This window comes from Tachyglossus aculeatus, chromosome X4 (assembly GCF_015852505.1).
Source record: "Tachyglossus aculeatus isolate mTacAcu1 chromosome X4, mTacAcu1.pri, whole genome shotgun sequence".
NCBI lineage: Eukaryota > Metazoa > Chordata > Mammalia > Monotremata > Tachyglossidae > Tachyglossus > Tachyglossus aculeatus.
This window is the reverse complement of record NC_052098.1, coordinates 39929642-40073820: the sequence shown is the minus strand read 5'-3', so window position 1 is coordinate 40073820 and position 144179 is coordinate 39929642. Positions and strand designations below refer to the sequence as shown.

The following is a 144179-nucleotide window of genomic DNA, read 5'->3' as shown; positions in this document are numbered from 1 at the left end:
GTTAACAGTTTTAGCAATCCCCATTTTACAGATGAGGGCACTGAGGCACAGAGAAGTGAAGTGACTTGCCCAAGATCCCACAGCAGACATATAGCAGAGCCAGGATTAGAACCCATGTCCTCTGACTCCCAGGCCCGTGATCATTCCACTAGACCACACTGCATGAGCGTGTGTGCCTATGTGCATACATGTACACAGCGTCAATTGCAGGAAGAGTATTAAGAGAGTTTTTCTTAATCCAGAGTTTTGTCAGAATGCAATCTCCATATTAGATGAGAACTGGGGATACTATTTAATGTCCCCCTAATTAACTGTACCTCTATCCAGAGCCTACTCAGAGCAGAGCAGTGTGGCCTGGGAGTCAGAAGGACCCGAGTTCTAATTCTGGCTCTGCCACTTGTCTGCTGTTTGACCTTGGGCAAGTCACTTCACTTCTCTGGGCCTCAGTTACCTCATCTGTAAAAAGGGAATTAAGACTGTGAGCCCCATGTGGAACATGGACTGATTAGCTTGTACCTACCCCTGCGCTTAGTATAGTGCCTGGTTTACAGTAAGCACTTAACAAATACCACACACAAAAAAGAGCCCATTGCAGAGTTTTCCAATTCTGGGTCTAGATGTGGGGAGAGATCTGATTTGCTGATCCTGCAGTTAAATCAACTTTCCTTTTTAATCATTCAACACTACTGGCCCCATTTTGTCTAGACAAGCCCAGTCAATGTGGGCAAACTCTCACACCATGAATATTATCCAGATTCAGCAGGGATTTGCTTTTCTTAGCACATGTGGGTTTCCTAATTTGTCCGGTGATAATGCTGTTGGGCAGATAAAGGTAGAAACCCAAGGGATGTGTAGCATTCACTGTTTGCTTGATTATTGGACAAAGAAAATTGTCCCATTGAAGGTGCTGGCTAACTGCAGCATTTTCCAAAGTAACAAATTCAGCAAAATACTGTATCGGTTTAAGATGTTGTGATAGTAACAGCATCCATGCTCCATCCTTGTCTGGTCTGTCATGTTCATAGGGAATATTTTATTGATTCAGATATAGCATAACAGATTTCTTCTATGTTCCCTATCCTGCTGCAATCAGAACTGAGGTGAATTATGGGAACCACTGGCTATGGGTTTTCTTGTGACAACTTCATTTCTTTCACATAAACTACCTCCTTGAGAGCAGTGATCATGTCTATTAACTCTATTATATTCTCCAAAATACGTAGTTCAGTGCTCTGCACAAAGTAGAGGCTCAGTAAGTACTACTGATGGATTGGCAAATGACAATCATTAACCCTGCAGGTCATGAAGATAAATGACTGAAAACCCAGACATTTCATCCTAAATAATTTGTAAGATTGCCCATGTATAACCTGTCCCTTAATGATTAATCAGATTTCCAAAAAGTCTTGAATTTCTTCGTCCATATAGGCCAAAAGTTGATCAAATTTACAAATGTTCCTTCTGGGAAGCCTATGACCCTCTCCTCCACCACCCCCTCCCACCCACCCCCCACCCTGCAACTGCAATTTTAACTTGTAACTCTTGAATATTATAAGGGACAGAGTCTGTATCTGCTCTGATTGTATTTTATATAACTCAGCACTTAGCACACTGCTTGGCACATAGTAGGCAGTTGACACACTATTATTATTATTATTATTATTGTTACTACTACTCATTACAACAGGTAGAGACAGTTTCTCAGATCCATGTATGTATTTTATGTAACAGATTATAAGCTCCTTGAAAGTAGGGCCTGTATTTTACTTTCACTGTACTCTCTCAAGCACCTAGTACAGTGATCAGCACACAATATGAATGAATGAATGATGCCTCCTAATCTTCTGTCTCCATTCCCACACCCATCCAGAAAATCTAGGGGGAGAGATTGAAATCCCCACTCTCAAACCCCCCTATTGACACAAAACCCCACTATGAGGCTAACAACTTTCATCTTTTACTATTTTAATTCATTTATGGAGTGAACCTTGACCCTCTGATATAATTTTTTATACCTATTTTTTTTCTCTTCCTTTCACCAGATCACTAACAGGACCAGTCACATATCAAGAAAGAGACATTTTTGAACCTCTCTAGTTACAGATTTTTAAAAAGAATAAAAACACTAAAAGCCTTCCAAAAGCTCAGTTATCCAATTTCACCATTAACCACAAGCTGTTGAATATATTTCTAACCCAGCAGTGATATGTTTTATGAACTTATATAAGCAACTCTTTTCTTTCTTCAGTGAATGTGCAGCTGTGGTTTGGAGATGGCTAGAGCACCAGGGGAGAGCACATTTTCTGCCCCTGGCCAGACTTTTAAAAATACATTTCATGTTGGCATCTAAATTAAATAAGGCAACGTGACATGCTCCTTTTTCCTGAATGAACTCTGTTCTGAAAGTGGGTGTTAAATAATCCTTATGCTTTCCTTTCTGCAATGGCTTTGAGTCGGATATTAAATATGACGAGTTCAGATGTCATGCACTGATACAGGGTATATATGTCAGCATTTGGATAGAGATTAATTGGATTCATATCTGCGTTATGTTTTCAAATTGCTGGGTCAGAGCTGGGTCTCCTGCTGTAAATTCTTCAGGGCTGGTCCACGAAAAGGAATGTGACAGATTTAATACCTAGAGTAAATTATTAACTGCAAGGATGCAGAGAACAGTGGCAGACTGAAAAGAGAATATTACACTGCTCTTAACTCCAGAGAAAACTTTCAAGGTTTGGGGGTTTCTTTTCATTGCAACCAACTTTTTGCTTTGATCAACTATCTCAACATGAGGAGGATTTGGAGGTGGAAGTTCATTAAAAATCAGATCTTCATTAGTGCTCCAATGTACTGCCATCATTTTTTTTCTGGGTGTCAATTTTAGCAATAAACTTATGATAAGATTCATTCATTCAATCATATTTATCGAGTGTTTTCTGTGTGCACAGCACTGTACACAGTACATGCTTGGGAAGTACAAGCTGGCAACACATAAAGACAGTCCCTACACAAAAACGGGCTCACAGTCTAAAAGGGGGAGACAGACAACAAAACGAAACATGTAGACAGGTGTCAAAGTCATCAGAACAAATAGAATTAAAGCTATATGCACATCATTAACAAAATAAATAGAATAGTGAATATGTACAAGTAAAATAAATAGAGTAATAAATCTGTACAAATATATATACAAGTGCTGTGGGGAGTGGAAGGAGGTAAGGTGGAGGGGATGGGGAGGAGGAGAGGAAAAAGGGGGCTCAGTCTGGGAAGGCCTCTTGGAGGAGGTGAGCTCTCAGTAGGGCTTTGACGGGAGGAAGAGAGCTAGCTTGGCGGATGTGTGGAGGGAGGGCATTCCAGGCCAGGGGAAGGATGTGGGCCGGGGGTTGATGTCGAGACTGGCAAGAGCAAGGCTCAGTGAGGAGGTTAGTGGCAGAGGAGCAGAGGGTGCGGGCTGGGCTGTAGAAGGCGAGAATGGAGCTGAGGTAGGAGGGGGCGAGGTGATGGAGAGCCTTGAAGCCCAGGGTGAGGAGTTTTTGCTTGATGTGTAGATTGACAGGCAGCCACTGGAGATTTTTGAGGAGGGGAATAACATGCCCAGAGCATTTCTGCACAAAGATTATCCGGGCAGCAGAGTAAAGTATAGACTGAAGTGGGGAGAGACAGGAGGATGGGAGATCAGAGAGGAGGCTGATGCAGTAATCCAGTCGGGATAGGATGAGAGATTGAACCAGCAAGGTAGCGGTTTGGATGGAGAGGAAAGGGTGGATCTTGGTGATGTTATGGAGGTGAGACCGGCAGGTTTTGGTGATGGATTGGATGTGTGGGGTGAACGAGAGAGCGGAGTAGAGGATGACACCAAGGTTGCGGGCTTGTGAGACGGGAAGGATAGTAGTGCCATCTACAGTGACGGGAAAGTCAGGGAGAGGGCAGGGTTTGGGAGGGAAGATAAGGAGTTCAGTCTTGGACATATTGAGTTATCTGAGGATCTGAGGATCTGATTTATAACAGCAGAAGAGAGAGAGGATGGACTGAAAAGAGAGTTTACCCATGTGTTCCCTCTGCACTATACAGATAAGCTTTTCTGCAATCATAATCAGCTGGGAAAACAAGAGCCAAACGGAAGGATTTATAAACTGGAAAAGAAGTGGAATGGTATTTTTATTATTAGTTGATTGACACATAATTACACATCATTTGTGTCAAGAGTATTTATTAAGCATCTGCTCGGCTCAGAACAAGGCACTGCACAGGGATCAAGGGATAGTAACAGTCCTCCAAGGAAGCATGGAACCTTTTGTAAAAAAAATCCAAATAATAATAATCATAATCATGACTGTGGTATTTAAGTGCTTAGTGTGTGTCAAGCACTGTACTAAGCATTGGGATAGATACAGGCAAATTGTTTTGGACACAGTCCCTGCCCTACATGGGGCTCACAGTCTTAATCCCCATTTTACAGATGAGGTAACTGAGGCACAGAGAAGTGAAGTGACTTGCCCAAGGTCTCACCGCAGACAAGTTGTGGAGCCACCTGAAAATTGAAGTTACGGGACACCTGGATACCATTTCTGACTGAAAAGAGGAGAGCGGAGGAAAGGTGGGCCTTCCACAGACCTACTCTGGACCCCTCTCCCACCCAGGGACAGAATAGGATCAAGTCAATCCTGTCTCTCCTGCAGTCTTGGACTCCTAGAGTGGGTAAGCTAAATATTGAGCACTTACCAACCCACTTCTAGCTGATGATATGTAATAATAAGGCATGCTCCCTTTCCTTGAGGACCATATAGCCTAAGTGGAGGACAAAGGAGAAACAAGTGGGGGTAAATAAAATTTACGAGGTTTCCACGATACGCATAGATTGTGAGACCCTTTAAGGACTGGGTTGGTGTCTAATTTCTACCTGTTTACTCTTTCCCAGCCCTTAGAAGGATACTCTGCACAAAGTAAGCATTTAAAAAATACTGGTCCTACTAAAAAAAAAATACTATCACTACTAATTCCCCCCCCATTTACTTTTTTCCCAGCACTTAGCAAATTAATCCACACACAGTAAGCACTTATAAAATACTAGTCCTACTAAAAAATGCTATTACTATTAATTCCCACCCATTTACTTTTGCCCAGCACTTAGTACAATAATCTGCACTAAGTAAGCACTTAAAAGACAGTAGTCCTACTAAAAAAATACTATTACTACTAATTTCCATCCCTTTATGCTTTCCCAGTGCTTATTACTGTACTCTGTACACCATAAATGCTTACTAAATACTATTACTTTTAAAACAATAATATTACCACTAATTCCCTCCTGTTTACTCTTTACTAGCAATTAGTACAATGTTCTGCACAAAGTAAGTGCTTAATAAATACTGTTACTACTACACAGCTCTCTTCCTCCCTTCAAGGCCCTACTGAGAGCTCACCTCCTCCAGGAGGCCTTCCCAGACTGAGCCCCTTCCTTCCTCTCCCCTTCGTCCCCCTCTCTATCCCCCCATCTTACCTCCTTCCCTTCCCCACAGCACCTGTATATATCTATATATGTTTGTACATATTTATTACTCTATTTATTTATTTTACTTGTACATATCTATTCTATTTATTTTATTTTGTTAGTATGTTTGGTTTTGTTCTCTGTCTCCCCCTTTTAGACTGTGAGCCCACTGTTGGGTAGGGACTGTCTCTATATGTTGCCAACTTGTATTTCCCAAGCACTTAGTACAGTGCTCTACACACAGTAAGCGCTCAATAAATACGATTAATTGATTGATTGATTGGAGGGTGATGCTAGGGCCAGAATCACTATGGCTCCAAATCATTGTTGCTGCCTCAGGAGACCACTGTAGCCATTTCACAGTTCCCACGGGGTGGCGGTGCTGCCCTGAGGCTCTGGAAAGTGGGTTGCAAAACAGAACGCTGGCCCGGGCCAGAGTAGCATTCAGCAGCTGGTGGGTGACTAGTTTTGGGGGAGTTCAAAGTGGACGAGGGACGGGGTAAAACCGACAGGAAAGGCAAAAAGAAAACCAAAGACTGAGGAAGAGAGAGAGAAAGAGAAAGAAGGAAAGAGTGAAGGGAGATCAAGAAAGGATGGGACAGAAGAGGATGGGGGAAAGTAAGGGAGCAGGGGGGCAGGAGCAACACATATACACGGGCACACATACACATGTGTACAGGTACCTACAGACACACACCAAACATAAGCACCCACAGCAAAAAACAGACACCCAGAAAAATATGTGCAGACATGGGCATATAGTTACCCAAAGACGCGCACGCGCGCGCACACACACACGCACGCACGCATGCACTTACAAGTCCAGACATATACAGCTCCATATACAAACAGAAACATACAAGAGCACAGGTCTGCGAGGCAGAGGACCCAGGTACTAATCCCGGCTCTGCCAGTTGCCTGCTGTGTGACCTTGAGCAAGTCGCCTACCTTCTCTATGTCTCAGTTTCCTCATCTATGAAGTTGGGATTCAATGCCTGTTCTCCCTCCTACTAAGACTGTGAGCCCCATGTGGGACGGGGACAGTGTCCAACTTGATTGTCTTGTATCTACCCCAGCACTGCTTGGCACAGAGGAAGCATTTAACAAACACCACAATTATTAATACATACTGAAATGAAGAACTCACTGCCTCCTCCACCTTAGCCCTGCCAGTGAGACGCCCCACCACCACCACCCCTCCTCTTTCTCAGTGTCAGAACTAAGGGGTTCTTTCCAACCACCCCAGGCAAAACTAGGACCTCCTACTAAGTCCCACCTGTGGCAGGACAGAACACCCCAAAAGCAGGACCATCTTGCTTAAATCGGGATGTCTGGTCACCTAGGAGATAAGGGCACAGAATCAGGAGGTAGTTGCCCTGCTCGCCTTCCTCTAAAGCAGTAGGACGGTTTTAGGGTGATCTTAGTGAAGGGGGAGAAAGGGGAAGGGAAAGGGAGAGGATCTGAAGAGGAGGCAACTGTGTATCTTGGATACAGTTAGAGGACTCTCCTTCCCATTAGGCTAACAGGAAGATCAAGAAGGTGGGTGAAAAGGGTCCTGCTCCTCTCTACAATCTCAAGGCACGTTTTTCTTGGCACATAGGAAATCACTCATGTGAAATTTCTTGGTGATTTTGTGATCAGAATAAACTGAGACTATCAATAGGCTAGGCTTGACCAGGGGTACGGTTGTGGAATGCTGGGGTCCATGTAGATGACAACTCCTTCAATCAATCAATCATATTTATTGAGCACTTACTGTGCGCAGAGCACTGTACTAAGTGCTTGGGCGAGTACGATGTAATAATATAACAGTTGGTAGACACATTCCCAGCCAACAACAAGCTTACAGTCTAGAGGGGGAAACTACATTAATATAAATAAATCATGGATATGTACATAAAAGGTGTGGGGCTGAGGGAGGGGTGAATAAAGGGAGCAAATCAGGGTGATGCAGAAGGGAATGGGAGAAGAGGAAATGAGGGCTTAGTCAGGGAAGGCCTCTTGGAGGAGATGTGCCTTCACATCTCTTAATGGGGAGAGTAATTGTCTGCCGGATATGAAGAAGAAGGAACTTCCAGGCCAGTGGCAGGATGCGGGTGAGAGGTCGGTGGTAAGGTAGACGAGATCGAGGTACAGTGAGTAGGTTGGCATTAGAGGAGCAAAGTGTGAGGGCTGGGTTATAGTAGGAGAGCAGCAAGGTGAGGTAGAAGGAGTCAAGGTGACTGAGTGAAATTCAAAAATTCCACAGACCATCAAGGTCATGGGCCATGGCCTAACAGAACCTACTACCAGAATTACTGCAGTGGGAAGGTCAGAAGCCATGGCAGAATGAGGTCGCCACAAAATATAGACCACTGAAGGATAGCACAGCTGCCATGAAAGAGGTGGTCATTGAGGCTGCGGTTGTGACTTTTGGAGCTGTGAGGAACCCTGACTTCTGCCCCTCTAGTCACAGTAACCTACTCCTTACTTTTATGTATTTATCTTTGTCTCATATTATTTTAGTGCTTTTATTGTTTCATCTCTCCTTATGTGTGTGTCATTAATTCCCTCTGCCCACTTTTATATTTAGAGTTTGAGCCCCTTGAGAACTCAGGACCATGTCTAATTCCCACTCAAGGACTCTTTCCCAGTGCTTAGTAAAGTCTAATACAGCACACAGTAAGCATTTAATAAGTATTGTCACCACTTCTACTACTACTACTACTACTACTGCTACTACAACCACCACCACTACTACCAATACTCCTGGTGGACAGGTAGAACTTAGAATTTAACCTGAAAACAGCAGTGGCATGTAGTGGAATGATTTTCTTGGTGAGGCAGTCAAGGTGTGTAAGATTGCCTCTGGGCTAACTAGGCCAGGCCATGGATCTCCAAGTTCTAGTTATCTGAGTTGCCGACTTGTACTTCCCAAGAGCTTGGTACAGTGCTCTGCACACAGTAAGTGCTGAATAAATATGACTGAGTGAGTGGATGAAAGAGTTGATCCCTTTTTAGATTAAAAAAATGAGTTATTCTGTGCCCCCAGTTATTCCAGTGTACAACCATTCACCCATGTAGATTCAAGCCAGGAATTGGGCTCTTGGGCTTTATATTTTCATTAAAAGCTCAAAGCAACTTTCAACTAACTTAAATTGTGGGTGGCAGCTCACATCCCGATTGCTTCAGAGGAAATTGGGCTGAGCAGAAGAAGCTGAGCTATGCAGAAATAGCAGTATGTGCTTTGCAAGCATTTGTGTGTGTAAAATGATATTTTGTAAAGAATGACCAGACTCCTAGCATTTGTGTCCAAAGCTGAATCATTGTCCTTTCTCTCACCTTTCAGTTGCAAAAAATGGTGAGAATCAAGGTGCAGAAAAAGAATGCACTTCTCTGCTGTGATGGGATTAAGTGCTTTAGTTTGCAACCAGGTGGTGGATTTCTTTATTCATTTTTGCTGCTTACAGGACCTGATTCTGTTAAATAATAAGGCGGAACTGCTTTTGTTTCACTCCTTCCTAACCACTCCCACCTATGTAAGCATTAAAAAATAGTTAGTGATGAATACCATCAGATTGTAAACTCCTCAAGGGCAGGGCCCATATTTTCTACTTTCATTGTACTCTCCCAATAATAATAGTTTTGTGGTATTTGTTAAGTTTACTATGTGCAAGGCACCGTCCTAAGCACTGGGGTGGATACAGGCAAATCAGATTGGACATACTCCCTTTCCCACATGGGGCTCACAGTCTTAATCTCCATTTTACAGATGAGGTAACTGTGGCACAGAGAAGTGAAGTGATTTGCCCAAGGTCACACAGCAGACAAGTGGCAGAGACAGGACTAGAACCCAGGTTCTTCTGACTTCTAGGCCCGTGCTCTATCCACTAGGCCATGCTGCTTCTTCCAAGTGCTTAGTACAGTGTTCGGCACAGAACAGAGGCTCAATAAATTCTGTTGATGATCATGATGAATGTAATAGTCGAAGTTTATAAGGGTGGGTTCAGACACGCCCGCACCAAATAGGTAAATAGGTCGACTGGGCCCTGATTTTGGTCAAAGTACACTAATAGTTAACAAAAAATGCAAGGTTAAAGTATTTACTAAAGCATGTAAGGATTTCGGAGAGGGAAAAGAAACCTCTCTCTATTTCTCTTTCATACACATGCAAACTCTTGGAAAAAGAAACACATGACAACCCAACGGCAGAAGAGGGCTAAAATATTATCAAACTGATTTGTTCCATGCAGACAAAGTGGGTTTTTTAGTCAGAAATATACAGCTGGACTGTCTATGTGAAGCAAATCAAGTGGAAATCGCTTAACCATCCATTTAGGCTTGCGCTGTGCAGACCCAATTAATATTTCAAGTGATTCCAAAATATTTACAAAACAGAAAATATCGTCAAATATCATATACCCAAGCTCTCCTCTAACTTAAGGTGGCATTCTTGCAAACCATACAAGAAGGAAAACCCATGCTATAATATTCACCCATTCCCTTGTGTCACCTCTGAATGTGAAATCTCTTCCCACACCCTAGTGCCCTGAATTCAAAAAGACTCACTTTGTCATGTGAATGTCCCTAATTCCCTAAGGAAGTTCCAGCCAAACACTGTATTAAAAACACACAGTATGGAAGAACTGATACTATATAAAAAAGACAAATAATAATAATTATAATAACAATAATAATAATAAAATATTTGTTAAGCACTTACTATGTGCCAAGCACTGTTCTAAGTGCTGAGGTAGATTCAGGGTAATCAGGTTGTCCCACCTGAGGCTCACAGTTTTAATCCCATTTTACAGATGAGGTAACTGAGGCACAGAGAAGTTAAGTGGCTTGCCCAAGATCCCATAGCAGACAAGTGGCGGAGCCAGGATCACTTATTAGTTATCTTTGGAATAGTATTAATTGAACACCTTCTTTGGAATAGTATTTATTGAGCACCTACTGAGCACACAGCACTGTACCAAGTACTTGGGAGAGTATGCCTGAAGCAAGATACACAATCGCTGCCACTAAAGGGCTTACAACAAAATGGATTATAGGCATTTAGGTAGGTCTTTGTGCATATATTCTTTTTGTGTGCTCAGGGAACTGATCACAACCATGGCACTTATGAAAGTATCTGTAATTTATTTATTTATTCAATCGTATTTATTGAGCACTTACTGTGTGCAGAGTGTGTGAGTCTGTGTGCAGACTCCGTCCTCTCCTGGTTCTCCTCTTATCTCTCCGGTCGTTCATTCTCAGTCTCTTTTGCAGGCTCCTCCTCCCCCTCCCATCCCCTTACTGTGGGGGTTCCCCAAGGTTCAGTGCTTGGTCCCCTTCTGTTCTCGATCTACACGCACTCCCTTGGTGACCTCATTCGCTCCCACGGCTTCAACTATCATCTCTACACTGATGACATCCAGATCTACATCTCTGCCCCTGCTTTCTCCCCCTCTCTCCAGGCTCGCATCTCCTCCTGCCTTCAGGACATCTCCATCTGGATGTCTGCCCACCACCTAAAACTCAACATGTCCAAGACTGAACTCCTTGTCTTCCCTCCCAAACCCTGCCCTCTCCCTGACTTTCCCATCACTATTGACGGCACTACCATCCTTCCCGTCTCACAAGCCCACAAACTTGGTGTCATCCTCGACCCCGCTCTCTCATTCACCCCTCATATCCAAGCCGTCACCAAAACCTGCCGGTCTCAGCTCCACAACATTGCCAAGATCCGCCCTTTCCTCTCCATCCATACTGCTACCCTGCTCGTTCAAGCTCTCATCCTATCCCGTCTGGACTACTGCATCAGCCTTCTCTCTGATCTCCCATCCTCATGTCTCTCCCCACTTCAATCCATACTTCATGCTGCTGCCCAGATTGTCTTTGTCCAGAAATGCTCTGGGCATGTTACTCCCCTCCTCAAAAATCTCCAGTGGCTACCAATCAATCTGCGCATCAGGCAGAAACTCCTCACCCTCGGCTTCAAGGCTCTCCATCACCTCTCCCCCTCCTACCTCACCTCCCTTCTCTCCTTCTACAGCCCACCCTGCACCCTCCGCTCCTCTGCCGCTAATCTCCTCACCGTGCCTCGTTCTCGCCTGTCCCGCCATCGAACCCTGGCCCACGTCATCCCCCGGGCCTGGAATGCCCTCCCCCTGCCCATCCGCCAAGCTAGCTCTCTTCCTCCCTTCAAGGCCCTACTGAGAGCTCACCTCCTCCAGGAGGCCTTCCCAGACTGAGCCCCTTCCTTCCTCTCCCCTTCGTCCGCCTCTCCATCCCCCCGTCTTACCTCCTTCCCTTCCCCACAGCACCTGTATATATGTATATATGTTTGTACATATTTATTACTCTATTTATTTATTTATTTTACTTGTACATATCTATTCTATTTATTTTATTTTGTTAGTATGTTTGGTTTTGTTCTCTGTCTCCCCCTTTTAGACTGTGAACCCACTGTTGGGTAGGAACTGTCTCTATATGTTGCCAACTTGTACTTCCCAAGCACTTAGTACAGTGCTCTACACACAGTAAGCGCTCAATAAATACAATTGATTGATTGATTACAGAGCACTGTACTTCCTCTCCCCCCTCCATCCCCCCCACCTTACCTCCTTCCCCTCCCCACAGCACCTGTATATGTGTATATATGTTTGTACATATTTATTACTCTATTTTACTTGTACGTATTTATTCTATTTATTTTATTTTGTTAATATGTTTTGTTTTGTTGTCTGTCTCCCCCTTCTAGACTGTGAGCCCACTTTTGGGTTGGGATCGTCGCTATATGTCGTCAACTTGTACTTCCCAAGTGCTTAGTACAGTGCTCTGCACACAGTAAGCGCTCAATAAATACAATTGAATAAATATGATTTATATTAATGTCTGTCTCAAATCAATCAATCAGTCAGATTTATTGAGCTCTTTCTGTGTGCAGAGCACTGTACTAAGCTCTTGGGAGGGTACAATGTAACAATATAACAGACACATTCCCTGCCCACAACGAGCTTACAGTCCAGAGGGGGAGAGACATTAATATAAATGAATAAATTACAGATATGTATATAAGTGCTGGGGGCATTGGGAGGAGGGATGAATAAAAAGAGAAAGTCAGGGCAACACAGAAGAGAATGGAAGGAAAGGAAAAGAGGGTTTAGTCAGGGAAGACCGCTTGACAGAGATGTGCCTTCAATAAGGCTTTTGAATGGGAGGAGAGTAATTGTCAGTCGGACATGAAGAGGGAGGGTGTTCTAGGCCAGAGGCAGGATGTGGGCGAGAAGTCAGTGGCAAGATAGTTGAGATTGAAGTACTGTGAGTAGGTTGGCATTAGAGGAGTGAAGCGTGCGGGCAGGGTTGTAGTAGGTGACTGACGAAGTGAGGTAAGAGGGGGCAAGGTGATGGAATGCCTTAAAGCCGAAGGTAAGAAGTTTCTGTTTGATGCAGAGGTGGATGGGCAACCACTGGAAGTTTTTGAGGAGTCCCCTCTAGACTGTAAACTTCATGTGGACAAGGACTGCATCTCCCGACTTATATTGGTACTCTCCCAAACATTTAGTACAGTGCTCTGCACACTGTAAATGCTCAATAAATATGATGCATTCATTGATTGATTGAACCACCAGAAGCCATATAGCATGGTGTGGGACATTCGGCAAGGGCCATTTCAACTGCAAGGGAAGTAGCATTGCCTAGTGGATAGAGCATGGGCCTAGGAGTCAGAAGGATCTGGGTTCTATTTCCGACTCTGCCACTTGTCCGCTGTGTGACCTTGGGCGAGACACTTCTCTGGGCCAAAGTTACCTCCTCTATAAAATGGGGACTAGGACTGTGAGCCCCATGTGAGACATGGACTGCGTCCAACCTGATTGCCTTGTATCTACCCCAATGCTTAGAACAATGCCTGGCACTTAGTAAGCACTTAACAAATACAAATAAAAATACAAATAACAAATATGGTAATAACAAATACCATAGAAAAGGGGAAAATCCAGGAAGCAGAGTAGAAAAAGGCTCTTCTTCCCACGCCCCCCAGAAAGACAGATGTTCTTGCCTTCCACACCAAGAGAGAAAGGTTGAGTGGCATAATTGTGCCAATTTGAGCCAGTGTTCCCATTTTTCAGGGCCCTCTCTGACCTCTACTCCTAATAGTCAGCTTAATGAGATCTTATATTGTTGGAACTCTTTATCATCTCTGAAGTTCGAAGGAGGAAGGTCACACTCAGGGAGGTTCAATGTCTTAGTTATAGTCGCCCGGCCCACAGATAGAAGAGTTAGAATCTGTGACTTGTGTCCAGAGGTGGCACAGGTGGAACGAACTGCCTCAAATAACCCTGAACCCCTGCCCTGCCACCACTCAATTTTATAAGACGACCAGGAGTGCCAACCTGGGTCAACCCCTTGATCCATCCAGTCCAGGACTCTGTCTCCATCAGGGACACCAGGATGTTTAGGGGAACTACCAATCAATCGTATTTATTGAGCACTTACTGTGTGCAGAGCACTGTGCTAAGCACTTACCTGCACTAAGTAACCATGAGATGGTTGCCCTCCTGAACATCCAACAGCGGGATTAGGGATAGATCATCCTACACTGTGGCCTAGTAGAAAAAGCACAGACCTGGGAGTCAAATGACCTGTGTTCTATTCCCGACTCTGCCACTTGTCTGTTGTGTGACCTTGGGCAAGTCACTTCATTTCTCTGTGCCTCAATTACCTCATCTGAAAAATGGAGATTAGGACTGTGAGCTCTTTGAGAGACAAGAGCTGTGTCCAAACTGATTATCTTCCTATCTACTCCAGTGCTTAGAACAGGGCTTGACACATAGTAAGCACTTAACAAATGCCATCATCATTATCATTATTATTACACCTCTAACATTCCCCTCTATCTCCCTAACTTCCCCTCTAATAGACCTAGTTCAGACAGCCCCTCCACCTGAACTTCCATGTCTGAGCTTGGGGAGGGAAGAGAGACAATGAGGAGCATTTGCCCATGGTTGGAATGGGTTGACCTGCCTCTCCCTTCCAAGCCCACAGTTCCCGGTTTGGCAGCATCTCCTGGGCATGTATTGCAGGGTCCACCCCGGACCGGATGCCAAGGAAAAACCCCTCACGGGGATCAGCAATGCCAAGCGATTCTTCTCAGGTTAAGCCAGGCCCGGCTCTCAAACCATTTATCAATAAGGAAATAATGAGAATTTGAAAATTCAGAAGCTGCCAAGAAAATTGGGAATCTAACCTTTACAAGCATAACCTGAGAAGGCAAGTCTCTAATCATGGCCTAGCCCATGGAATGCAAGCCTCAGACGCCTAAAAAATGATTCACACTTTATCTTTTTGGCGGTTTTGAGTCACAGGGCCTGGATTAGGGGTGTTCTCTGCCGAATGAAAAATGAAGTTTGAAAGAATGTTCATTACCTTCGCAGTATGTGTTGACCGTCCTGATTCTTCATCTGCCAAAGTGTGTACACTGGCTTCTGTCTCATCTAGAGACCTCTGGAACTAAATGTCATTGATCAAATTAGCTCTCCTCTAATCCTGTGCAGTTCAGTTACAATTGCAGCTTGTTAGTCTGCCCCCAAACAGTTTATTTAACTATGTCGGTGACATCATGGAAACCCCTCCACTTCATCAAACCATTATGGGGAGATGGAAAAGTCATTCGGTTCAGGCTTCTCAGAGATGTGGGCTTTTCTGCCCGTGTTGAAGGTAAAATATAGACCCTCAGTGCTGGGCAGATTTCATTTCACTCCAGCTGGCCCTCACCCACTGATTTCTGAACTACACAAAGCAAAGCATGCTGTACTGGATAGAGCAGAGGCCTGGGAGTCAGAAGGTCATGGGTTCTAATGCAGAGTCCACCACTTGTCAGCTGTGTGACCTTGGGCAAGTCACTTCACTTCTCTGTGCCTCAGTGACCTCATCTGTAGAATGGGGATTGAGACTGTGAGCCCCACGTGGGACAGGGACTGTGTCCAACCCAATTTGCTTATATCCCCCCCAGTGCTTAGTGCAGTGCCTCGTACAGAGTAAGTGCTTAGCAAATACTATTATTATATAATATATAATATTATATTATTAATAATAATAATAAATCCTCCATGGGTTTGTACGGATTTCTTGAAGGGGTTGAACAGGTCATAAGGGGGGCTCTTTTGAGGATGTGTGTCCTCTTGGTCCCATTTAATGCCTGAGGTGGAGTGAGGAGAATTGATGCATACCTAGCTGGTTCTGTCATGTAACTTCAACTGGTTGGCCGTAGAATCAGCCACAGATTCTGATGCTGAATTCTGATCTGCAGGAATAGCTTGCTATAGGATGGTTCAGCATTTGCTGATCTGTGGAATACATTACCTTGTATTCAATCAATCATTGTTACTTATTGAGTGCTCACTTTTTTATGGTATTTGTTAAGCACTTACTATGTGTCAGGCACTGTTCTAAGAACAAGTTACAAGTTGGACAAGTCAATTAAGTTGGACACAGTGCCTAGCCCGCACAGGGCTCACAGTCTAAGTAGGAGGGAGAACAGGTTTTGGATCCCCATTTTACAGTAGAGGAACCTGAGGTACAGAGAAGTTAAGTGACTTGCCCAAGGTCACACAGCAAGCAATTGGCAGAGCTGGGATTAGAACCCAGATCCTCCAACTCCCAGGCCCATGCTTTTTCCAATAGGCCACGCAGCTTCTCAGAGCAATGTAATAATAATTATGGAGTTAGTTAAGCACCTACTATGTGCCACACACTGTACAAAGCGCTAAGTACTTGGGAGAGTACAACACAACAGGATTAGCAAACACATTCCCTGCACATAATGAGTTTACAGTCTGGGGAGGGGGAGATGGACATTAGTATAAATAGTTTATCACTTACCCACCTTCCCTCCAGCTTTCCTACTGAATGTGCCCCTCAGAGGGCAACTTTCTCAGCATCAGTATTTTAGTCCAAGAGGGTTCATTTTGAACACTGGTAAAGATCAGGCCCAAGACCTGAGAGAAATCAAGGGAGAATTTTCCTAATAATTAACAACTATAGGTTGCAGTGGTAAGAGAGTAATGTCCTCCCTTAGGGCACTGATTTCTCTGTCACTAGGGACAAGGGCTTTGCTGGAAAAATGCTTTGAGTTGATGGAATTTTTGACCTGGGATAACCCAACAAATTAGCCATCTAATATGACCCCAAGAAATTTCACCTGGGGAAGTTCTGCAAAAAGGCTACAAGCCAGAACCCTAATTTGAGGGAAGAATAACTGAGAAATCATCCAGCCAATTTCAAGCTTAAAAGGGCACGTTGGTCTCGATGGTTCAGATATTTCAGGCATAATCACCCCTGAAGAGCCAGCCATACCTACAACTGAGAACTGGGAAGGATTTGTGGATGTGACAGAAAAGGAAAATGAATATCCAAGAGGCCAATTGATTCTTATTGTTAAAAGAAGATTCAGTAGTGGAGTTGGTAGCCCAGAAACTCTGATTGTTTTGGAATTGATTGTACTCCAGTGTCCCTAGATAGCACTACCTTTCAGCAGAAGCCCTAAATATACAGTTTTGGTGTGTATCAAGAAGTTTAACTAGACACCAAGTTGAAAAAAAGCATGAAACTTTCCTTTTGTGATCTCACTACCAACTTCCCATCTATTTACCCCATTCTAATTTCTGCACCTACTGGAAATAACCTCATCTGTCTTCCCTAATATGTGGACAGTATGGCACCCATTTGTGTCGTTATGAAACAAGAGGATATTAACAGGAGGTGAGATCTAGTAAGATCACTGCTTCACACTGGCATCAATTAATCCAATGCCACAGTGCTTCGTGATCCCTAAATAACTCATTGGCTAGATGACCTTCCAATTCAGTCAGGCATTACTTTGGGAGCTTTCAGGTTTTATGAATGTTTTCAGCTCCAATCTCACTGATATTATTCCTGCTCTCACCATTCCTTAGTCTAAAGCTCTCAGTGATTTCAGGGGTTACAGTGTTGCCTGATACCAGCTGAGCAAATTACCCAGTGGACCCTGAAATTTGAAGTAAATTAGGCACTAGGAAAGGAATGATGATTATAATAATGGTATTTTTTAAGAGCTTACTATGTGCCAAGTACTGTACTAAGTGCTGGGGTACATACTAGATAAGCAGGTCCCACATAGGGCTCACAGTATAAATAGGAGAAAGAACAGATATTGAATCACCATTTTGCAGATGAGGTAACTGAGGCACAGAGAAATTAAGCTAGTTGCCCAAGGTCACATGGCAGATATGTGGCGGAGCCAGGATTCGAACCCAGGTCCTCTAACTGCCAGGCCCATGCTCCCAGGCTAAACAGGTTGAAGCCCCCTAACTTTGAACTCCTGAGTCCTTAGGCTGTTGAACAGAAATTAAGAAGGTAAATGGGTGAGGGCTGGGAAGGAGGGTATTTTCATTTTTCTGTCCAGAGGCTCCATTCTAAAATTACTTAACATTTTTTTTTAATTTCAAGATGAGACCGAAAGGCCAAAACTGGGGTTGCAGATACTGATATGTGGGAAGAGCAAACATGATAGCTCCTATAACTGCATTTCAGAATGGAAGTGGTAGGCTTTTGGAGGAAGGATTAAAAAGATATAGGATAATCCCTTCAAATGGATTGTTGTCCATTATTTCTCCATCTCATTAAAGGCTTAGACTGGACACAGTCCAGAGACAAGAACCCAGAAGGATAAGAGAGCAAGTGGGACTGATTTATGAGGATTCATACAATGTGAGGGATTTGAGATAGATAGAAGGAAAACTTTCCTGACAGCGAGGGCAGTTAAGCACTAGGATTGGATACTGAGGGTGGTGATGGAGTCACCGTCTCTGGAGGCACTGTATACGGGAGATTCTCATCTGTCTGGGAGGGTTTAGGCTGGTCCTACCTGATGCAGCATTGACCATAAAAACTGTTTAGGACATCTAAAGTCCTCCCATGTGGTGATTCTCTGATTAATGTCATTGAGGCATATTGCTTAGCCAAACCCTAACTCACATGAAACATTTATCCAAGTGGGATGGGCAGAATCGCTAAGAACAGAGAGGAGGCATTTAAAGTGGTTGAAAGGATAGGGATTTGAAAATTGGAAAAAAAAGGTTGTGATTGAGAAATCTGTTCAGGGTGGCAACTCTTGCCTGACAAGGTTGAAATTCATCCATTCATTCATTGTCATATTTATTAAGTGCTTACTGTGTGCAGAGCACTGTACTAAGCACTTGGAAAGTACAATTCAGCAATAAAGAGAGAGAATCCCTGTCTACACTGGGCTTACAGTCTAGAAGGGGGGAGTCCAACATCAAAACAAGTAAACAGGAATCAAGCCAGGCACTGTACAGGGGGAAATACTATACAGGGAGACTGTGCCACACTGGCTGCTATTGGTTGTATCCAGCCACTCTTCAGGATTCCTAATTTTCCTGCTTCTGTTAATCATCACCGTCATCATCACCACCGCCCTCACCAGCATCATGAGAGTATTTATAAAACACATTGTTTCACCATAACTTCTATTAGGAAGCAGAGTGGCCTAGTGGAAAGAGCACAGATCTGGAAGTCAGAGGACCTGAGTTCTAATCCTAGCTCTGCCACCTATCTGCTGTGTGACCTTGGGTGAGTCACTTAACTTCTCTGTGCTTCAGTTTCCTCATCTGTAGAGTGGCGATTCAATATCTTTTCTCCCTCCTACTTAGACTGCGAGTCTGATGAGGGAATAGGGACTATGTCCAGTCTGATTATCTTGCATGTACCCCTAGTACAGTGTTTGGCACATAGTAAGTGCTTAATCAATCAATCAATCCATGGTATTTATTGAGCACTGAACTATGTGCTTGGGAGAGTACAATACAATCAATCATATTTACTGAGAGCTTACTGTGTGCAAAGCCCTGTACTAAGCACTTGGGAGAGTACAGTGTAACAGAGTTGGAAGTCATGTTCCCAGCCCACCTTGAGCCTACAGTCTAGAGGAAGAGACAGACATTAATATAAATAATTTATGGATTTTTCAAAAATGGTATTTGATGATGGTAATAATAATAATATTTAACTGTGGTACTTGTTAAGCACTTACAATATGCCAGGCACTGAACTAAGTGCTGGGTTAGATGTAAGCTAATCAGGTTGTATACAATCCATGTCCCACATGGTTCTCACAGTCTTAATCCACATTTTACGAATGAGGGAACTGAAGTACATAGAAGTTAAGTGACTTGCCCAAGGTCACATAGCAGACATGTGGCAGAGCCAGGATTGGAACCCAGGTCCTCTGACTCCAAGGCCCATGCTCTTTCCACTAGGCCACACTGCTTCTATGTACATAAGTGCTGTGGGGCTGAGGTCAGGGTGAATACCAAGTGTCCAAAGGGTACAAGTCCAAATGCATAGACAACACAGAAGGGGTGAGAGAGTCAGAGAAAAGAGGGCTTACTGGGGAAAATCGTCTTGAAGGAGAAATGACCTTAATAAATACCACTACAAATAACAAATACCACAAATAACTAATATGTTCACACACACTACTATCGTTAATTATATTAGGCAATGTAGGATTTAAGGATGCCATTTCAGATCATGAGAAGCAATCTTAATTTTTACTTTTAAATGATAAGAAAATCACATAAGGTGCAGTAATTTTGAGAATGCAACTCTTTTGTAAATAAAGTCCTGTGTCTAGTCTGGTCACTGGGAGAGGGGAAATGACTGAATTGAAAGAGGTTGTGTCACAGAAAAGTATCTGTTTAAAAAGATCCCTAAATGACCAGCAGTAATGAGACATAAATATAGAAACTATCATTCATTTCCCTTTGCTCTTTTAGGCTTTAATCCTAGAATCGACATAGGTTCCAAACTTTCAAAAGTAGAATTGGGCAATTAATGAATTTGCTCCTTTTTTTTTTTAACCAGAAGCCTAGGCCCTCAGCAGAAGCAACAAACTATGCAGAAGTCTTGGAAGGAGTGTCTTCTAACTCAAAATTTCCCTTGGATCAAGTGGAGTTTTTTTATTTCCATTCAAGTTGGAAAATTAAACTAGAAAAACAGGGTCTGGAATGTTTAACTTCCAAGTCCAATATGCCCCATTGTTTGATTGATGTCAGGAGTCTGTGAAATAAGCTTCCAATAATGTTATTTACCATGGAAATGACTGCTCTGTGTTTCCAACAAACCAGATGACTCTGGGAAAGAGATGAATGCCAAAAACTTCCCCAAAGGCACAAACCTGCAAAAGGGCAGATTCCTGGTTGCCAGTTTCTGGGAGGAGAGTGGGTGGAGAAGTTCAGAAAGTTATCACAGATTGGGGGACTGACTGGGTGAAAACACCTCCCACAGGAACCACAACAATGCCTAGGGGCAAATGGGGGTGGTGGGGAAGGAGGGGCTGGAGAGAGAGCTGAGGCGTCTAATCAGTGACAACTCCATTCTAAAAATGTTCCAGATCCCATTTCTAATATTAATTTGCAGGCGAGAGACCTAAAATAAATCTCAGCAACACAAGGCTCACAGTTTCCCAGCAGTTCAGTCGAGACAGTACCACCAAATCTAGAGCTATAGGCGCTTTCTGATAAAAACAAAAGGTATAAACTAGGGAGCAATTTTGATTTAAAAAAAAAAAACTCCTTTCCATCTGATGTTTCCCTGCCAGGTCCTGAAGGTGATGGCTCTCCATTAAGGGAAACATAAACACCTTAAGAAAGTAGTTGCTCCTTTATCCAATCTGCCCTCTCCGCACAAGTGGTGCCTCACATTTAATGGGACCGTAGAATCTAGAGAGAAGGTTGAATGGCTCATTGTCACTGGCCTCCAAGGCCTCTTCTAGACTGTAAGCTCATTGTGGGCAGGGAACATCTCTGTTCATAGTCATATCGTACTCTCCCAAGTGCTTAGTACAGTGCTCTGCATGCAGCAAGTGCTCATTAAATACGATGAAGTGAATGAATGAAAGGAAGGTGAACAGGGGATGTAGGAGCAGAGGGAAGAGGGGAAGGGGAAGGAACCAAGATGAACAGGGGTCCTATGTGATCTGTACAGACTTTGGGACTCCACCTCATTAACCAAAAAATTGTCCCTCTGTATCCCAAAGTTTACCTCTCAGGGTTGCACCTGGAGAGTTTTCAGGACTCTACCAGTGTTGACTAAGGGAGGAAGAGGCAAGCAGAGGCATATCCATTCCATTCCTAGTTTGGGCAGTGGCTAGCGAGTGGAAAGTAATCTGCTAGAAGTCAAAACTCACCTGTGCTGGGCAGCAGCAGCGCGGGAGAGAATCGAGGGCAGAGACTCAAGTTTACAGCGCAGAAGGAGGTAATGGTAAACCACTTCCGTATTTTTACCAAAAAAATTCTATGGATCCACTACCAGAATGATGGAAGGTTGAGGTGGGGCGTTCTGGGGAAGATGTGTCCATGGTGTAGTTATGGGTCAGAGACAAGCATAGGACAAGAAAAGATCCCATAGGTCCTGCTTTGTGCCAGGGTGACAGAAGCAGCTGGGGCAGTGGCAGAGAGCCCAGCACAGGAGAAAGACAGCTGGTGGCTGTGCCGAAAGCGTGAATAGAGCCAACAAGACTGCAACTACCCCATCACTACTCCAGTCCCTTCTAGCTGCTCCCTGTGGGTTTGAACACACTGCCCAGGCCACAATCCTCCATGGCCAGAAGTTCCAGGTACCAAGGGTAGGAATGCCGGCCAAAACGGGAGGCAGCAACATGAGAGAGGCAGCCTTACTAGTAATAATAATTATGGTATTTGTTTAGCGCTTAAGCACTGTACTGAGCACTGGGGTGGATACAAGCAACTCGGATTAGACACAGTCCCTGTCCCATGTGGGGTTCACAGTCTCAATCCCCATTTTAAAGATGAGGGAACTGAGGCATGGAGAAGTGAAGTGGCTTACCCAAGGTCACACAGCAGGTAAGTGGCAGAGTCGGGATTAGAACCCATGACCTTCTTACTCCCAGGCCCATGATCTATCCACTATGCCATGCACTATTTTTCTCCTCTACCTGCTTGGCTGCTGCTATGGGCCACCTCTAGCAGAAGTCATTTGGGTGAGTCAATGGAGCTGACTGGTTGGAGATGGCAGGGAGCAAGGAGAAGGGAGGAAAGGACATGTCTGTACATGTGTAGGTCACCCTATGTCCTGCCCCCATTGAAGCCCCACCTTGTATCCCACTTTGAGCTCTGGCAAGTATGCAGCAGGACTCCTTCTGTCTGCTCCATGCAGTGGGGAACCTCCCTCGCTGTGAGGTGGCCTAGGGCAGGTTGAGATGTCTGCAGCTGCATTCATTCATTCAATCGTATTTATTGAGTGCTTACTGTGTGCAGAGCACTGTACTAAGCGATTGAATGGACGAATTGCCTATTCAGCCAGGTGGTGTCTTGGCTTAGGCCTAGGCCAGTTGGAGGGGAGAGTCTCCAAGGGAAAGGAGGAAATGTTGGGAATTCCATCTCTCTGCTGAGTTCAAGGGGTCCTTATCAAAGCACCCACCTGGGAGAGAGGAGAAAAGGAAAGATACCATTAAATATGAATATCATTTGAAAAAATAAAGATGTAGTCATAAGACCCAAACAAACAAACAAGAATGTGTCTGGGGTCTTGGAGAAAACCCAGCTGGGATTATTTCTCTGAAACACATACAAAAATGATTATTTTCTGGGAACTTCTAATATCAATCAGGACACTGTAGCCAAATACTCTATTTGTGTTCCAATTTGAAGGACTGGAATCATTCATCTGTTGTCATTATTGCAAAACATTGAAATCTGCCATGATGGAGTCATATATGGACAGACACAGGAAACAAAACTAAACAGAATCTTGGCAGGGCCACTGACATGGTGCAGGAAGAACAACTCAGTCTAGTTATCCAAACTAGCCCCCATCAAGAAAAACAAAGGGAAATAAAGCCTAATGATCCCTGGACACATCTCAAATCATGTCAACAGATGGGTGGCTGTCAATTTGTCATTTGGTCAACTGGATTTTCCAGCAGGAATGAAATGAAGGAGCATGAAGAGGCCTCACTGTTTCTTTTCCAAGCAGATTTCTCCCTCACATAGTGCTCCACCAGCTCAGTCAGCAGAAAGTAGAGCACTTTATTATTTCTCCCATGTTCCAGGTTGATACCAATCAATCAATCAATCAATCATTCATATTTATTGAGCACTTACTGTGTGTAGAGCACTGTACTAAGCACTTGGGAGGTACAAGTTGGCAACATATAGAGACATTCCCTACCCAACAGTAGGCTCACAGTCTAAAAGCGGGAGACAGAGAACAAAACCAAACATACTAACAAAATAAAATAAATAGAATAGATATGTACAAGTGAAATAAATAGAGTAATAAATATGTACAAACATATATACATATATACAAGTGCTGTGGGGAAGCGAAGGAGGTAAGATGGGGGAGATGTTGAGGCGGACGAAGGGGAGAGGAAGGAAGGGGCTCAGTCTGGGAAGGCCTCCTGGAGGAGGTGAGCTCTCAGTAGGGCCTTGAAGGGAGGAAGAGAGCTAGCTTGGCGGATGGGCAGAGGGAGGGCATTCCAGGACAGGGGGATGACGTGGGCCAGGGGTCGATGGCGGGACAGGTGAGAACAAGGCACGGTGAGGAGATTAGCGGCAGAGGAGCGGAGGGTGCGGGGTGGGCTGTAGAAGGAAAGAAGGGAGGTGAGGTAGGAGGGGGCGAGGTGATGGACAGCCTTGAAGCCCAGGGTGAGGAGTTTCTGCCTGATGCGCAGATTGATTGGTAGCCACTGGAGATTTTTGAGGAGGGGAGTAACATGCCCAGAGCGTTTCTGGACAAAGACAATCGGGGCAGCAGCATGAAGTATGGATTGAAGTGGGGAGAGACATGAGGATGGGAGATCAGAGAGAAGGCTGATGCAGTAGTCCAGATGGGATAGGATGAGAGCTTGAACGAGCAGGGTAGCAGTTTGGATGGAGAGGAAAGGGCGGATCTTGGCAATGTTGCGGAGCTGAGACCGGCAGGTTTTGGTGACGGCTTGGATGTGAGGGGTGAATGAGAGAGCGGTGTCGAGGATGACACCAAGGTTGCGGGCTTGTGAGACGGGAAGGATGGTAGTGCCGTCAACAGAGATGGGAAAGTCAGGGAGAGGGCAGGGTTTGGGAGGGAAGACAAGGAGTTCAGTCTTGGACATGTTGAGTTTTAGGTGGTGGGCAGACATCCAGATGGAGATGTCCTGAAGGCAGGAGGAGATGCGAGCCTGGGAGAGGGGGAGAGAGCAGGGGCAGAGATGTAGATCTGGGTGTCATCAGCATAGAGATGATAGTTGAAGCCGTGGGAGCGAATGAGGTCACCAAGGGAGTGCGTGTAGATCGAGAACAGAAGGGGACCAAGCACTGAACCTTGGGGAACCCCCACAGTAAGGGGATGGGAGGGGGAGGAGGAGCCTGCAAAAGAGACTGAGAATGAACGACCGGAGAGATAAGAGGAGAACCAGGAGAGGATGGAGTCTGTGAAGCCAAGGTCGGATAGCATGTTGAGGAGAAGGGGGTGGTCCACAGTGTCAAAGGCAGCTGAGAGGTCGAGAAGGATTAGGATAGAGTATGAGCCGTTGGATTTGGCAAGCAGGAGGTCATTGGTGACCTTTGAGAGGACAGTTTCCGTGGAATGTAGGGGATGGAAGTCAGACTGGAGGGGGTCGAGGAGAGAGTTGGTGTTGAGGAATTCGAGGCAGCGCGTGTAGACAACTCGTTCAAGGAGTTTGGAAAGGAATGGTAGGAGGGAGATGGGGCGATAACTAGAAGGTAAGGTGGGGTCAAGAGAGGGTTTTTTTAGGATGGGAGAGACATGGTCATGTTTGAAGGCAGAGGGGAAGGAACCAGTGGCGAGTGAGCGGTTGAAGATCGAAGTTAAGGAGGGGAGAAGGGATGGAGCAAGAGATTTCATGAGTTGAGGGGGAATGGGGTCAGAAGCACAGGTGGCCGGAGTAGCACTTGAGAGGAGGGAAGAGAGCTCCTCTGAGGATACCGCTGGGAAGGATGGGAGAGTAGCAGAGAGTGTTGAGAGCCAGGGGGTTGGAGAAAGGGGGGGAGTGACTTTGGGAAGGTCAGACCTGATGGATTTAATTTTGTTAATGAAGTAGGAGGCCAGATCGTTGTGGGTGAGGGAACGAGGAGGGGGAGGAACCGGGGGCCAGGGAAAGGCCTCCTGACACACTTGGTAGAAAAAGTAACTGAGGGAAAATTGCATTGCCAGTCAAAGGAGTTTGGGACCAGGCTACCAAAGAACCACATGCAACTTGCCTTGCTTTTCAGAAACATTCCAAGGCAGGGTTGAGACTAATTGAGGCTGATAATATCAGGGGAAGAGGCTATGTTCTAGTTTAACTGCCGTGGAGAGCCATCAAAATGGAAGAGGTATAGGGCTTCATTTGGGCTAAAAAAATACAAGAAGAAAAGATAGAACAGGTTGGGACAAAGCTGGAGAAATGCTCTGTTCCTGGTCCGATATTCCTCTGCAGACTTTGCTCTGAGAAAGGCATGGTCGCTATTCTTGGGGACTCTCTCACCCCTAGTCCATCTTCTCAGCACTACCCCCTCCTCCCGCCTCCCGCGCTATTTTTAGACACCTGAGCAAGCTCGTTTTTTGTTTTTGTTTTTTCATGTGAATTTGCCTGCCGAGGTTCATGAGAGCCATTTCATTTTCTTTCTGCAAAGTCTAAGCTTCCTATGCTATTCCTCTGTGTTATTTCACAGCCAGCAGCACATTTGACTTGTAGTGATGCCTAAATCAGAAGGATTGCAGAAACCACAGTGCTTAGAAGACATGGATTGCTGTGGCACTGGTGAATAAACCTTGCTCCTTAGGAACAGCTCAGGTTAAATATTGCTTACATTTTACACCCTGGAATGCTTTGCCAATTCAGCTTTTCTCTAACCACTCCAGAGCTCAGAGTAATTCCACTTTGAGACTCTTGTTTCTTGTCACCTAAAGACTACAAGCACCTATTTAAAAAATTCCTAAAGAATGCATTGTTGGCAGTGAGTTTCCACCTCTAGACATTTTTTCTCTCTCCCCCTCTCCAGTGTCCTCTTTGGTGGGATGCGACTCTTTGGAAAGGGTTTCTGACTACTAGAATCAGAGTTCAAGACACCCAACTTGCCAGGCAAAAAGCCAAGTAACCCTCTGATGTCTGAAGTGACATGGGATTGATTCCTCTCTACAAACCCATCCCAAATAATAATAATAATAATAATGACGGTATTTGTTAAGCACTTTCTATGTGACAAGCACTGTTCTAAATGCTGGGGTAGGTTCAGGGTAATCAGGTTGTCCCACGTGGGGCTCACAGTCTTAGTCCCCATTTTACAGATGTGGTAACTGAGGCACAGAGAAGTGAAGTGACTTTCTGTTGGATATATCAAATTGGTAAAGCTTCTCGCCATTGTGGGTTCAACTGCTGTTGAACATACAAGCGGTGGAATGAAAAGAGAGTGAGAGAAAGAGACATGAGGCTGTTTCTCATGTCCACTTCAGGGCCAAAAAAACCAGAACTGCCTTCTGACCTTTGGTCCCAAGACCATGGGGCCCTGTGAAACACTAAGAGCCAATGGTCTCTAACACTAAACCTCTTGCAGAAAAGGGAAAAACATAGGTTTCTTTGGCTCCATCCTAGCAGTATTTGCTGAATTGTACTTTCCAAGCACTTAGTACAGTGCTCTGCAAACAGCAAGCAATAAATACAATTGAATGAATAAATGAATAAATTTCTACAACTCATACATTTACTGTGGGACAGGGTGGGCTGTATTGCATTAAATCTGTAGATAGGGCACTGGGTGGGGGCTGTATTTTTTTCATCAACAGCATTTATTGAGAACCTACCATGTTCATATCACTGTATTAGGCCCTTATGAGAGTACAATACGTAGAACACATGGTCCCTGCCCTTGGGGCATTTATACCATACTGGTATAAATCTATAGATGTGGTTCTGGGCATGGACTGTGTTATATTCATTAATGATGGCATTTGTTAAGCACTTACTATGTGTCAAGCACTATTCTAAGCCCTAGGGTAGATTCAAGATAATCAGGTTGGACATAGTCCCTGTCCCACATGGGACATGGGGCTCACAGTTCTAATCCCCATTTTACAGATGAGATAACTGAGGCAAGAGAAGTTAAGTGACTTGTCCAAGGTCACACAGCACACAAGTGCAGAGCTGCAATTAGAACCCAAGTCCTCTGACTCCAAGGCCCATGCTCTTATCCACTAAACCACGCTGCATCCTGTAGATGGAATGCCATCAAATCTGGCCCTTGCTCTTCTGTATTTTCCAGGCTTCTGTAAGGTGGTAGAGGGAGACACTTGCAGGAAGAGAAGGACCTTGCATCACCTTCTTGGTGTTCAAGGAAAATGTCCCAGCTTATTGTGCAAACTCCTGATTTACTTACACTGCTACTCCTTTTCCCACAATCAGTCATCCTGCCTCTGGCCTTGGGAAAGCAGCTCCATCCATCCCTCAGGTTGGTTTCCTGCCTCCAAAATGAATATAATTATGATTGAATGCAGATGATGGGATTGTGCCTAAATTAGTGGTCTCACAGGACTTCGAGATACTTGGACCAAAGCTTTGATACAATGGTAAATTATAATATCATCCTAATTATTCTTTATGCAGTTTTAATTTTAGGTTACCGACTTTATCTGATTCATGCAAAGTCTTTGCTTAGGAATTCTCATTCAGCTTCATTTTTCAAAAAGAGCCACCCAGTGTAAATTCTGCATTGCTCTGAAAACCAGATGCTAAGCTAGTGTCTACAGTGTGGCCAAGTCTGTTCAGACCAGTCATATTTTGCAAGAGGATTTATTCAGTGGAAGCATCTATTTGGTCCTGGGGCATATCTGCACCTGCTCCCAAGGCAGCTTTTGCAAGGAGAGCACTTTGAAGATAGGGACACAGGCCTTGGAACCACATATGACTCATTCTGCCATAGTGCCCATTTCAGAGCCCAGCCCCAGAGAACCTGGAAGCAGCATGGCAACCTGAATGACTGCTGCAGGCCAGACCCGGATGTTTCAAGAACCCGGGTTCTGTCCCCCTGACCTCCTGCTGCCCAGAGAAACTCAGTCTCATCACAGGGAACCACAACAGCTGATTTTCTTTTACCTCCTCTGGGCCTCATTTTCCCTAACTGACCACTAGGGAGAATTATCCCTACTCCCCCAGGAGATTGTGAAGTCACTTTGGAAACTAGTCCTACTTGAGTCCAAGGCATGATATTGATTTTTTATTATCATGATGGTATTTGTTAAGTGCTCACTCATTCTTTCATTCGTTTATTAAATCATATTTACTGAGCACTTACTGTGTGCAGAGCACTGTACTAAGTGCTTGGGAAGTACAATTCAGCAACAGAGACAATCCCTGCCCACAATGGGCTCTACGTATCAAGCACTGAGGTGGACGCAAGTTAATCAAGTTGGCCCCTGTTCTGGTCCCACACAGGGCTCACAGAACAGGTATTGAAGGCAATCAATGGTATTTATTGAACACTTATTATATGCAGAACACTGTACTAAGCACTTGGGAGAGTACAACAGAATTAGCAGATATATTCCCTACCCATAACGAGCTTACAGTCCAGAAGATCTGACAGTAAGGGACCCACCGGCCAATGATGCAGTATTTGATTCAAATGTTTCCCATCATGCTCCATGTAAGCAAGCAAGGAAATGACTTCAGTTGGAGTCCACCTTCCAGAGAAAGCTTCTAGAAATGCCCACCTCATGACCCAAATCCACTTCAGGAATTTCTTTAGAGCTCATGTTTCCTGAGATAACATGGATATGTGAATTGGCCTGATGCCACCTTATTTCTCTTGCAATAATTAAAGAATTATCCTAGTAAATGTGTACTTTTAACCAGAGTTTGGGATGATTCCTAACTTCTTCTGTTCCCCAGGCATTAGTTATAAATGGTGCCAGAGGAAGTGAGGGCTGGTGGGAAGAGAACTGGGAGTCAGAAGACCAGAGTTCTAGGACTACTGCTGCCATTCACCTTGGTCAAGTCACTTACCTCCTCTGGGCCTCAATTTCCCTAACTGTCCAGTGGGGAGAATCATCCCTACTTCTTCCTGCTCCCCAAGGAGATTGTGAAGCCACTTTGGAAACTAGACCTACTTGAGTCCAAGGTATGATACTGATTATTATTATCATTATGGTATTTAAGTGCTTACTATGTGTCACGTTCTGGGGTGAATGCAAGCTAATCCAGTCGGACCCTGACCTGGTCCCACTTGGGGCTCACAGTCTTACAGGTACTGAATCTCCACTTTACAGTTGAGGAAACTGAGGCACAGAGAAGCTAAGTATCTTTCCTAAAGTCTCACAGCAAGCATTTGACAGAGCAGGGACTAGAACCCAGGTCCTCTGACTTTCAGATCTGTGCTTTTTCCATTAGGCCATGCTTCTTCCCCTACTGATGCTGTATGTATGGGCATATTATTGCCATTCCTGACACTGCTGAAGCAGGAGTTAGTATGATGCAGGATTGGATTCTACAGGGACACCCTTTGCAACCCCTCCTTTCCAGAAGCTCTGCTTGAGAAGCAGCATGGCCTAGTGGAAAGAGCGTCTTGGGCCTGGGAGTCAAGGGACCTGAGTTCTAATCCCAGCTCTACCACATACAAGCTGTGTGACCTTGGACAAGTTACTTAACTACTCTGTGCTTCCATTTCATCATCTGTAAAATGGGGGTTAAACACCCATTCTTTCTCCTCCTTAGACTGTGAACCCGACGTGGGACAGGTCCTACTGTGTCTGATCTGATTGTAACTACCCCAGTGCTTGGCACATAAGAAGTGCTTAACATATACCACAATAAATGGTATACATAGAATGCTGATAGTACAGTCTTGTACCCTTGTTTGGGTCAAAGGGCAACTTGCAGAAAAATCAGAGGAACCAGAGAAGGAAGTCAATTCAACCAGTTGCTAAGCTAAAAGTAATGAGTTGCTAAACTAAATAATTTAAAAAACCCATCTTCTGCCCCATCAATGTACTTAATTTACCTCTGTAAAGTCAGAAAAAACAGAGATAGAGAGCTCAATTGAATGCGGGTTTGGAAAATCGACTATTTTAAAGCTTTGACTGAATTTGGACTTCCTATTTTGCCAGAATACCAACTAAGTATGATGTGAAAAATGTGGATTAAAGAACAGAAATGCCAAACTCCCTGGTACTGGGCAGTGCTAGGGCTGTCAAATACAATAGACATGTTTAGTAACCAGCCTTAACTGCTGATGGTATTTCTCAGTAAGCAATGAGGTAAGAAAACTCTAGCAGACAGACATATATATCTTCCCGGTAAATGCTTCTGCTACGTCAGTATATGAGTTGTCGAGATCAAAGACAAATATTTCCCTGTACTCAGCTTAGCCAAAAAAGTCTGAAGCCATGTGTTTCTTAATCTGTCAAAAACAGGAATTTGGAAATAGTGGCTTTGGTCATACAGAGCATATGAGGTTGCAGGGGGGTTGAGTTTTCATTTCATCAATCAATCAAACAAGCAAGCAATGATATTTATTGAGCACTTACTGCATGTGGGGCTCTGGGGAGAGTACACTGCAGTACAGTAGGTAGACACGATCCCTTCCTTGAAGTCATTCTCATTCATTCAATCATATTTTTTGAGTGCTTACTGTGTGCAGAACACTGTACTAAGTGCTTAGGAAATACAAGTTGGCAATAGAGATGGTCCCTACCCAACAACGGGCTCACAATCTACTCATCTAACACAGTGTTAATCAATTGATAGTATTTACTGAGTACCTGCAGTGTGCAGAGCACTGTCCTGCACTTGGGAGAGTACAGCAGAATTAGAAGGCATGATCCGTGTCCTCACTGGCACCCTGCTGAAGAGAGGAAACCTTGGAGTAGTCCTCAGAACCAAGTAGGCTGGAAGGAGTGTGTGAGGGGAGGTAGTGGAGAGCTTCTAGCCACCCTGGACAGTAGCTGTCCAATCAAATGGACTCCTGAGCCAATCAGAAGACCCCTAAATGGATGCATGTAATCAATAAATCAATAAATTAGTGGCATTTAGTGAGCACTTAACTGAGTGCTAGACACTGTACTGTAGACTGTAAGCTTGTCCTCTAGACTGGGTAGGGGATGTATCTGCTAATTATATTGTACCATACTCTCCCAAGCATTTAGTACAGTGCTCTGCACATAGTAAGCACTAAACAAATACCATCGATTGATTGTACTAAACAATAGTAGCAAGATGTGTGTTTTAGGAACTATTTCCAATGAATGAAAGCTAAAGGAAGAACAGGATAATTTATTTGTGTCTTTATTCCCCAGTAGACTGTAATTTGAGAACAAGAACTCTTTTGTACTCCCCCAAGACTTAGCACAGTGCTCTGCACACAGTAGATGCTCAATAGGTAGCACTGATGATAGTGATGATGATGATAAAATAGGAAGCAGTGCTAAAGCATCAAACAGCCAAAACCAAACAGCTGAAAAAATAATTTAATTTACAGATGAATATACAACTAACATAAAAATAAATAAATCTATACATCTGTGTTTAAATGCTGAGGATATTATTGAAGTACATAAAGTGGCAAGGATTGGGGCTAGTCAGCTGCAGCTGGGTTGTTGTGAATGTGTTGGGTAACGATTCCTCGAATAGGTGGGATTTTATCAATCAAGGAATCAATTGTATTTATTGAGCACTTACTGTGTGTAGAGCACTGTACTAAGCACTTGGGAGAGAACAATATAACAGAGTTGGTAGACATGTTCCCAGTCCATAATGAGTTTACAGTCAAAGTGGGGCTTTGATGATGGGGAGCGTCGCGATCTGGTAGATTTGGAGAGGAAGGGAATTCCGGGATGGGGAAACCTTAAGCTAGGGATCAGAGGTGGGAGAATCCAGATCAAGATGAGGAGTTTGGGGGAAATGAAGAAAGGATGCCAGCTGGAGAGGAGTGGGTGAAGAGAGCTGATATGTAAGTTTGAAAGAGCTGATAGAGAGCTTGAAGCCAAAGCTAAAGAGTTTCTGTTTGATGCAGAGGGATATGGTAACCATTGGCAGTGTTTGAGAAGTGGAGAGATGTGTGTCAAGCAATGCTGCAAGAAGATGATTCATGTGGGATTCAAGTGGCGAGAGGCTAGAGACAAGGAGACTAGCAAGGAGGCTGATACTATGGTATTACCAGAGCTTGGACTAGGGTATAGCTATTTGAGTGGAGAGGAAAGGATGGATCTAGAAGTTGTGATGAACGAAGACTAGTTAGCATTTAGCAGTTCACTGGATGTGTTCTCATGACAACCATACCTTGTCTACACTAGCTCAAAGCTAATTCTCAGGAGTCCTTTACTGTGGCAGAGTATCAAATCCTCCAAATGTTCACTGGCTAAAATAGGAGATAACATTAGGGTAGATAATAATAGAGAAGTAGTGTGACCTAGTGGAAAGATCATGAGCCTGGGAGTCAGAAGACCTGGGTTTAAATCCTGGCTCTGCCATAGGTCTGCTGTGTGACCTTGGGCAAGTCACTTCACTTCTCTGTGCCTCAGCTTCCTCATCTGTAAAGTGGGGATTAAGATGGTGAGCCCCATGGAGGACATGGACTGTGTTCAACCTGGTTAGCTTGCATCTGCCCCAGCACTTAGTACACTCCTGGCACATAGTAAGCAATTAACAAATACCATTTTTTTAAAAAAGGTAGGATGTCTGGAAGTCCCAATTTGGGCAGGAGACTCCTGAAATTTGAGAGTCTGTCACACCAACCTCTACAGGGCTGTGGTCCTTGAAAAAAAATGGCCTGCTGAGATGAAAGCACCTCTTAGTCTATGGGAAGAGGAATATGGGAGGAAGGTGCATTTTCTCACATCTCTTTCTGTTGTTTTAATCAAAGGGCAATTTGCAAAGAAATCAGAGGAGATCCACTTCAAGCAAATGCTAAGCTAAAAGTAATGAGTAGTTATACTAAATAATTTTTAAAATGCTTACAAAACACCACCTCCTCCTGCATCAATTGCACAATTTATCTCTGAAATGTCAGAAAAAAACAGAAGCAAAGAGCTCATATACAGAGGATTCAGAATGATTGACAACTTGGAAACCTTGACTGGAGTTTACCACTTCCCCATACCATGTAAAGTGACTACATTCTGGTCAATTTATCTTAGGGCTTTTAGGAAATACGTGGATTCTGAGTTGCAGTAAACCTTGCCTCAATGCTGCTGAACTTCCTACCCAAACCCTGTCCTCCTCATGTCTTTCCCATAACTGTAGACAATACCAATATGCTCCTTATCTCACAAACCTGTAAACTTGTCATTATCCTTGGCTCATCTTTCCCATTCAACCCATATATTTAATGTCACCAAATCCTGTTGGTTCAGCCTTCACAACATAGCTAAAAACTGCCCTTTCCTCCCCATCCAAACTACCAGATTAATCCAAGCACTTATCCTAACCCAATTTGACTACTGTATCAGCCTCCTCACTGACCTCCCTGCCTCCTGTCTCTCCCCACTCCAGTCCTTACTTCTCTCTGCCGCCCAGGTCATTTTTCTAAAAAAATGTTCAGTCCACAGCTCCCCACTCTTCAAGAACCTCCAAAGGTTGCCTATCAACCTCTGAATCAAACAGATACTCCTTACTGTTGGATTTAAAGCTCTTAATCTTCTCATTCCCTCCTACCTTACCTCACTGATTTCCTACTACAACTCAGCCCACACATTTCACTCCTCTAGTGCCAACCTACTCACTGTACCTCGATCTCATCTATCTTTCCGTCGACCCCCTTCTCCATATCTTCCCTCTGGCCTGGAACCCCCTCCATCTCCATATACACCAGAGCACCACTCTCCCTGCAATCAAAGCCTTATCAAGAGTGTCACATCTCCAAGAGGCCTTCCTTAAATAAGCCCTTTTTTCCCTACTCCCTCTCCTTTCCACATCACCTATGCACTTAAATCTGTACCCTTTAAACACTTGGTATTTAGTGCAACTCAGCCCCACAGTACTTACATACATATCCCTACTTTATTTATTTCTATTAATGTCTTTCTCCCCCTCTAGACTGTAAACTCCCTGAGGGCAAGGAAAGTTTCTACCAACTCTGTTGTGTTCTATTTGCCTAAGTGCTTAGTAAAATGCTCTTTGTAGTAAGTGCTCAAGAAGTACCATTGATTGAACTGACAGCCTTCCAGGACCTTATTTTTGTTGATCCTGTCATACTAATTGATGTCAAATATGATTCACAGATCATGTGAATGCAACTGTTGGAGTAACTGGCTGTGCCTTCTATGGTAGATCCAAGACTCAGAGACATATAGGAGGTTGGACACCACAACAGTTTTATAAACCTTAATATCGACTCCAAAATCTGACAAGCCAGTCATCATGAGGTATATATATATCTCCCGTAATTATTGGCGAGATACACACACACACACACATATATATATATATATATATATATATATATATATATATATAGCCAATAATTCTGTCTGGTTTAATAATTCATACTTTATCTTTTTTAAGATAAAGTATAAGATAAAGGTCAGTCTCTCCTGACTTTTTTATTTTTTAGATTACGAACACTGAGTTTTTGCAAAAGTAAAGTTTCTTGAACTATTTTCCTGGGCCTCTTCTGGAGATAGGATCTTGATGGATAAGTTATTTTAATTTAAAAATGATAATAAAGTCAGTGGTCTTTTTGCTCATAATGTGTTTCTCATTAAGCATATTCCGCATACTACAGTGAGTAGCATTAGATAAGTCACCATTGTCTGATCAAAACTATTTCACATCTCCAAATAGAAAAACCCATTAGGAGAAGGTCAGTCTGACTGAAGTGTGATATTTGCCACCATGGCCAAACTAGAAAAGGGTTATCCATTTCCAAAGCCAAGTTAAACAAGGCACGATTAGTTCTCAGTTGGCCTCCCCACCTCTTAGGATTCATAAACTCACATTTTTAGAGATCTTGGGGGAACATGTTAGCTCTAATTGTATCATGTTTCTCTTGGCCCATCTACATGAGTCAGTCTCTCTTGACAGGCTTTTCGGTAAATATCTCACTTCCGTGCGTCTGACTGACCTTTTTGGAACCAGACTTTCCTCTCCTTATTAAATGTTTTCGAACAGATATCACATTTTATTTTGTTTAGAAAGATAAATAACTGGTGTGAATTTATTCATCTATATCACCACTGTGAGGAAAACAGACATCAATGATAGAATTTTTAGAAAAACATGTTCCCAACAGAGTATGAATCTACAGCTTTCAGTACCAACATCATACAATTTGTCTACCAAGCTAGAGGTCCTCCAGCTATATGGTGGGATCTTGAAGATGTCTGAAAAGACTCTAGGTGAAAATCCACCAAGTGACTAAGTCTCCTCATAGAAGGTAAGCCCCTATTTTGAAATCAATGGAGGCGCCTATCGATTTCATGTCAAATGAAGCACAGACTGCCTGAATAGCTTAATTAGCTTGAACATTGTTATGATTCAACACTTTAGAAATTTTTCTGTTCAAGAAACCGATTTTGGTGAGCCACAGGTATATCTAGCTAGCACTCATGTACATGGAGTTTTAGGTTAGCACGCTATGCTCCTGGTTCACAGTTTGGACCCAGGCCTCTAGCATCCGGGCTCGCACCTGAAGAAACAGTCACCCTGAAATTACAAACAACATTTCTCTGGCATTTAAGTGTGCAATTTTCTTTATGAGCTATTCTGTTTCATAAGGGTTTTGGAAATTCTCTTTCTTTTCCCAGTGCGTCACAGCTGTTCCCTCACAAGCTTCCATGAGAACTCAAAGCCATATTTCCGACCTTCTCTTTCCAGAGAGCAAACCCAGATGCAGAAAGATTAAAGCATTTTGCCTCAGACCATAGCGAGCCCCTAACAATATGTACTGAGTCTTGACTTTACTATCCATCTGAATAATCTGCATAATTTTGGTCTACCAACTAGCTACCACCCTTTGCCCAGCCAGAGATTAGACCTTGTTCTCGCTTATTAAACAAGCAAAGCCTTTCCTATAGAGACTCATAGGTCTCCTAATCTGTATATGTCTACACCATTACATAATGATAGGATATACTTTTCTCTAACAGCAAGAAAAGAGTTGAAACTATTTTTTCTAGTAGATTGCAAACTCTTTAAGAATAGGGATTGTGTCTATGAATTTTACTGTACCCTTTTAAGTGCTCAGTGTAGGGCTCAGCACACAGTGAAGGCTCAAAAGATACCATTGATTGGTTGGTAGTAATCAACTGGTGGTTGGTGTCTCCCAGTTGGTTGATTGAGAGACACATCTTGGTGTCTTTCCAAAATCAGGATCCATATGAACGTATTTCCCCCTTCATGATCTGCAGATTGTACTCTCCTAAATGCATAGTCAGTGCTCTGCATGAAGTAAGTGCTCAATAAATATCATTGGTTGATTGTAGATGCAAAAAATCAATCAGTGGCATTTATTGAGCACTTATCACGTGCAGAGCATTGTACTAAATGCTTTGGAGAACACAGTACAATGGAGTTGGTAGACACAGACTAGAGGAGGAGCATGCAGACAAGCGGGAAAGATCATTAGTGATAGCTTTCGGTAACCTGAAGAGATCAATCAATCAATGGTATTTATTGAGTGCTTACTGTGTGCCAAGAACTGTACTAAGTGCTCAGGAGAGAACAGTATAATGGAGTCGGTAGACATGTTCTCTGTCCACAATGAGCTTACAGTCTCCAGGGTGCAACAGTATTTCAGTATCCTCCAAACACACCCTTTGGTATTGAAGATGAGGCCCTGCAAACCATAGAAAGCACTTGTCCCAGCTACTAGAACAAAGCAGTCAGGGCCATGAAAAACGGCTAAATGCCTGGACCCGATAGAATAACTGTTGCGAGTTACAAGCATGGAGAGGACACCTTGTTTAAACATAGAGAAGCAGCATGGCCTAGTGGAAAGAGCATGGGCCTGGGAGTCAGAAGATGTGGGTTCTAATTCCGGCTCTGCCACTTGTCAACTGTGTGACTTAGGGCAAGTCACCTAACTTCTCTGGGCCTCAGTTCCCTCATCTGCAAAACGGGGATTCAATACTTATTCTCCCTCATACTCAGACTGTAAGCCCCATGTGGTACCTGATTACCTAATATCTACCCCAGTGTTTTGTACAGTGCTAGGGAGCGAGAGAGAGAGAGAGAGAGAGAGAGAGAGAGAAGCAGCATTGGCCTAGGGGATAGAACCCAGACCTGGAAGTCAGAAGGACCTGGGTTCTAAACCTGACTCTGCCACTTGTCTGCTGTGTGACCTTGGGCAAGTCACGTCACTTCTCTGTTTCTCAATTATCTCATTTGTAAAATGGTGATTAAGTCTGTGAGCCCCATATGGGACAAGGACTGTGTCCAACCTATATCTACTCCAGTGCTTAGAACAGCGCCTGGAACGTAGTAAGCACTTCCATAAAGAAAATCTTGTTCAAATATGTCATGATGAACTAGTCAAATAAACAATTGACTATTGACTCGCTGGAGTCTCCCCTCAGGAACAACAGAAGAGACTTTGTCTTGAGACTTCAGAACCAAACATTTGTGTGGAGGAATTGATTATAGCACTCAGTTTGTGCAGCACCATTTCACTCTCTCTCTTCCACTAGATCACTGAGTACGGTAACCAAGTAGGCAGGCAGAAAGGAATGATGATGATGATGGCATTTATTAAGCGCTTACTATGTGCAAAGCACTGTTCTAAGTGCTGGAAGCACATTGTATAGCCAAAGTGACCACAGCATAAGGCCAAAGCTCTGCCATTGTGTCATGGCTCAGCAGGTAACTGCTGTGGTCTACACTGCCCACATTGGCTCTTTTTCAAGCATTCCTGCCCAGTGTCCTGGACAGTTCTTTGGTCAGTAACCTTCACCACTGATGGTGAAGGTAGACCCAGGCAGAACCAACAGATAGAAATAGGATTAGGACCCAGGTCTCTTGATTCCCAGAGTGGCGGTCTTTCCACTAGACTAACAGCAGGGCAAATGAAAATATCCATTCATTCATTCATTCAATCATATTTATTGAGCACTTACTATGTGCAGAGCACTGTACTAAGCGATTGGGAAGTACAAGTTTGCAACATAACATATATCCATAAACATATCATTGCTAAAAGTGGTGTTGGGTTGATGTGACGGGGTGAATTCATCAAGGATGGCTTCACGGAGTGGGTGAGCATGATGCTACAGGATGGATGTCCACCGGCATCTTCTCTATATGTTGCCAAGTTGTACTTCCCAAGCGCTTAGTACAGTGCTCTGCACACAGTAAGCACTCAATAAATATGATTGATTGATTGATTGATTCAGGTCCCCAGCCCCCCTGGGACCTAGTGTAATCTGTTGAAGGGTTTCTCTCTCTCTCTCTCTCTCTCTCACTCACTCACTCTCCTGCCACTGCTCAATAGCCTCATATCCTAGATGATGTACCAGGTGACATCAGCTGCCACCACATGATGATATTCCATGGTAAAATTGGTTAGCCCCGAGCACAGGCAGAATTTAATCCTGCTCTGGGCAAAGGGACAACGGGTGGGGGAGCCTGCAGCAACTGAACAGAGCATCTGAGGGAGAGGCAGAAAACAGTATTGAATGTATCCCTGGGTTTTACATATTATGGGGGATTAGTTGCTTGGAGTACAACCTATACTAAATTCCTAACCATCTCAGTTTACAACAGTTGGTAAAATTTCATTTTCTACTTGATTCCTTCACCAGCTGTAAAAATTCAGAACCAAGGAACAGTAGATGCTGTGAAGCAGCATGGCCTAGTGGCAAGAGCACGGGCTTTGGAGTCAGAGGACATGGGTTCTAATCCCGGCTACATCACTTGTTTGCTATGTGACCTTGGGCAAGTCACTTCACTTCTCTGAGAAGCAGCATGGCATGGTGGATAGAACATTGGCCTGGGAGTCAGAAGGTCATGGGTTCCAATCCCAGCTCTGGAACTCTTCTGCTGCATGGCCTTGGGCAAGTACTTAACTTCTCTGTGCCTCAGTTACCTCATCTGTAAAATGGCGATTAAGAATGTGAGCCATAGGTAGGATAGGGACTGTGTCCAACCCAATATACTTGTGTCCACCCCAGTGCTTAGTACAGTGCCTGGCACATAGTAAGCTCTTATCAAATGCCATAATAATTATTATTATTATTCTTACTCTCTGTTCCTCAGTTACCTCATCTGTGCAATGGGGATTAAGACTACAAGCCCCATATGGGACAGGGATTGTGTCCATTCTGATTACCTTGTATCTACCCTCGTGCTTAGAACAGTGCTTGGCACATAGGTAACACTTAACAAATACCATTATAATTATTATTTGACCCCAAGATCCTGCTAAAAACAGCCTTGTCAAAGAACCAGTGGCTTAGTTAGTATTCATTCATTCATTCAATTGTATTTATTGAGCACTTACTGTGTGCAGACTACTGAAATGAGTGCTTGGGAGAGTACAATATAACAATAAACAGGCACATTCCCTGCCCACAACAAGCTTAGTACCATCCAACACTCAAATGCTGCAAGGCCTGACATAGCAAAAAATCAGCGGCTTGGTGGAGATTTGTATCAGAAATTCTGGGTTGTCAAGGGGCCTCGCTCTTCCTTTCGTGAAATAGTTTTTGTTGTGGATGAGGAAGCTAGTTTAGGCAAAAGAAGAGCCACTTAATGTTGAAAGCACATCAGTTTTTTTGAGTCATCCAAATTTGACTTCCTTTTTTTCTTTCCCCCTTTTGTCACTGTAGCATACTATCTCCACATTTCCTGGATACAGCTGAACCAGCAAGTGTCAAAATACCACAGGAAAAGATATTTTCACCAGGTTTCCTGATGACATTCCCGGAAAGAATGGTTCTAATATAATTGAGCTTTATCTTATCATTCTCCAGGAAGATTGTTCTAGTCCACATATTTAAAAAAATATATTAGAGAGCAAACTGTACTGCAAAGTCTAAAGGGAGCCCTTTATGAGTCTAAAGAGGTAACTCTAAAAAGAAAGGCAGCTGAGTAAAATGGAAGCAGTGTATTGCAGACCATGGACTCTGGGACTTTGAAAAGACCCTTTTTTTTGGTCAAAGACTAGATGTGTCTCTAATAAAATCAAATTTACTCAGCAAAAGTAAAAGATCTGTACCTGGAGTTGATATTGCTGGCAGTTACGAATGTTGTTGGCCTTTGAATTTATAGAAATATAGACATGTGGCCATTGGCCATAGTAAGCCTTGTTGCACTTCTCTCCTCAATAATCTGATTGTATTATTTCAAAAAAATAGAAAAATTGTTAATGGCTACAGATCCCAGAAAATGGAAATGGGCTTCTGCTCTCCAACTACCCAAGCCATTTTCTGCAGGGAGAAATAGATCAATTATGCTTACAATTTCCCCCTCAGCAAAATGGTGACTCAGTGGAGGCTACAGCCACAGCAGGATTTAGGCCAGGGGAAGAAAAACTGATTTCCATCTACTTGTGGACAGGGAATGAGTTTACCAACTCTGTTATTTTGTACTCTCCCAAGCACTTACTACAGTGCTCTGCACACAGAATGCACTTGATAAGTAGGATTGATTGACTGATAGATTGATTATTGAGGGGATCCCTTTGGTTTGTTTTGGATTGTTATGAATTTGTTAGAGGTAGGCCATGTTGGTGCACTAGAGAGATATGCAGGGTGTCTTGCTCATAAAATACAATTTGGAAAGAGCAGCTATTGGGAGCAATGAGGTATAATCGCTCCAGATCACCTAGGAAAATAAAGCCTGACCTCCTCCAGGAGGACTTCTCAGATTGAGGAGCCCCACTTTTCCTCTGCTCCTCCTCCCCTCCCCATCGCCCCTACTCCCTCCATCTGCTCTATCCACTTCCCCGCCCCACAGCACTTGTGTATATTTGTACTTATTATTCTATTTATTTTATTAATGATGTGCATAAATCTATAATTCTATTTACATATTTTAATGCTATTGATGTCTGTCTACTTGTTTAGTTGTCTGTCTCCCCCTTCTAGACTGTGAGCTCATTGTTGGGTAGGGACTGCCTAGATCTGTTGCCAAATTGTACTTTCCAAGTGCTTAGTACAGTGCTCTGCACACAGTATGTGCTCAATAAATACGATTGAATGAATTGAATGAATGAATGGGCCCAAAAGGGTTGGAGGAGCCTCAGGAAGCTCAACTGGGATTCTAATGAGAGCCCAGCCTGTGGAAGCAGATAGCTGGAACAGTTGGTTGACCAGTAGTTTGGTTTTATGATGGACAGTCTGGCTTTCAGCTGGTCAGTCCCCTGTTTGGTATGGGTATGACACAGTCTGCTTCTCTGTCCAGTATTTTTATTTTTAGCACCAGCCTCCCCAAGCTTTGGCTCCTGCCACCATGGTATTGTGGTATTTGTTAAGCATTTACTATGTGCCAGACACTGTACTAAGAGCTGGGGCACATATCTTATTCATGGACCAGTCTTCACCAGATTCCAAGATGGCTTTCTTAAAATAGATTGGAACCATGTCACCCACTTCCTTTGGGAGAGGAATATACTCATAAACAATTTCATACCACTTATTCATGCTTGTGTTGGTTTCGAACAGCATGGCCAAGTGGATGGAGCACGGGCCTGGGAGTCAGAAGGTCATGGGTTTTAATCCTGGCTCTGCCACTTGTCTGCTGTATGACCTTGGGAAAGTCACTTCACTTCTCTGTGCCTCAGTTATCTTATCTGTAAAATGGGGGTTGAAACTGTGAGTCCTACATGGGACAGGGACTTTGTCCAACTTGATTAGCGTGTACCCACCCCGGCGCTTAGTACAGTTTCTGGCACCTAGTAAGTGCTTAACAAATGCCATAATAATAATAATAATTATTATTATTATTCAATAAAGACACAGTCTAATCCAGGCACTGGATTAGACTATGCTCCAGGCACTGTACTAAGTGCTGGGGTAGATACAAGCTAATCAGGTCAGACACAGTCCATGTCCCACACAGGGTTCATGGTCTTAATCCTCATTTTACAGATGAGGTAACTGAGGCACAGAGAAATGAAGTGATTTGCCTAAGGTCATACAGCAGCCAAGTGGTGGAGCCTGGATGAGAACTCAAGTCCTTCTGATTCCCAAGCCCGTGCTCTATCCACTAGGCCATGTTGCTTCTCTGCAGCTCAAAGGCAGTGCCACTGTCCAGGGGGACTTGAAAAGGAAATGCAAAAAGAGAATAGTGTGTATCCTAGCTCAGAGGAAGGAGAGACATGTTCAGGGGTGATTAGAAAGGTAACTTGAGCCAAATGTAGAGCCCAGGCTGAGGATACAAGTCAGCTAGGTTTGAGGAAGCCAGCTGGGAAAATTCCATGAAGTCAATGATCAAGGGTTTTCTTCTGATGAGTGGGACAGTGGAGGATTTTGAGATGGGGGAAGAGTCCAAGGGGCCTTCACTGATTAATCCCCACTTTCCTGAATGTGTCACTCCACCAGCTATTTTAGCACTGATGGAAATATCTGTTCATTATTTACTTACTTTTGGTTTTGTTATGTGTATCTATCCTCATTCTTATATTCATGTATTTGGCAACTGCACATAACAGGGGCTCAATTCAGAGCTCTGCATCTAGTAGATGCTCAGTACAGTGCTCAGCACAGAGTGAGTATGTTGCTTGGGCAATGCTGTTGATAAAGATGGAAATGATGAGCTTGGATCAGTCCATTTGATTCGATTAGAGGCATCTCTGGGTGCCCGTATCTGTGATGTCCTCCACCCAGGACACACTCATGAGCCATATTCTCGGCTCTTGGGATCTGACTGATTGGAAGGTCTACCAATCTTCTGAAACAGTGAAATTATAGTGGGACACAAAGACCAAAAAAGAGAGAGAAAATGTTTCTGAAAAATCAAAATCGATATCCTTCCCACTGTCCTCACAATGCTGCATCCCGGCTACTTGTGGCGTCGGGGAGGAGAAACCAAGGCAACACTGTCCTGGTTTCTCAGGAGGATTCATGCCCACTTGGGGGTATTCCCCTCCATAATCCCAGATCCCTGTGACTGTCGACCCTCCAGGGGACAAAGAGGAGGTGTAGTGTTGGTAGAGGGAGACAGAGAGATGGCTGTGGGAGGGGGAAGATACCAGTCTCACCAGAATGGCACACCTCCTACTTCCTTGGCTCTGCACCCTTGTCCCTAAGCTGGCGACTGAGGTAGGTTAAGCCGCCTAGACAGTGGATGAGATGGCGAGAAACTATGGCAGCTTATCTGCTCATCTTGGAGGACTTTGCCAGATAAACAGGTCATAGTTCAAAATGACAATAATCCTTCATACTGACAATACGACAATAATCCTGACAATACTCCTCAGTTCCCAAGGGTCCTCAGAAATTTTCCCAGAGAAGGGGAGAAGAGAGGAAGCTCATCATGGGCAGGAAATACATGTTTATTGTTATATTGTACACCCCCAAGCGCTTAGTACAGTGCTTTGCACACCACAAGGGCTTGATAAATACGAATGAATGAATGAATGAATGAGTAAATGAATGGATCCCCAGTAAGAAAGCTCAGATCTCCCTTGGCCTTCCTGCCTTCTCTCTTACCCCCTAAATCCACTGTGGGCCCCTGTGCCTGGAGGCCTTTGCGAAAGCTAGGCAGGTACAATTTTCAAAACTACCCCCTTGGCTGGAGTTAAGCTTTTATTGAATGAAGTTATTTTTTCTTCCAGTTCACCTCATGTCACTTAATTACTATTGTTCCAAATATAACAGTAAAGTGACCACAGAGCTAGGAGTCCATCCATCAGGCATAAGAGTATTGAATTTTGTGATTCTTGGGAGAGGGTAAAGGAAAGAAACCATTTTCTTAAGGGATGTATGATGAGAAGCTTATTTATCTGGGTTTGGAAGAATGCTAAAGAGAGTTAGATCTCTCCCATAAGCAACTGGGAACAAATTATTTCAGAGCTAGCGAAGTGAACCAGGAAATCAAAATAATCTATTTCACACCCTGGAACGCATTCATGAAAATGTAATTGGGGTCATAGTTCATTCATTCATTCATTCATTCAATCGTATTTATTGAGTGCTTACTGTGCACAGAGCACTGTACTAAGCACTTGGGAAGTACAAGTTGGCAACATAGAGAGACGGTTCCTACCCAACACGGGCTCACAGTCTAGAAGGGGGAGACATAGTTGTAGGAACTGAGATCCAGCCCTCTCATTTTTAATGAAGCAAATTGGTTGAACCCCTTTGTCTTTGCTTCTTGTTCCTTTTGGGTAGGAGGGAAGTGCATGGAGTTAAAGGCAGTTGGAGTTATGAAATGGGGGGAGGGAGGGAGAAAAGGGGGCGGAGGAGAGGAACACTGCGGGCTCAACTGGATTTCCTTCTTAACCAAACCTATCAAAAAGAGCATATTTTTCCAGGAGAGAATTCCTGTTTAAATGCTCACTTATCAAGTCTTTTCATGAACTTCTATAGTCCATTTCTTCTACATTTCTCATGGCCAAAGGTGAAAGGAAGGACATAACTAAAAATACACCGCCATAGGAAAAGATAATTAAAAGAAATGTCTTCAGGTGGCCACATCATATGTTTAAAATCCTCCGACAGAAGAGCAAAGTGGGAAACTTCTTCAGGGCTTTGAAGCAGCCATACAAATTGCCCTACACCCACAAGCTCATAAGAAATCAGGCCAAGACTAGGAGGAATTATGCTCTAGGAATTTAGACATTTTCATCAAAATTCTGACCTCCCCCACTTCTCACCCTGAAATCCTCTAGGTGACCTACCACTGCTCACTCTTCTCAACTGTACTGCTGCTGTGACACTGGTAAGAATTAGAAAAGTTGATGATAAGTTCTCAGTTTGGGAAACAGATTTTCAGATTAATAGTGTAAAAACCTACCTACACCATTATTTAAATCTTACTTTCCTTAATAAAAAGGTGTCATTATTTTAAACTAATTATTAATAAAAGGTTTCCAACCTCTCCCCTAAAACAATGAGAATGAACAAAGCAGAATTGATCATTTGTAAAAGATTTGTCAGCACCATTAGTTACCGAATGTTCCCTTCTAGCTCTGGTATTAGCCCTGGAAGAAGCTAAATTTTTCATAATTGGTATGTTTATAAGAGAAAAGGAAAGAGAGAGATTATATGTATATGTAGAGAGAGAGCACTCTGTGTATACAGGACAGTATCAATCAACAGTTTTTTTAATGGTACTTTACTAAAAATTTACTATGTATCAAACGCTGTTCTAAGGGCTGAGGTAGGTATAGGTTAATCATCAGGTCAGACATAGTCTCTGTCCCACACGGAGCTCACTGCCTAAGTAGGAGGGAGAACACGTGTTGAACCCTCATTTTACAGGTGTGGAAAATGAGGCCCACAGAAGATAAGTGACTTGCCCACGCTCATACAGCAGGCAAGTGGCTGAGCCAGAATTAGAACCCCACCTCTTGTGGCTCCCAAGCCCATGGTCAGTCTTTATTGAGAGTCTACGAGGTGCAGAGCACTGCTTTGGAAAGAAGGAAAGAGTTAGAAGACATGATCCCAGGCTAGGCTGATGTCAGACTAAGTCACATGACTGCTAGATGTCAACCACAGGGGACGTGGTGCCCTGTTGAGTGGTAGTGCAGTTCCTTCGACTAGGGATTGGTAGATCTGATAGGATGCCCAGACACATTCGTAGTCCCAATAAATGCCTCTTGTGCAAATGACAACCCTGACACATAGCTTCTGGGGCTAGTGAGGTAGATTTGGGAGTCATCCACCTAGAGGTGATAGTTGAAGCTGGGAGAGCAGATGAGCTCTCCCAGGGAGTGAGTGTAGATTGAGAATTGAAAGAGATCCAGAACTGAGACTTGAGTGTCACCCACGATTAAGGCGGCAGAGGCAGAGGAAAAGCTAGCAAAAGAAACCAAGAAAGAACAGCTTAGAAAGGTATCGGGGAGAACCAGGAGAGGTCTCAATGAAACCAAGGGTGGATAGTGTTACCTTGAAGAATCTCATGCTATGGAAAAATCACATTATAGCAACCATTGATTTGATGGAAATTATGGGTTATGGGTTAGATGACTCCAAGACACTGCATGATTGTCATTTGTCTATATAAATTCCTATATTATTTTATCCATTGGGGTAGGTGGCTCACCTTGGCCTTGTTTAGTGACCCAGGTAGGAGCCTATTACCCAGAGGACCTAGTGACTGAGTGATATGTTAATCAGAGGGAGGTAAGCAAACCAGAGACTCTCTGGAACCAGATAAAAGCTTGTTTCAGCTACTGAATGACAGCAAAAACTCTTATGGAAGCCCCTCAAAATCTTTGAGAAAGAACCCCTGTTACAAATCCATCCAGTTGCTTTTGAAAAATGCTTTACCTATTTCATCCCCTATTCTAGTTTTGCTTTTCAACTTTTTATCCCAAGTGGGACTTATCATGGTGAGCTATGCATTTTTGATATTTTATGTACATAAAGAGGTGAAAAAAATCACTGAAAGTGTCTCCTTTTCCTAGGCATCTGTTCTTAGTTTTTCCTTCCTATTTACCAATGGGTGTGACCTCCGTTTTTGCCTAATAAAATTGAAGAACTTTTTGTGAAGTTTTATGCCTCAGGCTAATTGAGTCTCCATTCCAGTCTTCACTTTCCTAAGCAGGCAGCATAGCCTAGTGGAAAGAGCACAAGTCTGGGAGTCAGAGGACCTAGGTTCTAATCCCGGCTCCACCACTTGCCTGCTGTGTGACCTTGGGAATTCACTTAACTTCTCTGTGTCTCCATTTCCTATCTGCAAAATGGGGATTCAATACCCGTTCTCCCTCCTGCTTAGACTGTGAGGCCTATGTGGGACAGGGATTGTGCCAAATCTGCATACACTTTATCTACCCCAGGGCTTAGTACAGTGCTTGGCAAATAGTAAGCATCTAGCAAATATGAATGTTATTATTATTATTATTTTATCTTTACAAAATTGTGTTATTGATTTATACTCCTCATAAGTGATCAGGCCTAATTTTCACATTTTATAGCTTTCCCATTGATGGACTCCAACCCCTTCCTTGAAAAGTTCTCTGAGTATGGTCCCTAGCACAGACCCACAGTGATAAGTGAAAGGACCTTCTTATGGTATTTGTTAACCACTTACTATGAATGTGTCAAACACTGTTTTAAGCACTGGGGTGGATACAAGATATGCAGGTAGGCCACTGTCTCTGTCCTCGTGGAGTTCACAGTCCAAATAGGAGGGAGAACCGGTATTAAACCCCCATTTTGCAGCTGAGAAAACTGAGGCACGGAGAAGTTAAGTTACTTAAACAAGGTTACACTGGCAAGTGGCAGAGCCTGGATTAGAACCCAGGCCCTCTAACTCCCAGGCCTGCGCTTTATCCATTAGGCCACACTGCTTCTTTGCAATGATCTGCAATCATAATCTGGTCTGTTGAAGTTATTGAGAGAGAGAGGAACCTGAGAGGAATTCATAGTCTTGCTATAAATTCCCAAATATTCAAACAGAATAACACAAAGGAGTTTAATTTCAATGTAAAGAAAAGGGAAAGGTGGTAAAAAAAAAGCAACGCCAAATCCAAAATAGAAATCTGTATCACTTTTTAAATGAGTTTCTTTCATAAATTAAGGGGGTTTTTTTTATCAGTAAGGTTCTTCAAAGGGTGTGCTACCCACATATGGCACGATCTTCCACAAGGCTACATTCCACAGGAAGCAGTCCAAGCATGCAGAGGGCATAAAAGAGGAAGAAGCCTAAGGTTCTGATATTTTAAAAGGACCCCACCCTCCAGAAAATGTAGACCTTTTGCTTTCTGTGTAATATGGTCACCTAAGGGATACTTTCCGACTTCCTTTTCCTTCTTCTTTTCAATCTCTTCACTCTGCCTCTGACTTAGCCTGATTGTCAGCAACATGTCCTGCTATCATTCATTTTCCCTGCAGTTCTATCTGGAGTTCCAGTGGAGTCAATATCATGCCTTAGTACTCTTGTCCTTGCCATGCTGCAGGATCATTTCATCCTGTGCCTAGAGGACTGACATTTTGAAGAACAGTTAGCTTTCTTGGGCCCCTTTGTCCCTTACACTTTCCTCCCATCTTGTCCTTCCTATTAGTGTCCTAAGTAGGTTAAAATCTGCTTTCCTAAAATACATTTTCTTTAGCTTGCTGCCCCTTTCCTCCTTTCCCTTTGGATCTTTGATTCAGTCAGTGATATTTATTGAGCACTTACTTTGTGCAGAGCACCATACTAAGCACTTGGGAGAGTACAATATAACAATAAACAGACATTTCCCCTGCCCACAACTAGCTTACAGCCTAGAAGATGAGCTTACTTGAACTCAATCATCTTGTGCTCATTCCCACAATCCACTGGCTAGACAGTAGACATCCCAAAACACTCAAAATGTATCATTAGCAATCTTCTCAAAAGCAATGTACATTTTCCACCTTCTGTGTGGAGGGATTCAAAAGAAGCCAACTTTCCTCATCACCACTTCTGGTGTCCTTCAACAGTCAACCGTCTTCTTTCTAAGATTTAAAAAAGCCCCATTAAACTGTCAAATGCTTGATCTATCAGATCTTCCAACTAAAACCCCTCCACTATCTTGTCCTGAAACATATGATTGATTGGGATACAGGGAAGGTGGGGTAGGAGTATATTTGGGATAAGAGCATGGCTTCTCCTCAGCCACATTGAGTAGTTGGGCTTTGTGAGGAGCAGTATGGCTTGGTGGAAAGAACCTGGGAGTCAGAGGATCTGGGCTCTAATCCTGGCTCTGCCATTTCTGCTGAGTGACTTGGGCAAGTCACTTCACTTCTCTGTGCCTCAGTTACCTCATCTGTAAAATGGTAATTCAATACCTGTTCTCCCTGCTACTTAGATTGTGAGTCAATCAATCAATCAATCGTATTTATTGAGCGCTTACTGTGTGCAGAGCACTGTACTAAGCACTTGGGAAGTACAAGTTGGCAAGGTATAGAGACAGTCCCTACCCAACAGTGGGCTCACAGTCTAGAAGGGGGAGACAGAGAACAAAACAAAACATATTAACAAAATAAAATAAATACAATAGATATGTACAAGTAAAATAAATAAATAAATAAATAGAATAATAAATATGTACAAGCATATATACAGGTGCTGTGGGGAAGGGAAGGAGGTAAGATGGGGGGGATGGAGAGGGGGACGAGGGGGAGAGGAAGGAAGGGGCTCAGTCTGGGAAGGCCTCCTGGAGGAGGTGAGCTCTCAGTAGGGCCTTGAAGGGAGGAAGAGAGCTAGCTTGGCGGATGGGCAGAGGGAGGGCATTCCAGGCCCGGGGGATGACGTGGGCTGGGGGTCGATGGCGGGACAGGCGAGAACGGGGCACAGTGAGGAGATTAGCAGCAGAGGAGCGGAGGGTGTGGGCTGGGCTGGAGAAGGAGAGAAGGGAGGTGAGGTAGGAGGGGGCGAGGTGATGGAGAGCCTTGAAGCCGAGGGTGAGGAGTTTCTGCCTGATGAGCAGATTGATTGGTAGCCACTGTAGATTTTTAAGGAGGGGAGTAACATGCCCAGAGCGTTTCTGGACAAAGACAATCCGGGCAGTAGCATGAAGTATAGATTGAAGTGGGGAGAGATATGAGGATGGGAGATCAGAGAGAAGGCTGATACAGTAGTCCAGACGGGATAGGATGAGAGCTTGAACGAGCAGGGTAGCGGTTTGGATGGAGAGGAAAGGGCGGAAAAAGCCTAGCAGATATCTTGATCCGCTTCTTGAAGCTAAAGAATAGATTCTGACAAAATCCCTGAACTTCAATCACATTTCTTTTCAATAAATCTGAGGCAACACAAAACCCTATGCAGACTTCTCCATCTAATTCTTCATCTGTTATAATTTATTGGTATTTGACAGGGACTCCCCTTCCACCTTCTCATGATGCTTTACCAACTTCATAGGAGGAAGGTAGATCTAGGGATTAAGGTAAAGGAGTAAAGCTTAAAGTCTCTTCTGAGGACACCAGAGAAAAGCTATTCATAGCTCTGAAGTTTCCCTAAAGAGACCATAAAAGCAAGTTTAGTACTGAAGGGTCAGGTGGATAGCTGTCTATGTTAATGGGATTGTCTGTTCTTTCATTGCCTCATCCTGTTTTTCAGCCTTAGGCATTGTCCTGGCTCTGTCCGGGACAAAGAAGGACCTGCAAGGGGACTTGTAAACATACTCTGGGCCTGTGAATGGGAAGGTGAAATGATTTCTCAAAGAGAGGCAGATGCCTCAGAATTACAAAGCATAACTGCTTTGTAGAGAATTGTAAAGAAACATCGTGGCTAGTGGATAGAACACAGGCTTGAGAGTCAAAAATACCCAATATCCATGCTCTGACACTTGTCTACCATGTGACCTTGGACAAATCACTTCACTTCTCTGTGCCTCAGTAACTTTATCTGTAAAATGGGGATTAAGATAGTGAGCCCCATACAGGGCATGGACTGTGTCCAACCTGACTAGCTTGTATCTACCGACTAGCTTGTATCTACCCCAGTGTTTAGAACAGTGTCTGGCACATAGTAAGCACTTAACAAACACCATAAACAATAATGATAATAAAAAACAACTGCCAAAAAGACGCTCCAGCTAAAACGTCACAGGAAATAGACCCTCCAGCTAGCTGAGAGACCTTCCCATGCCTTGTATTGAGCTGGTAACTGCTTTACCTGGCTGTACTCTTTTTTTTTAACCCAACAGTCTAACAAGCCAGAAAGTAATAAAAATAAATGTTCATGTCATTGATATAATATTTCACCTTTCTCCTGAGCTGCATGCTAAAGTCGATTAAGGAATTGTCATAAACCTTTACAGCTCCAATGGGAGTAGATATGGATCGGCTGCACAACGCTGTCTTTTCTGGGAAAGCTGTCCATTCATTCATTCATTCAATCATATTTATTGAGCGCTTACTGTGTGCAGAGCACTGTACTAAGCGCTTGGGAAGTACAAGTCAGCAACATATAGAGACGGTCCCTACCCAACAACTAGCTCACAATCTAGAAAGGGGAGACAGACAACAAAACAAAACATGTGGATAGGTGTCAAAACCGTCAGAATAAATAGAATTATATATATATATATATATATATATATGCATATCATTAACAAAATAAATAGAGTAGTAAATATGTACAAGTAAAATAAATAGAGTAATAAATCTGTACAAATGTATACAAGTGCTGAGAAGGAGGTAGGGTGGGGGGCGGCAATGGGGAGGGGGAGAGAAAAATGGGGGCTCAGTCTGGGAAGGCCTCCTGGAGGAGGTGAGCTCTCAGTAGGGCTTTGAAGGGAGGAAGAGAGCTAGTTAGGAGGATGTGTGGAGGGAAGGCATTCCAGGCCAGGGGAAGGACGTGGGCCAGGGGGCAAAGGTGGGACAGGCAAGAACGAGGCACAGTGAGGAGGTTAGTGGCAGAAGAGCGGAGGGTGTGGGCTGGGCTGTAGAAGGAGAGAAGGGAGGTGAGGTAGGAGGGGACGAGGTGATGGAGAGCCTTGAAGCCGAGAGTGATGAGTTTTTGCTTGATTTGTAGGTTAACAGGCAACCACTGGAGATTTTTGAGGAGGAAAGTGACATGCCCAGAGTGTTTCTGTAAAAAGATAATCTGGGCAGCAGAGTGAAGTATAGACTGAAGTGGGGAGAGACAGGAGGATGGGAGACCAGAGAAGAGGCTGATGCAGTAATCCAGTTGGGATAGGATGAGAGATTGAACCTGCAAGGTTCAATGGTAAAGGTTCAAGGTTCAGTGGTTCAATGCAGGCCCATGTTAAAAATGCCATCTCTAGGCCAGTTCTGCATAGTCCTAGGGCAGTGCAGGATGGGGCAATTACCTCATGACTGGGCTCAATAGGATAGTTCCAGGCCCAAGGAGGATTGGGGCCCTGAATTATCCTAGGTAGCTGTTTACAGGGAGATGAGACAATCAACTAGATAATTGCTCCACCCCTCATTTCTTTGCAGCTGGGCTCTGGTATAGGAACGGCTTTTTGAAAAATCAAGGCTTGTCTTGGACTTGATTCTTTTTACGTCTTCAACCAAAGTTAGCTCAGTTATTTCGCTCGATTTTATGGCAGCTCTATTTCCTCTGCACTTTGCCCTGTGGCAGGCTTTTTCCCACAAGTGGTGTAGGGCAGGACCTGTCTGGGCCCCAAGGAGAATCCACTCTGAGACCCCCAGAAATTTTTCCTCCCCAGCCAAAGGGAGAAGAGGGCTCAGTATTGCTTATGGATGATAGATTAAAAAACCTCTCGAGACCCTTCCAGATTTTCAGAAATAAACTCTAGACTGTAAGCATGTTGTGAGTACACTCTGTGATAGTGTACTCTTCCAGGTGCTTAGTACAGTGCTCTGCACACAGAAATAGCTCAATAAATGCCACTGATTGATAACCAAAGGAGTTTTTACTCTGTTGTTCTGTAAGAAAATCGCTTTGAGAATGTTGCATGCATCCTAGCCTATTAGGAATAATGAGTAGAGGGGTTGATGGAGGAGGAATGAAAGGAAGAAATTAAGCTGAAAGAAGCCATCAAAGGGGGAAAGAGAGTATCTGAAGAAAGCAGAAGGCAAGTGGGATTAATATTTACGGTATTTCTGTTGACACTGTAAATCCCATAGAGGCACCAGCGAGTGAAAGAAATCTTAATATGAGAGCAGAACAGCTTGTGTTTATTCCCTGTCAGTCACTCAGCTTTAAATCATGATGTTTTAACCAAATGAGCACTATTCCCTGCAGTTCCCAAGCAGTATGCTGAGAGCATTCACTTCACAATGCAAAATCTTCTGCTCTGCATGCTTAGTGAATAAATGCAATTACTTAAAGCTTGAGGATGCCGCCGTATCATTTGAGCAACACATTCTAAAGAATTATCCAGAATTTACACAGACTGTACTCCGAGGGGATAAATGAGCCTTTTAGGTGCCACCCATTTCAGGGCTTTCTATCATTTTTTTTAATGGTATTTGTTAAGTGTTTACTATGTGCCAGGCACTGTACTAAACACTGGCGTAGAGACAAGCTAATCATGTTAGGCACAGTTCATGTTCCACATGGGGCTCACAATCCCCATTTTACAGATGAGCTAACTGAGGGAAAGAGAAGTTGAGTGACTTGCCCAAGGTCACACAGCAGACAAGTGGCAAAGAGGTGATTAGAACCCAGGTTCTTCTGACTCCCATTTCTGTGCTCTATCCACTATGCCATGCTGCTTCCCCAAGTCTGATACTCTTAAGAAGGTTGGCAGGCAGCAATTTTTATATCCTTGGCAGGAGTATGTAGCCAATGTACATGCTGACAAAATGGAGAAAAGAAAAATTGGGAATCTTCAGTACATATCTGGAATCTCAGAAAACCCTTACATCCATACTATAATCCCAGATTGCTGTGGGGCCTAAATTGATCACGGATTGAGCATGCTCTAGCTCAGATGTGCACATCCAAACATTCACAGTGGACAAGACCAGGTGGGGATCAGGCAAGGTACGCTCACCTGTTTAGGCAGAATGGTTCCAATTCTAGAACCTTGGTGTATTTTTCTAAATTTTCTTAATTTGATTTGTTAAATCCTAAAAGGTAAGCCTTGAGTGGTCTTTGGTAAGATCTTTTTGATCTAAATTGCAATGCCCCTTGATCTAGAATGTGTCTTCAGAGAAGTAGTGTTGCTCAGTGGAAAGAGCACAGGCTTTGGAGTCAGAGGTCATGGGTTCAAACCCCGGCTCCGCCAATTGTCAGCTGTGTGATTTTGGGCAAGTCACTTAACTTCTCTGTGCCTCAGTTCCCTCATCTGTAAAATGGGGATTAAGACTGTGAGCCCCCGGTGAAACAACCTGATCACCTTGTAACCTCCCCAGCACTTAGAACAGTGCTTTGCACATAGTAAGTGCTTAATAAATGCCATCATCATTATTATTATTATTATTCAGACTAGTGAACTGTGGCTGAGTGCAGAACTATTCTGTTTAATGCTGTCTAAGGGTGAACTGTCCCACCCAAATTAGATTCAGGGATTGGATATGCTTAGTACGGTGCTGTACACACAGTCAATGCTCAATAAATACTTTTGCGGGATTCCTGTATTTCATCTTCATAACAGAAACCTCAAAAATGGAAAGAATCACTTGGGAGGATTTTTTTTTACATCAGATTTTTAAGTTAAAATCCAAATCCTCCTGTCTGTCTCCCCCCACCCCCCCACCCCGTTAGACTGTGAGCCCATTGTGGGCTTTATCCTTATGCTCCACTATTTCCCCTATCTGTTATTTTAATGTTCTCCTGCCCCTGTAGACTGTAAGCTCCTTACTTTACACACAGTAAATGCTCAGTGAACACCATTGATAGATTGATTGAAAAAGCCAATATGGGATCCCCAGTCCTGGCCACATTTTTTTAATGGTATTTGGTAAGCACTATGTGCCAAGCACTGTTCTAAGCATTGTACACACACAACATTTATCCTTTTGTGTGTTTGCTGTTGTGTTTTTTATTTGAAGCATCAGGCATCATTTTTGCTTTTGCCTCATCTCATGATTCTTACAAAATTTCTGCTTGAAAATAGCCCCTCCTTTTTGATTGCAACATACCACACTACCTTATTTGTAGCAATTGACTCCCAATTTTTGGTTGTGGTTCTGCATTGTCTAAGGCTTTGACTTGCAAATTTAGTGTATTGCACAAGTAATGCCTATGATTTTGTATTTATAGTGTCTCAGTTTCCACTCCCAGCTGGAAATTTCCTGTATTATCCATTAACATAAATAATGAAATGTGATGTAATAATCTAAGCTTCATTAGCCCTGATACTCCATTACTGAGCTCCAAACTTTTAACAATTGTATTTCAACAAAATGTGGTTTTGCTTCCCAGATTTTGCTGCCTATAGAGGCCAAACAGAGCCAATATCTGATTGATCTGGAAAGCCCCTCATTTGAATACCATTCTATCAATAAGGGATATGGGTAAAAATATCCTACGTGCTTAGTACAGTGTTCTGCACACTGTAAGCACTCAATGAATACCATTGATTGATCGGTAACTATCAGATTACTTTGAGATAGTCAAATGAACTTCTAATAAACCTCATGCACCAGGAATATTACTCCAGAAAAAGAGGGAATCATGTTAGTAGAAGTGAGCCCCCCGAGGGAATGAGTCTGCGTCTAATTCCCACCTGCGCATTCTCTTCCAGCACTTAGTGCAATGCTTTGCACACAGTTAGTACTTAATAAATGCTATTACTACTAGTAATAATAATAATAATAATAATAATGGCGGTATTTGTTAAGTGTAGTAGTAGTTATGGTCAAACTATTTATTAAGAGCCTATCGTGTGCAAAGCATACTGTACTAAACCCTGAAAGAGAGGTACAATGGCCCCGAGGGGCTCACAAGCTAAGAATTAAGGCCTAGAGGAGGTTGGCAACAGGCACATAAGGAAAGAAGAATCTAAAACATGAAATATGGGACAAAGATAAATACAACAGGAGCAGGAGGGTGACGATGGTTCCAAACAACAGTCACAGGAGTCACAGCTGCAGCCACGGTGGTGGCCTTCCCAGTGTTCTTAAAGTTGGGAAACCATGCTGGCGTTCAAGTGTATCCTGGGCTGGAGTGGGGACTGATGGGAATCTGAGAGGTATAGAGGGTGGGGCAGCCTCTCTTCTGTGGAGGAGGTTCAGGTGTAAGGGAAGCAGTGGAGAGCTCCCGCTTCTGCCATTTTTTTTTGTTTAGATTAAAAGCAACACTGTAATATGGCCTAGTGGACAGAGCAGGGGTCCGGGAATCAGAAGGAACTGGGTTCTAATCCTAGCTCTGCCACTTGTGTGCTGTATGACCTTGGGCAAGTCACCTAACTCCTTTGTGCCTCAGTTACCTCATCTGTAAAATAAGGATTAAGACTGTGAGCCCCATGTGTCCAACCTGACAATCTTGTATCTATCCCAGCACTTAGAACAGTGCTTGACACATAGTAAACACTTAAAAAATACCATCATTATTATTATGGAAGGAAAGATCACCACAAGTGAACTTAAACTGGATGGAAGAGGCCATCTTAAAAGCAGAAAGCTAAGCAGACTGGCAAAATCTGTAAATTATACTTTGTGAAATACCTGAAAGGAGACCATAGTCAATCCTGCCAGAGAGAAGCACTGACCCAAAGAAACAGCAAGATGACTCTCACCCTCTTTGAACTATTATTTCATCTATTTAGCCTCATTGTTATTGTTATCTGAGTGCGGAATCTGCTCAGAGCCCTGTAGTAGGCACTTGGGAGCGTACAATAGAAGTCAAAGACATAGTCCCTACCCTTGAGGATCCTGAGGATCAACTGATTCCATCAACTCGTCTTCCCTATTAGGCGGTAAACTCCTAAACTCCTCAGGGACAGTGATCGCATTCTACACTTCTTTATATGTTCCCAGGGGCCAAGTAGACTATCCTGGGAACAGTAAGCACTCATCCAGTACTGTTGATCATGAAAACAGCTGTCAATGACTGATCCCAAGAGGACTGGGCAGGAAACGTGTCTGCCAGTTCGGTTGTATTGTACTCTCTCAAGTGCTTGATACAGTGCTTTGCATATAGTAAGCGCTCAATCCATACCATTGATGAGGACGACTGGCTAGCGAACTCGGGATGAACACCAGGCTGCTAATGGAATCCTCAAACTCAAAATGACAAAAACTGATCTCCTCATCTTTCCCCATTAACCTATGCCTTCTGTCTTTCCCATCTCAGTAGACAACACTATCGCCCTCCCATCCCAGAAGACCACAACCTTGGCATCAGCCTCAACTCTTTACTAGCATTCGCTACTCACACATCCAAGTCCGTTGCCAAATCCTGCTTGTTTTTCCTGTGCAACATCTCCAGGTTCCACCCCTTCCTCTCCACCCAAACTGCTCCCACCCTGGTAGAAGCTCTAGGCTTGCCATGTCTAGGATATTGCATCAGCCTCCTCACTGGTTTTGCAGCTTCCAGCCCACATCCCTTCTCCCTTAGAACCTTTCACTGGCTCACTGTGTCTCTTCACGGAAAATAAAAACTCCTCACAATCAGTTTCAAGACTCTACTACCTTATCCCCCTTACTTACACACTCTCTTATTCTCCAACTCACAGTCTTTATTCCCTCCAAGCTAACCTTCTAGCTCAACCTCAATCTCAAATTCTTCCATTTCCATCCCTTTGCTCACGATGTTTCCCTGGCTTGGAACTCCCTCACTTCCCACATCAGACAAGGTACAGATTGAAGTGCATAGAAGTATATATACATATGAATGAAGCACACACACACACACACACACACACACACACGTGTGTGTGTGTGTGTGTGTGTGTGTGCACGTGTTTCATTCATTTATTTTAACCTTTCTAGGTGTAAATATTAGAGTATAAACTCCTTGAGAACACATTATTACTCTGTGCTTCCCAAGTGCCTAGTGCAGTGCACTGCACCAAAAATGAGTTCAATAAATACTGCTACTACTAATACTAGAGAAGCAGCATGGCATAGTGGATAGAGCATGGGCCTGGGAGTCATAAGGTCATGGGTTCTAATTCTGGCTCTCCACCACATGTCTGCTGTGTGACCTTGGGCAAGTCACTTCACTTCTCTGTGCCTCAGTTACCTCATCTATGAAATGGGGATTGAGACTGTGAGCCCCAAATGGGACAGGGACTGTGTCCAACCCCATTTGCTTGTATCCACCCCAGCACTTAGTACATTGTTTGGCACATAGTAAGCACTTAACAAATTCCATAATTATTATTATTATTATTATTATCCCAAACAGGGCCACTTCTAGGAAACTTGCTGCCACTGCAGAAACTCACCATGACTCACTCCCCCATTAAAAGACTGCTACCATTATAAGGTGCATGATGTAATCCCCATTATACAGATGAGAAAACTGAAGTCCAGAGAGATCAAGTGATTTGAGCAAGAGCCTATTCCCTTTCTACTAGACCAGGTTCATCTCTAACCAGCTGGTGGCTTAGAGCAGGAGCTTCATTCCAAGCTCCTTTCTCAAACAGGACTGTTTGGTTATATTTTTGTGTCACTTTAGGTATTTCATCTCTTGAGGGCCATTCACTAAAGTAGTTGAAAGTCCAAAGCTTTGTCTCAGAATGGAAGGAGAGTGAGAAAAAGACCTTGTGTGGTGCTTTAGCAAAAGCAAAGCACAGTGAATTCTGAGCAACAATGTCACATACTGTGTTTTTGTAAATAACCTGTTGTGGTCTGGGGTAAAGCTCTTAATTTCCATTTTTTGTAAATAGTTGTTTTTGTTTCATTAATCTACTTTTTCAAATGTCATTTCTTGAAAATTGAAGTTTTTCTCTCTTTATTCTTTATTTCTTCTTAAAAGATTTTGTATTTACTATCATCAAAGTTGCAAGATTTGCTTTTCTCAGACTTTCTGTCTTGCGAAGATGAGCTATTAACTTGAAGAGATAAACCAAAAGCTTCAAACAATACCATACCCTACACAAAGCACAGCCTTATTAAACAAATTAATAACAAGGAAAACTGATAGAGTGTGTTTGGTTTCTTGGTTGCTAGTATATTTGAATCCAACAGAATGCTATTCAAACAGTGTGAGAATTAGCCTATTAACAAGAGGGGGAAAAGTTTTCCACAGACTGTGTGTGCCTTGTAAAAGAAGCAAAAATTCATAAAAGTAATTACACTTAAGGTAAGGTCAATGTGAGCTGGCTTACTGATGATGAGACACTGCAAACACCACCATGTGCTTCCTTTAGTTAAACTTATTGGTTGTCCGTGAAAGCTCCTGGGAAGAAAAAAAAATAATTAATCTAATCAAGGTGCTTTGAGAAGAATAACAACCATCAGATTTTCATCTTTCTAGGGTTGTTTGAGCATGTCTGAGGTGAGGGGATGGATGAAATGAGCTTTCAGCATCCGTTCTAAATCCCTCACCTAGCTTCAGGAAAGTAGAATCTCCCACATCAAGCTAGAGCTGTTGGGAGTAGAGAGAAGAGACCATATCGGAGAGGCCGATCCTGATTATGTCCACAAAAAATTATCCCAGAGCTGTTTAATTCTGGATCTGAGCCAGGGTATGAGAGCAGGCATAGGAACAGGGATGAACAGGGATATTTTTCCAATCAATCAATCAATCAATCGTATTTATTGAGAGCTTACTGTGTGCAGAGCACTGTACTAAGCACTTGGGAAGTACAAGTTGGCAACATATAGAGACGGTCCCTACCCAACAGTGGGCTCACAGTCTATAAGGGGGAGACAGAGAACAAAACCAAACATATTAACAAAATAAAATAAATAGAATAGATATGTACAAGGAAAATAAATAGAGTAATAAATATGTACAAACATATATACATATATACAGGTGCTGTGGGGAAGGGAAGGAGGTAAAGTGGGGGGATGGAGAGGGGGAGAAGGGGGAGAGGAAGGAGGGGGCTCAGTCTGGGAAGGCCTCCTGGAGGAGGTGAGCTCTCAGTAGGGCCTTGAAGGGAGGAAGAGAGCTAGCTTGGCGGATGTGAGAAGGGAGGGCATTCCAGGCCAGGGGGATGATGTGGGCCGGGGGTCGACAGTGGGACAGGCGAGAACGGGGCACAGTGAGGAGGTTAGCGGCAGAGGAGCGGAGGGTGCGAGCTGGGCTGTAGAAGGAGAGAAGGGAGGTGAGGTAGGAGGGGGCGAGGTGATGGAGAGCCTTGAAGCCGAGGGTGAGGAGTTTCTCCCTGATGCTTAGGTTGATTGGTAGCCACTGGAGATTTCTGAGGAGGGGAGTAACATGTCCAGAGCGTTTTTGGACAAAGACAATCCGGGCAGCGGTGTGAAGTATGGATTGAAGTGGGGAGAGACAAGAGGAGGGGAGATCAGAGAGGAGACTGATACAGTAGAGCTTCCAGAACAGGGCACTGGTAAAAGGGTAATAATAATAATAACTGTGGCATGTTTTAAGTGCTTACTATGTGCCAGGCACTGTACTAAGTACTGGGGTAGATACAATGTAACTGGGTTGGACAGTCCCTGTACCACATGAGGCTCACAATCTTAATTCTCATTTTACAGTTGAGGCAACTGAAGCATGGAGAAGTGAAGTGACATGCCCAAGGTCACACAGCAGACACAAGGTGGATCTGGGATTAGAACCCAGGTCCTCCTAACTCCCAGGTCCATGCTCTACCCACTAGGCTGTGCTGCTTCCCTAAGTACCAGTGCTCCTGCTTGGGATATATCAAAGCAGATGCTTTTGGGTTTTCTTTTGTCTATTTCCCATGCCCAGCCAGACAACTTGGCTAGGGAACTCCATGGCAGATTGGAGGCTGGACTTGGGCGGGGGGGGGTGAGGGTGAGGGGGTGTGTGTGTGTGTGTGTGTGCGCGCGCGCGCTCGCACCAAGGAGTGGACTTGGCTCTGAAGTTACATCATGAGGCCAGAACTGCAGCTGTTCCAGGCCTCCAGTTAGCGACCAGCTTCACCAACAGTTCCTGCAGTGAGTTGTCCTGACTCTGGGAGCAGTGAGGGGCCCCTTCAGGGTGAGGATGGGGAATAGCTGGTCCCACTCTCCTAATGATCCTGCTCTTTTGGTCAGCAGGACATGGCCCCCAGCTCTGACAGTGGCCCCTTTAAATCCCTTGGCCCCAGCCCTTATTCCAGGATGAGTGAATTTTTATTTTCACAGCCAGAATGGAATAATATTCTTTGGTATTGTGGATCCTGGAGACTGGGGAGGGATCAGATCAGGTGCTTGGGGCTGACATGGTCTTTAAGACCCTTGCTCCTTCCATTCTATCTCTCCCTACCCTAAGGTTTGCTTTGAGAAAGTCAAATTGCAGAAAGAAAAACACTAATGCCCATTACTTCTGGCATTTCAAAGCTGGGAATCATAATAATAATGATAATAAAATAACAAAAATAATAATCATGGTATTTGTTAAGCATGAACTTTGTGCTGTATTAAGTGTTGGTAGATACAAAATAATTAGGTTGGAATCCCATCTGACCATCAGAGGCAGGGGAATCCATGAGGGAGGAGAAGTAATGTTGCTGAGTAAGTAGCAAAGAGGGCAGGGCAGAGGATGCAACAAGGACCAGGGAGTTGATATTATTGAAACTTCAGGTCTTCTGGGAAACTCTTCTAGCTCAACATGCTATGGAATATTATCCAAGCCCTTTAGATAATCATCCAGGAACTGCTTAGTACAATGCTCTGCACCCAGTAAGTGCTCAATAAATACGATTGAATGAATGAATGCTGTAGGCTGATGACAGGACTCTGGAGGCGCACATACATACATGAGAAGACATTCATTCATTCAATCGTATTTATTGAGCACTTACTGTGTGCAGAGCACTGTTGTGAACCCACATAGTAAGTGCTTAACAAATGCCATTATTATATTATTATTATTAACCCACTTGGCAGAACTAGAAGATCACCATGGACTTAGCTTGAAGAAAAAAGTTATATGTCAGAATTCCCAGATACAATGAAAAGATTGAATTGCAATAAAATTAATTCTGTGACATAGCTGATGGCTGTCCAGTGGAAAAACAAAGAAATAGAAAACTAAATCAAGGCCACCATATTTTTGGAGAGAAATGGCCTACTGGAAAGAGCACAGGTCTGGGAAGTCAGAGGACCTGAGTTTTAATCCCAGTTCTTCCACTTGCCTGTTATGTGACCTTGGGCAAGTCACTTAACATCTCTGGGCATCTCTAAAATGGGGATTAGACAGCTGTTCTCCCTCTTACTTACACTGTGAGCCCGATGTGGGACAGGGACTGAATCCAACCTGATTAACTTGTATCTACCCCAGTGCTTAGACCAGTGGTTGGCACATAATACACACTTAACAAATACAATAAGTATTTTTATTATTATTATTGGTAAGAGGGTAATAATGAAAGTCTAAAAAGCAATTGTACTGGCCAGCCTTCTTAAAAATTGTAGTATCAGCATCAATTTCCCTTTTTCAACCAAAGAGAATAATATGCAGGAATATTCAAGTATTCTTGGGAAGAGTTGACTCTCTTCCTCTCTGTTGGATGGGGGATAGGGAGGGTATAGAATGATGAAATCCAAATTTCCAGCTGGAGCCACTAGTTTCGGTCTAGTCCCACTAATAAACCTTCAGCCCCTTAGCATTTATGTATATATCCATAATTTATTTTAATGTCTGTCCAACTTGTACTTCCCAAGCGCTTAGTACAGTGCTCTGCACACAGTAAGTGCTCAGTAAATATGATTGATTGATTGATTGTCTCCTTTTCTAAATTGTGGGCAGGGAATATGCATGGATAGTGGCTAGAGCAAAGACCTGAGAGTCATAGAGTCATGGGTTCTAATCCTGACTCTGCTACTTGTCTGCTGTGTGGCCTTGGGCAAGTCACTTCACTTCTCTGGGCCTCAGTTACCTCATCTGTAAAATGGGGATTGAGACTTTGGGACAGGGAATATGTCCAACTCGATTTGCTTGTGTCTACCCCAGCGCTTAGTACAATGCCTCGCACATAGTAAGCACTTAACAAATACCATTATTATTATCGTTATTATGTCCACCAACTCCATTATGCTGTACTCTCTCAAGCACTTAATATGGAGCTATGCACACAGTAAGTGCTCAATAAATACAATTAATTGATCGATTCATGCTGCTAAGGGAGGATCCTAGTCAGCCACTAACTGGATAGGGACATAGCATGGCTTGGTGAAAAGAGCATAGGGCTGAAATCAGGAGACTTGGGTTCTAGCCCTAGCTCTGTCACCAGTCTGCTGTGTGACCTTGGGCAAGTTAATCTCTCTGGGCCTCAGTTTCCTTATCTGTAAAATGGGAGATTAAATTCCCATTCTCCCTCCCCATAGAGTGGGTGCCACATGTGGGACAGGGACTCTCTTCTATCTGAGTATCTTGTAACTATTCTCGGGCTTAGCACACAGTAAACACTTTAAAAATACCACACTCATTTGTTATTACTAGTGAGGTAGATTTGGGAGTCATACACATAGAGGTGAAATCGTGAGAGTGGATGAGGTCTCCAAGGGAGTGAGCTTAGATTGAGAAGAAAATGAGGACCCAGAAGTGAGCTTTGAGGAACATGCATCTTTAAGGAGTAGAAGGCAGAGGAGGAGCCAGGGAGAGAAACCGAGAAGCTGCACTGCCTAATGGAAACAGCACAGGCCAGGGAGTCAGAAGACTTGGGTTCTAATCATGCCTCTGTCAATTGACAACTGTGTGTGACCTTGGGCAAGTCACTTAACTTCTCTTTGCCTCAGTTTCCTCAAACGTAAAATGGGGATTCAATACCTGTTCTCCCTCCTATGAGCCCCATGCAGGACAGGGACTGTGTCCAACCTAATTAGCTTATATCTACCTCAGCACTTAGAACAGTTTTTTGGCACATTGTAAGTGCTTAACAAATATTATTTTTTTTAAAAGGATCAGTTAAAAAGAGAGCCAGGAGAAAACTATGTCAATAATACCAAGGCTAGTTACTTTGTCCAGGAGTAGGAAATGGTGTGTAGTGTGAAAGACAACTGAGAGGTCAAGGAGAACTAGTATGGAATAGAGTCCATTAGATTTGGCAAGAAGAAAGTCACTGATGACTTTGGAGGAAGCGGTCTTTTTTGGACGGAGGGGAAAGAAAACCTGATCTTAAAAAGTCAAGGGGGCAGCTGGAAGACAGGAAATTGAGACAGAGGTGTATATAATCTAATCAGCTAGTTTGGACTGGAATGGGGGAGGGAAGTGGGTAAATGGCTGGATGATCCCATGGGATCCACAAAAGGCTTCTTCAGGATCAGTGAGACATAGGTGTGTTTGAAGGCAGAGGGGATGGAGTCATGAGAGAGTGAGCAGTTAAAAATGGAGTCAGGGAGGGAAGATTGAGCGTGAGTCTCCTTTTAGAAAGTGAGAAGGGATGTGTTAGAAGCATAGGTGGAAGGGCAGATTTTGAAAGCAGATGGGAGATTTCCTTTTGAGAGATCGCTGAGAAGGATGACAGAAGTGGATGAGTGGGTAGGCGGAAGCTGGGGAGGTGACGGGGACGTTTTAGGGAGGTCATACTGGAATGCCCTCCCTTCGCCCATCCGCCAAGCTAGCTCTCTTCCTCCCTTCAAGGCCCTACTGAGAGCTCACCTCCTCCAGGAGGCCTTCCCAGACTGAGCCCCTTCCTTCCTCTCCCCCTCGTCCCCCTCTCCATCCCCCCATCTTACCTCCTTCCCTTCTTCACAGTACCTGTATATATGCATATATGTTTGTACATATTTATTACTCTTTATTTATTTATTTATCTTACTTGTACATATCTATTCTATTTATTTTATTTTGTTAGTATGTTTGGTTTTGTTCTCTGTCTCCCCCTTCTAGACTGTGAGCCCGCTGTTGGGTAGGGACTGTCTCTATGTGTTGCCGACTTGTACTTCCCAAGTGCATAGTACAGTGCTCTGCACACAGTAAGCGCTCAATAAATACGATTGATTGATGATGGCTTCAATTTTGTCAAGAAAGCAATTGGGAAGGTCATTCGGGTTGAGAGATGGGGAGGTAGTGGCAGTGAAGGTTTCAGGAGGTAGTTAAAGGTCTGGAATATTTGGTGGGAGAAATGGGCATGATCAGTATGGGAGAAAGAGTAGTTACACCTCAACTCACATTTTCAAGCTAATCTACTCACCATACTTCATTCCTATCACCCTCAGCCTCACAGCACCTATATACAGGTTTATAAGCTGTAAGCTCATTTCGGGCAGGGAATGTGTCTATCAGCTCCATTGTAGTGTAATAATAATAATAATGATGGCATTTATTAAGTGCTTACTATGTGCAAAGCACTGTTCTAAGCACTGGGGAGGTTACAAGGTGATCAGGTTGTCCCACTGGGGGCTCACAGTTTCAATCCCCATTTTCCAGATGAGGTAACTGAGGCACAGAGAAGTTAAGTGACTTGCCCAAAGTCACACAGCTGACAATAGGCGGAGCTGGGATTTGAACTCATGACCTCTGACTCCAAAGCCCGTGCTCTTTCCACTGAGCCATGCTGCTTCTCGGGAAAGTGTGCTTTCCCGAGCGCTTAGTACAGTGCTCTGCACACAGTAAGCATTCAATAAATATGATGAATTGAATGACTGATAGATTACCTCTCTCACCAACAACCTCTTGCTCACACCTTTCCCCAAACCTGGACATCTTTACCTTTTCAACTTCCACAGGCTACAGCTTCCCTCCTTTGAAGTCCTTTTGAAATCACCTCCAGGAGGTCTTCTCCAATTAATTTCTACTCTCCTCAGGTTATCAATCAATCAGTGGTATTTACTGAGCATGTACTATGTACAGAACACTGCATATATCCTACCTACTGTGTATTCAATAAGTCTGTGCCACCTAGGCACTCAAGCAGTCTCCCAAGGAACTTTTGTATATATCCCACATATCCTTTGAGTTAAGCAATAACTCATGTACATATCTCCTTTTCCTTCTTCCTATATGCAATTTATTTTAGCGTTTGTCTCCTCTGCAAGATTGGGAGGTCTTTGATGGTAACAATCATGTCTACTCTAGTGTACTCTCTCAAGCACTTAGTAGAGTGCTCTTTAAATGGAACGTGCTTCACCGGATGCCTTTATAACTGGTATTTTTATTTTAAGCACCCAGCAGCCCTCCACCTCTGCTCTTTCCTCCAAGTCCTGTCACTTGGAAATGACGTCTGTGGGAGGGGAGGGAAACACATTGGCTCTGGAACAAAGTAGGGGCAGTCTTGAGTCCCACTGGAAACATCACCTTATTTCCACAGACTTCCACAAAAAGTCCCGTATGACATCATTTTGGTACATTTTGTGCCTGAAGCAGTTCAAACAATGAAGTGTCTTCTGGGCTTGCAAAGCCATGTCCAGGCTTTATATAGGCTGTCAGCGACCAGCCCATTTCTAGACTGTGAGCCCACTGTTGGGTAGGGACTGTCTCTAAACGTTGCCAACTTGTACTTCCCAAGCGCTTAGTGCAGTGCTCTGCACACAGTAAGCGCTCAATAAATACGATTGAATGAATGAATGAATGAATGAATGAATGAATGAATGAATCAAATGCCACGGGATCGATGGCCCCTGTAGTCCCCACAGAGCTGGTCTCTGAGATAATTATGTGTTTCAGTGCAATATTCCCTTTGAGAAGCACCTAAAAGTGTACCCCTCTCTATCCTCCTTCTTAAGCCTGTGCTCTCCCAAACACTTAATACGGTGCTCTACACACAGTAAGTGCTCAATAAATACTATTGCTTGATTAAACTGAGATTCTGCTCCTTCCTGGATTGATCTGACGGTTTACATCTCTCAGTCAGTCACTCAATCACATTTATTGAATGTTTACTGTATGCAGAGCACAACACTAAACACTTGGGAGAATACAACAGACACATTCCCAGCCCACAGGGAATCCAGAGGCGTAGTGGATAGAGCATGGGCCTGGGATGCAGGTGGTCATGGGTTCTAATCCCAGCTCTGCCACTTGTCTGCTGTGTGACCTTGGGCAAGTCACTAAACTTCTCTGTGCCTCAGTTGCCACATCTGTAAAATGGGAATTGAGATTGTGAGCCTCAAGTGGGACAAGGGACTGTGTCCAACCCAATTTGCTTGTATCCATTTCAGTGCTTAGTACAGTGCCTGGAGCATATTAAGTGCTTAACAAATACCATAATTATTATTATAATTATTATCATTATTATGTCATGGTAGAGCACAGTATGGTGCATGGTGGATAGAGCACAGGCTTGGGAGTCAGAAGGTCACAGGTTCTACTCTTGGCTCTGTCATATGTCTGCTGTGTGACCTTGGGCAAGCCGCTTCACTTCTCTGTGCCTCAGTTACCTCATCTGTAAAATGGGGAATAAGAATGTGAGCCCTAAGGGGTCAGGGAATGTGTCCAACCCAATTACCTTGTATCCATCCCAGCATTTAGAACAGTGCTAGACACATAGTGAGTGCTGAACAAATACCATAATTATTATTAGAATCATTATTACTATTATGTCATGGTAAAGCATAGTGTGGCGTGGTGGATAGAGCACAGGCTTGGGAGTCAGAAGGTCACGGGTTCTAATCATAGCTCTGCCATGTGTCTGCTGTGTGACCTTGGGCAAGTCACTTCACTTCTCTGTGCCTCAGTTACCTCATCTGCAAAGTGGGGAGTAAGACTGTGAGCCCCATGTGGGTCAGGGCCTGTGTCCAACCTGATTACCTTGTATCCACCCCAGTGCTTAGAACAGTGCTTGGCATATAGTAAGTACTTAACAACTCCTATTATCATTATTATTATTCTAGTGCGTGGAAGACATAATGAAAGTAGAAGAGTATGCCATTCCGTATTTGCTGTATTGCACTTTCCCAAGCGCTTTGTACAGTGCTCTGCACATAGTAAGCACTCAATAAATACGACGGAATGAACGAATTAAAGGGCAAAACGACCGTCCGAAGAGACTTTGGGACTTTCCTGAAAGGGAGGGGGCCTCCCGGGCGATGTGGACTCAAGCTCCCCTCCTCCAGGAGGCCTTCCCAGACTGAGCCCCCCTTTTCCTCTGCTCCTCCTTCCCTCCCCATCGCCTCCACTCCCTCCCTCTGCTCTATCCCCTTCCCCACCCCACAGCACGTGTATACATTTGTATATATTTATTATTCTACTTATTTTATTAATGGTGTATGTGTAGCTATAATTCTATTTATTCTGATGGTATTGACACCTGTCTACTTGTTTGGTTTTGTTGTCTGTCTACCCCCTTCTAGATTGTGAGCCCGTGGTCGGGTACGGACTGTCTCTGTCGCCGAATCGCACTCTCCAAGCGCTTAGCCCAGCGCGCTCAATAGATAGTGCGCGCTCAATAGCTAGGACTGAATAAGCCAGGGCTCGGCCTGCCCTCCATCGGGCACGCGCGCCGCCGTGGCGCTCCCCCGGGCCCGGGTGGTCACGAGGCCGGGGGCGGGGCCGGGCGCACGTGATCGGGCCGTGAGGTCGCGCGGCTCCGCGCATTAGGTTGGTGAAGATGGCGGCGGCGGAGCGTGAGCCTCCGCCGTTGGGGGATGGAAAGCAGGCGGATTTGGAGGAGCTGGAGGATGGGGAGGACCTGTTCACCAGTACCGTCTCCACCCTGGAGGTGAGGCCGGCTTCGCCGCCGCTGCCCGGGCCCCCCGGCTGTCCCGGCGCCCGCGCTCTTCCCCCGTAGAGTGAGCGGGGGCCGCGGCTGCTAGCCCCGGCCTCATCTGTTCCCCTCCTGCCCGTTCCACAGCAGGGAAGCAGGGAAACAGTTCTCGGTGCCTTCTTGAGGGGCCCTGACGGGCCAGATGACCTCCCGGCAGCGGTCCGCCTCTTTTTCCCCCGCGCCTCCGTTTCTTCCCCGCTTCCGGCCTGACGGATGGCATCGTGCCCCTTCGCCCGTGTCCGTCTCTTCCCCCGGGGCCTCCCCGGCGGGGGTGGAAACGAGCGAAGGGCTGGGGGACACCTTGCTTTGGGGCGATGGAGAAGAGGGTCCTGCCAGGACTTCATGCTTCCCCGAGGAGAAGCGGATTTTTCCATGCCTTGTTTGCCTCCCCCAATGGGGAGCCCCCGGCCCACGGAATGTGCATTATTAGGGTCAAAACCTTAAGGGATATGAAATTGGAAGAATGGATTCCTCCCCCCAGCTCCTTTCAAAAGGAACCCCCCTCCAAAAAAAAACCTGCCCTGTTTTTCTCTTAGTTTATTCATTAGAAATAGACAGACCCCGCCCCCTTCTCGGTTCTTTGCATCGTCAGCTGTCTGTCAAGAAGTGTGTTCCTGTTTTTGTTAAAGGAAACACCCTGCCTGAACTTCACATTGGGTGCGGGGGGGGGGGGGGGGGTGTCAGCTCACACAGTTACCGTTTGCTTTGCTTTGCTTTTGTTGTTTATAGAGATCCCTCTCCGATGGGAAAAAAAAAATTAGGAGGAATCTTTTCCAACTTGCCAGAGGAATGTTTATCTTGGGCTGAAATTTCCCATATGAGAACTTTCCGCCCGACGTTTCTTACTGCGTACTTAATTCCGTGCCCCAAATTCTGAAAGTAGTTTAGTAAAAGAATATATAACAATCACTCATTCGTGCCTATTTGTGTGTTTTCTTTTCCTTTTTTTTTTTTTTTTTTTTTTACAGTTCCCAGGAAAAAAATGATCCCTGATGGGTTATTAGTTGGGGGTTACTCCCACAGCTTTTTGGACATGGTGGGCAGCCGTAGTTACCTGGTCTGCCCCATCTCATGGAACTGGAAGTGGAGCCTAGATAGATGGTTCCATTTGTTGCCCCCATCAGTAAACTGTGATTCTCCAGTAGCCCACTGAGGGTGAACCAGGGGTCCATCTTGTCCTGGGCCTGGCCCAGCCATCTGCAGGTAGACCAGGGATGACCTCGGGTCTGGCTTGCAGAGCTAGCCCAACCATCCTCTGCTGCCACTGCTTTGGTTCCTCCTACCTCGCTCATTGCAGAGGTGGCAGAAGACAGTAAAAAATGGCTGGGGCAGCAGAGGAAGGTGAGTATCCTCTCCCCTTAATTCACCTTCCTTATCCACATCCACTGCCCCTACCCCCCATCCCTTCTCATCTACCTCTGGAGTCCAGTGGGGGTGAGCCAGAAGCTTAAATAGCCTGATGGGGACAAGTCAGATGCTTAGGTTCAGAAGCCACTTCAGTGGCTGTGCATACCCCAGAAGGTTGGTCTGCACAGCTGCTGCCCTGTTCCCGTTGCCGGGCTGCCATTGTCTGCCACTGCCGCCCAAGTTCAGAGTCACTGGCTCAGCTGATCTACCATAGGCCAAGCGCCATCCATATCTGCTGCTGCTGCTGCTGTTTGAGGGGTGATGATGGTGGCAGCAGCAGCAGCAGAAAACAGCAAAGATGGCCCAGCAGCAAGGATAAGTACTCTCTCCCTTGACCCTTCCTTTTCATTTGTTCCCTTTCTCTCCATCTTTCCCCCTCCCCACTGCCCATCTAAGGCCTGCTTCCACTTTGCAGAGCAACTTGGCAGGTGGCTGGGGGTCGGGGGTGGGGTGGGGTAGAGTCTCTGTTAGGTGAGTTGTAAGCCCCTCACACAGCAGCCCCAGGGCTAATTCAGGGCTTTTTCTACCCAGAGCTCAACCCTGGAGGGAAGGCTTCTGTCCTTAGAAGCTACAACCTTCAACTACACCTCCTCATAACTCCACCCCCAAGCTCAAAAAAAGTCACCTCTGGTTATTAGAGGGAGAAGGGAGGGGTTTTTGAAATGTAACTCACTAATATTGCAGCTGTGTAGCAAGGGAGACAGCCCTCATACTGTTTCTATGATTCGTGGTACCAGTCCTGGAGATAGAGTACTTGTCTGGATGAACCATTTTGTCCTACCCAGTCAATCAGTGGTATATATTGAACACTACTGTGTGCAGAGCACTGGACTAAGTGCTTGAGCGAGCCCACTGCAACCAAGGTGGTAGTTATGTTCCATCTCCACAAGGAGCTTACAGTCTAGAGCACGTCATATCCAGTGTGGTACGACTTACGCTCAGTAGTATCTGTTCATAAATGTCTGTCTTGATGGCAGTTTGGTCCTCAAGTTGTTTTTGTAAAACCATTTATTCGTCGATTCGTCAATTCAGTTGTCCATAGAAGTGTATCATCAACATCATTTATTGAGCATCTACTGTGCAGAGCACTGTACTCAGCAACATTCAACAGAAGTCAAAGACACGGTCCATTCCTTGGAGGAGTATGCAATCTAATAGGGGATGAGCAATTTAAATTGCTGGAAATACAATGGGTAAATGAATCAGAGCACAGAATGATAAAAAAATAAAAACAAATAATGAACAAAAATGGACATGATTGCTAAGGGGTGGCCTGACCGGAAAGATGAAATTAAGCAGGAAATGCCTCTTGGAGGAGATGGCTTTTTAGAAAGATGTTGAAGGTTGGGGAGAGAGTTCTGTGCAGGGGAAACGTGAGCAATCGCCTGAAGATGGGAGAGTTGAGAGCAAGGTACGATTACGTTAGTTTGGAAGGAGCAAAGTGCAAGCTGGGGTGAAGTGGGAGAAATAATTGTTTAATTTAAAACACGGTTCCAGCACCGCATGGTATCTTCTGCTTCCCGATGAATGACATTGTGAATATATCTTTAAATTGCAACTCACCTGCCTGGCAACCGCATAAACCCTTCCCACCCTCTGGCCCTGGTAGAGGTGGACAAGGTTTAAATAAGCCACACTGGGCAGGCTTGATTATGTAGTACTGAAGGTATTTATTGAGCTCCCATGGGGAAGCACTTACACTCTAAGCTGGCCTGAACAGGTGGTTGTGAGGGAAATGAAGCACCTTAGGAAGGTGCGTGGGGGCGGGATGGAGGGATTTCACTATGGAGTTGTGGGTAGGAAGGCAGGAGGCTAAGGTTTGAAAGAACCAGAGGGAAAAGGGGGAAGACGTGGCTTGTATCAACAGGCTGGGTGAATTGTGCATAGCAGTGGGATGCAATGTAAAGAAAAGTAGTGTGCTTAGACACAAAGTGAGAGATGCTGAGCTATTGCACACCCTAAAATATTACCCGTGGGTCGACAGATGAAAAAACAGTGTATTGGAAATTTGGCCAGAAGAATAGAAGATTTAAGTCCCACTTTTAAGTAATCACTGATTTTAGGGCTAGAGGGATTAGAAAAATTTGATGTTTCTGGACTTCTATTTTTGTCTTTGGAATGTCACAGAAGAACGAAGAACCAAGAGTGAAGAGTTTTTACATTCAGTTCTATTAGAGGTAGTAGAGCCAAAATTTGAATGTCACTTCTGATTTAGTCTCATATTCAGATTGCTAATAAGGCCTGTCACTTGTAAATTCAAGCCACTGTAGTCTTTAAAACACAGGCTCCAAGAATTTGAGGAAGTGGGATTTAGGAAGAGGCTTGACTGTAGAAAATAAATGTCTTGGTGAAAAGAATAGTTTTGTGATGCATAATTCATTTGAAGCTGTAATAAGCACCAAAGTTGTCATTCATAATTATTTCTGTTTCCCCTCCTAATTTGAAAACACACTACTTTTCAAAAAATATTACCAAAAGTATTTCATCTCCGAAGCAGCTGTTTGATAATTTGTAGTAGTGCTAAGAAAGTATAAGTGAACCAGTTACAGTTTTAAGGTAGTCTATACCAACTCTTTCTTCAGCGAGACTGTTTTTTAATTGTTTTTGGAGTTGGTTTTGCCTTTTCTCATTGTCGAGGAGCTTTAATGAGATTATTTCTGTTACAGTGTGTTTTTCAGACTTTAAATATGAAATATTGACATCCATTTGGGTTACATGGTTCTTAAACATTTTTGCCAGCAGTGCCAGTTTCCTTTATCATCTTTGTTTTCTAACATTTCATATTTGATTTACGATAGTCTCCTGTGGCATTGCCTTGAATTTTATTAAATGTCTTACCTGTTTAAAAATACTGATCACATATCTGAGTCCTGTTCATCTGTGCAAATTGAAGCCAGTCATGACTTGAGTGCAGTGCATGGGATCAAATTGAATATAAATTTCCCACCATTCAGTTACTTTTTTTTATCACCCTGTGAGCACAGAACTTTAAACTAGGTATGGTATTGCCAATCTATGAGAAATTAGCTATACATTAGAAAAATTTTGTCATTCATAAGTGAATTATTCAACTTGTTTATTAATATTTTACCTTTTTTCACCTCTGCCCATTCTTAAAGCCATTTCACTGTTCAGGAGTGTCTCTAGCAGAGTGTATGGGGAGGAGACAGACTATAAAATCTAGATTGTTCTCATAAAGAACAAGTTTTGCAAGAAAGTTGAAGCCAAAGACTAAAACGGTGTTTTGAATTCTGTGCCTCTTATGCCAAATCTGATCAGTGTTAATGCTGAATGAGATTTGGCTGTGCTCAATATAATTCTTTAATATTCAAAATTTGAAAGGAGGCTCAGGAGCGTCCTTGGTTTTGTTTTTTGTTTTCTAAAAAAAGTTATTTGATTATCTCCATTAAACTGTAAGCTCCTTGTGGAAAGAATCAGTCTTCTACTTTGACATTTTTTGTACCACCTAGAAGTTGCACACAGTGGGGTCCATGCTAGTGGCAGTAAAAAGTGAGAATAAGTAGGCCCTTGGATGGCTCAAAATCTTGAAAGATAGTGCAAAGAACCCGCCTAATTTATTGGCAAGCTTTATACTCCTGTCTACAGAAGCCGACTGCAGCCACGCAGCCCAGAGCTCCCTGCCATAGGGGCTCCGGGGTTCATGGGGTGGCGCCTGTGACTGCAGCGCCTACCCCTTCCCTCCCCACCCCACCATCACCGGGGAGAAGATCTATCCCACTAGAGCATGGCAAGCAGAAGTTGGCTGCAGCCACGTGGCCCAGAGCGCCCCAGCATCGGGGCCTTGGGGTCCATGGAGCGGTGCCTGAGACCGCAGCGCCTCCCCTCATATTCCCTGCCCGCCATCGCCGGGGAGAAGACCCACCCCGCTGAAGTGGGGCTGGCAGAAGCCCCTGTACAACAGTTAGAACATTGGGACGGTTGGGACTTTCGGCAGAAGACAGCCCTGACTGGAGAGGTGAGAAGCCTGAGGACTATTCCCTTCCAGCAGTATTGTTCTGCTGGCTGTCTTGTTGTTTTGTAGTGTTGTTTTTTTTTTTTAAATGAAAATGTCTGTTGATTTCCTTGCCAGTGTGTCTGTCCTTCCCCTTCCCCCCACCCCAATTTAGACTGTGAACCCCCTCCCGTGGGCTTAGGGACCGGGTTGGATTCACCGTGCTTGTTTCTTGCTCAGAGTTTAGTAAAGTGCTCTGCACAAAATAAGCACTTGACAAGTGTCTGAAATCATAATTCTAGACAGCTTAGCTTCCATTAATTGGTTGAATATGTTAAGCAGAAAGCAATGCGGTAGTACATTGCCTGATGGCTAACAATGGCTGGAGCTCAAAGAAAAAAAGAAAAACCTTTTCTGTGGGAATCCAGGAGGTGGGACAGACCATTCCAGCTAAGGGTGGGAGCAATGCAGGGAGTGAAATGCTATGCAGAGGGGCAATAGGAGTACCAACACAATAAACTCCTGATTCGCTTTCTGGCTCAAGTAAACAGGAAAGGCCAGAATCTCAAAAAACACCTCTCCTGGCAAAGTTTGGTCACGTGTCACTGTTATCCTATGTGTCATTTCTCTCTCTCTCACTTCCCAATCCCCTCCTTGGAGGACAGGCACAAATGATCCATAACCATATAATTGGGAGGTTACTGTATTGCTAGGTCTCCGGGTGGACAGATTTTGATACAAGGATCACCAGAGTCTTGTATGGTCTGGCTGCAAGGTGGGTTAAAGAACTGAACCCAGGAGTGCTTCAGCAAGGCCCAAACCTGCTAACTAAATTCCAGGGGAGGGAATGACCGTGATACACATTTACATTTCTTTTTTGATTTAGTTTCATCTCTAAAGAAGAAATGTAAATGACTTACCTACTCTTCCAGGAGAGGGAACCTGTAAGCTCCTTGTGGGCAGGGATCCGTCTACCTGCTTTGTAGTACTATACTCTCCCAAGTGTTTAGTACAGTGCTCTGCTCACAGCGCTCAATAAATACCATTTAAAGAGACTGGAGTCCTTTACAAGACAGTAACCATTGTCAGTATTTGGTGAGTGCAGAGCGGTACCTTAAGCAAATCCTCTCATATTTTAGGCATTGGGTGTAAACTCCCCCACTAGATTATAAGCCCCTGTGGGCAGGGAATGTTGTACTTTCCCAAGTGCTTAGCACAGTGCTCTGTAAATGCTCAAATGCCATTGATTGATTGGACTGAACCCTCAAATTCATGCAACTTGGGTACATGCTGGGTCAGGGCCTGAAAATCTAGCCCATGTAAGAATCTTAGCTTTCCCTTAAGGGTGCAGATTTTAGCCACACTGACTATATCAGAAATAGGTTTCCCTACAAATAGCTATTACTAAGGTTCCATCACTTCACAAATATAACCTTCTTGCTATGCGCCTTAAATGACCCAAGTATGGAAACATGCTTATTTGGAGTCATTTGTGTGATTGCACGTATGCAATATAATACTTTCCCCAGTTCATCATATGTGAGTATAAAGCCTCGTATTAGATACTGTTTTACTCTTTTCCTCCCTTTCTTTCATTCAATCATATTTATTGAGCACTTACAATGTGCGGAGCACTGTACTAAGCGCTTGCCCCTTCCCTTTCCAAGCCTTATTCCTGAATGCTTTTCTGGGGCATTCCCTAGATGCCCTGTTCATCTCTAGGCATCTTCAACTTTTTTTTTGTGGTGTTTTATTTTTAAGACTGTGCCCATTAAGCCTGCTTAACTAAGTAAAGATTGTTGATAAATAAAATCAAGTGCCAAGTAGCCAGCTCCCTTTTTTATATGGGTTGCCATTAAACTATTATCTTATATTATTATTTTGTACATATTTATTACTCTATTTATTTATTTTGCTTGTACATATCTATTCTATTAATTTTATTTTGTTAGTGTGTTTGGTTTTGTTCTCTGTCTCCCCCTTTTAGACTGTGAGCCCACTGTTGGGTAGGGACTGTCTCTATATGTTGCCAATTTGTACTTCCCAAGCGCTTAGTACAGTGCTCTGCACATAGTAAGCGCTCAATAAATACGTTTGATGATGATGATATTAACAATTCTAGAAGTTGGACTGAGAAGACAAAGTAAAAACAGATTTTAAAAAAAACAGTGGGAAGTGTTTGCTTTCATTTTCCCAGTTTCTTGTTTTTCAATATTCAGTGCTTTAACCCTTCCTGATTTGCTGCTCAATCATAGGTACCACAATCCAAGTAGGTGAGCCCTACTGATAGCATTACTAAGGTAACAAAACTGAGTTGTTCCATCTCTGAAACTGCTCCTCACCTCTTCTGACCCATTTCCTTCACCCTTTACTAGTTATATGGGACCGTTTATCCGGTGGGTATTCAGTCCACTACCTGAAGGAGCTTATTATCAAATGTATAAGATGATCCACGTTTACATAATGCTACCATTTCATGGTTGGGAAAAATAGTTATTTTAAAGAGTGTTTTTCCGTATTTCTGAATTAATCTTGCATTCTACTTTGGAACCTACTTTATTGATTTGGGTTAAGGTGTCCTCTTTTAAATGCAAATATGTGGTAGTCAATAGAGGGTTTAGGCTGATAGCCATTTTCAAAATGAGATCCATTTTTAAATTGAAACTTGACCATAAATTTTCATTTATGCAGAATATTAAATTACTCTCAATTCTAAAGTCCCTGTTTTTCAGGCCAGTTTGTAATTAAGCCTTTGCTCATAAAAATAACACCTAAACTGGACGCAGAACAGAAAGAACATTAGCACATCACAAACATGACACTTATCCTCTTAGGTCTAGTTTCTTTGAAGCATCTAATGTTTCTCTCCCTCTCCCCCCAACTTAAGCCAAGTTGAAAAATAGTGTTTAGTTTCCATCATATTTTTTTTACCATTTAATTTTGAATGATCACCGTTATTTGTGAAACAAGTCTTCATCACATAGATTATTTGGTAGGGATGTTGTCTACCAAGTCTACTGTACTGCATGCTCCCAGGCACTTAGTACAGTGCCCTGCACACAGTAAGTGCTCAGTAAATACAATTGATTGATTTGTAAAAGTATGCAGTGACCAGGGTGGTTCAGGTTTTCACAGTTTTGTACAGACAGCTCATGGGGCTTGATGACATCCTTCCTTCACGACTGAACTGTTCCACCTTAGAATACCGAACTGCCAGCCCTTTAGTAGTGAGTACTCATAATTTTGGGTGGTGTAGGAGTGTCCAGAATCACTTCTGGGTAAAATTTTAATTCAGTTTTTCTTTTGCTAAGTAAACTGAAGTAGAGACTTGTAATAGCAAAAGATCTTTTTTTTTAAAAAAAAGCTGTGCTGTAAATTTGTCTGCCTTTTAAATGGCAAGAGCATCCTTTGGTAAAATCAAGTCTGTAGTAACTTTAAGTGCTTTTTGATTAATGCATCACTTTGTAATTGAGAACAATGTAGTCAGTCACTCCTATAACATGATTTCATTGAGCATTTTGGATAGAAAGCTCTGGGAATTAAGGATCGATCTTCCAACAACACATGTCTTAATAATAATAACCGTGATATTTGTTAACTGCTTTCTATGTGCCAAGCAATACTAATCACTGGGGTAGATACAAGATCATCCAGTCCCACATGGGCCTCACAGTCCTAACTAGGAGGGAGAACAGGTATTGAATTCCCTTTTTGCAGATGAGGGAACTGGAGCACAGAGAAGTTGTGCCCCAGGGTTGATGCATTGCGGTGCGGTTTTGGAAGAACTGGTTTTGCACACGGCATTGATTAAGGCATAAGTAATCTAGCACACATTTTCTGTAAAGTAAGGTTCTTCAGGAACACAACCCCTCTATTACAGAAGAACTGACTGTACGATTTATCATGATAGCTCTATTCACACTGACCAAAAAGTTAGGCATTTTGTACTCTGAGAACCTGTAGACTTGCACACCTGCAATTACCTGACACGCAAGGATCAAAAGTAAGCTTGCAGATTTAAAAAAAAAAGCCGTTTAAGCACTATGTTCCAGGCACTGTAGTAAGTGCTGGGATAGATCAATCGTATTTATTGAGCACTTACTATGTACAGAGCACTGTACTACACTTGAAAGAGTACAATACAACAATTAGCAGACACATTCTCTGCCCATAATGACCAGCTAATCAAGTTGGACACAGTCTGTATCCCATGTGCGGCTCTGTCTTTATCCCCATTTTACAGATTCATTCATTCATTCAGTCATATTTATTGAGCACTTCCTGTGTGCAAAGCACAGAACTAAGTGCTTGGAAAGTACAATTTGGCAACAGAGACAATCCCTACCCAACAACGGGCTCACAGTCTACGAAGGGGGAGAAAGACAACAAAACAAAACATGAGATGACACAGGCTCAGAGAAGTTAAATGACTTGCACAAGGTCACACAGCAGACAAGTGACAGAACTGGAGCTAGAACTCAGGTTCTCCAACTCCAAGGCAGGTGCTCTTTCTGCTAGGCCATGCTGCTTTCCCTGCTGCAGATCTGTTCAGATAATTAGCATTAGGGTGTGGATAAGGGCCAGATACAGGTAAGTTCTGCCACAGAACCTGGTAACCACCAGCGATATGGTGCCTAGGGTAAGTCATGATTGGGAAAGTGCCACTGCCCTCCCTGAGGCCATCTACTCAATCAGTGGTATTTATTGAGCACTTACTGTGTGCAGAGCAGTGTACTAAGCACTTGAGAGTACAAAGCAACAGAGTTGGTAGACACATTCTCTGCCCACTATTGGTCTCCTTCCCCCCCCCCCCCCCTTTTCTCCTTCCCTTTCTTGTGTTGGCCCCAGGCTGTAGGACTTTGGCCCAAGGTTAGCAAGGGGGCCAGCTTTATATCTGGATAAGGAACTGGATGGTGGCTACCTAGACAGCTACCCTGCTGTAAAGACCTGTTGCAACACTCATATCTGACCTTCATGTTCCTGCAGCAGATTTTCCACTTGGGTGGGGTAAGTAGGCATTCTTTGTAGGAATGGGTTGGTTGCAGATAGTCTGCTGTTTGGGTATAAGTATTAAGTAGGGTACCCCACACAAGTCTCTAGCCGTGTGTCAGAATTTTCAAAGTTTTATGGAGATTGGCTTTCTATATACTTCAGATTTTTCAAGTGCAAATCTAAAACTTTCAAAGTCGATTAATGGTATTTATTGAGTGCTTACTTTATGTAGAGCACTGTACCAAGAACATGGGAGAGTACAATATAACAGACTTGGTAGACAGTACCACACTTTCCCCGCCCACAGTAAGTTTAGAGTCGAAGCATGGGGGAGACTGCAATAAAACAGATAGCAGACATGTTCCCTGCCTACAGTGAGCTTACACGGAAATGATCCTTAGGTAATGGAGAAATTAGACATGATAGGTCTAGTACTAAACCCAAAGGACAATGTTTAAACTACCCGAATAGTTCAACTATGGTTTGATCCTTTACACTTCAGAATTAACTGTTGCCTCTAGGGTATGATTGCTTTGCATTTTATAAGAGCAAGAGCTCTACACCCATTTGATAAATTATTTGAAATAAAATTCTAGGGAATCAAGGGAAGTCTTTTTTAAGATTTACCAGGTTCCAACTGTAAATTTTTGCAAAGTAGTAATAGTGGTTATGTATCGATAGTCTGGTTATAATAATTTTCTGGAGGCCCCGTAAAAATCTAAGCTGATAGGGTAGAAGCAACAACTCTGAAATCCCTCTCTCTGATCATAATCTTCTCACCTGCCTCCTCACTCAAACTCCTTTCCCCTGTAAATCCATATTACTCCCTCAAAGAGATCTCCGCTCTCTTGACCCCATCCATCTATCTGAGTGCCTCACACCCCACCTCGCCTCCCTCTCCTCTCTGCCCAAACTTGATGATCAGATTACTGCTCGTCATCATCATCAATCATATTTATTGAGCGCTTACTATGTGCAGAGCACTGTACTAAGCGCTTGGGAAGTACAAATTTGCAACATATAGAGACAGTCCCTACCCAACAGTAGGCTCACAGTCTAAAAGGGGGAGACAGAGAACAAAACCAAACATACTAACAAAATAAAATAAATAGGATAACTCAACTGTACCCTTTCTACTCAGCTAGACTCACTTGCTCCCCTTTCCCTTCGCCACTCTCGTACCACTAACCCACAGCCCTGGATCACTGCCACTGTCCGCCTCCTTCGCTCTTATGCTCGAGCTGCCGAACGCTGCTGGCGAAAGTCTAAACACCATGCCAACCTCGTTCACTTCAAGTTTATCCTTTCCTGCCTTAACTCAGCCCTCTCCTCTGCCAGACAAAGCTATTTCTCCTCCCTTATTGACACCCATGCCCATCATCCCCGTCAGCTCTTCCATACATTCAACTCCCTTCTCAGGCCCCCGGTTCCTCCCCCTCCTCCTTCCCTCACCCCCAGAGACCTGGCCTCCTACTTCATTAATAAAAGTAAATTCATCAGGTCTGACCTCCCCAAAGTCACTCCCCCCACTTCTCCAACCCCCAAGCTCTCAACACTCTCCGCTACTCTCCCATCCTTCCCAGCAGTATCCTCAGAGGAACTCTCCTCCCTCCTCTCAAGTGCTACTACAGCCACCTGTGCTTCTGACCCCATTCCCTCTCATCTCATGAAATCTCTCGCTCCGTCCCTTCTCCCCTCCTTAACTTCCATCTTCAACCTCCCACTCTCCATTGGTTCCTTCCCCTCTGCCTTCAAACATCCCCATGTCTCTCCCATCCTAAAAAAACCCTCTCTTGACCCCACTTCACCTTCTAGTTATCGCCCCATCTCCCTTCTACCATTCCTTTCCAAACTCCTTGAACGAGTCGTCTACACGTGCTTCCTCGAATTCCTCAACACCAACTCTCTCCTCGACCCCCTCCAGTCTGGCTTCTGTCCCCTACATTCCACGGAAACTGCCCTCTCAAAGGTCACCAATGACCTCCTGCTTGCCAAATCCAACGGCTCATACTCTATCCTAATCCTCCTCGACCTCTCAGCTGCCTTCGACACTGTGGACCACGCCCTTCTCCTCAACACGCTATCCGACCTTGGCTTCACTGACTTCATCCTCTCCTGGTTCTCTTCTTATCTCTCCGGTCGTTCATTCTCAGTCTTTTTTGCAGGCTCCTTCTCCCCTCCCATCCCCTTACTGTGGGGGTTCCTCAAGGTTCAGTTCTTGGTCCCCTTCTGTTCTCGATCTACACTCATTCCCTTGGTGACCTCATTTGCTCCCACAGCTTCAACTATCATCTCTACGCTGATGACACCCAAATCTACATCTCTGCCCCTGCTCTCCCCCTTCCTCCAGGCTCGCATCTCCTCCTGCCTTCAGGACATCTCCATCTGGATGTCTGCCTGCCACCTAAAACTCAACATGTCCAAGACTGAACTCCTTGTCTTCCCTCCCAAACCCTGCCTTCTCCCTGACTTTTCCATCACTGTTGACGGCACTACCATCCTTCCCGTCTCACAAGCCCGCAACCTTAGTGTCATCCTTGACTCCGCTCTCTCGTTCACCCCTCACATCCGTCACCAAAACCTGCCGGTCTCAGCTCCGCAACATTGCCAAGATCCGCCCTTTCCTCTCCATCCAAACCACTGCCCTGCTCATTCAAGCTCTCATCCTATCCCATTTGGACTACTGTATCAGCCTCCTCTCCGATCTCCCATCCTCTTGTCTCTCCCCACTTCAATCCATACTTCACGCCGCTGCCCGGATTGTCTTTGTGCAGAAACGCTCTGGGCATGTTACTCCCCTCCTCAAAAATCTCCGGTGGCTACCAATCAACCTACTCATCAGGCAGAAACTCCTCACCCTGGGCTTCAAGGCTCTCCATCACCTCGCCCCCTCCTACCTCACCTCCCTTCTGTCCTTCTACAGCCCAGCCCACACCCTCCGCTCCTCTGCCGCTAATCTCACCGTGCCTTGTTCTCGCCTGTCCCGCCACCGACCCCCAGCCCACGTCATCCCCCTGGCCTGGAATGCCCTCCCTCCCCACATCCGCCAAGCTAGCTCTCTTCCTCCCTTCAAGGCCCTACTGAGAGCTCACCTCCTCCAAGAGGCCTTCCCAGACTGAGCCCCCTCCTTCCTCTCCCCCTCCTCTCCCTCTCCATTCCCCCCGCCTTAACTCCTTCCCTTCCCCACATCACCTGTATATATGTATATATGTTTGTATGTATTTATTACTCTATTTATTTTACTTGTACATAGCTATTCTATTTATTTCATTTTGTTAATAAGTTTTGTTCTCTGTCTCCCCCTTCTAGACTGTGAGCCCACTGTTGGGTAGGGACCGTCTCTATATGTTGCCAACTTGTACTTCCCAAGCGCTTAGTACAGTGCTCTGCACACAGTAAGCGCTCAATAAATACGATTGATTGATCTACTTTCATTTTACTTACAGGTAGGTCGATTTCATTCTTCCCTATTCTGTAATTCTCAATGCCTTAATTATTACTTATTGAAGAAAGCATATTATCTTGAAGAGGGTTATTTTTCTTGCAAATTGCCATCTTTTGGTTCTCTTGTATCTCTTTCTATTAGTATAGTACGGTTGAACTGGGTTTTGATGTCATCCAAGAGGTGAAGAACCAAATGTGATGGATAATTCTTCATGGCCAGAGTGTAAATGACACAAGCAGGTTGACTAGGTGGTTTTAGTTAGATTCTATAAGTATGTTAACCTTTTCTTGGAGTGAGGGGTCCTATGAATGCCATCCTTACAGAAATAGACTTCATATTTTATATTCCACATCAATTTCAAATAATGATATTGAGAATTTATTGTGTGTAAAGCACTGTAGTAAGCACTTAGGAAAGTACCTTACAGTGGAATTGGTAGGCATAACCCTTGCTCACAAGGTGCTTGCAGTCTCCATAGGAAGACATTGCATTACAGATAGGGGAAATAGTAGAGTCTAAGGATACGTACATAAATGCTGTGGGGTTGGGTTGAGTATCAAAATGCTTAAGGGGTACACAACCAAGTGCATAGGTAAGAAATGTGGTGGAGTGTTGGCTCCGAAGAGAGGGAGTTCCAGGCTCAATGGAGGATGTGGGCAAGAAATTGGTGATGAGATTGAGGTAAGTGAGGAGTTTTGGCCTTAGAGGAGTGGAGTGTATGCTTTGGGTTGTAGGAAATCGGTGAGGTAGGTGGGCAAGAGCGGATTGCCTTAAAGCCAATGGTAAGGATTTTCTGTTCGGGGAGGGGAATGGGCAACCGCCAGAGGTTCTTGACAACTGGGAAGATATGGACTGAACTAGAATGATATGGCAAAGTGAAGTGTGGACTGGAGAGGGGAGGAACAAGGGAGTGGGGAGGTTGGTGCAATAGTCAAGGTGGGAAACGAGTGCTTAGATCAGTGTGGTGTAGCAGTTTCTGATGACTAGAGTGTTTGAGGAAAAGTAACAAATTTTTGGAAGGGCTTATTATAATTCTGGGATAAAATAGTTCATACTTTATGGATCTGGGGAGTCTTTAGAATCCTAAAAAAATCCCCCTCCCCTCTCTTCTGTTTTTTGTCAGAAAACCAAGTAATGTCCATTATTCTTGACAGGAAACTTCATCATTATTTCTTCCACTGGAGGTGTTCTTTCTTTCTTTCCAAATTATGAAATTCTCTTGCTTTTTACATTGCTTCCTGGTTAACTTATGTCAGAAAATAAGGCATTTTTTTATTCCTCTCTAGCCAGGTATCAGCTGTTGGTGAAAGTAAATCCTTTTGAAGCCCAAGTCTCCTATTTTCCTGCAACATGTTGAAATAAAACAAACCAAAAAGCCTGTTTTACTGTTGACGAAATTTCCAGTTGACACCCTTACAGATATCTCCTTACCTTGTAAATGAATATTGCTTTGGAAGTCTGTGTAAGCTTCCACACAATATTCCTTTTGAGTGGTACCTCAGTCTTTACTTGGCGGTAAGTTGCTTTCTCCAGAGGTGGAGTGGGTCTTGAAAAATGGAATATTTTCCTGGTCAGCCCTTGGATAGATCTTTTCTAGCCTCTAAAGTGGCTTGGAAGCCTGTGTGAGGAAGAGCCCAACTGTAGTTCTCTGGCCCCCAGCCAGCTCATCTCAGTTAACTTCCTTCTTCCTCTGGAACAGGATCTCAATTTGCCATTTTTCTTCATTTCATTCAATTCTGAACCCAGGTGGCTTTTCTCACCTTACCCTCTATACCCTATGGGAGGAAGTATAATTTTGTCACTACCCTTATCAATCAATCAATCAATCGTATTTATTGAGCGCTTACTGTGTGCAGAGCACTGTACTAAGCGCTTGGGAAGTACAAGCTGGCAACATATAGAGATGGTCCCTACCCAACAGTGGGCTCACAGTCTAGAAGAGGGAGACAGAGAACAAAACCAAACATATTAACAAAATAAAATAAATAGAATAGATATGTACAAGTAAAATAGAGTAACAAATATGTACAAACATATATACAGGTGCCGTGGGGAAGGGAAGGAGGTAAGGCGGAGCGGATGGAGAGGGGGAGGAAGGGGAGAGGAAGGAGGGGGCTCAGTCTGGGAAGGCCTCCTGGAGGAGGTGAGCTCTCAATAGGGCCTTGAAGGGAGGAAGAGAGTTAGCTTGGCAGATGTGGGGAAGGAGGGCATTCCAGACCAGGGGGATGACTGGGCCGGGGGTCGACGGACAGGTGAGAACAAGGCATGGTGAGGAGATTAGCGGCAGAGGAGCGGAGGGTGCGGGCTGGGCTGTAGAAGGAGAGAAGGGAGGTGAGGTAGGAGGGGGCAGGGTGATGGAGAGCCTTGAAGCCGAGGGTGAGGAGTTTCTGCCTGATGCGTAGGTTGATTGGTAGCCACTGGAGAAAGGAATATCCTAGGGCAGTCATACCCTGGGCTCCTAACTAGGTGGTAAGGGCCAGGACCCAGCTAGTCTTTTTTTTAAAAAAAAAAATCCCATGTCTGTTGGACTACTTAAATGTGCTGGGGTTGGGAGGAGTTTTCCAGTTCTACTGTTCTGGAGCCTGTTGGTCCCACTACCACTCCCTTCTTCCCCTCAGATATTGAGGTGACCCCTCCCCTTACCCTAATCCATGACTGAGGAAGCTTGACCTGACCTGAACTTGCAAGAGCCCAATTTCACCTCTGTCAGGTGAATCAGTGGCAACAGGCCAGGAAATAACTTCCCTTCCCTCAATGTAAAAAACAAAAACAAACAAAAAAAACCCACAAAATTTTACTCTCTGCTTGATTGCCACTATTCCTTTGCTTCTTCCACTTGGGAAGAGTCAGGAATAGCCAACTCCCCTCTGCTCCCTCCTTCATCCCCCCAGGATTTGTGCCAGTCCTAATAATAATAATAATAATGATGATGGTATTTAAGTAGTTACTATGTGCCAAGCACTTATTTAAGCACTGCCAGGCCCATGTCAGACTGCCTGTTTCATTCTATGAACCTATCCCTGAGGCTTCTTGGGACCTCTCAGGGATTGGCAGGGTATGGAAATTAAAAGATGGAAGGTAGGAAGGGTAAAAGGGTAGAGTGGGATTGGTCATGAGTTAGAATGGGCAGTGGAGCCAAAGACTTAATTGCCAATTTGGGGAGTAGGTCTCCAGGGAAAACTTCAAGCACAGCTTCTTGACTGATCACCTTAATAATAAGCAACGTAGTGTCTGGTGTGGTTGCCAAAATTCTTGTCACAGAGGTTATTTCATGGTTTGTCTGGATTCTGAGTCAATGACCTGAATGGTGAAAGGGGGCAATCAGGGGGATGGGGAAGGTTGGTGGATTGTGCCAGAACAAATTGATACTGCTCAGGAAATGGTCAGCAAAAAATAGATAAGCTCCCTACTGTCCACCTGCTCATTGACATGCTCAGAGCAGAAGGAAGTGGAACAAAAGCAGGAAGTGGTACTCCTACCCTTAAACAGGAGCCAAGGACTATCCATGGGGTTGTAGTCTGTTGTTATGGGGAATTCAAGTCTAGTTCTCCTTATAATAATAATAATGATGGCATTTGTTAAGTGCTTACTATGTGCAAAGCACTGTTCTAAGCGCTGGGGGGGATACAAGGTGATCAGGTTGTCCCACATGGGGCTCACAGGCTTCATCCCCATTTTACAGATGAGGGAACTGAGGCTCCGAGAAGTTAAGTGACTTGCCCAAGGTCACACAGCAGACATGTGGTGGAGCCAGGGTTCAAAACCATGACCTGTGACTCCAAAGCCCGTGCTCTTTCCACTGAGCCACGTGCTTATACTGTTACCATTGGCAAGATCTCTAGTCATGCAAGCTGCACTTTTTGATACTTTATTATTTTTGCTGTCTTCCTCAGTGGAGTATGTGATGGCAACTATCATTTTGTCCCCTCTAATTGCAACAGATGAATTGAGAACCAATTACTTTAATTACATTGCCTCACATAATTTTTGTAAAATGAAAATAGGGTGAGGGCCATTTCACAGGTGTTACAAGAATTCTGTCCAGCAATAAGGGAAAGAGAAAAAGAGGGAAAGGAGGGGAGAAGGAAGAGGAGCTAAGAAAGCACTTGAGACTGCATCTCTTACTTTTGTATTGCACTTTTCCAAGTGCTCCCCTTAGTGAATCGACTCCCCCCTCTCTTTCTTCCCTGGAACACACGCATTTCAATGAAGAAGCACTCCATCCCATGGCATGAGCCCATCCATCTCTGATGCATTGTCACCTTCTTACTCTTTTCCTCCCCTTCTCCACAATTCACTGATACCACTGCCTACAATTATGTGGTATTTAAAAAAAACTTATTTCCTCAAAAAACAAGGTGGGGCAATTGTGGCAAGATCACTTATTTGAGTAAAGATGATATTAGCAAAACTGGCATTTGAGAACTACTGTTTCTCAGGAGAATGAGGGGATACATTCAAAGTCCTCCCCCACCCCAACTCCCTATTGCCCCTTTTTTATTTTCATGGAGTTGATGCACAAGTTTTGAAGCCATTTTTTTATTTGTTTTTACTGTATTATGGCAGTCTCCTAGAAAACACACAATTCAAACACCATGTGTTTACTGATGAGCTCATATATCACCCACAAACATCAAGTTGTTTTTCCTAAGTCAGATGCAGAATCAGAATGCAGCATGTAATAATCCTCTAATGGAACTGAAGAATGCAAAGTACTCAGTAACATTGCCGCAATTCTTTCTAATTATTTTGTTGTTTTGTTTTTCATATCCTTTTACAGAACTGTTCACAAGATGATCCTCTTTATAAATTTTGGGTTTTAAGCCCATTGTTCATTTGAGACTGGTGACTGTTTTTATACAAAGGGACTACTGTAATACCAGACTTGAATATATTAACCAGTAGTGTGTATTGAACACCTACCTGTGTGTAGAGCACTGTACTAATTGCTTATGAGAATACAGTCGTGGTAAGAGACTTGATCCCTGCCATCAAGGAGTTTACAATCAAATAGGAGTAAGACACACCCAAGTATTAAGTTAGGAAAAAGAAATATGTTCATTTTAACAAGAGACAATGAAAATAGATAAATGAATTAAGTGCTTTAATAGAGTATATAAATTGATATGTGCATAAGTGCTGAGGTAGTAGTTGGAAGGATACCGCCTGGGAAGAAGAAAATTAGTTGGAATGCCACCTGCTAGAGGTGAATTGGCAGGAGGACTTTAAAGCTGGCTTATTTGAAAGGGAAGAAGTTTCAGACAGGAAGGAGGGCAAGAGAAGTAGCATTCAGGCTTGGGAGTCAGAAGGACTTAGATTCTAATACCGAGTCTGTTGTTTGTCTACTGTGTGACCTTCTGTATGCCTCAATTACCTCATCTGTAAATGGGGATTAATCCTGTGAGCCACAAGTCAGACATGGACTGGGTTCACCCTGATTAGCTTGTATCCCAGCACTTAGTACAGTGTCTGGTATGTAGTATGTGCTTAAAAAATACCCTAAAAAAATGAGCCAGGGGTCAGAGGAGTGGGGAGTGGTCAGTGGTGCTGAAAACAACTGAGGGATCAAGAAGAATTAGGACAGAGTAAAACCCATTGGATTTGATCAGGAGGAAGTAATTGATGAACTTGGAAAGGGCAATATCAGTGTGGTGAAGGGGTTGGAAACCAGATAATAGTGGATCAAGAAAAGTTGGTGGAGAAGTGAAGGCAGGAGTTGTATATAACCTTTTCAAGGAATCCCCGCAGAAATGGGAGCAGGAATATGGGACAATAGCTAGAGGGTGCAGTGGGATCCAGAGAAGACTTTTTTTAGGCATGTTTAAAGGTGGAGTCACCAGCCAAGGGCAAAAGGTTGAAAATAGAAGTGAGAGGGAAGGAAGGCAGGAGCACGTAGTTTTGAGAGATGATCCAGGTGGGATCCGGGGAATTGGTAGATTGTGAGCCCCATGTGGGACAAGGACTGTGTCTGATCAGATTAATTGTATCTACCCCAGCGCTTTGCATATAGTCAGCACTTTGTAAACATAAAATAAACAGAGGGGATTGATCAGAGATAAGTTTTTTGTGAGAACATCAAAATTCCGCTTTTCTGTCAGTTTAAAGTGGTGAAATTATATTAAGTAGAAATTATTACAATGTAAACACTGCTGGCACTTACCGTAGCTTAGCACGAGGCTTTGAGCTATCATTCTGCCTTTGAGGTGGAGTTACCAGAACAATCTCAACCACCTCAGTTCTTTCCCATCCTGAGCAGACACTCAGCAGCTCTAAAATCAAAGCCAGGCTCAGTTCTCATAGCCCATTACTGGACTGTCTGACATTAGATATGCCGTTACATTATTGTTATGCATGTTGATATTTTAAGTGTTTGGAAGTGCACCCATTTCTCCTGTAATGTAAGGGATGTATTATTGCATTAAGGAATGTTCACATTACATTATTCACTCTGGGTCCATGTGCACATGGGCACAGTCATTTATTCTGTATCCAGGTAAACATGCAGTGTCAGAAGAATATTCCCTATTTCTGCCATCGCATTCTTGTGAAGATATGCATTCCTGCAAAACTGAGTGCATTTATTTGTAAGGCACAGTAAAAGTATAAATTGTTTTTTTGTCTTTAAACCAAGCAGGTCATTCCCATTACAAAGCAGTGGCAATTTTTTTTTTTTTTGGAAGAGTGCATAGTTGGAATAGATTTAAACCAGATGTGGAATGTTCTTTTTTTTCTGGAAACAAATTTCAAAGTCCTCATGTGTAAGAAGGTCCTCAGGATATAGTTTGTTTTAAGTTTTTGAATGTGTGTGCAACGTAAAGCATTGAATACATTTATTTGGAATGATTCCTTTAATCCTATTATTAAGATTAAATATGAGAATGCAGTATTATGAAGTGGAAATGATTACAATAGTCTGACTAAAGAATATAATAAGAAAGTAATGTTACACTTCCTTTGTTAATGGTTATCCTGTCTAGAGTAGGAAATAAAAATAGCTGAGCCTGTTTCCTTCCTTTGTTCCTTGCTTGTCAAAAGAACATAAAGTCATCTAATGCGACAGTGCACAACACAATTACTCTAGCCTAAAGTGCCAATTTTCCTTGTTATCTGTTCTTTTTAATAGTCAAGCCCATCATCTCCAGAACCAGCTAGTCTTCTTGCTGAAGATGTCAGTACCAACTCCAATGGCCCCAAACCTGCAGAAATCATACTTGATGATGACAGGGAAGACCTTTTTGCTGGTAATTTTGGCTGCTTAAATTTTTAATGTCCAGAATGTTGCAGGAGGTCTGTTGAATTGAAAGGTGTTCTCACAGATTTAGGTGTAGCTTGAGAACATGGTTGAGGTAGAGATGTTGAGTAACCTATTTTGTAAAGGAAGGCATAATTTCTAGTTTCAAAGCTAGCTTTTGCTCTTCAGGTCCTGTTATCATCATCAATTTCATTTTTCCTATATTGTGGTTGTGACCTTTTAAGGAAATTTACGATTTCCAGTCTTTCTGCATTAGTGTGATGATATTTATTTCCAAATTGTCATGAATCATATAGCCAGCAAAAATGAATCTTGGAATATTTTTCCCATTTGCCACATGTGCGTAATTGTTTAGAATTTATAGTGTTACTATTTACAGCTTTGCCTAATAATTTTTTATAACGAACTATGCAATGTTTTTCTTGGTCCCTGTAACCATTAGGTCATTGAATATATCTTTGAAAGACCTACATACAAACTTGGTCTCTTCATTTTCCTTATAAAAATGTTCTGTTGTTCTATATGATGAAATTTTTTTAGCCAAACAAATCTAGACTTGCTCAGATAACCCAATCTCAAAAACAAACTAACCTGAGCAAAATTGGGACAAGGGTCTATATGAAATTGTAGAACCCCATTTTGTTTAGGCATCCGAGTGACCCTCTGTTCCAATTTAGAACTCTATATTTATACTAAGTATACTGTACAGAATCCCCTAAAGTTGATTTCAAATGTTCCTGTTGTCAATTTTGGTTCCTGGGGAAGGAGGGGAAGGTGGGAGGGGAGTGGGGTTGGAGGAAATTTGATGGTTGTATTTTCTTTGTACCAACTTTAATTTATGATATGTATTTTCTTTCAAAATATTTGCCTTTGGCATTTTGAAAATAATGTATTATAAATGAAGTACCTCTAAGTCTGAATCATAGAAATGTATTGGTAAAATTAAATCTTGCCCCTCCCTCTATAAATTTAGGGTTAATTACAAGCGTTGAGGCTTTTTCATTCTTTTTGGTATACCATCTCCCCAGGAAGAAGCCTTACACTCTGCATCAGGCTCCTAGCATTCGTGAGTTTCTGAAATCACATGTTCCAGTTAAATAATAAACAGAAGAAATATTAAGTGCAGAGTCTGTGAAGACTTCCTTTGGTTCTCTTTTGCCAGAAGTTCTGTTGATCCTTTTTAGTTGCTGAAAACAAGAACTTCAGTATTTCAGCTGTTTAGGATGGAATTTTATTTTTTTTAACTGCCCACCCCTGAGTGTTTGCCTGGACAGGTCAGAATTTGAGAGGTGAAGAAAGATCTAGGGCAGAGTGGAATATCCCTCACTTAAGGCCCTCAGTCATTTGTTCAGTTAGAGCATTAGGATTCGCTGTAACTCTGAAAGTCAAAGCTCAGAGATAGGGACTCATCAAAACCCCTAATTACCAGTTTCAAAGCTTTTGCCATTTTACCTCTCAGCTCTCTTCACCCACTCCTCCAAGGTCACATTCTTTCCTCCTCCCAAGGTCATCTCGTAACTGTACCCCACTCGCATCTTGCAGGCCTCCAACCCCTTGCTCACTCTGTTTCCCTTAGCCTGCAACTCCCCCCCTCCTTCCCCTGTCCCCGATCCACCAGACCTTCATACTTCCAAAGCCCTCCTAAAAATCCCACTTCCTCTAGCTGGCCTTCTCAGTCAGTCAATGGTATTGACTCTGGGTAGAGCACTATACTGAGTGCTAGGGAGAGAGTATTCGAGTAAGCAGACCCAAAATCTGCCCTCTAGCGGCTTACAACCTAGCCAGGGAGGCAGACATTAAAGGAAGTGTCAGGTAGGGGGAAGCAACCGAGCATAAAGACTTGGGCAAGTCACTTCACTGCTCTGAGCCTCACTTTCCTCATCAGTAAAATGGAGAGTCAATACCTGTTCTGTTTAATGACTGTCTCCCCCTCTAGACTGTATGCTTGTTGTGGGCAGGGACTGTGTCTCCCAGCTCTGTTGCATTGTACTCTCCCAAGTGCTTAGTGCAGCATTCTGCTCATTAATAAGCACTTAATAAATACAATTGATTCCCATCCTCGGCTCTTGTGTTTCTATGTATGTTCTGATTACACCATCTGCCATCTGTAAATATTTTAATGTCTGATGCCCCCATTAGATTGAAAGCCCTTGTGGGTGTGGAACTTGTCTTGAGTAAACTTCTTTTGTATTTTCCCCAGGGCTCAGTAGGCACTCAATAAATGCTGTTACCACTACCATTTACTCATTACCCTTCTTATTCTGTAACTTGTGCAGCCACTCAGTCTTCCTCTCTAATTTCACTGGTCTTGTTCCTTTTCTTCTTCTCTCTCAGTTCCTCACCTTTCCTCTTACTTTTAATGCATTTAAACCTCTTTTCCTATCCCCGTCTATCATGCCTGTCACTCTCCTGTATGTCTTCATTGCCCCACTTGCTGCCCTTACTTCAGAGCCGTGGTTGAGTACTCTCCACCCAGAATGTGATCTTTTTCAAAGCAGCCGCTAGACCTTGAACAAATAAATCAAATTTCCCATCTGGCTACTTTGCTGGAATGCTCACAACCAAATCTTAAGTGCCCACCCTGGTCTGTCTGAGTCCAGTCTATCAATTGTATTTATTGAGTGCTTACTGTGCACAGTGCGCTGCGATGAGCACTTGGGGAAGTACAATAGAATTCATAAACATGGTCCCTGCACCCAGGGAGTTAACAGATTTAGCAGGGGAGAGACAAAAAATAAGCTATGGGTAGGAGAAAGTAATAGAGTGAAATGTATCTAAGTAACTTCTATGGGAGGTGTGACTACCCAAGTGCTTAGCTGATATGAAGTGCCAAAGTTGGAGTTAATAATACGAATTGTGGCATTTATAATAGCAGTATTTGTTAAACACTTCCTATGTGCCAGGCACTGGACTAAGCACTGGGGTTAGATACAAGCAATTGGGTTGGACACAGTCCTGTTAATACCCATTTTACAGATGAGGTAACTGAGGCACAGAGAAGTAAAGTGACTTGCCCAAGGTCACAGACAAATGGCGGAACCAGGAGTAGAACCCAGGTCTCTGACTCCCAGGCCTAAGCTCTACCCATTAGGCCATGCTGTGGAATAGCCCATTCTGCCACTTGCTTGGGAATCATTCTTAGGTAACTAGCAATCTACAGAACTTCTGAATGTGCATATTTTATAAGGTGCACAGTCAACATTCTGTAGTTGAACTTCAGCCTTATTTGAAGTTGTGTGCAAAGCAGCATTTTTTGTGTGGCAGCAAAGTCTTCCATTTGTTGGCCTTTGTCTCAAAGCTTAACATTAACTCTTTAGTTTCTTATTAATTTTCTTAGTTGTACTTGACTTCATTTCATGATAGGTTTTCCACCTGGTGGTTGTTACCTGAGACCCAGGGTAATGTTACTGATAACGTGTGTGTTATGTTCTTTACAAACCCTGCATTAAGGAAGACTCAGTGTATAATGCCCATGGGTGCCCAGTCATTTCTTCTGACCTCACGTCAGATTCCATCCAGATTGAAGCATGTTTCTGGAAGAAAGCGTGTGGCAGTGTGGTCTAGTGGATAGCGCACAGGCCTGGGAGTCAGAAGCACCTGGGTTCTAATCCCAGCTCCACCACTTGTCTGCTTTGTGACCTTAGGCAAGTCATTTAACTTCTCTGTCCACCTCAGTTACCTCATCTGTGAGCCCCATTTGGGTCATGGATTGTGACCAACCCAGTTAGGTTGTATCTACGCTTAGTGCAGTGCTTTGCACACAGTAAGTGCTCAATGAATATGACTGAATGAATGAATTTACCCCAGCGCTTAGTATAGTGCCTGGCGCATAGTATGGGTTTAACAAACACCATAAAAAAAGTTCCCTTCTCCATCAGCATTCTAGCCAAAATGTGTAATGAAAACATATGTTATAGGAAAACTGACTATATAAATAACTTTAACTATGGAGCAAAGTAGAAGTGATACTATTTACCCTTGAGATTATAGTTTTATTACGTTCTTCACATCAGATGTCCAAACCTTTACTCAATTTGGAGCTTCTTGTAGGTCCCTCGTCCACTCCCCACCCATTTGAGTCACTCCAAGTCTGCCAGGGGAAGAGGAACGATGATGGAGAAGGGCACCCAGGACAAAGACGGCAGGAATTGTGGTCAGAGTAGTGAGTGACAACTGAAGTTTTAGGTTAAGTTGGGGCCTCCTGCACTCCGGGCTTTCCTATGTCCTCTTGCAAGACATCACCATGGGGATGGGGCCACAGGAAGCCATATTCTCAACTATTACCCATTTCTCTGATGGAGTCATGAATAAGAGCTTGTATCACTGGAACTCTGCTGTAGAAAAAAATATAGTTATGTGGTACCAGTCTCCTCTGAGTTAGAAAGACAGGGTCCTCTCCCCCTCCCACCCCATCCCCTTCAGTCTCTCAATCCTCTTGATGCCTTTCATTTCCCCATATTCTATATTTTTTTAAGCAGTCAGTTTTTTTTCCTCCCCCTCTGATTTCACTGGACTTGTAGGTTTTCTTTCTGTTTCTTTTTTATTGCCCACTTGTGCTCTCACTCTCATTGATGGATTTAAAGTTTTCTTGTTACTGCTGTTCAGTTGTTCTCAAACCCTTCCAGTGCTTGATTACTTGTTAGTCGTATAGTTCTCCTTACTGCGATCTTGACCAATTTGTTAAATTTGTGTCTAGAAGCCACAGAGGAAGTTTCTTTGGACAGCCCAGAAAGGGAGCCTATCCTCTCTCCTGAACCTTCTCCTGCAGTCACACCTGTAACGCCCACTACACTGATTGCACCGAGGACTGAATCCAAAAGTATATCGGCTCCTGTGATTTTTGATAGATCCAGGGAAGAGGTACAGCATTTTTTTAAGGTCTTGAATTATAGCAAAAGGTAGTTCTGAATGACTTGTACAATTGCCAATTCTGGGTCAAGTATTTCACAATTAGCTCTCTTTATCAAACTATCAAATTTTCCCCCCAAAATTGTATATTATAGGAAGCAAACATGCATGTTGAGTTTGGATGGCTTGAGTCATTATTTGATGGTTAAATTTTTGTCATAGTTCTCAACTCCTCCTACCCCTCTCCCTGACTGCCTCCACTAATCCCCTAACCGCACTATTTAGAAAAGTGAGTGACTCTCAGTTTGTGATGTAAATGCCCAAGGTTATCAGGCATTTTTGTTTAGTGACTGTGGGGAAAAGAGTTCAAGTAATGACAGCCAGAAGAAGTATTGGGATCGTGTTGCAAGGTCTCTTGTCTACCCAGAGGAATACGATTTCTAGAACATCCCTTTGAAGCCCATATTTATTCTTTAGAGTCAGAGTACTTAGAAAAGAAAGTAGCTGTTATCTTACAAATAGTTGTAGAGCACTAGTAGTTTTTTGACCAGTTTAATAATCTGTCACCCTAACAGCCAAATCATTTTTTATACTTGTGAAAAATGAATCATTGGATTTTTAAAAAATTATAAAATACCTTAGGAAATGGCTGCTGATGTTACCCCTAATGCTAACAGGAATTATACAGTGTTATAAGATTGTCATTCTGCTTTAGAGAACTTTAAACCATCTCAGAACTGGAGCTTGGAAAGGCCATGTGATTATAGGCTCTAAGTGGTATTAAATGGATTATTCAATATGTAATATTGGGCCCGAGTGTGAGGCAAACAATCTTTTCTTTTGTTGTGACTTTGAAACCATGTAGTCTTTTGCTTTTAATACCATGAACTTGTCTTTTCTAGATTGAAGAGGAAGCTAATGGAGATATCTTTGACATAGAAATTGGTGTTTCAGACCCAGAGAAAGTTGGTGAGCCAGTATTTTAAGTCTTGATTTTTCTGCTTGATGTTTCCGATGGAACTTCTAAATTGCTGCTCAGTGTTTATTAGATTTGAAAATTTCATTGTCTAAATGATTCCAAATGTTTATTTGGGAACCACTCACTCCCCAAACCTGCTGATTTAGTAATGTTACTTCTTATGGTTTTTCTTGCAGGAGATGGCATGAATGCCTATATGGCTTATAGAGTAACGACAAGGGTAAGTCTTTTTTTAAAAAGATCTAAAACATGTAGTAAGCATATATCTTCACTTGGAACTATAGTGAGCAAAGAAAGCTAAATGCTAAATAGAAAAGATTCTAGCCCTTAATTCATCAGTCCAGCACTTAATGTGTGCAGAGCACTGTACTAAGCACTTGGGAGAGTACAATACAACAGACTTCATAGACACGCTCCCTGCCCACAAGGAGCTTACAGTCTAGAAGGGGAGACAGACAATATATGAAAAACAAAGATATGTACAGAGGGCTGGGGTTGAGGGCGAGGTGAATACCAGTTGCTCAGAGGGTACAGATCCAAGTGCAAAAGGTGATAGAAGGGAGAGGGAGTCAGGGAAAAGAGGGTTTAATCAGGGAAGGCCTCTTGGAGGAGATGAGACCTTAATAAGGCTTCGAAAGTGGGGAGAGTGGTGGTCTGGCATATATGGAGACCGAGGCTATGGGGGAGGTGTGGAGGGACGTGTTGGCGTGAAGGATTGGAAGGGGTTGAATGGGAGTGAACCGATGTGGGCCGACATGGATCGGGGGTGGGCTGGTGCTGGGACAGGCTAACGGGTAGGGTCAGCATAAAGGGTGTGGGGGTTGGATGGGAGTGAGCTGAGAGGGGTCGAATGTTACAAATTAACATTCTACTACTCTTGTTAATATGCTTCCAACATTGAAACTATTAAAAGATATTGATTATGCCTGTTAGTGGCTTAATTTTTGATAGCTGATCAGTTTTTTTTTTATTTGTGACAGACCTCCCTATCCATGTTTAGTAAGAATGAGTTTTCAGTTAAACGGAGATTCAGTGACTTTCTTGGCTTGCACAGCAAATTAGCCACAAAGTACCTTCATGTTGGGTACATTGTGCCTCCAGCTCCAGAGAAGAGTATCGTAGGTAAGCATGAATCTTAATTTTTCAAATTGTCCATTTTTATTCCATTTTACATGTGTTGCCAATGTTCTTTTTTATAATATTTTCATTTCAAAATCCAAAGTATATATTAACAGCATTTCATTGAGGGAGCAGCATGGCTTAGTGGAAGGAGCACACACGGGCCTGGGAGTCAGAGGATCTGGGTTCTAATCCCAGCTTCACCACATGCCTGCCGTGTGACTTTGGACAAGTCTCACTTAACTTCTCTGTGCCTGTTACCTCATCTGTAAAATGGGGATTCTATAACTGTTTTCCCGTCTACTTCGATTGTGAGCCCTATGCAGGACAGGAGACTGTGTTTGTCCTGGTCATCCTGTATCTTTCCCAGCGCTTAGAACAGTACTTGACATATAGTTAGTGCTTAACAAATACTATTATTTTTCCAACTTCTAGGGTACTATTAGCACATGCCTGGTAGCCTATTTTTCTGAAAATAGCCAAACTTTTTTTTTTTTACTATTTTTAGCTCCTCACAGCAAAGAGTCAACTTAAAATGATGGCTTAAGATATTGCCAATTGCACCTCAGCCATGTAACGATTGGACTGCTCAGTTCTGCTCTGAGCTGCATTTGTCCTCTCCTGGTGCCTATCACATGCCCACCCATCCGCTCCTCTTCCGTCCTCTTCTTCCCTGCCACACACATGTAGAAAATTGGGAGGAAAATGTTTCCTTCTGCCTGTACCCCTAGCAGTCAGCAAGAATGACAGACAAATCTGAGTGACCCAGAGAGTCCTCACGTGTCCCTCAAATCTATGATTAACCTGTAACAGTCTCGGTCAAACTTGAGGGTGGGGGGTCGATTTTAAGGTTTTACTTATTTCTGCCCCTAAATCCTTTTTTTGTTTGTTTATGGTGAGGCTTAAACCTGAAGAAATGCCATTTTTAAATTATTTTTTCATAACACTTTCACTGCCAAAACCAGTCAACAGATTTTAGTGCTTAATGGGTGCAAACATTCTGTATTAAGCGCTCGGGATAATACAGTAGACACAGAAGATACGACTCCTGCCCACAAGGAGCTTTCAGTCTGAGGGAGACAGGTACATAATAATTTACAGACAGCAAGAAGAGTTTGAACAGCAGAATATGAAAATCACATGCACAAAAGTGTTGTGCTGGAGCTGAAATGCTGAGCCAATAGTTAGAAAGGTGTAACCTGGTGAAAAGAAAGAGTAATTAGAGAAAGCTTCATGGGAGAGTTGGGATTCCATGGGGACTTGCAATCTAGTGAATATATCTAATTTAAATTAACATGTATAAATATAGTCTTGACTTAAAAAAATCCAGTGAAATTCTGCCCCAGTCACTTGGGTGATGAATTCTCAACAGCTCTGCTGTTCCCATTACTGTGAAAATATCCTGAAGTAGCATTTTTAGGAATTTTTTAAACCAAATCATCCAGTTTTACTATATTCTTTATCTCTTAATTTAGTTTAGTACCTTATTGGTTCAATCAAGCACTTACTGTGTGCAGAAAGCACTGTACTAAGCAGTTGGAAAAGTATAATAAAACAGAATGGATAGACCCATTCCCTGCCCACGTTGGTAAAATCTTATGGATCCAAAGCAGATAGGGTACATTAAATAAACCCTTTCATTACAGATTTCCAGTCTGGCCTTCTTTTGTTTCTCTTGTCCTAGACTTTAAAGTTGTTTTTAAAATATAAAACTGCATCCAATTCCTTTTGCCACCTTGCCAGGTAAGGGTTCATTTCCAAGGCCTTTCTCTCACATTTAACTAATAAAAGAACCCGATATGAAAAGAAGGTAAGAGGCATTTGTGAAACCTGATTTAAACTCTGTCTTGTTGCTTGTAGTTGTTTCACCGTGATTAGCTTTACTAATTATTTTTCTCCATAATAATTCCGAACCTTCCCTGATTAGTACACAATATTTGTTTTTTAACATTTAGCATTGTGAAAGCTGCATAATCACTATTAGGATAGTTCCCAGTATAATTCAATATAATGCATTTTTGAACGTGAAAAAGATAAATGGTGTACTTGTGTGTAACCAGTGACTTAACTAAAGGTCTGTATAGGCTCCAGCAAGCACTATCTTTAGAAATGTAGTAGAGTGGCTGACAGTGGTAGACATCTGCGACATACAAATAGTTATTAAGTAGTGTGTAATTGCTGCCTAACTGCTACAGATTATCCTCTTCCCCCTTCTCTCTTCAGTACATGCCATATGCACCCAGAACCTACCACCCCGTTAAAGCTCAGTCTCATGCAACTCATCATCAGTGTCATTTATTGAGTGCTTACTGTGTGTAGAGAGCACTGCCCTAATTCAGGCTTCAAAATATAGCTGAAAATTCAGTCACCCACCCTAAATTACCTTTCTCTTCCTTCCCTGCTCAGCTCTGGAAGACCCCCAGTCCAGTGTGTCAGTCAGTCAATTGTATTTATTGAGTACTTTGTGCAGAGCACTGTACTAAGCACTTGGGAGAGTGCATTATAACAGACACATTCCCTGCTCACGACAAGAGCTGGCTGCTGTGGAACTGCCTTCCCAACACAACTTGTTGAAATAGGTTTTGCTCATTTTTAGCTACAGTGATGCTTTGTGCTAGAGCTAGTGGATAATTAAGCACCATCTCCCTGGGCTGAGTTGGCACAGGTGCTTTAGGAGTTGCAGCCCTGGGTTTCTGTGGGGGGAGGGTTGCCCCCTTCCCTCCCCACCTGCAGCCTAGAGCTGTTGCCACTTCAGGTGGTAACTGCACAGCCTGACCTTATTCATTCATTCAATTGTATTTATTGAGCACTTATTGTGTGCAGAGCACTGTACTAAGTGCTTGGGAGAGAAGCAGCGTGGCTCAGAGGAAAAAGCACAGGCTTTGGAGTCAGAGGTCATGGGTTCAAATCTCAGCTCTGCCACTTAGCTGTGTGACTTTGGGCAAGTTACTTAACTTCTCTGTGCCTCAATTACCTCACCTGTAAAATGGGGATTAAGACTGGGAGCCCCACGTGGGACAACCTGATCACCTTGTAACCTCCCCAGCGCTTAGAACAATGCTCTGCACATAGTAAGCGCTTAACAAATGTCATAATTATTATTATTATCACAACAACAGACACATTCCCTGCCCACAGCGAGCTTACTAAAATGGCCATTGCTAAACAGCCCAAACCAGACCTTGTTAAAATGGCTGCCACACATGTCCAACATCAGAGGGTGTTGGAGCCTTATTTGGGGTAAAGGACTAGGGGGGGCGGCAAGCAGACTGGGAGGGAAGCACCAGCTCAGCTCCAGCAGGCAGGAGGGCAACTGATAGAGGGAGCAGGATGAGATTGTGTAGTGCTGTGGCCTTGGAGCTCATCTCCGGGCCCCCAGGTTCTGCTTGGCTAGGCAACCCTCTGCTGCCCTGAATGGCTACAGCTCCGTGGTCCACACCCAGCAGAGTATGCCCGTTGGGACAAGGCAGCGCTCTCAGCCCTCACCAGGCAACTCTTGTCTGCCTGAGGCCTGAGTGTGGTTGACTCTTAAAGAAGGCACCACCCCTTTAAGTGGAATCATCCTTCAAGGTGGGAGCTGTCTTCCAACCTGCTTTACCTGAGCAGGGCAGGGAGGATTTGAAGCAGCAGCAGCAATGCGTGGCTGAGTCCTTAGTTGCCAACTTCTCATTTAAAGCACCTGGATGAAAATGGGGCCGGGATTTTGGGGTCAGGGGGTGAGGACTGGAAGTGGGCAGACTTCAGAGCTATTAGGTAGTAGTAGCAGTACTTACTGAGAACTTGGTGTGGTGCACTGTATCAGGTGCTTGGGAAGTAAGGAATAAAAACTTTTGAATTGTTCCTCTGGTGTCCAACTAGGATGTCTTCCTTTTTCTGCCATTGGTATATTTTTCAATCTAATCTGCCTTCTCCAGAATGTTAACTGTTGTATAGTTGATTTGTTTAATATAAGCAGGACAAAATTAGTTTGCTCCTCCAATTTCTTCTCTGTATGAATTTCCATAGAATTCTTCATTCTACAGTCTCACTGCTCCACAAGTACGGCTGTCATATGAAATGGATAATACAAATTATGCAAACAGAAAACAATCCAGGGGCCAAGCTACTTTCACTGACAGATCTATATTGTGTATATTATAATGATGTCATTTTACTTACATAAAAGGCTTATGTTAGGCGTACTGTCGTATTCTGCTGATTTGGGGATTTGGACAAAAAAACAAGTGGTGGTTTTACCACAGTTAATTTGCATTGTGATGCATAAACCAGGAAGGGGAAAATAACAGTGATACCAGCTAGTACGAAAGAATGGAAAACTTTAAGAAATGTAGTCGGTGTGGGGGCTTGTGTGCAAGATGGGAGTACATGCCATCCATTGGTATGCTATTTGTGGTTTTAACATCCTCATCCATAGTAATTTAACTCTAGAAATTCAGAAGCTCCAAGGCATCTGAGTGGGGGAAGAATTAACTACCAAGGGAATTTCAAATTTATATATTCATTTTTCCAGAAGGAAAATTTAAAATTCTCTTTTCGAGCTTAACAAAAAAGACAGAGCAACTTTGGAAAAGACTAGATATACAAACGATCTCTTGAGCAGAAATCCTGAAAAATAGCTGGCCAATATGGGCAGTAAAGATGAGAGCAGCTACCGCATTAATTGTCTGCTGGGTCATGGAGCTATGGTACGGCATTGGCACTATTCTGTGGTCGCTTTGGCTGGAAATGTAAAACAATTTATGTGCCCACATTGCAGTGTGTGGCACTCATCTGTACCTCAAGGAGTTAACAGTCTAAAAGACTGGCAGGGGACACAGACCACTACTCCCTCTACCTTCAAAGCCCTCCTAAAATCACATCTCCTCCAAGAGGCCTTACCTGACTAAGCCCTCATTTTTCCTACCCAACCTCCCCTCTGGATCTGTACCCCTTAAGCATTTGATAGTCACCCCACCCTCAACCACGCCCTTTATGTAAGTAATTTTGATTTCCGTCTCCCCCCCACAGACTGTGAACTACTTGTGGGCAGTGATCGTGTCTACTAATGCTATTGTAGTGTACTTTTCCCAGCACTTAGTACAGTGCTCTGCACATAATCAGCCCTCAATGAATACCATTGGTTAATTGAGGGGCAATGTGCAGACCCCTATTGCTATGATCAATTTTTCCACACAGTCCTAAAGGTTTAGGGCCGAAGTTCTTCCTAGTATCTTGATGGGAGAGAGAAGATTAGATTTAGAAACATTGAGAAGGTTTGCTTTGTGGGAGGAGAGCCTCGAGGCTGGTATGTATTAGGGTGATGGTAATAATAATAATAATGTCATTTGATAATCAATCAGTGTGATATTTATTGAATGCTAACTGTGCAAATCCCTGTGTTCTAAGATCTTGGATGAGTACAATGCAACATAGTTGGTAATAATAATATTAATTGTGGTGTTTGCTAAGTGCTTACTATGTATGATGCACTGAGGGGGAAACAAGAAAATCAGGTTGTACTCAGTCCCTGTCCTGCTTGAGGTTCACAGTCTCAATCCCCATTTTCCAGATGAGATAATTGAGGCACAGATGATGATGATGATGATGATGATGGCATTTGCTAAGCGCTTACTATGTGCAAAGCACTGTTCTTAGCACTGGGGAGGTTACAAGGTGAAGTGAAGTGACTTGCCCAAGGTCACACAACAGACAAGTGGCGGGGTCAGGATTGGAACCCATAACCTTCTGACTCCCAGACCCATACTACATTCCCTTTTGACAATGAATTTGCGGTTCAGAGGGGACTGTAAACTACCACTGAAGCACCCAGAGGCAGCATTGCCTAGTGAAAGGAGTATGGGAGTCAGGAGACCTGGGTTATATTTCTGTCCCTGCCACTTCTCTGCTGTGTGACCTTGGGCAAGTGACTTCACTTCTCTGTGCCTCAGTTCCCTCATCTGCAAAGTAGGAATTCAGTACCTGTTCTTCCTCCTATTTAGATTGTAAATCCCATAGACACAGTCACTGCCCCCCGTGGGGCTCACAGTCTAAGTAGGAAGGAAAAAAGGTATGGCTACCCATTTTACAGATGAGGTAACTGAGGCACCAAGATTTTCCCAAGGTCACTCAGCAGGCCAGTGGTGGATCTGGTGTTAGAATCCAGGTCATCTGATTCCCAGGCCCATGCCAGGAGTATATTTGTACAGTACTTAAGAAATACCACAATTATTCTTATTCTTATTGACTGAGGCTTGAACAGAGCATCTCTTTACTGGATTAATAACTCAGGTACTAGACTGCACAGAAATAGTCTGCTTAAAGTATAATAGCCAAATTTGGACACAATACTCTAATCAGGATCTGGCCAATGCGAAACAAAGTGAAGAGATTATCCTTTCAAAGCCCTACTGAGAGCTCACCTCCTCCAGGAGGCCTTCCCAGACTGAGCTCCCTCTTTCCTCACCCCTCCTCCCCCTCCCCATCCCCCGCCTTACCTCCTTCCCCTCCCCACAACACCTGTATATATGTTTGTACATATTTATTCCTCTATTTTACTTGTACATATTTACTATTCTATTTATTTTATTTTGTTAATATGTTTTGTTTTGTTGTCTGTCTCCTCCTAGACTGTGAGCCTGCTGTTGGGTAGGGACCGTCTCTATATGTTGCCAACTTGTACTTCCCAAGTGCTTAGTACAGTGCTCTGCACACAGTAAGCGCTCAATAAATACGATTGAATGAATGAATGAATGAGTGAATGGTGGGCAATTCCATCACCTGCCTCCAAGAACAAGAAAAGAAACACCTTCCCTCCATTGTTTTCCCTTTCGTTCCATCTCCTTTCTTGGCGTAAAGAGTCTGGTTGCAAAACAGCTCCCTCCCCATCCCTGAGGGACATATAGGGAAAATATTGGAAAGGGAACAGAGCAGCAGCATCTGAACAAACCAGCAGAATAGTCAGGAGCACCTACCTTGTCCAGCCGTATCTCCGGATCAGTCAGTGGTATTTGAGTGCTTACTGTGTGCAGAACACTATACTAAGCCCTAGGGAGAGTACAATATAACAGACACATTTTTACAGGGGATTGCATGCGTGCACTATGGGTAGGGCAGTCTTCCATAGATTTATAGCAAGCCTATATGCTGCCTGGGAAGTAGAGCTCAGGGATTTGGTTGGGAGGGAGGGAGTAGGTTGATAGGGCCATATGGTTTTGCTTATTCCTGACCCTCATTTCCAAAGAGAATATCCGTGGCAAAGGTACCAGGGGTTCTGTGGTTCCTCCAGGTAGTATGATTTGGTAAGGGTTCTTAATTGATGTTTTCCTCGTAAGAGATACCATACAATGTCAGTTTTCTGAAGCAGTGTTACACAGGAGTTTAGTTACTTTCTTACAACCGACATTTTAGATAAGGTATTGTACTTTCCCAAGTGCTTAGTACAGTACACTACACATGGTATGTGCCCAGTAAATACCAAAGATTAATTAATACTGAAACGTAGTTCTACATGCATGGGAACTGCTCACAATTACTCCCCTGTTAAAGAAATGATGGAAACTGATATGCTGAAGAAAATATGGAAGTGTCTAGACTGTGAGTGCCCTTATTGGGGGATACAGGAAGACATGAAGCAGAGAGGACCAGGGATGGCAAAGGGGGTGTGGGGAGGAAATTGATTTTTCCATAGCGTTCACGCACAAGGTCAAGGCCAGGTTGGGTTAAGTCACCCAATAGTTCAGATTGTATTGCCAGGGTGGGTGTTACCTGACATACTTTTATATTTGGCATTTACACCAAATACAACTAATAATACAGTATTTCCAGGCCAAGGCCACCACAAGCAATGTTTGTTTCATGTAGCCTCACAACTAAAACAATATTAAGAAGATGAATTGCTGCACAATTTTATTTTGCCCTAAATCTAGGGCAATGAAATCCATAAGAAACAAATCCATAAGAAACAAATAGTCACCTGTATTATCCTCATCACAAAGCATTAAGCTCACTCAAAAGGACTTTGGTTTAGTCTATGAATACTTCTAACTCTTTCAGTTATTGTCCAATCAATCAATCAATCGTATTTATTGAGCACTTACTGTGTGCAGAGCACTGTACTAAGCACTTAGTCCAGGGTTTACTACAAACCTCTAACCCAGATCAACAAGGAAACTAGAATGCACTCTTGTTTCTGCAGCTCAGGTGAATGAGAGGAAAGCCCGAATCACAACAGATGGCACAACCTACCTCTTGCCATGAAGGGTAGTGGTTTTGTGGACTGGGTTGTGCCATCCCTCGGGCAGTGCACCTGAGCCAAAAAGCTTCCACCCTTTGGGACCGACACCAGAGGCCCCTTGGCTTGCACACACCACTTGGTCGATTGTTCCCCCAGACCCTGCTTCTTCCCCAAACTGCTATTTTTTATGTCCATCTAACTCTAGTTGAAGTATTTGCTCAAGCTCTTAGACGATATTTAAGGGAGACATTTCAGAGTCCTGAATCCAAGGTGAGCCTCTGGTGGTGAAGTCTTTTCTAGATGACTTTCACAGGGTGGCGCTTGTGAAAGACCATAAACTCGTTGTGGGCAGGGAATGTGTCTACCAACTCTGTTATACTATACTCTCCCAAACCCTCAATAAATTCCATCGATTCAGTACAACAGGATTAGTGGACAAGTTCCCTGCCCATAATGAGCTAAGCCCACCCACCCCAACTCTTGCTTTCCTTGGATGATTTCAGGTTTTTCTTCCCTTCAGCTTTTCTCAAGAGAAGGCATTAAAAAAATAAACAACACTCCATAGATGGTAGATGGATTTTTTTCCTCCCTCTCTTCTTTTGTCCCTTCTCCCATTTATCTGAAGGACACAACTTGGACTTTGAAAAAGGAAACTCTTTTCAGCATACTGATGAAAGGAAATGTTTTTGCCATATAAACATGCTTCCTGAAATTTTCTACCAGGTGGATATTCCATTTGGAGAAAATGGATCCACCATCCTAACTTACCCTGGTTTTTTGTATTGGTGATTTTATTGTCTAACATTTTGGTGGCCATTTTGACTATTATACCTTATTCAGTTTCTCCCTTGTTCAAAAAGGTGGGAATTTAAAAAAAAATCATTAGAAGCAAAACTCATCTTTGTGCTCTTAATGTTCACAAGTTTTCGAAGCATTTTTCTACCACTTCATAGTTTTTACATATAAAGAAATACTAAAATCAGTCTCTAACCTTCAAGGTTATAGGTATTAGGTATTAATTTTGTCTAGCTAGCAATGTGAGTTTTTCCTTCAGCTTTCCTGAAGTTTTATACTTAGATTTCTGACATTTGCTGTATGAGGTTTGGCTTTCCAACTGTGGCTTCTAATATTTAACTTTAAGGCCCATTATCCAAGTGTACAACTTAGTATCTGTTTTACAGTGAGAAATTGCAGTCAAATGTGATGTAAATTATGCAGGTAAATATAAACAAGAGATTTTTATCATTGTAATCAGTAGAAGAATTCTAAATTGAACATACATGTTTATTTTAAATTTGCAGCCCATTCAACATAAATTGAAAGTAGTTTTTGATTGTTTTTCCTTTGGATTCTTGTGTTTAAGTAAATTTGACTTGATATACTTGTATTTAAACTGTACTAAGCTCTCAAGACATTTTTACAAGGGACACAAACTCCCTTGAAATGGGACATTTTAGATTATATTGCTATTTGCTAATGTCTGTTGGTGAATTTTGTGAGAACTTCTCCAGAGAGTGTTACTGGGTGATTTTGATATACTAATTTCAGTTATTGATGTACTAATTTCAGTTATTTCACTTTTTTCCATTTTTTTTTTCTCCTGCATTATAATCCTTGCTCATTGATACTTGCTTTTGTATCTTGGGTAGTAATGTGCAAAGCTGAAGTGTTTTAATTCCTCATCATGGTAATCGTTACATAAGTTATATTAAATATTGCAGCATGACAATGTAGAATCAGTATGAGTATCATTTTATTTCTTTAAAGGCATGACCAAGGTTAAAGTAGGTAAAGAAGACTCATCATCTACCGAATTCGTAGAAAGGAGGAGAGCAGCCCTGGAGAGGTAATGACAGCCATATGAATGTATAACTTTCTGACTTGGATGTGTATAAAAATGGCCACAAATGTCAGTCGATTTGACTGTTATGTCTTGTTTTAAGTGGAATTGTAATCTATGTCAAAAGCTCACTAGCATGAAATTCTATAGACTCTAAGCTCCTTACGGGCAGGGAATGTGTACACCAACTCTGTTGTACTCTCCCAAGTGCTTAGGAGAGTACTCTGCACGCAGTAAGCACTCAGTAAATTAATCATATTTATTGAGCGCTTACTGTGAGCAGAGCACTGTCCCACTGTTGGATAGGGACTGTCTCTATATGTTGCCGACTTGTACTTCCCAAGCGCGTAGTACAGTGCTCTGCGCACAGTAAGCGCTCAATAAATACGATTGATTGATTGAAGTGCTTAGGACAGTACAGTATAATAGAGTTGGTAGACACGTTCCCTGCCAAGTACAGTTGATCCTTATTATTTCACAATGTTATTTTCCAAAGACTCATCCACTTACCACAGCTGTTAATCAAATCCGTATTTATCAGGTAAAGAATTCCCCGTGTAGAAAGAGACTGACTTTTGAATATTCTCATGATAAATGGGTTTTGGAATTTTGCCTGCTTCCCAACCACTGGACCATATTTTTGTCTTGTAGCAGAGGGCATTTCCAAGAGGGTGAGGATTGTTTTTAGGCAGGAAGGAGTTAAGTCAGTCAGTGCCAGCTGGCACTTAGTTGTTTCACTCCCCTCCTTTGCTCCATAATGCATAAGTACCAGAGAGACTGATATGAGAAGGAAGACCGTGCAGCAGAGGGGAGGAAACAATACAGGCAAATGTGAAGGTGAGGAAAAGGGACCAAGAGAAGAGATTTACTGGGACAGAACCAGAAATAAATATTTTCAAACTGCACATTGGAATTCTGTGGATTTTTTACTCTAGTGCTTTCATTGTTGATTAGTGGTATGTGTTAAGCACCTACTGAGTGCTAGGCACCTTCTAGACTGAGCCCAATGTTGGGTAGGGACTGTCTCTATATGTTGCCAACTTGTACTTCCCAAGCGCTTAGTACAGTGCTCTGCTCACAGTAAGCACTCAATAAATACGATCGATTGATTAGGCACTATTCTACATGCTTGAGATTAAAACAACAGTAGCAAGACACATGTTTCCTTCCCTCAAGGGTGTTACAGCTTAATAGAGACCGAGAATCATTTTCAGATCATGAATGCAGGAGGGAGAACAAGAATAAAGTAGGAACTAGTATAAAAGCATCAGGGTGAAACAGCTGAACAAATAACTGAATCACTCGTTCAATCAGTGGTGTTTATGATGTGGTGTTTGAGCAGAGCACTCTACTTGGGCCAGTACAGTATATTTGGTAGAAACTATCCCTGCCCTCAAGGAGCTTATAGTCTAGGAATGTACGGTCTGAATGTGCACCCCCATATGCATGAAACAACATATATATACACAAGTGTTGAGGATGTGGTCTCATTGTTAAAGATAACAGAATTTTATAACGCTCAAGAACTATAATAAAGCCATTTATTAAGAACTTCCTATGTGCTAAGTACTGGGGTAGATATAAGGTAATTGGATCAGATGCTCACAGTCTGAGGTGGGATAGAGTTTTAAACTTTCATGAAACAAGTTTGGAAAGAAGCATTAGGGAGGCAGCATGGCCTAGAGAAAAGAGCCTAGGTGTGGTAATTGTAAAATCGGCCATTGCAGTCAGCCAGGCAAGTGATGGCATTTGAATACTGCCTGTGTGGAGAACACTGTACTAAGCGCTTGGGCGAATGTGATATAATAGAGTTGGTAGACACGATCCCTTCCCGCAAGGAGCTTGCATCTACAGGGGGAAGAGACCGACATGAAAATGAATCACAGAGTGGGGAAATCGAACATAAGGATATGTACATGAGTGCTGTACCCCTTGCTTCCTGTGCAACCTTGGGCAAGTCACTTAACTTCTCTGTGCCTCAATTTTATCATCTGTAGAATGGGGATTCAATACCTGTTTTCCCTCCTACTTGGACTGTGAGCCCCATAAGGGACAGGATTGTGTCCTGAGTATCTTGTATCTATCCCAGCACTCAGACCACAAGTTGTTTTTGTTGTTATGGGTTTGGTACAATGCCAAGAGATCATAAACAATATTTTAGCCATTATCTCTAAGAGAAATCCAACCTGAGAGCAGGAGGATGGACTAGTTGACCCCTGGAGCGTATTTTTTATTTCCAGTGATTGCTCTTGAGGCAAAAGAGAAAACAATGCCAGCTGCTGCAAACATTAAGTACAACACAAGGGATGTTCTTTTTTGTCAGATGTGGCTGTGACTGTGGATCCCACATTGGCCTTCTCAGCCACTCGCAGACACTGTTAGGTTAACTTCACAGACAGCGGTGTTTCCTTTGAATACAAAGGATAAGCTAAGACAGATTTAAGGGAAAATGTTGCCTTGCTCCTGTGTAAGGACAACTTCTTCACTTAGTCCTTATTAAATATTAAAATTCTCAGTGGAGGCACAAGGAATTAAGTGGTGTGAAGATCAACCCATTTCAATTTAGAGAAGGCTAGCAGAAATACAGAGTGTGCAAGTAAGTGACCCTCCACTTCTCCTAAATCCATGCTCTTTCCACTGAACCACCAACAGGGCTGTAACACATATAAATATCTAGGGGAACCAGAGCTGAAATCTGAGGATTTAAGAAAGGAAAACTGGAAATTTACAGGAATGAATAAACAAGCTGGGGAGAAACTAGGAACTGTTATTTCATTAGCAAGAATGTCAGTAACAACCTCTTCAATAGCAGCGGTTAAATGCTTACAGAGTCAGAGCACTGTACCACGCATGAAGGGAAAACACCAAAGGATTAGTGCATACAATTCCACCAGGTTATACACTTTTTGAGGGCAGGGATCACGTCTATTAATCTACTGTACCTTCCCAAATGCTTAGTATTGTACCCGGTGCACAGTAAGCACTCAAATAACCATTGATTGATTGATTTGAATCTAACTTCCTCCTTAGAACAAGAAGGGTGTTGAAAGCCCCATCTCCCTCCTCCCATTCCTGCTCAAATGAGCTTTCACTTCCTCTTTCCCAACTCTTTTCTTGACTCGCCACAATCAAATGTTTTCCTTTTTTACTCCACTGAAACCACGCTCCGCAAAGTCACCAGTGATCTCTTCATAGTTCAATGGAGACTGCTCTGCCCTAATTCTCAATCACTTGGCTGCCTTTGACACCGTTGACCACCCATTTCTCAAAGTGTCACCGTCTAATCTCGGTTTTGCCCACATAGTATTCCCCTGGGTCTCTTCCTGCTCAATCTCATTTAATGCCTCTTCTTCCACCTCTCAATCCCTTCCTGTGAGCATTTGTCCAGGTTCTGTTCTGGATCCCTTACTCTTCTCTCTATACTGAGTGCTGAGCCACTCACATGGCTCCAGTTTCCATCTCTGTGTGGATGGTCCTCAGCCTACCCCTTCAGACCTGACTTCTCAATGAGTACAATTGATTGATTAAAACACCCTTGAGCTTGTAGTTGAATGAAGGAGACAGACCTCAGTTGAAATATGCCATAGGTAATATAGAAACTATCATAAGCAGTGCCATTACTGGGTGAACCACTGGTTCATCCTGTTCAGGTATTCTGTCTCCCAACTGTGGCAACAGGAACATTCATCCTGTTTAGAAACGGACTGTCTAATGCCCTTAAGCTTTTCCCCTTCTACTTCCCCAACTCTGCCTCTACTAATGCACTATAGACTGCTTGACTTAGGTATATATCCAGATCCCCCTCAAATCTGTTGATGTTTTTAAATCTGCACATTTTCCGATGGTAGCAAGTTCAGTAGACATCCTACAATATAACCAAGTTACATTCCATGAAGGTGGTTATATTTTGGGGTACATTGCCCCATAAACTTACATAAAATTAAAGTGATCTTTTATTTGGTATTCGTTAAGTGCTTACTATGTGCCAGGCACTCTACTAAGCACTGGGCTAGATGCAAGCTAATCAAGTTGGACACAGTCCATGTCCCACATGGGACTCACCGTAATAATCCCCATTTTACAGAGGAGGTAACTGAGGCACAGAGAAGTGAAGTGACTTGCCCATGGTCACACAGTAGGCAAATGGTAGAGCCGGGATTAGAACCCTGGTCCTTCTGACTCCCAGGCCCGTACTTTATCTGCTAGGCCATGTTGCTTCTCTGTTCCAGTACAGAACCAGTAGCTCCCCACTACTTTCAAACATGCTCAGTTATCCCCCATCCTAAAAAAAAGCAACCTCTAGACTCCTTGGCACCTTCCAGTATTGCCCCATCTCCCTTTTTACCATTCCTTTCCAAAATCCTCAAGCTAATCATTTACACCTTCAACCTCACTTCGTCTCCCACAATTGTTACACCTTCAGCCTCACTTCCTCTCCCACAATTCTCTCCTTGATCCCCTGCACTCTGGCTACCACCTACTCTACTCCATGGAAATTGCCCTCTCCAAGGTTGCCAGTATCCTCCTTCTGGCCAAATCTGATCTTCCTTGACTTCTCAGCTGCCTTTGACACTGTAGACTACTCCCTTCTCTTGGAATTATTATCCAACCTTGGCTTCACTGACACTTGTCCTCTCCTGGTTCTCCTGCCTCTCTGGCTGTGCATTTTGAGTATCTTTTGCCGGCTCCTCTTCTACCTCCCAACTGTCGGAGTCCTTCAAGCCTCAGTTCTGGGTCCCCTGCTATTCTCCATCTACATCCACTCCCTTGTAGAACTCGTTCACTGCCACAACTTCAACTACCATCTCAACGCTGATGATTCCCAAATCTACCCTCTTGAGGTCTGATCTCTGTCCCTGTCTCCTCCTCTGCTGCCTTGCATTTCCTCCTGCCTTCAGGACAGTTCTACTTTGATGATGAAGCAGCGTGGTGAAGCAGAGAAGCAGCATGGCTCAGTGGAAAGAGCCCGGGCTTTGGAATCAGAGGTCATGGGTTCAAATCCCAGCTCCGCCAGTTATCAGCTGTGTGACTTTGGGCAAGTCACTTAGCTTCTCTGTGCCTCAGTTCCCTCATCTGTAAAATGGGGATGAAGACTGTGAGCCCCACATGGGACAACCTGATCACCTTGTATCCCCCCAGCGCTTAGAACAGTGCTTTGCACTTAGTAAGCACTTAACAAATACCATCATCATTATTATTATTATTATGTCCCACTGACAGCTCAAACCTAACATGTCCAAAACACAAGTCCTCATCTTCCCACCCAAACCCTGTCCTCCCCATCTTTCCCATCACTGTAAACAACACCACTATCCTCCCTAACTCAGAAGCCCGTAACCTTGCCATAATCCTTGACTCATCTCTCTTTCAGTCCACATATTCACTCTCTTGCCAAATCCTGTCAAATCCTGTCAATTCTACCTTCACAACTTTCTAGGATTCATTTATTCCTCTCCACCCAAGCCATTACCAAGCACTTATTTCCTTCCTTGACTACTGCATCTGCCTCCTTGCTGACCACCTTGCCTCATCCTGTTTCTTCCCTTTGCTGCTCAAATCAGTTTTGAGCTTAAATCAAAAGAAAAACTCACTGAGGCCACATATCCCCTCTTCTCAAAAACCTCTAATGGTTGCCCATCCATCTCCACATCAAACAGAAACTCCTTACCATCACTGTTAAAGCCCTCAACCAACTCTACCCATTCCTACCTTACCTCTCTGATCTCCTACTACAATCCAACCTTAATTAACTCTTCTAACACCAATAATAATAATAATGGCATTTATTAAGTGCTTACTATGTGCAAAGCACTGTTCTAAGCTCTGGGGAGGTTACAAGTTGATCAGGTTGTCCCATGGGGGGCTCACAGTCTTAATCCCCATTTTACAGATGATGTAACTGAGGCACAGAGAAGTAAAATGACTTGCCCAAAGTCACATAGCTGACAATTGGTGGAGCTGGGATTTGAACCTGTGACCTCTGACTCCAAAGCCCGTGCTCTTTCCACTGAGCCACGCTGCTTCCCTAATCTACTCACTGAGCCACACCGCTTACCAGTCTACTCACTGTACTTCAATCTCATCTTTATCTCTGTCGACTCTTTGTCCATTTCCTCCCTCTGGCTTGGAACTCCCACCCCCTTCATATCCGTTAGTCCACCACTCTCCCCACATTCAAAGCCCTACTAAAATCATATCTCCTCCAAGAGGCCTTCCTTGCCTAAGCTCTCACTTCCCTGTCCAAGCCCTCCATTCTGTGCCACCTATGCACTTGGGTCTGGTCCCCTTAAGCACTTAGATAATCACCTCTTCCCCAGCTCTGGTACACTTAAATACATATCCACCTGTAATTCATCTTAATCTGTCTCCCCCACTAGATTGTAGGCTCTTACTCTGTTGTACTCTTCCAAGCACTTAGTACAGTGCTTTACCTACAGTAAGTGCTCAGTAAATAGCATCGATTGATGTAGAACTTCAAGTGTCTGGCCTTGATGAAGCTCAGTGGGGAAAGTCTTCCAGGCAGGAAGAAACACAGGACAGTGGGTTGGAGATAGAAGAGTAGATGGCAAACGGCAGTTAAATGTGATGTGGGGAATGAAGAACATGAGCTGGGATAGAGTGGAAGGAAAGAGCAGGTTGGTTAGATGGAGCATGTTGAAATCAATAGTCAGCTTTTCATAAGAAGCCATGGAGAGCCTTTGCAGATTTTTGGAGAGTGTAATGATGTGCTTCAGTCTGTTTTAGAAAGATGATGCTTACAAGTGTTTGAAAGATAGACCGAAGAAGATACAGGCAGGAGGCAGGGAGACCAGTAAGCAGGGCTTATTAAGACTGGTAGAACAGTACTGCTGGGGTGAATTTTAGTACAACATTATTTTGTTTCTTCCTAGTAACTTGTAAAATTTCATCTCTTTGAAACAGTATGGCATATTTAATGCAGGAACTATTGAAAACTGTCCTGTCATGTACAGTTAATTCTCAGATAAATGACTTCTTTTGGGTGCTGATTTATCCTGAAATTTAATCAGAACTATTTTAAATTCAGAATTAATTAAAATGTGTAAAATCTCATGCTTCTACATAATGATGTTGGTGAGACGACCATTGTCCTTATTGCTATAAGAATAGACTCTGACTGGAAAAAATTTCAGAAACTATTAATTTTTGTAAGATACATTTACTGTGGGGCTAAGAATTTAGAATTGATCCAAAACAGACAAGTGGAAGATTAAAAAATAGAGCATTATGGTCTGTACTGTAACCTGGAGCAAGAAGGATTAGGCAGTTTTAAGAGAACCTCCAGCGTCTCCCCCTTCGAGTCAGTCATAGTTATTGAGTGCGTACTGTGTGTAGAGCAGTGTACTAAGTGCTTGGGAGAGTACAGTATAACAGAGCTGATATGTTCCCTGCCCACAAGGAGCTTACAGTTTAGAGGGGGAACTACACGCTGCCGCATGGATCATCTTCTTGGAAGTGTCACCCTTCTCATCTTCCTCAAAGCTTTCCAGTGGCTTCCAGTTTCCCTCTGCATCAGAGCAAAAACTCCTCACAATAAAATTCAAGACTCACCCCCATGAGACTTACTTGCTAGTCCTCTTTACCCCACACTGTCCAGCTCACTCTCTCTGTCTCCCAAGGCTCCAGCTGTACCTCACTCAACCCTCCTGCTTCCACTGCCTAGCTCACGCTGTTCCACCACCCTGGATCTCTCCCCAGCCTTAATCTGACAGGTCACAGCTCTCCCCACCTTCAGAGCTCTCCAAAAATCCCATCTCCTCTGACTCACCTTGCCTGATTAACTCCCAGTACCCGTCGTGCCCTCCACCCATCAGCCACCTCTAGCACTTAGATATGTATGATCAACTGCAGAATCAATGTGTATTTGCATGTGTTTTTAGGTCTGTCTCCTCCATTACAATACACACTTTTAGTGGGCAGGGAACATGAATCATGGCGTTTGTTGTATTTTCCCAAATGCCTAATACAGTGCATTAACCCCAGTGGGTATTCAACAAATATTTTTACTACGCTGTCAATTCCAGGGGTAAAGATTCTATAATACGAGCTAAGTCCCTGAGGCAGGGCCAAATGGGAATCTATGAATGATTGGGGAAAAAAGGGAAATCTTTGTGTTTTCCTTTCTTAATGAATACATTTTCCCATTATTAATGACAAGCTTATGTTTGCTTGCCTAGCAGAAGACTGAATTTGATCTAATTATGCTAGTGCTTTCCAGACACCCAATTGTTTTTATTGTGACTTTACTGTATATGTAATTAGTGCCCTGTGTGCATATGAAGCATTTTTCAAGAAAAAGTATAATTTTGATGGAGAAAGATATCAAGAAGAATTCGACCGAGGTCATTTCAGCACCCCCAAATCCACCTGACACACATTTTTCCCCCCTTTCTGGACATTCCTAGTCAGAATTGAATTATGGGTGAATGACAAGAATCAGGGCCAGATTAAAGAACTGAGCAGATGAGGGGTGTTTCAGAAGCAGCAATGTATTCCCTGCTGCCTTAGCACAGCTCTCCTTTCCAACTCCAAGGCGAAGTCATGTTCCAAGCCAGAGTGATGCAGCTTTGGCTCAGATCTAGTTAGAAGAGTGGCAGTGCCACAGAAGTAAAGGAATTTCTATGGGCTGCTTGACCCAGCATGAGCCACACCAGCTCAGTTGAGCAACTGTCCCTGAGGGGCACCAGAGACACAGAGACTAATATGTCACTCTGTCGCCTCGGAGTTCATCAGTTAATTAATCAATGGTATTTATTGAGGGCTTACTGTGTGCAGAGCACTGTACTAAGCACTTGGTAGAGTCCAATACAATGGATTTGGTAGACATGAGCCCTACGCACAAGGAGCCTATTTTAGAGGAGAGCTTCATCGGGCCTTGGTCTTAGTAGTAAGCAAAAGCACTGAAGAGACATTGAGTCAGGTGTCCTCCATGCTTCTGAGTGAGGCTAAATGTCTCTTAGACAATAATTTCTTGGCTCAGTAAACCTGAAAGAAGCAAGGACTAGTCAAGACTAATGCTTGCTCTTCAGCTGATTGATAGTGAGATCTGAGAGTACCATATTTTCTGTTGCTCTAATGAAGTTTAAGTTTGACTCAGAATGACTTGGCTCATGATGTTATGACTTCATGAATGGATGTGTCTCTTTGCTTATGTTGCCTTCCCTGAGCTCATGTGTCCTTCAGTAATGTCTAAAAATGGCACACCTGAGTGGTAGAGAGGGCTTGCTTCACTCTCCCAGAGATAGGGCTGTGGGGCTTTACCTGCTGAAGGAGTCCCCATGCTGAACAATATAAGAACCACTAGGCACCCTAAATCATTACCATTCAGTCATTTAAAATAAGAAGCTAAACAATTCTCCCAAGTGATCATGGTTCAAGGTACACCAATCGGATGTTGCGGGAAATGTGCACTATTGACATGTATTTATATTTTGTCTCATGTTTTTTAATGATGATGAGTCCTGAAACTAAGTATCAATTTTTATTAACCTAGGTATCTTCAACGCACAGTAAAGCATCCAACATTACTACAGGATCCTGACTTAAGGCAATTCTTAGAAAGTTCTGAGGTAGATTTTTTTTTAATTCTTTAATTTTTTACTTGTAATGTTCCTGTAGCTCACTTCTTCCAGCCTGGTACTAAACTTTTCGAAGCTTCCCATTCCTTGAAATAAGAATACTGAATAAGTGGTGTATATTTTTTTACTTCTCTATGTTTTAACATCAAATGAATTCAAGACCTTATGGGAAAATAGGTTAATACATATGCCTCCAGAACATTTGATCAGACGGTCGATGGACATCTGGCACTTGGACAGGTCCCTCCAGCATGGTCTGAGGCTGCATTGTTGCCATTGATTTAGTTCAGTTCCCTCAAATCTTCTCACCACCATTTCCCAGCTCCATCAGGGCACGTCTGCACTCTGTCCCCACCGATCATTTCTAAATGCCTCCCTCCACTGCCCTGTAGCCAAGCACCACCTTATTCTGTGTTTCACATGGAGCAGGGAAGGGGAAGGATATGGGGGTAATTGGTGCCTCCCTTCTCCATCCCATGGTGCTGAAATTTTCTAGAAACACAGCAGCTCTTCCCCCTAGAGGTACAGGGTAGGGTCTTATACCTTGTGAGTGTGCATTAGAAGAAATGAGCCAAGGATTAAATTGGAATAATAGGACAGTATTCTGGTCTTGTTTTAAAGTTCCAGGTTGCCACTGAGGCATCTAGTTGTGATGGTAAAAGTCGAACATTTTATTATAAACTTACCATACACTGTAGAGCAGCAAATAGTCTCACTCCCATCTTCAGACCTTTAGCAAGTGACTGGGAAGGTCAGTTTTTTCTTCCCATTTCCCACTTGCAGCTGCGATTTGAGCTCCATCCCTGAAGTAGGACCGAGTGGGAATGAATGAATAATCACGGGGGCAGCCTGTTGGGGGTGAGAAAGCAGATTGTTGTCTTTTCCCTTTTTAATTGCCAGGTTTTTGCTGTGCTGATCCACTGAAGCCTAGCAAGAGTAGTGCCAGTTGTGAACCACAGCCACAGTGCAACTGCCGTTGCCATTTCTGGAGTTTAGCTGCTATTCCTACCACTCCAGAGTCCCGTCTCAAGGGCCAGTGCCCCTCATGTGGTCCCTGTCTCCCCTCTCCCAAATGCAGGAAGAGACAAAGCTAAATAAAAGCTTATAAAATAAGCTTTAAATAAAAGCGAGGGGAGATCGTCCAGTTAGGACTCAAGTGGCAGAGGTTCTGGGGCAGAAAATGGCAGAATTGGGCAGGATCTGGCACTAACATTGGTACCAAAGGTGTCCCTAAAGGCAGACATGCTTGCAGAACCATGCTGTAGTGTGCTTGCCAGGACTCTCCAACATCTGCAGTACCATCTCAAGCACTGACAAAATTAGAATTTTATTGAGGTCTGTTTTTGTTCATTTGGACGTAAAAAGGGTTTTGTTCCTTAAGATTTGAGACCCTCAGATTTGGAAAAAAGAAGGCTCTGTGTTGAGAATTATGGTTTTTTTAAACAGACTTTTCCTAACATATTCCAAACACCAGATTTTTGCCCTTTTCCCTTAAAACAGTACACTCTTCCCAGCAAACAGGTGGCCAGTCTTAAGGCATTTGGCAGTTTCTTAATACTTTTTGACAGAGTGCTTGTTCCATCTAAATGTAAAGATGCTGAAGAAAAGCAAATGGAAAGTCTGTTTTTTTAAGTTTTCCTCTGAGAATGTACAAGTAGTGTATTTGAGAAATTAGGTTCCGGTATATTGAAATGTATGGGAGTGAAGAAAACCCGACGTCCCTTTTTTATTTTGGTCCCTCTTGTGCCCAGTTAAACCTCCAGCCTTTTAACCGGTTTGTTTGCCCTTATTTGTCATTCAATTCCAGCTGCCCAGAGCAGTTAATACCCAGGCTCTGAGTGGAGCAGGGATATTGAGGATGGTGAACAAGGCTGCCGACGCTGTCAACAAAATGACAATCAAGATGAATGAATCGGATGCAGTAAGAGCTGATTTTTCGACTCAAATAATGAGATGAATTAATGAGGCTCAACAATTGCCTTTTCAAGTTGTAGAAGTAGAAAATAGGTTATTAATTTGCTTATTGGGTTTAGTTCTGAGCTACAACAGTTGGCCACTTTGGTTATACATGGTTAATTTGTTGCTTTAAAACATGGAATGTAGCTTGCTATTGGTAACCTCATTTACCGTGGTTTGCTCTTGCTAAATTAACTCATTTTTCATTTTTACCAGTGGTTTGAGGAAAAGCAGCAGCAATTTGAGAACCTGGATCAGCAACTTAAGAAACTCCATGCCAGTGTTGAAGCCTTAGTCTGTCACAGAAAAGGTGAGTTTTATTGTTTAATGGCTTTACTAACCTAGAGTTCGTTTTTAAAATATTTCAATTAAAAAATGAATCTGATAATTATATCTTTCTTCGCAGTGGATTGGCGCTGTGCTCTGTTTCAATGGGAAGACAGTCTTAATCCCCAGTGACAGGGTTCAGAGGCAGGTGTAGTGTGATTATAAAATCTGAAGAAGAAAAAAACAACAGGATACCCTAGGCGCAGGGTGGTGTATATTTTCTTGTTGATTAAATTCTTAAAATTGTTACATAACTGATTTCTAACTTGGTAAGTTCTATCTAGGGAATGCCAATAGCCATTATAACGATAACAAGAGTTTGGGATTTATAGTGGAATGATCGCTTTACTCTCTAAAACTTTCACTTTATCATAGTGCCTTCGTTTGAACTGGTAGAAAAAGAAATTGTGCAATAGGGTAAAACTGTAGCAACCTGAAAGCAAAATCTCTGTATTAGGAAGCATCACAGACTACTTTCCGTTTTTTAAGACCTGGCAGTATTTTTTGGAGCAGACTTTTGGTAATCAGTTTATTTTCTCTGGAATGTCTTGAAGTAGGTCTAAAGTATTGTCTTTTCAAATTTCATTTTAATTGTGACTTTGACCTATTTACCATATAATGCTTATGGACATTAGTAAAACTAATGCAAAGCGTTCGTTAATGTACATATCTGTAATTTTATTTATTTGTATTGATGTCTGTCGTCCCCCCCCCCCCCCCCCCCCCGACTGTAAGCTCATTGTGGGCAGGGAATGTCACTGTTTATTGTACTGTACTTTCCCACGCACTTAGTACAGTGCTCTGCACACAGTAAGCACTGAATAAATACAATTGAATTAATGCCAATTTGTGAATCGGGAGCTGTGTGGGTTTGGGTTATAATTCATCTGATTAATTTCTAGCGTGTGAAATTGTCAGAGGCCACTACTGGAGTCCAAATTCCTAGTACTCCTACTTTATCTTTTTTAAAAAAAATAATCTTGAGTTCCTCATTTCCCAGTTTCCAAAAATCTTAACATTTCATGGCCTGAGAATTAGTCTTTAATCTGAATTGGATAACAAAGGGGGACAAACACACATGTCATCTGTCAGATTTTCACCTCCCACTGTAGTACGGTGCCCAGCGGACTCATGCAATCTGTGAATCCTAGATAGTGCTACTTAGGTGAGCATTTTCTATGGATTTCCACATCCATTTTATGTTCAAAGGTTTGTTCAAAAGTGGAATGGGGTTATTAAATTATTTAAATACTCTTCAGCTCTGGGCAGTGGTCTCACTTCCTTGATTGGAAGCAAGTCCCTGGCTTGGTCTTGAAATTAATTTCCCATAGAGTTAAAATATAAATGATTAAAGAAATTTGTTTGAGTAATATTTGCATTTTCTGCCTCCTGTGTGAAGATCCGAGTATTTTAGGCTGGATTAATATTAGTAACCTAGTGGGAAAATTTGGTGATACCTAAATCCCATTTTACATGGGAGTCGAGGGTGGGAGGGTGGGGCGTGGACTGATGGATAGAGAAGGCTTGCTGAATTTCATATGATTTATGCGACCAAATGTAGTCCATCTCAAGCATGATAAGCTTGACTTCTCCACCTCTCCACTATTTTGATCCCTAATTTAATTCAGTAAAGTCTCATCCGTCACTAAGGTTACATTTCTGACAAGCATCACGTTTGGTTAAATTTTCATTCAGGAAGTCTGAGAATATATCAAAAAGGTATATTGATGTAGGCTTTTGAAACTATCTTTAATAAAAACTTGGGAAAAAATTGATGAATGTTATCTAAAACCCCAGTGATGTGGGTTTGACAGAGGTTTCTTCTGCTACTCTTTAGTGTGTGTTCTTCACATTTCCCAACCAAACTTCTTAGTTGGACTTTGCCTCCAACCCATTCATTGCTCATATTTTTCCCCGTACCTGCATCTTCCTCTGCATCTGATCTCCTCACCGTACCTCGCTCTCGCCTGTCCCACCATCGACCCCCGGCCCACGTCATCCCCCGGGCCTGGAATGCCCTCCCTCTGCCCATCCGCCAAGTTAGCTCTCTTCCTCACTTCAAGGCCCTGCTGAGAGCTCACCTCCTACAGGAGGCCTTCCCAGACTGAGCCCCTTCCTTCCTCTCCCCCTCGTCCCCCTCTCCATCCCCCCATCTTACCTCCCTCCCTTCCCCACAGCACCTGTATATATGTATATATGTTTGTACATATTTTTTGACTCTATTTATTTAATTTATTTGTACATATCTATTCTATTTATTTTATTTTGTTAGTATGTTTGTTCTCTGTCTCCCCCTTTTAGACTGTGAGCCCACTGTTGGGTAGGGACTGTCTCTATATGTTGCCAATTTGTACTTCCCAAGCACTTAGTACAGTGCTCTGCACATAGCGCTCAATAAATACGATTGATGATGATGATGATGATGATCTTCCTCTTCCTCTCAAATCTGCCAACCCTAAGCCCTCCTAAAAAGCCATCTCCTCAGAGACAGATATTCCCTAATTCTCCATCTTTGTGCCCGTCACCTCATCTGCCATCTTAGCCTTCATATGGATATCTGTTTGTTATTTATCTACCTCTAGTAATTATTCACTATTTGTCTTTCCAATTAGATCAGAAGAACTTCAAAGGCAGGGCCCATGTCTTTTATTTCTGCTGTACATTTCCAAGTGCCTAATTCAAGGCTTTGCCAGCAGTCACTCGGTAAATTCTGTTGATGATTTCAGATCAGGGCAGTTAGCATGTGTTTTATTATAACATTTTCTTTGTAAGTAGTTTGTGATAGCGGCATAAAGCCGTAAGAAACTGGTAAACTGAAATATGCCTTGTAAATACACAGTAAAAGTTGATGCTTTTCTGTTTCAGAACTTTCAGCCAACACAGCTGCCTTTGCTAAAAGTGCTGCCATGTTAGGCAGCTCCGAAGATCACACTGCTTTATCTAGAGCTTTGTCTCAGCTTGCTGAAGTTGAGGAGAAGATAGACCAGTTACACCAAGAGCAAGCTTTTGCTGACTTTTATGTGTTTTCAGAGCTTCTTAGTGACTACATTCGTCTTATTGCTGCAGTAAAAGTAAGGCCTGTTTTCCCCTTCTTTGGCTCCTCCTCTTTTTCTCCTTCCCAATGCAAAATATACCTGGGCAGTGACTTTGCTTGGAAAGCAACTATTTCCTATTAACCATGGTTGATTATTATTTTCAAGTGTGTGGTGTACCACACTAAACACAAAGATTTAGTGAGTGAAAGTTGAATGCCTGCCCAGAAGGCAGTTTCTGTTGGCTTGAATAGTACAAGAGAAAACAGAATGGATTGGTTTTGCTTAGAACTGGAAAAAATGCAGAACAGGCAAAAGGGCATTGCACACACAAGACCTGATTTTTTGGTGGGGAGGGAGGGTGGTGGGTACTGTTGTGAAGGCTTTCATGGCTAGGTAGTAGATGTGAGAAGCAGTATGGCCTAATGGAAAGATTACAGGCCTGGGAACCAGAGGACCTGCGTTCTTATCCCAGCTATACCACTTGCCTGCTGTGTGATCTTGGGCAAGTCACTTAACTTCTCTGTGCCTCAGTTTCCTCATCTGTAAAATGAGGATTCAGTAGTTATTCTCCCTCCTACTTACTCTATGAGTGCCGTGCAGGAGAGGGACTGTGTCCAACCTGATTATCTTGTGTCTGTCCCAAACAGTGGTATTTGTTGAGCACTTACTGTGTGCAGAGCACTGTTCTAAGTACAATACAGTCTTGTTGGTAGACACAGTCCCTGCCCAAAACCCCAGTATTTAGTGCAGTGCTTGGCATGTATCATCGTTATCATCATCATCATCAGTGGTATTTATTGAGCCTTACTATGTAGAATAAGTGCTTAACAGATGTTATTATTGTTATTGTTAGATGCCTTGATTCATTTATTCAATCGTATTTATTGAGCGCTTACTGTGTGCAGAGCACTGTACTAAGCGCTTGGGAAGTACAAGTTGGCAACATATAGAAACGGTCCCATACCCAACAATGGGAATTCATACAGGTTTCATTAGGAATCTTCAGGATGGCTATGAACAGTGACCCAAGCTCAAGATGTCCAATAAAACCTAAGTGAAATGTTGACCAAAGCAGCTCAAAAAAAAGCACCCTAAGCATACAAACACATTACCCTGTGGGTGTATGTGTGTACCAGGTTTTGAGAGTGGGCCTAGCCAGTTTAGCTTACTTTATAGCTGGAATCCTAGCAAAATCTTTCTGATGGAAACCATTGTAATGTAACATCTTTTATAGTATATTTGTACCAGGGAAATATTCTTCGAAGAACCCAAACTAGATATTCCTGAGCACTAATGCTGGAAAGAACTAATTGGGATTTGCTGGCATTTGGGGAAAGTTTTAAAGTGTAAATGGACCAATGCCCAATGTAAGCTCAAGGAAATTAATTTCACATAACAACTAGAAACAAAACTATAACTACCCTGAAACTAAAAGCAGTTTTTAGGTACTCCATTAATTAATTTTTGAGTTCTCATATTTTTAGCTCATTTTACAATGTGCAACAAAAATATGGCCCTTGCTCTGAATGCTTACAGTCTAATGGAAGAAGGCTAAAATCGTAAACCGTTATTATTTTGGGTTTTTTTGTATTGTGATGTTTTCTGACTCTCATGTGTTGGCACAGATAGCATTCTACTTTTCCAGGGAATGGAAGGCCATTGCAGAGCACTGTACTAAGTGCTTGGGGGAGCACAATGCAACAGGGTTAGCAGGTGCATTCCTTGCCTACAACAACCTTACAGTCTAGCGGGGGAGGCAGATAGTAACAATGCCTTGTGGAGAAAGTGGAATGTGACTTGCATCAATACTGTTTATTGAGTGCCTACTATGTGCAGAGCAATACACTAAGAGCTTGGGTGAGTACAGTAGAGTTAGTACAGAGTTAGTACATAGGCCCAGTCCTAAAATTTACAGATAGGAGGAAGAAGGAAAAGAAAGTGGATATGTAGATTTGTGAGGGCTCAAGTAATAGGGTACCATAAGTGCTAAGTACAGAAGTTGAAATATTATCTGGGAGGAAGAGAAAATTAATTGGGAAATGCCTCTTGGGGGAATTTTAAAAAAAAAACAAAACATTTTTCTGGTAGTTGAGTACTTTGACTTTTTGATGGATGTAACCAGAGCTGATATGAGTTGAACCAGGGTCAGTCATTTTATAAAAATTGCATTAACCTCTCTGGCATTTCAGCAGAAATCTACATTGCCTGTTTTCCTTTATTTGCAGTGGCCTGTCAGTGAGTGCTAGTAGACCTTACAAGTGCAGTACTTAGGAGTTTTATCTGACTTGTGAATAAACGAATAAGTGGAATCATTAGATGAGTGAGTCTTACACTTTTAATGAATAAATACTATTCGCAAAAACAAGATGGAAAAAGGAAGAGTCTTCATTTCCCGTGTGCCATCATCCCTTAATCATCCCACGTGCCCTCAACCCACATCTTTCCTCAGCTATCTATATCACCAATATGCTTCTTTCCTCCCCACTCCCTTCCGTCCCCATCCCCCCACCCCCAGCTAGTGGTAATCATTGATTCTCTCCACCTCCTTCCTTAGTCCCTCTATGATCTGCTCCTCTCTTCTCATTTGTACCTTTGATCAATTATGCTGTCCATTTCTTTCTAATTTTAACCAAGATCTCTCCTATATTTTAAACCCCTGTACTTTCTCACTCATTCTCCCTTAAAGACCTTTTATTCTCTCCTGAAAGAACCTGTTTCTCTACTTTCCTTTACTCTCGTTTCTCTAAGGGTTAGTGACTGATAAAGACTTGCATTCAGGCATGAATTTCCTCCCTCCAGCTACTTTTGTTCACCTTTCACTTCACCTTCTGTTCCTTTCCTTGTTTCTGACCAGCCTGTCCTGCTCTTCTCATAAGCTCCTCCAATGGACTGCAAGCTTCTTGAGGGCAGTAATTGTGTCTACCAACTCTTTTATATTGTATTCTCCCCAAGTGCTTAGTACAGTGCTCTGCACACAGTAAGCACTCTAATACTAGTGATCGATTCCAATTCCATAACCTCCTCTCTTTTTAAATTTTTTTCCAAATAGTATTTGTTAAGCACTTAGTATGTGTCAAATGTCGTTCTAAGTGCTGGGGCAGATACAAGTTAATTAGGTTGGACACAGCCCCTTTCCCACATGAGACGCACAGTCTAAGTAGGAGGGAGTACAGGAGAACTGAGGCACAGAGAAGTTAAGTGACTTGCCCAAGGACCCAGAGCAAGCAATTGGCACAGCTGGGATTAGAATCCAAGTCCTCTGACTCCCAAGCCTGTACTGTTTCCACTAGGCCATGCTGCTTCTCACTCATCCCCAAGGTGGCTTCTTAGATTAATATTACACTAAATATCTTACTCTGACAACACAGCCTCCTCTTTGAAATGTCTCATCAAAGTTAACTTTAAACACTTTCTCGTGAACCATTTTAGAACTTCCTATTGGAATTGATTCGGAATATCTACACAGCTCCGGTCACCTAGTTATTTGTATTTAAGATATTTTGAACCTGCTAGAAAATGGCTTTCTAGTCCTTACTGTGCATGTCTAAAACAAGAGTAACATTCAAGAAACTCAGTTTGTTGGGTTAGGCTACGTATTTCCTTTGGTCTCATAACTGTAAAGGTACTTTAGAAGTAAACTGATGGCATAACAACGTTGCCACTCAAGAATGTTTCATTAACAGGGTGTGTTTGATCATCGAATGAAGTGCTGGCAGAAATGGCAAGATGCTCAGGTTACTTTGTTGAAAAAGCGTGAAACTGAAGCAAAAATGCAGCTTGCCAACAAACCAGATAAACTTCAGCAAGCTAAAGATGAAATTAAAGAGGTAATTAATAGTACATGCTTGATAGGTTTCCTTTGAATCATGAAAAATGTACACCTCCATTCATTAATGCATAATTTTACATATACTTATTTTATGAACCATCGAACACCTTTGGTTTTTTTCCCATTTTGTCTGTGGAATGTTGTTAGAACAACAGTCTTATGTTCTGCCCACTTGTTTCAAGATGTTTTGATTTGGTAAGGCCCTGTGTATTGCCCCAGTTGTTGGAATGAGAAGAAGAGGGGTGGACATGGAAATGTCTAATATCCTTCTCTGTTACTAGAATTCTCTTGAGTTTCTTTTTAAGCCATTAATTGAGGATTGCCTCAATTTTTGGTAACTAAAATTAAAACATATCAAAATCTTTATAGTCCAGCTAAAAGGACTTTGTGTAAAATCCACTCCCATGTATGTTAACTTGCACACCATTTCCCCCCATATATATGTATGTATATATGGTGTTTCTATAAATATACAGAGGTTTGTCATAATTTATAAACTTTTTTTGTCATGCTTCACTAAGGAAATTGAAGAGGTAGGCCAATTTTGTATTTATTTGAATAAACACATATGGGGAAACATCATTGCATAGCTTAAACCATCACAATTTTTTGGCTGCTTTCATTAGTCACTATTCACAAACTGTTTTTGTTTCTGCACTCCACACAGTGGTTTTCCATGGATACAGGCAACATGCCCTTCTCAGCAGAAGTCTACTGACTTCTTTCATTGCCATTGAAAACATTGTTTTTGAACAAATTCATAACCTTGTGGATTTCTGAATCTTCATTTCTTTGGGCTTATAGAGAATAAAACTTTTGTATTTTTAAATGAGTAGATTACTTTTGGCTCATCTTATTGTTTTGAAACTGAAAGTGGAGCTGGAAAAGCGGCAGCAAATGACAACGTATTATTCAATCAATCGTATGTATTGAGCGCTTACTGTGTGCAGAGCACTATACTAAGCGCTTGGGAGAGTACAGAATAACAGAGTTGGCAGACACGCTCCCTACCCACAACTAGCTTACAGTCTAGAGGGGGAGACAGATATTAAGATAAATTAATTGCAGATATGATCTCTCTAGCATTCTTGCCCAAGAATTTAATTGGTACCAACATTTACTTTGTCAGTAGTCTGATCACAAAAGGAGTCTTATGACCCCCTTGATTTGTGATTCAGGTGTCTGGCAGCTGGGCTTTAATTCATTTTAATTGGAGGTGATGTCCTTTGCATGCTGGTAATTCTAATGGAGTCATTTTGCTGCATGGAAGTGCAATGTAGCAAATGTTCAAAGGGGCTCCTATTGTGTGGAAACAGGAGCGTAACCAGTCAGTAAGTGTCCCTTGCAGGTAATATCAAGAGGAGCAGTTGCTGTGGTCTTGGGACTCCATTTAGTGTGGCCTGTAGCAGAACAGAAGATGGTGTTAATCTAGAATGTTAACCTAATCTCTTTCATGTTTTTCTTTCTTAGTGGGAGGCCAAGGTTCACCAAGGGGAGAGAGATTTTGAGCAGATCTCCAAAACCATTCGCAAAGAAGTGGGAAGATTTGAGGCATGTATTGGGGTTTTCCTTTTCCAAGAACACAATCACGTGCATTGCAAATCATGATAAAAACTGATTCAAATGTCCCAACAATGAAACATTTGACCTAAATTGATATACTTTATTTATTAACAGAAAGAACGTGTGAAAGACTTTAAAATTGTTATTATCAAGTACTTAGAATCATTAGTGCAAACACAACAGCAGGTAAGTAAATTTTGCTAACTGGCTTCAATTTTTTTTATAAAATTCACGTACTGAGTACCAACCTTTCCGAAACTGGAAATTCCATTTGTAAATAGAATATTGTAGTAGAATTTTCAGGATATGCTAAGCAAGCATTTAAATGGTTAAAATTTCAATTTGGAGATTCAGATTTTTTTAAATGAAGTTGTTTTATTTTTGTTATAATACAATTCAATGCAAAATTATCTTTAAAGTTTGCTTGGGATGTTCTAATATCTCCAGTGAATTTGATTACATGATTTTTCTTGTGTCACTTGTCACCCTGACTAGACATGATGAAATCTGTTGAGACAGTCTCATGTAGAGTCTGAGAAGTGTTCTTCTCGCAGTTATATAACTAACTGTTCTTCAAGACATTGAAACTAATCCTATTTATGTAATGAGTATCTTATTTCTCATTAATAAGTTATTGCAGTCCTAATAGGAAAATGGAATATTGGTCTCAAGCTTATCCAAAGAAAATATACAAGTGAAGCAGTCAAAAATTAAAATTCTCAATACAAACTGGTAGATAGTCATATGTTTTTCTTAAAGTTTGTAATTTGGAATTCTCCAAAAGTGGACATAATCCTCGTCACAAATAATTGGGAAGAGTTTAGTAATTTTTCCATCATTTTAGAATACAGAATTGTATCCCATCAAAAGATTTTAATCCCATTGAACAATAATTATTTAAAACTATATTTTTCCAATATTTGTAAAGTCCAAAGAATCTGAGTAGTATCTTGTTTACCTAGAAGATCTAATTCTAGTTTCCTGCCAAGTTTTCATTTTCTCTTATTATCCCGTGAACTACATGGGGAAAAAAATACCAGCCCCAGGATGCGTAGTATGCCAGTTATGTAAAATTTAACTATAAAAATATTAAACCTGGTTAGGACCTTTCTGTATCTTTTAGTAGTATTTTATTTTTATTTTAGGAGTATATATCCCCTTGTGGGAAAATTGTGCTCAGTGGTATCTTTTTGTTCTCTTCCACACAGCTGATAAAATACTGGGAGGCATTCCTACCCGAAGCTAAAGCCATCGCCTAGAATAAAGATGATTCCAAATTTGAAGATTCTCTGGATGTTTGTCCTGGTTATGCTAAATACCACAGTGAAATCACTTTAAAATCATCCAAATAAACCACTATATATTTTCTGAATTAACATGTGGCTTTTTTTATATACTATGACATTTTATTAATAGCTGCATGTCCTGACCCTCTTGAATTAAGTGGACTGTGGCATGACATTCTGCAATAATTTGCTGGATTGAACACTATTGTGTCTTAATACTTGCACTAAAAAGTGCACCGCAAGGCCAGAAAGTTTTACAATATTTTTTTCTTTACAATATGTTCCGTAGTATGTCTGATCTTTATCAAACAAATGATTTCAGTGATTAATGTTCACTTACACATTCCTGTACAGAATCCTGATTTTGTGATAATTATAATAAAGGGATGTACCTTGTGAAGTTCTAGTAACAAATTATTTTAACAAGGTAAAATATATAGGGTCCTTTCAAAGTATTCTTTAATTGTGAACTTTTTTTCCTGCTTGAAATTTGGATATGGGAAATCTAACCCAACTGCTCCTATTTTAATTGCCACTAGGAGTTGGAATTTCCAGTCACTAAGGCAAAATCAAGCTAAAATCTAACCAAGCAACTGTTATTAATCCAAAAAATTATTGTCCTGTTTCCTTAGAGCGCTGTAATATTGTACGGTTAACTGAACCTAGGAATGCTTTGTATATCGTGGTGAAAAGGACAGATGGTTATGCTAAGTTTTACCTTTCAAGTAGGTTGCTGCAAGGGAACGTGAAGAGAACATTCCAGTGGGAATAGCAGTGTAGCTTGCGTGATTCCTGAGTGCAGAAACCTAGCTTACCCACGCAGCCATTGCCATCATGTGCATTTCCCATAGCCTTGAAAATTGAAAGTGATTTTGGAGCCCTCAGTCCTTTCCTCTTTAGGTATTTAAAAACACTAGGCCTTTTCTTTTCCTGCATGTTGGATCTGGGGGCCAGCCTCTAGCCGGCAGTAATGGGCTGCCTGGGCTGAGCTTGTCTCTGACCATTGCGTACCCTGCTAGCATTCAGTAAGTAGGTGGAGAGAGGAGGCCCAAGACGACTTATTTGCCTCTTGGTGACTGGAGCAAACAAACCATCCCCCTCACAGTTCTCAGTCTTCCCATTGGCAGGTATACTAACTTTATTAGGGCACTGGAATGCTGTTTATCTTCCTATATTAGGGTGGTCCAGCCTTTACAGGGAAAGAGGGTCCCTCCGTTCCTGGCTCTGAGCTAGGATTGACATCAGGTAAAGGAAGGGGGTTGGGGGGAGGGCGGCTTGAGGATTTAGGGACTTTGCAAATAGCCAGGGTAAGGAAGGGACATGGACCGCCTACAATAATATCACCCTATATTATTGAAACCCAGAAAGCTATTCCCCACACAAGCTTGAGTTAGATGTGGGTAAAATAGGCTCTACATAAGTACAGGAATCACCCAGAGCAGACATCCTAAGGTGTTCGGCATTCACAAGGAACTAAGTACAGGCAGCCTTGACTTGCAGTTTCATATTAGTCACTTGGATCATCTCCAATTGCTGCCATGTTCTCGAATAGCAGAGTTGTTCCAGGGGAGCGACTGTCGGTTACCTGGAAGAATAAATGCCACTTCAGAATTGGCCAGTGAACTCCCAGCAAATACTTGCTTTTTAGCTGGGTTACCTTAACAGTCTACTCTTGAGGGATGAACGTTGCATACATGGTGTTAACCATTGCATTAATAATAATGATCTCAATAATTTAACCTCTTTAGTTCTTTTCTGTCCAGTGTTGGCTTATCGGCGAAGTAACGTAAGTCTGTAACAGGAAGATGTTGACGAGAAATTGGATTTAGATATTTCTCTGTATTTGTACGTGCAAAGGTACAGAACTACATTTCCCCTTGCCTGCATTGCTTTATCTGCATGCAACCTTCTGATTGTAAACAAATGACATGTCTTCCAATACAATGGTTTTTAATCTTTTTTTTTTATTTTTATGAACATCTAAGATTATATTGCTGGAGACTATTTTCCAGAATAACATGATTTACGATGTTAATTTTGTGTAAATGGGAATTTATACACACAAAAAACTATAATGTGCTATACACTTCTAATTAATACCATTTTGTTTCAATGAAAGAAAAAAAAACATACATGTGCTGCTATTGGGTGCCAACTTTTTATTTTAAGCGCGGGGGAAAACTTGGGTCGGGGCACTGGGGTGGTGAGGGAGGAAAAAAGAGGAAGGAGGAGGAGCAAAAGAGAGGGAGAGGAGGAAAAGAAAAAAGGGGTAAAGGGAGAAAGTAAAAGGGCAGGTGGTGTCTGATATTTCTATTTTACTCTCCCAAACCCCTGGTACAGGACTCTGCACATGAAGTGCTGAGTGAATGGACTCTGTCAGTGCTGTTGTCATTTAACTGAATTTCACAGAGCTGCAAGTCTGGGCCAAATGTTATTTTTGACCCCGGCACCTATGAGCCATTCAGCCCTGCACCATCTGCCCACTGCCATCCTCAGCAAGCTGCAGCAATTCTGGAGCCAGCCCAACACTGGCGCATTGAGCCAGAGCAACTGCTGCTCACAACCCAGGTGGGTAGGGGACAGCTCGATGGTGGTCCCGGGCGGATGGCAGCACTAGGTCCAAGAAGGCATGCTGGGGGCAAGAATGGCCTGCGGCCTGGTCTCCTGGCCCGGTAAGGATGACAGGAACCTTGCAGAGCTTGGGGGTCGCATCCTGCCAATGAGGGGCAGGAGATGGAGCCAGAAGTTCCACCTCCACCATGTTTCTGATTTTGAGGGAGCTGAACAAGCTAGCTACAGCCCCCTTCCCTGCTTCAGAATCTGGGTGAAGCTAATGGCTTTACCCATGTAGGTTTTCACCTTGGGGGCCATCATCCTACCCACCTCCATGGAGGTGATACCTATGGCTGCTATGAAAAGGGTCTACCATCACCACACGGTCGTGAATGTCATCTGGAGGGATTCTGTGAAACTGCAGGGACAAATAACCATCTCACTGTGCTATTCATTCCTTCAGTCATTTATCTAGCACCTACTGTGTGCAGAGCACTGTACTAAGCACTTGGGACAGTATAATCGAACAGTAAACAGATACGTTCCTGCCCATGATGAGCTTACAGCGGTAGCCTCACCGAGACTTAATAGATGTGCAGCCACAAACATTTTTCAATACCTCACTTGACTTTTACCCCAAGTAACAGTGTGAAGGATAAAAATTGTGGTATTTAAGTGCTTACTCTCTGCCAAGTACTGTACTAAGCACTGGAGTCGTTACAGGATAATCAGTTGGATCAGTCCCTGTTCCACACAGTTTACAATCTAAGGGTGAGGGACAACACGTAATCCTCATTTACAGACGAAGAAACGGAGGCACAGAGAAGTAACTTGCCCGTGGTCACGGCAAAGTGGCAGAGGCGGAATTAGAGCCCAGACCTCCTGGCTCCAGGCCTGTGCACTTTCCACTAGACCACCCTGTTTCTCAAACCACCCAGCCCACCATCCTGCTTTTGCCCCACTGGCAGGGGTCATTTGTCACAGCAGGGTGGGAAGCGGAGCCAGCTTATGACCACGTTCTTCCTCTGATGGAAAAAACACTGCTCTGGACATCAGGAGACTTGGGTTCTAGACCCAGTTCTTGTCCTAATTGTGCCTGCTGGGGCTCGGCCATTGACAGGGAAGGTTTCTGTCCAAGGAGTCACCTGAGGTTTTTACGAAGATGAGGAGGTCCAGCAGGAACCCTGAAAAATAACTGGTTTAACGTGGGCAGCGAAAACTGCACTGATACCAGGCCCACTGCCTGTCGGGCCCCAGTGCTATGCCGCAGCAGCTCAGTACTATGCTGTGGTCTTTTTGACTGCAAATTCATCTTGTAATCATTCTGCAAAGGTGGAGGATTCCCAAATCTATATCTCTAGATCTGATCTCTCTTCTCTGCTGTCATGCATTTCCTCTTGCCTTCAGGACATCCCTACCTAGATGTTCTACGGACACCTCAAATTTAATACGTCCAAAACGGAACTCTTCATATTCCTTCCCAAACCCTGTCCTTCCCCTGCCTTTCCCATCACTGTAGACAAGACCACCATCCTCCCTGTCTCACAAGCCAATAACCTTGGCATTATCCTTGACTCCTCTCTCTCGTTCAACCTACATATTCAGTCTATCACTAAATCCTTTTGGTTCAACCTCTACAACGTTGCTAAAATCGAGCCTTTCCTGCCCATCCAAATAGCTGCCACATCAATCCAAGCAATTATCCTATCCTGCCTTGATTAACAATAATAATAATTCTTATTATTATGGTATTTAAGCACTTAACTATGTGCCAGGCACTGTTCTAAGCACTGGGGTAGATACAAGGTAATCCGGTTGTCCCATATGGGGCTCACAGTCTTTATCCCCATTTTACAGATGAGGTAACTGAGGCCCAGTGAAGTGATTTGCCCAAAGTCACACAGCTGACAAGTGGTGGAGCTGGGATTAGAACCCACGACCTCTGACTCCCAAGCCCGTGCTCTTTCCACTAAGCTATGCTGATTACTCCATCAGCTTCCTTGCTGACCTCCTTGTCTGCTGTCTATCCCCACTCCAGTTCATATTTCACTCTGCTGCCTGAATCATTTTTCTCCAAAACTGTTAAGTCCATGTTTCCCCACTCCTCAAAGGACCTGCAGTGATGGCACCCGTCCCCTTCTGCGTCACACAGAAACAACTTACTATAGGCTTTGAGAAGCAGCGTGGCTTAGTGGAAAGAGCCTGAGCTTGGGAGTCAGAGGGCATGGGTTCTAATCCTGCCTCCGCCACTTGTCAGCTGGGTGACTTTGGGCAAGTCACTTAACTTCTCTGTGCCTCAATTCCCTCATCTGTAAAATGAGGATTAAGACTGAGCCCCACATGGGACAACCTGATTACCTTGGATTTCCCCCAGCACTTAGAACAGTGCTTGGCACATTGTAAGTGCTTAACAAATACCATCATTATTATCCTACTCAATGTACCTCTATCTCATCTTTCTCGGTGCTGACCCTTAGCTTACGTTCAGCCTCTGGTCTGGAACTCCCTCCCTCTTCATGTCCAAAAGATGGTCACTCTCCCCACTTTCAAAGCCTTACTAAAAGTATATCTCGAAGAGGCCTTCCCCGACTAAGCCCTCATTTCCTCTTCACCCATGCCCTTCTGCGTTGCCTTTGCACAAGGATCAGCGCTTAGAACAGTGCCTGGCACATAGGAAGCGCTTAACAATCAATCAATCGTATTTATTGAGCGCTTACTGTGTGCAGAGCACTGTACTAAGCGCTTGGGAAGTACAAGTTGGCAACATATACAGTCCCTACCCAACAGTGGGCTCACAGTCTAGAAGGGGGAGACAGAGAACAAAACAAAACATTAACAAAATAAAATAAATAGAATAGATATGTACAAGTAAAACAGAGTAATAAATATGTACAAACATATACAAATATACAGGTGCTGTGGGGAAGGGAAGGAGGTAAGGCGGGATGGAGAGAGGGAGAGGAAGGAGGGGGCTCAGTCTGCGAAGGCCTCCTGGAGGAGGTGTGTTCTCAGTAGGGCCTTGAAGGGAGGAAGAGAGCTAGCATGGCGGATGGGCAGAGGGAGGGCATTCCAGGCCAGGGGGATGACGTGGGTCGGGGGTCGACGGCGGGACAGGCGAGAATGAGGCATGGTGAGGAGATTAGCGGCAGAGGGTGCCGGCTGGGCTGTAAAAGAGAAGGGAGGTGAGGTAGGAGGGGGCGAGGTGATGGAGAGCCTTGAAGCCGAGGGTGAGGAGTTTCTGCCTGATGCGCAGATTGATTGGTAGCCACTGGAGATTTTTGAGGAGGGGAGTAACATGCCTAGAGCATTTCTGGACAAAGACAATCCGGGCAGCGGCATGAAGTATGGATTAAAGTGGGGAGAGACATGAGGATGGGAGATCAGAGAGAAGGCGGATGCAGTAGTCCAGACGGGATAGGATGAGAGCTTGAACGAGCAGGGTAGCGGTTTGGATGGAGAGGAAAGGGTGGATCTTGGCAATGTTGCGGAGCTGAGACCGGCAGGTTTTGGTGACGGCTTGGATGTGAGGGGTGAATGAGAGAGCGGAGTCGAGGAGGACACCAAGTTTGCGGGCTTGTGAGACGGGAAGGAACAAGTACCATATTAACAAATGTACATATCCATAGTTTCTATTAATGTCTGTGTCTCCCTCTAGACTGCAGCTCGTCAGGGGCAGGGAACGTGTCTACCACCTCTTTTCTGTCATACTTGCCCAAGAACTTAATACAGTGCTCTGCATACAGTGCTCAATAAATACGATTGATTGATTGAACCTATATACGAAAAGCACTTGAGCGCTTAATCCTATATATGTGCAGCGTTTAAGCACTGTATGTAAGTGCTGTGGGGCCAAAGGAGGGGTGAATAAAAGGTGCAAATCCAAGTGCAAAATCCAAGTCTTGATCCTGATGCCTCGAGTTCGAGGCTCATCCATTGTTCTGGATGTGAGACTCTATCATCATCATCTGACCTTATTATCTTTCTTAGGCTCTGAGCCCCAGCATTTACTCCAGCCCTTAGTACAGTGCTTGGCACATAGTGTCTAACAAATACCATTATTGTTATTATCATAATCATCATCAAGGTGACCCATCTTCACTTAACCAGGCCCAAGTCTGCTTGCTCTTGCTTCTTCCTGGAATATCCATGCCCGCTGGCTTTGGGGCAACATTCCCTCCCTTGAGATTGTCTGGCCTGTTTTTAGCCCAGCAGCAAACAGCATGGATGAGTGGGAAGTGGAGAAAGTCTGCAGGCAGTGTGGTCAGTTGGAGAACGCTTTCAGTCCCGAGGACCTGGAATAGCCCATCTTTCAGCTTTATAGATAAAGTCTCCTTGGGTGGGAGATGGGGAGAAATATTGCAAAAAGCTTCATCCACAGGCCTCCAAGAGCAATTCATTTCTTAAGATGGTACCAGCATGGACCCAAAGATAGGGACTACTGCCCAACAAGAGGGGAAAATGCCCTTCATTTCAAGTCTCTGGTCAGCGCTTCATCTTCAATCCTTTTTCTATGGTATCTGTTAAGCACTTACTATGTACTGTACTAAGCACTGGGGTAAATACAGGTTGGACACAGGTTATGTCCCACAAGGGGGCCCCCGTCTTAATCCCTATTTTACAGATGAGGTAACTGAGGCACAGAGAGGTTAAGAGACTTGCTCAAGGTTAAATGGCTAACAAGTGGCGGAGCCGGGATTAGAACCCAGGTACATCCAACTCTTACTTTCTTGACTTGTTCGGTGTTGATGATCCTGTCCCTTTTGGGCTTGTTCACCAGTTTCTTCCTGAAGCCTGAAGACTCCACATTCTTTACCTCATCTGTTCCCTAGAGCTAACCAGCTCCATTGCTCTGTAGAATATGGGACCAATTCAATTATAATAATAATAATGATGATGGTATTTGTTAAGCCCTTACTATGTGCCAAGCACTGTTCTTAGCACTGGGGTAGATGCAAGGTAGTCAGGTTGTCCCACGTGGGGCACACAGTCTTAATCCCCATTTTACGGATGAGGTAACTGAGGCCCAGAGAAGTGAAGTGACTTGCCTGAGATCACACAGTAGACAAGTGGCGGAGCCAGGATTAGAACCCATGACCCTTGACTCCCAGGCCTGTGCTCTATCCACTATGCCATGCTGAAACCTGAGCCTCATGGGATCCCAATTTGGGGCAGACATCTTTTCAATGAAACCAAATATTTTTCCGTTTCCCATGACTTTGTGTTTAATGATTAGATTAGTTAACTGGCACACACTACTGTGCATTTTTATCCTGCTAAAAGACCCCCTTGCCCCTCAGGGTCACACTTGGAGAGTTTCCAGTACTCTACCAGTCTTGACTATGGGAGGGAGAGTCAAGCAGAGGCATATCCATTCCATTCCTAGCTTGGGCAGAGGCTAGCGAGTCGAAGGCAATCTGCTATGAGTCAAAACTCACCTGCGCTGGGCAGCAGCAGCATGGGAGTCAAGGGTAGAGACTCGTTTACTGCATGGAAGGAGGCAATGGTAAACAGCTTCTGTATTTTTACCAAGAAAACTCTGTAGATATACTACCAGAACGATTGCAGATGGAGGGTGGGGCTTTCTGGGAGAGATGTGTCCATGGTGTCGCTATGGGTCGGGCACGACTCGACAGCACAACAACAAAAGACCCTGGCCTGGCAATCAAGAAGTCCGAGAAAGATGAGAGGACCACCACTAATAAGCAATCCTGGGGAAACTGGGAAAACCTAAGCTTTTAGTGAATGTTGGGGAACTTCCTAAACCCCAAGCTCCTTTATGACATGAAATCTCACACTCATCACACTAGCTGTTGGCACCATTATTAAATTATGGCTGGCTGGCTGACACATGTAAAACACATGGCTGGCCATGCATGAGGCAGCAACGAGTAAAATCAGTAGCCATTTGGGGGTTTTCGCTTAGCTTTGCATCAGGAAAATGGCTGTAACCTTTTGGTGGTTGAAATTCTTTGCAATTTCTCTCTAACTGCATGTCAAGGTGAAAGGCCAAAGAAGACAAGCATCCTTCCCTGGCTTCTGTGTGGTTTTGATTATTTTAAGGGACTCATTGGGTCACAGTGGCCGGGATTCAGATTTGATTTTGACTTGTGGAAAAGCTCATTTTGTGTTCAAACGTTTTTATCAAGTAACTAGCATTTATTGTTCAGAAATTTTATAAGCAACTATGCCATCTGGAAAACCTCAAACTAAGGGATGATGAACTATATAAAATGTGGCTATAGATGTTAGATATCAGGGCAAATAAATCTGTAGTTGGGAAAGATATTTCCACACAACTTGGATGTGAGAAAATGCCTGGCATGCTGATTGGAATTACATCTGAATTTATTCTTTTAGATAAAAATGATTTTATAAGGTTCTTTTATAGACTCAATCTCATTCAAATCTAGAATTCTCATTACTAGGCAAACGCATTGGAATGGCTGTGGTCCATCTTTCATCATTATTTTGTATTCTAGAATGTATATTCTATCACTAGGGTCAGGGAAGGCAGAAAACCCAACACAAACACTCAATTTTAGAAAAGGCAATTGTAAAAAAACATGAATCTTAGGGAAAAAAAACTGAAAGGAAGATCTAGCATTTCAAGTCACTCATTAAATTCATGAAGACTGCTAAAAACAACAGCAACAACAACCCAGCCACTGCCTTACATGCTCAGGTAAAATTTTTGCCACAGAAACAAAGCAAAATAAGCAAACAAAAGCAGATATCCAAACAGAAACCCTGAATGGCTAACCAGCAGTATAAAAGAGATCATCAGAGGCAAAAAGTCAACCTTTCAAAATTGGAAAGTTCACACAATTGAGGAAAACAGGGAAGTCCATAAAGACAGGCAGATCAGGTCTAAATAGCAAATTAAACTTGTCAAAAAGGAGTTTTAAGAGAGTTGGGTTCCAATCATTTTGTACTAGTATCTTGGATAAAAATCAGAGATTTTACTCCACCAAGAGAAATCCCAGCTCCTTTAAAGTTACTGGGAGGGACCCCAGAGTATCATTAAGTATCCCAATCTATCAATCAATCAATCAGTGTTATTTATTGGGCTCTTTGTGCTGAACACTATACTAAATACTTGGGTGAGTGCAGTAGAATTGGTTGACATAATCCCTGCCCTCAAGGACTTTAGTCTAATGTGTCTGTCACCTCTGTCATATTGTTCTCGCCAAAGTGCTTAGTACAGTGCTCTGCATACATAAGTGCTCAATAGATACATTCATTGATTGACTGGGAGAGATGGGCATTCAAATAAATTATGGCTGACAGAGTAGGAAGAGAAAATAGAGAGGGGGATGAAAGGTTATTTAGGGAAGACTTCCTGGAGGAGATGGATTTCAATAGGTCTTTGAAAATGGTGAGAGGGCTGGTCTGTGGGCTATGTAGGGGGAGGGAGTTCAGGCAAGGGGTTGATGGCAGGTGAGGTGAGCGAGGGACAGTGAGTAGGCTGGTATTAGAGAAGTGAAGAGTTTGGGCTGGGTTGTAGTGGGAGAGGAGTGAGGATAACTAGGAGCAGGATAAGCAAGGAGCAAGGAGAGAGCCAACTGAGTGCCTTGAATCCGATAGGAGTGGTCCGTATTTAGAGGCACAATATTCACAAATGAGTTTAATCAGAGGAGAGCTAGAATTAACAGAGAAAGGAAAAAGTCAAAGAGAGTTCAGATCCTTATTACCTGGCCTAAACTTTTGCGAACATTATAAATTGGAAAAGGTGATTAAATGATCATTCATGATGTGGAAAACCCAATAGGCCAAGCAAAGGGAGCATAGCCAGTAGAAAAACTCCAGGCACTAGGTGGATAACCAAGAAGCCGAGAGGCAGGGCAGTAGGGAAACCAGAGAGAAAATGACCCATACGTCCCCTTTTTTAAAGTCCCACCCCTGAGCATTGCAGATGGGCAATGCTTTCTGAAAAGCTTTGCTATTTCCAGTTCCCGTTTAAGAGCAGAAAACGCCCTTTGCCTCTTGGGGAATTTTTTTCTCTTTAGGGAAGCTTTGCTAATCTAAACTTCTCTTCCCCTCAGTCCATTAGCTGTACCTTCTAAAAGAGGGTTGGGCATTTGTAAGCTAATATAGCTCAATTAGAGTAATTTCCAAGGAATGCCAAGTCTAAGAGCAAAAGATGCTTCCTTTTGCTTCAACCGAAACTCTCCCATCTTTCCCAGCAGTATCTCTAGAGGAGATCTCCTGTCTTCTCTCAAAATCCATGCCCTCCACCTGCATATCTCACCCCATTAAATTGCACCTTATCAAAACACTTGCCCCCTCCCTTCTTCCCTCCCTAACAACCATCTTCAACTGTTTTCTCCCCAATGGCTTCTTCCCTACATGCCCATGTCTTCCCTTTTTCTTAAAAAAAAGAAACCTCCCCAGACCCCACAACTCGCTCCAGTTATTGCCCCATCCCCCACCTACCATTCCTCTCCCAACTCCCTGAGTGAGTTGTTTACACCCACTGTCTCAAATTCCTCTCCTGCAATTCTCCCCTTGACCCCTTCCAATCTAGCTTCCATCCCTTTCACTCCACAGAAACTGCCTTCTCAAAGGCCACCAATGATCTTCTTTCCAAATCCAATGACCACTACATCCTAATCCTCCTTGACCTCTCAGCTGCCTTCAACACTGTGGACCACCCCTTTTTACTGAAAACATTATCCAACCTCAGCTTCACTGACATTTTCCTCTCCTGGTTCTCCTCTCAGCTGGCCACTCATTCTCAGTCTCCTTCATGGGCTTCTCCTCTGCCTCCCACCCCTAAATGATGGGTGTCCCTCAAGGTTCAGTTCGGGTCCCCTTCTATTCTCCATCTACACCCACTCTCTTGGAGAACTCATTTGCTCCCATGGCTTCAACTACCTCTATGCAAACGGTACCCAAATCTACATCTTCAGCTCTGATCTCTCTCATTCTCTGCAGTCTTGCATTTCCTCCTTCCTACAAGATATCTCTACTTGGATGTCTTTCCATCACCTCAAGCTTAACATGTTTAAAACACAACTCCTTATCTTCTCACCCAAACCCTGTCCTCCCCGTGACTTTCCCATCACTGTAGATGGCACCACCATACTTCCTGTTTCACAAGCCCATAACCTTGGTATCATCCTTGTCTCCTCTCTCTCATTCAAACCACATATTCAATCCATATTAAACCCTGTTGATTCCACCTTCACAACATTGCTAAAATCTGCCCTTTCATCCTCATCTGTACCGCTACCACAATCCAGTCACTTATCCTATCCCGCCTTGATTACAGTATCAGCCTCTTTGCTGACCTCTCAGCCTCCTGCCTCTCCCCAATCTAGTCCATACTTCACTCTACTGCCCGGAACATTTTTCTACAAAAAGGTTCAGAACATGTTTTCCCACTCCTTAAAAGCTTCCAGTGGTTGCCCAACCACCTCTGCATCAAACACAAACTCCTGACCATTGGCTTTAAAGCACTCCATCAGCATGGCCTAGTGGATAGAGCACAAGCCTGGAAGTCAGAAAGTCATAGATTCTAATCCCAGCTCCACCACTTGTCTGCTGTGTGACCTTGGGCAAGTCATTTAACTTCTCTGTGCCTCAGTTACCTCAACTATAAAATGGGGATTGAAACTGTGAGCCCCACATGGGAAAGGGATTGTGTCCAATTTCCTTGTATCCACCCCAGCACATAATACAGGGCCTGGCACATAGTAAGTGATTAACAAATACTATCGTTATTATTACCATTATTACCTCACCTCTCTACTTCCTACTACAACCCAGCCCACACACTTCACTCCTCTAATGCTAACCGTCTCACTGTACCTCGATCTTGTCTATCTCACCATCATCCCCTCGCCCACGTCCTGCTTCTGGCCTGGAATGCTCTCCCGCCTCAAATCAGACAGACAATTACTCTCCCCCACCTCAAAGCCTTATTCAAGGCACATCTCCTCCAAAAGGCCTTCCCTGACTAAACCCTCCTTTCATTCATTCAATCGTATTTATTGAGCGCTTACTGTGTGCAGAGCACTGTACTAAGCTCTTAGCACTGTACTAAGTGCTTTCCTCTTCTCCCACTCCCTTCTGCGTCACCCTGATTGCTTCCTTTATTCACCCCCTCCCAGCCCCACAGCACTTATATACATATCTGTAATTCATTTATTTATATTAATGTCAGTCTCCCCCACCCCTAGACTGTAAGCTTGTTGTGGGCAGGGACTGTGTCTGTTATATTGTACTCTCCCAAGAGCTTAGTACAGTACTCTGCACATAGTAAGCACTCAATAAATATAATTGAATGAATGAATAGATGCAGAAGTGGCTCTCAGGACCTAGACGTGCCATTTCCCTCCAAGAAGTGGGAATCGGTGTCCCTAAGTACTTAGGTGATGCAGGAGGAGGGTGGGGAGATGAGAGGTTAATCAGGGAAGCCTTCCTAGAAGAGACATGATTTTAGTAGGGCTTTGAAAGTGGGGATCAATAAATCTATCAATCAAACGATCGTGTTTGTTAAGCACTGCATTAAGAGCTTGAGAGAGTACAATATAACGGTGTTGGTGGATACATTCCCTTTTGGATATGTAGGGGAAGGGAGTTCTAGGCAGGATGGAGGGGTGTGAGACGGGTTGACAATGAAAGAGATGAGACTGAGGGACAGAAAGAAGGTTAGTGTTAGAGGATCGAAGTATGCAGGCTGGTTTGTAGTGGGTGAGGCGTGAGGAAAAGTAGAAGGAATGGAGCTGATTGTCTTAAAGCCGATGGTGAGGATTTTCTGCATGATGCAGAGATGGATGGGCAACCCTTGGAGGTTTCTGAGGAGTTAGACATGAAGGGAAATATCTTTTAGGGAAATGATTCAGGCCAGGCAGCAGAGTGCACTATAGAGTCTAGACAGAAGATCCTGGAGGCATGGAGGCCAGCAAGGGGACTGAAACAGTAATGAAAATGGAAAATGATAAGTACTTGGACCTACGTAGTAACGGTCCCCATCGCTCCGACTCGCTCCCTTTGCTCTACCCTGCTCCCTTCCCCCCAGCACTTGTGTATATATGTGCATATTTATAATTCTGTTTATTTATATTAATAATATATCTATTATTCTATTTATTTATATTGATACTATTGATGCCTGTTTACTTGTTTTGATGCCTGTCTCCCCAGTACTAGACTGCAAGCCCGTTGTGGGCAGAAATTGTGTCTATTTGTTGCTGAATTGTACTTTCCAAGCACTTAGTACAGGGCTCTGCGCACAGTAAGTGCTCAATAAATACAACTGAATGAATGATGAATGATGGAGAGGATCTAGAGATGCTATAAAGGCAGAACTGATAGGATTTGGTGATTGACTGAGTATGCGGGTTGAATGAAAAAGAGGAGCTCGGGATAATGCCGAGATTGTGGGCTTGTGAGACAGGAAGGATAGTGATGTTGGCTCGCCTCCAAACTTCCAATCCTATGGAAGCAGTGTGGATAAAGCACAAGCTTGGGAGCCAGAGGAGTTGGATTCTAATTCCGACTCCACCTCTGACCTGCTGTGTGATCTTAGTCAAGTCACTTCACTTCTCTGTTCCTCTGTCTCCTCGACTGCAAAATGGAGATTCAATACCTGTTTTCCCTCTCAGGCTGTGAGTCCCATGTGGGACAGGGACTATATACAGCCTGATTAACTTATATCTGCCTCAACATTTAGGATACTGCTTGACACATAGTAAGCCCTTTACAAATATCAGAGAAACAAAACCTCTCTTTTATCCCTACTTACCTGTTCATTATCTTTGTGCCAACTCAACCAAATTGATCATCACTTTGTTTACTCATCTCTTCTGTTCTGAGTCATTGTTCCTGCTCTTTTCCACACCTAAATGGCCTCCCGTTTCTGTCAAAACACATCTCTTCCCCTTCCATGGTAAATCTGCTAAGATCCACTCCCTTCCAGAGGCTGTCAGCATTATTTTCATACCTGCTCCACTGGACACTATTTCCCTTCTGTAAGTCCCATTTCAATCAATTGGTGATATTTAATGAGTGCTTACTGTGTGCAGAGCACTACAGTAAATGCTTGGGAAGGCACACAGACTAAGTAGATACAATCCCCGCCATAGAGGAGTTTACAATCTAGCAGGAAAAATAATGATAATTGTCATATATGTTGGGCCAAGTTCTGTGCTAAGCACTGGGGTAGATACAATGCAATCAGATCAGACTGCCCCAGTCACACAGAAGACTCACAGTCTGAGAGGGGGAAGAATAGGTATTTAGTTTCCATTTCACAGATGAGGGAAATGAGGCACAGACAAGTTAAGGGACATGCCCAAGATCACTCAGCCAGAAAATGGAGGAGCCAGGACTAAAACCCAGGTCTCCTGATTCCCAGTCCTGTGCTCTTTCCACTAGGCCATGCTGTTTCCTTTTGCTCCCTTGTGTTGTCTTAGGCTGTCGAATCGACCCACAGCAACTCCATGGACGCATCTATTCCAGAACTCCCCACCACCACCTGCAGTCATTCTGGTAGTGTATCCATAGAGTTCTCTTGGTAAAAATATGGAAGTGGTTTACTTCCACTTCCGCGCCTTCTTCCGCGCAGTAAACTTGAGTGTCCATCCTTGACTATCTTCTGTGCTACTGCTGCCCAGCAAGGGTGAGTGTTGACTTGTAGCAGATTGCCTTCCACTTGCAAGCCACTGCCCAAGCTAGGAGTGGAATGGGTATGCCTCTGCTTGACTCTCCCTCCTGTAGCCGAAACTGATAGAGTAATGGAAACTCTCCGGATGCAATCCTGAAAGGGGTTTTGCTCCCTATTTCTAGCTTATAACAATAATAATAATTGTGATATTTGTTAAGCACTTACTATGTGCCAGGCACTATACTAAGCGCTGAATTATGGTATTTGTAAAGTGCTTACTATATGCCAGGCACTGTACTAAGCGCTGGGGTGGATAAAAGCAAATCGGATTGGACACAGTCCCAGTCACACGTGGGGCTCACAGTCTCAATCTCCATTTTACAGATGAAGTAACTGAGGCCCAGAGAAGTGAAGTGACTTGCCCAAGGTCACACAGCAGACAAGTGGTGGAGCGGGGATTAGAACCCATGGCTTTCTGACTCCCAGGCCTATGCTGTATCCACTACGCCATGTTATTTTTTGTCTACTTGCACGATCCATTTTTGCGTTCATTCATTCATTAATTCAATTATATTTATTGAGTGCTTACTGTGTGCAGAGCACTGTACTAAGCACTTCATGCGTTATCCCCCATTAGATTGTAACTCCCTTGATACCAAGGACCAGATCATATCATCCACTTTCTCAATCCCC

At 43.2% G+C, this 144179-nt stretch overlaps 1 protein-coding gene and 3 non-coding genes across 7 annotated transcripts; 3 read left to right on the top strand and 1 right to left on the bottom strand.

Annotated features, from left to right (window-relative positions):
• The first annotated feature begins 21556 nt into the window (after positions 1–21556).
• On the top strand, positions 21557–21694 carry LOC119948384. Its single transcript, XR_005456783.1, has one exon. It is a non-coding gene; the product is annotated as a small nucleolar RNA SNORA7 (small nucleolar RNA).
• Positions 21695–68497: 46803 nt separating this feature from the next.
• On the top strand, positions 68498–130359 carry SNX2 (sorting nexin 2). Of its 4 annotated transcripts, XM_038770050.1 has the most exons (18): positions 68571–68640; positions 69654–70026; positions 73821–74068; positions 89605–89722; positions 94430–94593; positions 95484–95550; positions 95737–95780; positions 96541–96682; positions 106659–106737; positions 116243–116318; positions 118135–118248; positions 118500–118593; positions 121476–121681; positions 125329–125472; positions 125996–126007; positions 126945–127025; positions 127152–127223; positions 128246–130359. In XM_038770050.1, exons 3-18 carry the CDS (start codon positions 73838–73840, stop codon positions 128294–128296), a joined length of 1695 nt encoding a protein of 564 aa, XP_038625978.1. In that variant the 5' UTR covers positions 68571–68640; positions 69654–70026; positions 73821–73837; the 3' UTR covers positions 128297–130359. The 4 variants fall into 4 exon arrangements, with proteins under 4 accessions (XP_038625981.1, XP_038625982.1, XP_038625978.1 ...); XM_038770051.1 differs by lacking the exon at positions 125996–126007 and having other exon boundaries at positions 68575–68640; XM_038770053.1 differs by lacking the exons at positions 69654–70026; positions 73821–74068 and having other exon boundaries at positions 68498–68640.
• A 5804-nt stretch (positions 130360–136163) lies between these two features.
• Positions 136164–136301, top strand: LOC119948600. Its single transcript, XR_005456985.1, has one exon. It is a non-coding gene; the product is annotated as a small nucleolar RNA SNORA7 (small nucleolar RNA).
• Positions 136302–143511: 7210 nt separating this feature from the next.
• Positions 143512–143649, bottom strand: LOC119948444. The gene has a single exon (XR_005456839.1). It is a non-coding gene; the product is annotated as a small nucleolar RNA SNORA7 (small nucleolar RNA).
• Positions 143650–144179: the final 530 nt, after the last annotated feature.

Coding starts and splice junctions, on each gene's coding strand:
- SNX2 (XM_038770050.1), top strand. CDS start 73,838: ATGGCAAGCAGAAGTTGGCTGCAGCCACGTGGCCCAGAGCGCCCCAGC. Junction 74,069..89,604: donor AGACAGCCCTGACTGGAGAG/GTGAGAAGCCTG, acceptor TCTTTTTAATAG/TCAAGCCCATCATCTCCAGA. Junction 116,319..118,134: donor AATTCTTAGAAAGTTCTGAG/GTAGATTTTTTT, acceptor ATTCAATTCCAG/CTGCCCAGAGCAGTTAATAC.